Source organism: Mesocricetus auratus, unplaced genomic scaffold (assembly GCF_017639785.1).
Source record: "Mesocricetus auratus isolate SY011 unplaced genomic scaffold, BCM_Maur_2.0 Super-Scaffold_100006, whole genome shotgun sequence".
Taxonomy (NCBI): Eukaryota; Metazoa; Chordata; class Mammalia; order Rodentia; family Cricetidae; genus Mesocricetus; species Mesocricetus auratus.
This window is the reverse complement of record NW_024429190.1, coordinates 33,067,946-33,212,124: the sequence shown is the minus strand read 5'-3', so window position 1 is coordinate 33,212,124 and position 144,179 is coordinate 33,067,946. Positions and strand designations below refer to the sequence as shown.

General features: G+C 44.6%; 1 long non-coding RNA gene across 2 annotated transcripts; it reads left to right on the top strand.

The window, feature by feature from the left end:
• Positions 1–44,456: 44,456 nt before the first annotated feature.
• Positions 44,457–98,316, top strand: LOC121140823. Of its 2 annotated transcripts, none has more exons than XR_005877752.1 (4): positions 44,457–44,537; positions 46,122–46,271; positions 94,755–95,798; positions 96,457–98,316. It is a non-coding gene; the product is annotated as an uncharacterized LOC121140823 (long non-coding RNA). The 2 variants fall into 2 exon arrangements; XR_005877751.1 differs by having other exon boundaries at positions 94,755–95,860.
• Positions 98,317–144,179: the final 45,863 nt, after the last annotated feature.

Genomic DNA, 144,179 nt, shown 5'->3' with positions numbered 1-144,179 from the left:
AGTCCACCCAGGCTTCTCAGAACCGTGTATTAAAATTGAAACTGAAACATTATGGAGGTGGGAAGGTCGACTCACAGGCAGTTCATTACAGAGTAGATGGCTCTGTCGGTTCCTGTAGAGCTATTCTGCGTGTTGATGCTATTAAAAATAAGTATGAGATTTGGGGTGACTCTCTAGATAATGCTGTTCTTCTAAACAGGTCTTGACGAACTGATGAGTTCATACACCATTAAAATGTACTGAGGGCTAAAACGAGAAATCACAAGGTATCATCATGCTAAACTCTACTGGGAGATAAAGAGATGGCACCATTTTGAGGGGATTTAGGCTTCTTAGTTGTTCTTCCCTCTCCTGCTGCCGCGCGTGTGTGCGTGCATGCATGTGTGTGTGTGTGTTAAAGCATTTTAGTGCCACGCTCCTTTTCAGGCAGAGAGAAGAACTGGTCCCATAGGACAATGTGCACACTTAAGTTCTTCTTCCTACCTTCTCTCTTTGAAGCCTGACCCTGCTCCACAGCTGGACTTTGTCTTCTTGAAATCCTCTTCAGCACCCATCCCCCTGAATACTGCTTGGTAGGATCTCAAGGACACTGCTGGTGTCCCTGCTTCTACAGCTGGGTGTCCCTGACTCAATGATGTAAGAATGTCTGTGCTCCTTTCTCCAGGGCCCTTCTCCCGTGAATAGTCTCCACTGTTGTGGAAGATCAGGTGTCAGGACATACAGCTTGAGTTTATGGGCATTTATAGGCCAGGAGGTGTCAGGACATACAGCTTGAGTTTATGGGCATTTATAGGCCAGGAGGTGTCAGGACATACAGCTTGAGTTTATGGGCATTTATAGGCCAGGAGGTTTGAGGACATACAGCTTGAGTTTATGGGCATTTATAGGCCAGGAGGTTTGAGGACTGGGAATGTGGTTTCATGGTAGGATGTTCACCTGGCAAACATAAGACCCCCTAGTTTCACACCACCAGCATGAATTCCAACCAACAAAGAAGATCCTTTAATGAGTTCTTCATTAACTGTCAAGGGATCACTTTTTTTCTTCTGGAGACATCAATGCCGAGTGGAATTTAGCTCTGCCCATCTACAAATCCCCTGTAGAGTTTGTGAAACAGCAAACCATAATCCCCTCATGAAAACACATACTGGCTATTTGTGCTCTTGCTTGGTCCAAATATTACAATTGTTTCTGGATTTCTGCCACATTCTTCTCTAGATGGTCATTTGGGAGAGTTTGTGTATAATGTGTGTTTTGAATGAAATTTTAAAATTCCAAGACCACAGGATGTAAGACTCAATTGTGGGTTCAGCTTCATTTTGCATCCCCCGCCCCCAAAGAGGCCCTACTTACATTACAGCAGTGAACAGTGAATAGAAAACAGGGCAAGGTATGTTTTTGTTTTCGTTTCAAGGATCAGTATTTGAAAGAATATGAGAAGCACATGCTACCTTTAATAATTAGGGAAAGTTGTTTCAAGACGGCCTGTAGCAGTCAGCTGTTGGTTCAGGTGGATTAAAGCATTAAGTAGGTTCATGGAAAGCAGAACAAACAGTTTCTTTTGTGCTCATGTGAATTGTGATGTCAAAATCACAGACAAAACCCTGGAACTCGAAGACTGTTGTCTCCCTCCTCACACGAAGTCAAGTTCACTGAAATAAGTAGTGGAACAGAACTTTTTCAAAAGTTAAAAAAAATTAAAATTATAAAAGCTTTTATAGGATTCTTTCTTTCTATTAAATTCTAGGATTTTCCCTTGTGGTCTTTGTTTATTTTCTAAGCTGATGCTAATTTGGGAACCCTCTGAGATTTTCTGGGAAACAGGGAACTGACTTTTAAATATAAATTAAGGTTTCTTGCATTTAATTACAGCTCCAAGGTTTTTTTTTTTTTTTTTTTTGCTTTTTTTAACGTTACGAATGATAGACAGTAAACTGGCATGTCTGACTTTCACAATTTTTCTGTCCCGGCCTTTGACACTTGGATCTATTGTTTACTTTCTGCTACTTATGAAGTAGACGGCTGATGAAGCGCTTAGAAATGAGGGCCAGCATCTTCGGAGAACACCTCAGCCACCACTAGCGGGTGGATTTCTCCACAAGCTGTTTCCCTTTACTTTCTCTCCATAAATCGTACACACGTTTGCACGCGCACACCAGCGATTTCTATGACATAGCCTTTCTGGAATTCCATAAACACAGGATATCCAACATGGGCTAACCACTTGTCTAGGAAAGAAAATAAGCAGACGGTTGCCCACAGAACACATCTTACATTCGGGCTGTGGAGTTCGCCAAGAAAGCTATGGCGTTGAGTCTCTGCCTGAATAACAACCCAATCTGGAAGGCACCAGGCCTCTTTTCAATGGCTGTTTCTTGTTAACAGAATGAGTTACAGCCTCCGAATTAAGGGTTCATTTTATTGTTGACCTTGATCATCAGAGAGGGTGTGGTAGGGAACCAACGGCAAATACCAAGTTGGTCTTAGGTACAAAGAAAACTTTAACAATTTTTTTGGTATCAGATGGAGATATTTAACTCTTCATCATGACAAGTCTCCTTAAAGCTTTTATAAAACATTAGAAAAGAAATGCTACCCTTCTTTGCTAAACTATTGGCTAGTTTTAACCTTAATGCAGAACAGCACCCACAACTCCAGGCTTCCACAGTGGAGTTTATACTAAGGTCTCCTCTCAACTAAGTAATGCTGTAAAAAGAAGGGGGGGGGCAATGACAGAACTGAGGTAGGTAGGATGTGACAGCCTTGCATTCCTGTAACTACAGTGGGACATCACTGTGCTAAATATTACTCACATTTTCTGTTCTAAAGGCAGAGTTACTGAAACTGTCAATTCTAGGACTCAAACAGTTCCTGTAAACTCAGCTTTCAACACATCCAAAAGAAAGATCTCCGTGGCCGGGCATTGGTGGCGCACGCCTTTAATCCCAGCACTTGGGAGGCAGAGGCAGGTGGATCTCTGTGAGTTCGAGGCCAGCCTGGTCTACAAGAGCTAGTTCCAGGACAGCCTCCAAAGCCACAGAGAAACCCTGTCTCGAAAAACCAAAAAAAAAAAAAAAAAAAAAAAAAAGACCTCCGTGAAGGAAGAAGGAGCATATCTCTATTTGTCTCTGGACTTACTGAACCCACTAACTCAGATGCTCTGATATTGTGTCTAAGGGGGAAGGACCCATTTTCTCAGTTGTCCTTGTCTGATAAGCATTGCAGCAGTGAAGAAGTGAGCTACTGTCCTCATACAGCTAGCATTCCTCTAGTTCCACACACCCCATGGGCAACTCACAGCGTGGGACAGCATCACAACTTGAGTGTAGACCTCCTAGGGGGTTCTGACACTCCCACTCTCTTCTCCCATACTACATCTGTTTTTGCTTCTTTGTTTTTGGTCTTTTGCAGACAGAGTCTCACTTGCAGCCCAGACAAGACTGAAACTCATAGTTCTCCTGCTTTACTTTACCAGTTCTGGTATTACAGGTGTATGTCACTATCCCCAGCTCCTCAGAACATCTGGAATGATCTTTTAAAAATGTAAACCATGCATGCCCCATCACCGCTCCCTGTCTGACAGACAGCCATATCTTCTCATGCTGTTACGTCGTGCTCATGTTCAAGCTCAGAGCAGCAGATTTGTTTAGAAGGGGAGCTGGTCACTACCAGCACTGCTGGAACTGCAGCAAAGGGGACATTGTGGCCATCAGTGGCCCTTAATTGATCTCAATTGCATGATAAAGTATTCTAGGGTGATTCCACCCATGGTGAGCATAATGGCACAGCCAAGGCTAAGAACAGGAAGCCTGTCATCAATGGGAAATTCATATGCATCTTTTAAGAAGTAAAATCTGCCGGGCGTTGGTGGTGCACGCCTTTACTCCCATCACTCCAGAAGCGGAGGCAGGCGGATCTCTGTGAATTGGAGGCCAGCCTGGTCTACACAGTGAGTTCTAGGACAGGGTCCAAAACAATACAGAGAGACCCTGTCTTGAAAAACCAAAAAAAAAAAAAAAAAAAGTAAGATCCTGCCTTCATCAAATGGAAGGATGATAGTGCTGAATACATTGAGGGAATCTCTGGCATTTTCATTACCACAGAGAAGGCTGCACTCATTTGAAAGTGTGGACCCAGAGATCCAACCTTTTGCCCCTTTTGCTGATGATGTCCATATTTGAGATGACAGCAAGTCATGATCAATTCCTCATGGTCACCAACACTATATTTTTGTTTGTTTGTTTTTGGTTTTTTTCGAGACAGGGTTTCCCTATATTGTTTTGGAGGCTGTCCTGGAACTTATGTGTATACCAGGCTGGCCTCGAACTCACAGAGATCCGCCTGCCTCTGCCTCCCAAGTGCTGGGATTAAAGGCGTGTACGCCACCAATGCACAGCACCAACACTACCTTTTACATCCCCAATTTCTTAGCATTCCCAGTCAGTCATCCATGACAATTTTGGCATCATGGAGGCATTCATAACCGTGGTCTAAGATATCAATCACTGCCCCTTAGAAGACTCCAGGTGGCCTCCATGAAAATGACTAGAATACCAACCTGGTGGCTGCTGGCACTGACTAGGCCGGGAGCTAGATAATAATCTGAGCTCAATAGTAAACTCATTGCTATGGCCAATTATCCGTCTGTTCCAAAAGGCCCAGCTGGGGATCTCACCTGACCATTTAGACAAAGCTTCCAAAGAAGGCGGTAAAGTGGCTGGAGTGGTGGTTTAGAAGTTAAGAGCCCTGACTGATCTTCTAGAGGACCTGGGTTTGGTTCCCAACACCCAGTGCTTACTCACAGCCATCTGTAGCTACAGTTCCAGGAAATTTGACACCCTCTTCTGGCTTCCTTGAGTCCTGGGCATGTGTGTGAGGAGGCCCATACATACAGGTAAGACACATATGTTTGGTGGGGGAGGTAGTGAAGACAGCGAGGTCCCCTACACCGAGAACCAGGTTGTGTCCTGAGAATTTAGCAATGATGTCTACTCTTCTGCTTTTGATGTTAGGACCAGCATTGTCCTTAAGAAGAACCGTCTCAAACATATTTCCTGGTTTGACAATGAATTTGGCTACGTTGATAGGGAAGTAGAGTTTATGGTTGCCATGACTTCCAAGAGGTTACACTGCCTGGAAGAAGCTCAGACCATTAATCCCAGCACTTGGGAGGCAGAGGCACGTGGATCTCGAGGCCAACCTGGTCTACAGAGCTAGTTCCAGGACAGTCAGAGCTACACAAAGAAATGTTGTCTCAAAAAAAAAAAAAAAAGAAGAAGAAAGAAAGAAAAGAGAGAGATGTCCTCAGCTGTGGTGATTCCCTTCTCCACCAAAGGACTTCAACATACAAGAATCTCCCTTCTCTTCTGTTTCTACCCCAGAAATGAAGGGTTTAAGGAATGTCCAATTTCTCAGATTTCACAATAAGGTCCAACAGATTTCACAGTGAAGTCCAACACACACACACACACACACACACACACACACACACACACACACACACACACAGAAACATATCAGATTCATGTTACTCTGAAGTTTAAAACTTCCCTTACACATATCTATTATCTTTGTCACCTCCCAAGCATTGTGCCATCACATGTTAGCATTGAAACTCTGGTAACAAAAAGGTCATGTGCAGTTTTACAGGAAATAGAGAGGCAGGGAGCCCAGGGTACATTTCCAGATGCCAGAGATAGGGTGGATCATGACAGCTGGCTAAGGAGAGAAAGAGCAGCCTGGTGTCTGTGGCCAGGAAAGACAGGAGACTGTTTAGACCCAACTGGTTCCTGAGGGATCCTGCCGAAGACCTTAACAGGCCTGTGAAGAAGTGGTTTCTGGCCACTTCTTCGGTTCTGGTTCTCTCCTTCTGGCAGCTTATGCTCTGACCCCACTAAATATCCAGAAGAATATTCAAATGTTCTATTCGCCACAGGACCCAGCTTCCCCATTCCTGACTGTGTATTCCAAGGAAACAAAACAGTATCTCTAAGAGGCATCTGCTCATCTGTGTTCACTGCTGTGTAGTCCACAGTAGTCAAGATGTACTAATGCTGTTGATGAAGATTTGACAAAGGAATTGTGCCATATGGACTAGGAATGTAGCTAGTGAGAGACAGCTCACCTATCACACATGAAGTCCTGGTTCAACCCACAGCAATACTTACACACACCCCAAACCAACAACTGTGTATCATTTCTCTGTCTATCTTTCTGTATAAGTCTTCATATAGGGAGAGATATGGCATACATAGTAGAATATTATTTCTCTGTACCACTCAGGACATGAGGGGTTTATGCATGTAATCCCAGCTTCTAGGAGGCAGAGGAAAAAGCATTATTCTAAGCTCCAGGCCAGCCTGAGCTACATAGTAAGTTTCATGAGAGGCTGGGATGTATTAAAACAAAATAAACTCTAATAAACAATATAATCAGTAGATACTAATACTAAAACTAACAAAAATGGCTGGTTGGTGTTGCCGCACACCTGTGATCCCAGCTCTCTAAAGTCAGAGGCAGGCAGTTTTCTGTGAGTTCCAGGCCTGGTCTACAGAGTTAGTTCCAGGATAGCCAGGGTTACGCAGAGATACACTGTCTCAAAACAAGCAAACTAACAAGAAATAACAAAGATGAACATTGAAAGCATTATATTAAATGAATGGTGGCACCCACCTGCAATCCTCAGAAGAGGGAGGCAGGAGGATCAGGAGTTCAAGGCCAGCCCATACTACAGGAGACCCTACATCCAAAATAACAATAATAAACAAACAAATAAATAAATATTACGGGCAGAGAAAAGCAAGTACTGTCCAACTGGCATTTCCTTGGGGAATCTACAATGTCAGACTCAGAGCAGCAGAGGGTAAAGCAGCGGTGGGAAGGGCTGAGGGCTTGGGAGAGATGCTATCAAAGGTATACACTTTCACTTAGACAACAAACAAGAATTAAAAGAAATCAATTAATTAGTGGAAAAAGAGGCTATGAATTTGAAGGAGGGGTGAAGTGGGAAGGGTGGATAGAGGAGTGGGTGCCTATGGGAGTGTTTGGAGGGTGGAAAGGAGTGGAGAAATGTTTTAGTTAAATTACAATCTCAAATCGGACGTTGGTGGCACACGCCTTTAATCCCAGCACTCAGGAGGCAGAGGCAGGCAGATCTCTGTGAGTTCGAGGCCAGGCTGGATCGACAGCCTCCAAAACAGAGAAACCCTGTCTCTTAAGACAAAACAAAACAAAAATTACAATCTCACAAGCCCTGCTGAGTAAATCGGGAGCATGGGGTAGGGGAAGGGTGGAAGGGTAGAGGGGAGGAGGGAAGGGGACTGCGGAAAAATATATAGCTCAATAAAGAAAGGCAAAATAAATAAAAAATTACAATCTCAACCTGGCAGCTGTGGCACAGGCCTTTACTCCCAGCACTCAGGAGGCAGAGACAGGCAGATCTCTGAGTTTGAAGCCAGCTTCGTCAGGCCAGCTAGGACTACATAGAGAAACCTGTCTCAAAGATTGTTTTTTAATTACAATATCAAAGATAAAGCAAAAACCAAAACAACACCAATGACAAAAGCCAACAGAAAAAAAAAAGCCAACAGAAAAGAAAATGAGCAAGTTCTTGTAGTATAAGGTATAGCAAGGTAATAATCATAGTTAAACATTCTATGTTGTGCACTTGAAATTTGTTAAGAGCATAGAGAAGTTGTCCTCAGTGCCACAAAAACAGTAACTGTGACGTGACAGAGTTTCAGGGCAACTCAGACTACCAGAGAAACCCTATCTCAAAAACAAACAAACAAACAAAAAAACCAAACTAGCCAAACAAAAAACCCATAAAACTTCCAACCTTACCTGTAGGAGGACGTATATTTAAAGAGACTATTTTCTTTACTATCTGCCTATATCCTTGGAAGATGACCAACTGGTCTCAAAACAGAAATGAGAGCTACCAGTATTTATGTTTTCCATTTAGAATTCTATTCTGAACAAAGGAGATTCCAAAATAAATAGGAACATTTGAAGTCCCTATCATATCTAAGTGAAAAATGCATAAAACCATCCACTTTTAGGGACTATCTAGGGTGTACTTTTTTAGTGAACTGGGAAGACACTGACAGAATGTGAGTATTTCAGAGAGGGCAAATTGTCTCTGGAGCTACAGTTGGGTTCTTTTCTGGCAGAACAGGACAGATGTTTGCACCTGCCTTCCCTTTGTTTTCAGGCTAATGTTATCTATTCCAGGATCCTATAACATGTGACATAAACCTTTGGTTTCAAGTAGTCACTAGCACAGAAGCTTGGATATATTTGAAATTCCTTTTAAGGGGAAAGAGTTGGCTAAGGATTTAGCATAACATTGCTTCTCACAGAGGGCCAAAGTAGGATGAAGTAAAGGGGCACATTGGTGTCTCATTCTTCAAGTTGCAAAATGGTGGGGTGCATATACACACACACACACACACACACACACACACACACACACACACACACACATATATATATATATATATGAATTCTGGTTATATTAGAATTCTTGAGGTCCAGCTTATAATTTGACATTTTCCTATAACATTACACTAGCTTTCCTTGCTCCATGAAAGCAGATATCCAAATATCCAAAGCCCTCAGTTAAAGGGGTAATACAGAACATTTGAATCAGAGATTGCTGGTAAGGATGCCAAGTTAAATAAATAAGACCTAACAGTTCGTTCGAGGGCTCTCTCTTTGTTACTTGAGTTGGTCTGGCAGACAGATTACTTATTTACATGTATTCTCTCAGACTATTTCTCAATTTAGAAACTAATTAGAAGATAAGGGGGGAGGCTCAAGTTTATCCATCAAATTATAGACAAGCATATTGTCTGTGGTAATATTCCAAGCTGGTATAAGAATGTCTGCTAAAGGAAGAATGACTGAGGATACGGACTAAAAGGTTCAATGTCGTTATCACTGCACACATCTCTGCCATGAGGTTCCTGTTGACTCTTGATCCAGGCAAGGGCCGTATGCTGCTCTCGTTCACTAGTAAGAAAGTGAAATCCCTGTCACCTGCCACTGTTTCTTTCTCCACCTTCACTGCCAGAAGAAAATAGGAACCAATTTCATAGCCAGGTGTTGTAATCTGATCAACTCTGGTGCCCACTCTTCCCACTTTTCACATAAAAGCTCATAACTGTCCCAAGTAGTTTTAGGACAGTAGTTCTCCACCTTCCTAATGATGCCACCCTTTAGTACAGCTCCTCACGCTGGTGGTGACCGCCCCAACCATAAATCTGATATGTAGGATATCTGCTATTCGATCCCCCCCATTGAGAACCTCTCTGTTTTAGAAGTTGAAAATAAAGATTCAAATTAAAAAGGTGTGGTGGTTCATACCCTACTAGCCAACATTTGGGAAGCAGAGTTAAGCAGATACCACGAGTTCCAGGCTAGTGTGGTCTAGGTAATAAATTCCAAGTCAGCTTGGGCTACAGAGACCCTGCCTTAAGAAACAATTTGCTGAAGATCTTGACAAAAGTCACTGAATCCCATTTCCTGCTTCTAAATGGAGATGTTAATGCCATTGATTCCCTAAGTAGGCTGTGCAGGGTCGTGCTGGGATTGTTTGTTCGTCCCTGTCATTCCACTCTACAGGGTAATACCTGATCTAAGCACAAGTTCTTTCATACTGTGATGTGGAAGTGCAAGCTGTGGAAATCCTTTCCTCCCCACATTTGGTTGTGGTGTTTTATAGAAGCAACACAAAGTAAACTAGGACAAAAGGCACAAGACAGTAATCCAGGAGGCTGACCTCCACATGCGAGGACAGACAGACAGACAGACAGACAGACAGACACACACACACACACACACACACACATACACACACACACACACACACACACACACACAAAGAAAAGTGTGTCTTTAAAAAGAAAAAGAGGGGAAGTGCTGGTACACGCCTTTAATCCCAGCACTGGGGAGGCAGAGGCAAAAGGATCTCTGTGAGTTTGAGGCCATCCTGGTCTAGAGAGTGAGTTCCAGGACAGCCAGGGCTACACAGAGAAACTCTGCTTCAAAGGAAAAATAAAAAAAAAGAAGAAAAAGAGAAGAATTTATATTTTGAAAATATTTACTTCTATTCTAATATAAAACATATAAAGCTGATTTGAAATATTTTGGAGGGAAGATGTTTTGAGACAGGGCCTCTCTACATAGCTCTGGCTGTCTTGGAATTCACTATGTAGACTACTAGACTGGCCTCAGACTAGAAGAGATCCACCTGCCTCTGCCTCCCAAAGAGTGCTGGGATCGAAGTTATGCCGCCACACCCAAGATAATTTATATTTACTAAATGCTTATTTGAATTGAAAATGTGTCACTCTTCTCTGTCTCTCACTCCATTTTTTATCACCTTAAAAAGAAATCTACGTCTACATACTTAATTTTAAGATGGAGCTTAATATTCAAGTGTGATCTCAGGGGCAGGAGGATTTTGACCCAGGGCGGAAAGTTTATTATAGAAGAAGTAAACTCACCACACTCAGACATGTTTCTTCTCAAGGCTTTCTTTCCCTCGGTGACATGATACTGTCCACTGCCAACTCCTTTTTAGATGACTCATAGGTAGAGGTTACATTGGAGAGTGGGGGGAGAGGAAGGATAAGATGAAGATAATTATTTACATCTTGTAGAACTCCTGTTTGACGAAACTCTGTATAAAGTTTGCATAAGAACCCACTGGTGGGGGCTGGTGAGATGACTCATCTGGTAAAGGCATTTGCCACCAAGCCTGACTACCTGAATTTGACCTCTAGAACACATATAGCAGAAGGAGAGACCCATCTCCCCAGAATTTATCCTCTGACTTCCACTTTCGTGGACATGCACGTTCATCCCATACCGCCCCCTCCCTTTTTTGTTGTTGCTATTTGTTTTTGTTTTTCAAGACAAGGTTTCTCTGTGTAGCCCTGGCTGTCTGGCAACTCCCTACGCAGACCAGACTGGCCCCAAATTCAGAAATCTGCCTGCCTCTGCCTCCTGCATTCTGGGAATAAAGACATGCCCCACCACAGCTTGGTGGCCCTAGAATCAGAGTGGAGAGTCTATTGTGGAGATTGTATATTGACCCCACCCTCCAAACTGCCTGATTTTCACCGCTTATCATGTAAGTGAAGCTCCCAAAAGAGACCCTTTAACAGCAATACAAGCCAGCTGGGCCTGGTGGCACAGGCCTGTAAACCCGGCTGGGAGGATCCTAAATTCAAGTCTCAGATTTAAGAGCAAATTCAGGTCTAGTCCCAAGCAATTTACTGAGATTCTACCTCAAAGGTAAATGAAGGAGGAGGAGGAGGAGGAGGAGGAGAACGACGACGACGACGACGAGAAATTATAAGGGGAGTTGCTGGGATTGTAGCTCAATGATGGGGGTATATGCCTAATACACACAAGCTCCTGGAAACTGACAGGAACAGAGTGGAATTTTCTCTTTGTAAAGTCCATCAGGAAAACAACCAAGAGTTGAAAAGAGCTCCCAGGAAACCTTGGGAATCCTTTAGTGGAATCATAGGTGCTATAACACAGACTTCGGGAGAATTGTTTGAGCCTATGAGAGTGTACCCCTCTTATTGTCTTGGGCAGATTGCCTTAGTTTTATACTTTCTAGGGGGGAAAAGTTAAGTTGTAGAAAACTACTAAGAGTGCAGTCATGTCCTGTCTGTAGCAATTCCTATGACTCTTGTTCTGGAAACTCACGTGCATTTCATCTCATTGTTTTGAGCAGACGAGTTGAAACCTTACCCATTCTGCCCTGCATGCTATTAGCCAACGTGTCACGTATCGCTGTAATTCCGCTCAGCATTGCCGATTTCATGCATATGTATACATCTGTTCTTCACAATGTCCCCAGAACCGCTGGGTTGCTCATGAATTAGTGAGTTGAATGAGTTCTTTTGTGCAAGTTCATTTTCGTATTTGTGGGAGACTTGTGATTTTACTTCTTGAAAATTAGATCTAGTAGCCTGTCTTTTCATGAAAAATTGAATATGAATCTGAAACTAATGCAAATGTGATAAAACTGCCTAGGAATTCGTTGGGATTCCTGTTTAGAATGGTGGTGCTGTGGCAGTCTTATTTATATACAATCCCTAACACGCAAATAGGTGCTCAGTAGTGAAAAGTCTTTACACCCGGATAAGTCACTCTGCTGATGCAGCAATTCAAATCAGACCAAATCAAACCAGAAAACACACACACACACACACACACACACACAACCCACGTTTAATGGATACAACACTGCTCCGGATGGTCTTCCAGCCCTCTAGAGAGGAGATGGGAAAGAGAGACCAGAAAACCACGAGTCTGTTGGGGACAGTTTAAGTACCCTGCAGAGTGGTCTTGAGCATCTCTGGGGGAGGGGTCAAGTAGATATTCACAAAGGAACTCAGTTGGAAAACAAGACAACAGATAGACAGACAGACACACACACATTCTCTCTCTCTCTCTCTTTCTCTCTCTCTCTCTCTCTCTCTTCTGGGGGAATAACATAAAGACATCAATGAAAACAACTTGGAAAGCTAAACCAGTGCTGACTCCAACTTCTAAAAGCTTGGAAGCCTTTGGGGAAAAGGAATACATTTAAAAAGACTAATGTTGCCTGGCGTTGGTGGGGCACGCCTTTAATCCCAGCACTCGGGAGGCAGAGGCAGGCGGATCTCTGTGAGTTCAAGACCAGCCTGGACTACCAAGCGAGTTCCAGGACAGCCTCCAAAAAAGCCACAGAGAAACCCTGTCTCGAAAAACCAAAAAAAAAAAAAAAAAAAAGACTAATGTTGCCTGCATAGACCTTCCTCTGGGCTGTGGGAGTGAGGGTCATGAGGGCATGTCTTGGAGGGGAGAAGCAAGAGCTGGTAAGGATAGACAGCACACCAACACTGGCTGGTCCTTTCTTCATTATTGTCACCCAGATAGTATTAGTTCCTGTGGAGGAGGACAGGCCTCCTGTGTCCCTTAAGACTGCACGTGCTCACACATCACACTTTCCATGGCATGGGCCTGACTTTCTTGGGAGCTCATGGCTTGGTGAGGTTGGCACTTGACCTTCACAACTCCCAGGAGAAACCCACAAAGGCCAGCTATTGGAGAGCCCTGGCCCACAGCCCTCAGGCTTAAATTTAAGCCCAATACTGGTCCCAGGAGAGGTGAGAGGCTCGTGTCTGGTTGGGTTAGGCAGCCTAGCAGAAATCACTAAATCATAAACTTTCAATTCCACCAGTGGTTGGTTTTCATAACTGTTAGCATTAAACTGTTAGAACAAAATTTTGTCAAATATGAATCTTGCAGAAAGTAATATACCAACAAAAAATAGCATATTAACTGGGAAGACAAATCATACCCAGTTTTATAGACTGAAGAAGGACAGAGCTATCTGACCACCTTTATAACAAAGGAAAGGGGGTTTCTCTAAAGGCACAAGCAGGGGTACAGAGCTCAAGTCCTTGTTTGCATATTAAAGTTTTGTTGTAGTTACTTTTTTTTAACTAGAGTTTTATGTAGATCAGGCTGGTCTTAAACTTGAATGACAAGCATATAACTTGCTGTATAACCCAGGATGGCCTTAAACATATGATTCTGCTGCTTCCACCTCCATAGCGCCGAGATCTTATATCACCATGTACAGTTTATAGGATGCTGTGGATGAAAGCCAGGGCCTGTGCATGCTAGGTAAGCACTCTACATGCCCAGCCCCCAAGGTTTGTTGTTGTCCTCCCTATATTTCCTCCACTACTCCACTATATCATAGTGTGCTTGACTCAGTCAGTGTTCCATTGGTGTGACGAGACACCATGATCACTGCAACTCTTATAACGGAAAGCATTTTATTAGGGCTGGCTTACAGCTTCAGAGGCTTAGCCCATTATCAGAATGGCAGGGAGCACAGCAAGCATGCAGACAGACATGTTGCTGGAGAAGGAACTGAGAGTTCTACTTTTGGATCCGCAGGCAGCTAGAAAAGAGAGAACGACTGGACCTGGCTTGGGCTTCTGATACCCCAGAGCCCACCTCAGTGACTCAGGTCCTCTAAAAAGGCCACACCCACTCTAGCAAAGCCACACCTCTAATCCTTTCAAATAGTGCCACTCCCTTAAAAAGGCTACACCCAATCTAACAAAGCCACACCTCCTAATCCTTTCAAATAGTACCACTCCCTTAAAAGGCCACACCCACTCTAGCAAAGCCACACCTCTAATCCTTTCAAATAGTGCCACTCCCTGATAAACAAGTACTTAGATCTATGGGAGCCATCCTCATTCAAACCACCACCTCAAGGAGCATCAACCAAATGCCTACTACATATAAGACATTAAGATGAGTCAAAGATGAGTATCTTTTCCTCATTTAAATTATTCCATTCTCCTGATCAGCAAGTCCATGGGTGGGAAATCAACAGTTTTGACATATCTAAAGCAAAGTGAGTGTGAATCTGGAACCCCCAGTCACAGTAGGCTTCCCATAGATAATCTTTAGAGATTCCAGTGGATTGTGCTGCTTCAGGGAGGTAATCTCACTAGAGGATGTAGCATCCATACTCATACCCTAACAGCACAGAATCTCCAGAGGTCACGTGGCATCTCCTGCTTTCTAGAGCTTTGTTTCTGTCACCTGAGGGAAAAGTGGTTTTTAAGTGCAGGACTTTAGGAGTTGCAGACATTATTATTAGTGTTGGGCCTTGAACTCAGGCCTTACTGGCTAAGCTGAGTTAAGCAAACACCTACTACTGAGCTACATGCACCCAGACCCCAAAGTAAACTTTTCAAATTAGCAACAGCTTTCACATTAGTGTGTCATTCATAGCATCTCTCTGGGGACCATACAAACTGTGGTTAGAAGAGTAGACGACATCTGTCATCTGTCAGGACACCTCCGGCCTGAGTGGTTTTCCTTCAGGCCACTGACTTGCCTTGTTTATGCTTAACCTCATAATGAATCCTCATCTCTTCCTCATAATCATGGACCCTATTCCCCTTACTACCTTGCCAGGCTGTGGGGAGGAGGAACATCCTTAGTATGCTCAGTGCCACCTCTAAGGAAAACAGAGTCCTACAGAATGCCTACTTTCTCGTCAATGAAATTTGGGATTTGAATGCAGATCTGGGATTTGAATCCAGTTCTTGCATTCATTTTCCTTCCTTTGCTTTGTTAAGGCAGGGGTTCCGTTTGTCCCAAGTATGCCTGGACCTTACAATCCTCCTGCCTCAGCCTCATGAGTGCTGAAATGACAGGGGTATACTGCCATGGCAGGCTTAGCCTTGAGTGTTTCAAAGGATTCTGCTTAGGATGCCAAAGCGGCATCCATTCTCTAAGTAAGTCACAGAGACCCACTGTAGGAAGAGGGAGCCTACAGGCAGCCATGCTTGAGGTCACCAGCCACCTTTTCTTTGTTTGATCTTTGATAAGTTATGCAAACCGAACTTCCTCATTTTCTTCCAGTGAAATATCAGTGATGGCATCTAACGCACTGTTAATTGTAAATGTTAAACGGCAATTTGATTGTCTCCCCATTACCCAAGTGTCATCCTCCCTGCCTTCTGTTCCACACCTTCTAGTGCTTTAGAAGAACCCCCTTTTGGATAAAAAACAAGCAACAAAAACGCCCCATCTCTTCTTCCTCGATTCCGTTCCCAGCTTCCTCTGTTGTCCAATAAATACCTACAGAACCCAATTGCACACTTTTTCTAGGAGCTAAGAGTGCAGCAAGAACCAAAGCCATCCACATTCCTGTTCTTGAAGCTTCTATTTTGGTTTTTGTTTTTCGAGACAGGGTTTCTCTGTATTGTTTTGGAGGCTGTTCTGGAACTTACTTTGTAGACCAGGCTGGCCTCGAACTCACAGCGATCCGCCTGCCTCTGCCTCCCCAGTGCTGGGATTAAAGGTGTGCACCACCACTGCCCGGCGAAGCTTCTTTTTTTTTTTTTTTTTTTTTTTTTTTTGGTTTTTACGAGACAGGGTTTCTCTGTATTGTTTTGGAGGTTATTGGTACTGCCCAGCCTCGAACTCACAGCGATCCGCCTGCCTCTGCCTCCTGAGTGCTGGGATTAAAGGTGTGTGCCACCACCGGCCGGCGAAGCTTCTTTTTTAAAAGCAGAGTTTTGTAGGATGGGGGACAGAAGCCACAAAGAAACATGTAAATGCAGGTAGACAGAACATTAGGAGATGACAAAGACTCCAGGAAACTAAACCAGGGAAAGGGAATACCATCCAACTAGGATGGGCGTGTGTGTGCATAGTAAATATTGCATCTTAGTAAAGACCCATGGGTGTGGGGGAGTGAACTGAGCTTACATGCCTCCCCTGCAAGGACTCAGACATTATGCTGGCCTGACCCAGTCACCTGGCAGAATGCATTCAGACAGAACCCTGGTCAGCCCAGTGCTCCACAGCTGCTATGTCACTATATAGTCTGCAGGCAGGTGCAAAGGACCCTTTAAAATAAAAGTCCAACCACTTTTGCTCTCTTGCCCACTGTTCCTTTGAAGGGACAGACAGGACTTTTCCTTCTCCTTCTCCTTCTCTTTTCTCTTCTCTTCTCTTCTCTCTCTCTCTCTCTCTCTCTCTCTCTCTCTCTCTCTCTCTCTCTCTCTCTCTCTCTCTCTCTGTCTCTCCCTCCCTCCCTCCCTCTCTCTCTCTCCATCCCTCCCTCCTTCCCTCCTTCCCTCCCTCCCTCCCCCTCTCTCTCTCCCTCCCTCCTTCCCTCCCCCCCTCCTCTTCATCTTCCTTCCCTCCCCACTCCCTCCCCTTTCTAATAAAACTTCTCACTTAAGCTCTGTCAGCCTGGCGTGTTTGTCTCTTGCCCACCATGGAATCCCCTAGGGTCCCCCTCCCCCAATATTATAACATCCCCTCAAACACAGATGGCGTAGCATGACCAAGAGAAGAGAAGGTGGGATAGAGTCCTAGGAAAATACAAATGGAAATCTTGTGTCTGGGCTGTGCTTGGCTTTCACAGAGGCAAGAACTATTGGTGGCCCAAGCTCTGACAGGCTGTGGTCTGACTCTTGAGAACAACCTGCCCACTTCCCAGTCTCCCTGGAAGCCTGGGAGGTGGAGAGACAGTTGTATGAAGATCTGCCAGCCTAGACTGTAAGTTTTTCTGTAAAATAATGGACCATTCTGGGAACAGACCAGCTCCAGGGGACTTCCTCCCTGAATTTAACTTTCATTGTCAACACTAAGGAAGAGAGTCCCAGAGAGGGACAGTCCACACAGGCTTAGCCTGTGGGCATGCCTTGGTAGGGAACTTGTCTTAATTAGTTAATAGATACAGAAAGACCCAGATCACTGTGGGTGGTACCATTCCCTAGGCCAGAGGTCCCAGATCTTATTAGAGGGAGAGATCGGGCTGAGTACAAGCAAGTGAATAAGCATGTCCTTTCTCTCCATTCTTGACTGTGGATGTCCTATGGCTAGGTGTTTGAAGTCCTTGCCACCTTGACTTTGTTGCAGTAATAGACTGAAACTTAAACTTGTGAGCTACAAATAAACCCTTTCTCCCCTAAATTGGCTTTTGATAGGATATTTTATCACAGCCACAGAAATGAGACTAGAACCCTGGGCCAATGTCACTTAGGCCCTCTTTTTTGCAAAGGCCTTGGAGATCTCTGCCTCTCTCTGCTGTAGGCTTCTTTTCTACGACCAGGCCTGAAAAGACTCGACAGGCAGTGGTGCACGCCTTTAATCCCAGCACTTGGGAAGCAGAGACAGGTAGATCTCTGTGAGTTCGAGGACAGCCTGGTCGACAGAATGAGTTCCAGGACAGGCTCCAAAGCTACAGAGAAACCTTGTCATGAAAAAAAAGTGGAGGGGGAGGGGGAGGGGGAGAGGAGACTGCACTTCTGCTTCCAGCCAAGGACAGAAGGCCCTCTTTGCTCGCCACTTGTTATCTCACCCTCCCTGAGGTCTCCAGTCAGCCTCTGTAAACAAGGAGCTTTGGGGAAAGGTCACTTGACTTTTACAAAGTGGTAACTGCCGTGGCCTTTATGTCACTAAACCTAAATTCTGTTTTACCCCCTAAAACTCTGGGTGAGGTAAGCGTTCTCTTTAATGTCAACTCAGGAAGTTTTACCCAAGAAAGAGCAGGTGGGAGCCAGGGTTATGCCAAATCAGGAAATGCGAATTAACTGACAGGGAACTTAAAAAGAGAGAGAGAGAGAGAGAGAGAGAGAGAGAGAGAGAGAGAGAGAGACTGAAGCAATGGGCGAGAAGGGAAGTGGGAGAGAGCAAAGGTGATCTCGAGCATGAGGGAACCTGGAAAAGGCAGGCTGATTGATTTTCACATCCTGTGCGGCAGGCTGGGTGAAGCTTCCCTTCTGATGGTGGGCTTGCTTTGTAAACCTTAGGGAAAGAAAATCTCAAACTTGGTGCTGTCTTCAGGAAAGGGAACACTAAACTCTTACCCCGCAGGCTCAATCCACCATGGACATAGGGACTTGTTCTCTTGGGAGTGTGGGGAACCCTGCCTTATATCACCAATCTACCTGAAGCTTGCTGTGCACTGGATGGTTTTAAAGACCACATTGTGTAGATCATGAGTAGGATATCTGCCCATCACCTTTCTCCTGGTATTGGGCCTGACACATGGTTTCAAACATGGCTGTCACGCTGTAAGAACAGGAAAGAAAGCTCTGTTTCTAAGCAGGTGGGTTGAAGAACCAGGCTGAATGAATCATTTTGAAAAAAAAAATGGAGGCAAACCACAGGTTTATCTGCTACCAAATCGGCAACGAGTGTTAGAAAATAAAATTAGCCTTTTTCATTTTCTCTTCCTGACTAACATCTATTCATTTTACCTAGAAACAGAATTCAGCACAAGCAATTTCATCCCAAGAGGGTTTAGGGAGAGATGATTCAGTGGGTGAAGGGTTTGCTGTGCAAACATGAAGATCTGAACTTGGATTTTGCGCATCTACCCAGGAACCTGGCTATGGTGACTGATGCCGTGATCTCAGCACCACAAAGCAGAGACAGGAAGATCCCTGGGGCTTGCCAGACCAAGCCAGTCTAGCCCACTTTTCGAGCCTTGGTTCAGTGAGAATCCCTGTCTCACAATATAAGGTACATACACCAGATATTTAACCCCAGCCTGTGGGAAGCTGAGGCAGGTGGATCTCCTTGAGTTCGTGGCCAGTTTGATCTATATAACAAGTTTCAGGGTAACATAGTGAGACCCTGTCCTAAAAAATAAAAAATGTGAGCGACTGGAGACCTGGCTTTGTGGGTACAGAGGCTTGCCATACGAGCATGAGGACTTGAGCTGAAATCCCCAGGACCCACGTGAAAGCCAGAAGTACGGTGTAAGCATCTGTAATCTCCGTGCTGCTATGGAGATAAGAGGCAGAGGCAGGAGAATCCTGTGGAAGCCTGATAGATACAGAAAACCAAAACCCCAAAACAAACAACCAAAAAAAAAAAAAACCCACAATAAAGAAACCCTGTCCTCAGTGAAGCAGAAGGTGAGGGCCAAGGTTGTCCTCTGATCACCTGTGTGCTGGGACACAGTGGACCTGCACTCATGTACATGAGCATGAACGCATGCATCACATCCTCACAGAAAGAGAAACAGTAAGCTGGAGCTCCATGGAGGAAGACACACGGCACTGATTTCCAGCTACCTCACATACATGTGCATATGCACTCACATGTACTCTTATGCCATGCACACACATACAAGTACATACATTAAAGACTTTGTTTTTAAATAATTTTGTTTTGTCTGTTTTTGTTGTTATTTTTGCCCTGATAGATCTCCAACCCTATTCCCAACTTACTTTCTAGACTGAGTCTTGTTAGGGCTGCCCTACTCAGGGAACATTTTAAGGATCAAAGCAAATGACTCCAGGCACTAGCACCACAGTCTGGAATCTACTACAGGTGCATGTACACAGTCACAGGCAAAGGCCCATTGTGCCTGTGTTCATGTGTGCATGTGGTTGCCCACTGCACAGCAGTGTGACTATACAGAATACGAGTGTACAACACAGCTTGTGTATTGAAGGTCCCTAGACCTTTCCAAATTGAAAAGGCTGGCTTTCACAAAGGGCACCAGGTTTTGATAAAACATCCCATAGCGATTGCTCCTGGGTGTGATAAGAGGATAGAAAGTGTGCTCAGAAAGAACGAGGTCAGGTTTGCAGAAGTCTAGTGTCTTAAATATTTGCTTATAAAAGAATCTCGGAGGTCCCACTCCAAAGATTCTGAGTCGGTTGTCCAAAGTGGAGTAGGAGTGGGTGGGGACTTTAGTGGACATGCCAGGCTTACACAGGCCAAGGAACAGTAGTATGTGTTAGGACCAGGGTCTTTGTCTTTCGGTTCAGCTTAGTTCAGCCTTTGGCAAGTGTGTCCTTCCCCACTGAGGTTCTGGGTTCTTCCTAAGGATAAACACAAGCCATGCAGGTTAAGACAGAGCCTTTGTCTTGAATGAGGCTTCCCTGAAGTCTGGTTGGGGACAAGGCAAGACAGGCTGTGGTTCTCAAGCAGGGAGAGTCATGTGTCATCTACCATGACTGAGGTGTGCGTGTTTACACCAGCTGCCTGGCCCAGTCTGCTCAGGGTGTCCCAGAGCATCCTACTCCTAGCCCTCATCAACAAGACCATGGTTAACTTCCCAGTACCGGTTTATTCCTAGAAGAGCACAAGGACCTGAAGATCACAGGGGGGAAACAAAAAGCAAAAGTGATGCAGAGTTGACACAGTAGTGTTTAAAATGTCTGATGATTAGCTGGGAGGAGGTGGCCCGTATCTTTAATACCAGCATTCAAGAGCATTCAAGAGGCAGAGACAGGCGACCTCTGAATTCGAGGCCAGTCTGATCTACAGAGGGAGTTCCAAGACAGACAGGGCTACAGAGAGAAACTCTGTTTCCATAAACACCAATCAACCAACCAAACAAACAAACAAACAAAAAAGTCTAAGGATTGATAAATATATGAAATCTTCCAAAGGCACAAGACCCCAAATGTGGGATTTTTGTTTTACTTATTTGCATAGGAAGAGCTTTACTTAATGGATGAAACATTTACCCGCGTGGTCACACCCCTTGCATGGCCCCATCCCTCCACCCGGCTGCTGTCTCCTCTTCTTTGGTCCTGCTTGACCTTGGATAAAACACGCTGTTTGTTGGTTTCTTACTTCAAAGAAAGAAAAATTTGAAAAAAAAAGATTCTAAGCCAGGCATGGTGAGTGACCCATGCTTATAATCCTAGCACTTGAGAGGTAGAGTCCAGAGTACCAGGAGTTCAAGGTCATCCTTGGCTACTTAGTGATTTGAGTCTGTACTGAAAGAGAGTCTGTCTCCAAAAGCAAATGAAGAAACGATGAACAAACATCAGCAAGCAAGAGGCTTCCAGCTGTTTGATAAGACTTTGAGATTTACATATGGATTCTCACCGAGTCACCTGTCATGCCTTCACTGAGAAGAAAGGGGAAGTGGAGGGTACACATCTCATTTCCCTGGTCTCTTTGCTGGCTAATTAGAAAGCAGATCTATTAAAGTTTTGACCCAAAGAAAAAGCCCAAAGCTCACAAAAGAGACCAAGGAGAGTGACATCATTTCCGCTGACTCTTCCCTTAGAGTATCCTGGTGTTGGGGAGAATGACTCAGGGTCCAGAAAAGAAGCAAAATAGAGTAATTTCCAATACTGATGACTTTGGTCCATAACCTTACCCAGGAAAGGAGGATATGTGAGGGGAGAGGAGGAATACAGGAGCAAAGAAACAAAGCTTGTTTCCTCCCCGGGCACACAATAAAACAAAGAAGGAAGGTCAAGCCAGATCCTAATATACTTATCTCTCCCTGCTCCTCTGTTTGCCCACTGGCGCTTTCAGATTCCCCCAAAGTCCTTGGAATATGATGTGGTGGTTTAGGAACTTATCCTTTCTGAAGTTTGTTTTTATTAGAGTGGGAGTGGAAGACCTTTTCACTTTGACTTCCATAAGCAACCATTACTCCTCTCTTGAAATTGTAGTTCCCCACAGTGGCATGCCTTAGGAAGCTCATTCCTCTACCTCTGGCAATAGGATACATTCTTTTTTTTTTTGTTCTTGCTCAGTGAATGAAAAAAGAAAGGAAAGAAGAAAAAAAAATGACTGTTCCAAAGAGGTTGAGATTTTATTATAAATATAAGGGGATCCCAGACAGTGGCATTTGGAAGAGTCCAGAGTGAACCGTGCCATCCTTGGGGGGGGCAGAGAGAAAGAGAAGAGGAGCAGGAGGGGGTGACTAGAGAGGACCTTTGGACCAAGTGACCAAGAGGCAAAGAGGCCAGGAGATCTGCATAGCCAAAATAGCTGGCTTATACAGGAATCAGAAAAGGCCAGGGGGATAGGAAACCCAGCTCAGTCCCTGGCTGCAAAGTTTGGGGTAGGGGTCAAGGTGTGCCAGCCAGGATGTCTCTGTAACAAGTGAATGCTGAAAGAGGATGGTGGACAGGATCCGATTTGATATGTTAAAGACGCCTCCGTTAGCCATTTGAGACCTAACATCCAGATGGTGATAAGAATACAGTTATATACAATTATATATATTATATATGTATATTCATATTTTGTATATATTATACAATTATATGCAATGCATGTTAATTCTTTAGATGCCTTGGAAAGAACAAAGGGATGATTCTGATAACCTAAGGCAGATCCTGAACTGGGAGTTTGTCATTCAGGCTATGGAGATGGATACACACACACACCAGACACACACACACACACACACACTGGGGGGAGGCTGTGGATGAAATCTTCTTATATATTTCACTAAATCGATCTAGCGCTCCATTGAATCTTACTGAGGCCTGGGACGAAAGTGCTCCCCATCTTCAGCTCTGCCTTGAGCTTCTCAGAGAAAAGATAATTACCATCTATGCTATCAGAAAGCACCAGGCTTAAAGCTAGTGGAGAATCTCCATCGGACTTCTGCAGTAAGGGCTGATTGAGACATTCAGATTGTGCAAGGAATCTTGGAAATGCCCATCATAACAAACACTTCTGCCGTTGACACATTTGAGATGGGAGATGGGAATTCTGTTTCCATCACAGTTTTCTTAGCAGATGCCTCCAGTGATGCCTGACTGTGAACTCAGTGGCTTCAGCTCTCACTCTCCTGAATGTCATGCAGGTGTGCATTTATCTCCTATGGGTTCAGGACAAGCGACCTCAAAGTCTGGAACCCTGGCATTCGAGAAAGCAGCAGAAGCAGGAAGGTCACTTTACCTCTGTCCCCACCCGCAAGCAGAGCATAAAAACCTCATTGATTAATTAAACACAGATTTGTTGAACTTTACTGGTACAAGACTGTGAATAAAACCACATTTGTCCCCACGATGTTTAAAAAATGATGGGACATTAATGACACAATAGTACAAATATCTAGAAAGTGCAGTCATCACTGGAGCCGTGAAGGAGAGATGGCTTCCCTCATAATCTGCTTTTCTCAGCCTATGTTGCAGTGGGGTGATGACCTGGGAAGAATCTGGGCTCACCCTGTATCCGGGGAAGGAAGTTGAACAGATAAATGGAGTCCTAGCAGTAGACAGTTAGATGAGCAACTATGCTCTGTATTTCACCGGTTTGCTGTTATCAGCTTTGCTTGCCCATCAATGTATATGTTATATAGGTAATCCATATATATATATATATATATATCGCATATATCCATATATATCGCAAAAGTGATGCACAGGTTTAAAAAAAATTGGGGAACCTGACATGATCAGAGGAAGCAAAGACAGAACAGTTTTTCGAGGAAATTCTGAAGATAGATGAGAGCACTTAACTAGATCAAGAAAAAAAAGTGGAAAGGTCATGGCATACTTAGCAAAGACTGGGGAAAGAGAACTTGGTGTGTGTCTGAAGGAGAAAGTAAAGATGCCTTATAGGATCCTGGGAAATTCAGTGGCGGGTAATGCTGGCATAGGAGCATAGGAGAGCAAGTTTTGAGGGGAAGACAGTGAGATCATTTGGATCAGTGACATTTATGATGCCTGGGGAAGGTGCAGGAGATATTGAAATGTGAGGCTCCATAGAGAGAGGGTTTTTTTTGTTTTTGTTTTTTGTTTTTTGTAGGAGGTAGAGCCTGGAGTCAGCTGCCTTTGGGTAATCATTACAGCAAGGGAGAGAGAGAATATGCTCTAAGGAACAGTGACATTTCAAAAAGCAGTGAGTCCGGAACAGACTCCCATGGAATGCCAATACAAGCTAAGAAAGAGACATTTTTAAAGAAAGCTCAGGAGGCGCCAGAGAGAACTGGCTGAGAACAGAGGTCTCAAGGCCAAGGGAAAGAAGCCACACACACCTCAATGTGTGAATTTAACTTAGGTAAAAGAAGACCGAATGCTTCTGTGAAGTTTTTTTGAATAAGAGGAAGGATTCTTGGGTGGGAAAAGATGAGGGTGGTCATAAGACATCGTTAGGTTTCTCATAGACATTCATATTTAGCCCAGTGGTGGCGGTGCGTGCCTTTAATCCTAGCACTTGGGAGACAGAGGCAGGCGGGGATCTCTGTGAGTTCAAGGCCAGCCTGGTCTACAGAGTGAGTTCCAGGACAGACTCCAAAGCTACAGAGAAATCTTGTCTTGAAAAGCAAAAAAAAAAAAAAAAAAAAAGAAGTTCAGGTTTAAATGACTGAAAAGTTCTTACATGATGACTTTTTCAAATGCTTGCTCAAACAATCCATGCTGTACTTTTCCCCTTTCCTTTTTAAACAGTGCTAGGGCTGGACCCTGGGGTCTCCCGCATGCCAGGCAAGCCCTCTGCCTTTGGGCTGCATCTCCAGCTTCGAATGTGAATTTGCATCCGATCCCTAGTGTGTCAGAGCATTCAGCACCTTTGGGTGCTGTTTGGGTCTGTGCTGCCATCAGGGTAAAGCAAAGAGTGGAAGTGACTTGCAAGTGGACTAAAATATTCCATTGTAACAACACAAATAAAATGTGCACTCCAAGTTCCTGTCTTTGTGGTTTTCTCTTTTCCCTTTGATTCTGCAAAGTTGTTGAAAACTGATTGCATTTGGAATCATTTCAATAACCAAAAAAGGATCCGGCCACTTCCCTCTCCTCTTCCTCTTTCCCCACTATTTATTTTTCTCAGTTCTCTTACCTTTGGCCATGGGGTTGAGCTTCCCCATTCTCTACTTCCCGAAGCCCAAATTAGTGCATCTGGTTGGCATGACATATTTATTTAAGGGGATTATAAAAATGCTTCCCTGGCCTTTTCTTCTGCCTTCATCCTCTCTCCCTTAAAACAAACAGAAAAACAAAACAAAAAAAAAAGAGCAGCTAAAAAACATTTTTGTTTCTCTGTTTATCTCATCTTCTAGTGATAAATCTTTTTCTTACTTTTACTTGGCCTTATCCTATTCTTTCGGGGTTTACTTTCTTGTTAATTTCTTTATAATTCTGCTATATACTTCAAAAATAACTTCTTTCTTTGCTAATGTGCCATTCTTTTGGGGTTTATTTTCTTGTTAATTTCTTTATACTTCTGCCTTTAAAATAATTTCTTTCTTTGCTAATGTGCCTACTATCATTTTCTCTAGGGTACAAGTCTACTTAGTGTTTTCTTCACTCTCCCAGTGTTGTGTCTGTAGGGTGGGCATGAAATGGTTTTTCTGGTCTAAGCCCCTTCCCTTTTTTTCTTACCATTTACGTGTAAGATGCTATCTTAACTCATTCAAGGAAGAACACATGGGAATTTTCTCTGCCTGCAAGTTGTTTATCATAAACAGGTAAAATAGTAACTTTTCCTAAAAGCAATCATAGAGAGCAGGTGTGTAAATGGCACAGACAAGGAGAGGTGGTGACTTTCCCCAAAGGAAGGATGAGGTAGATTTGAGAAACCCTGGAGGTTCCGTGGAAAAGAGAGGCGGCCCGAGAGAATGACTAAGCAAGCATTTCCAGAGGCCCAGGGAAATACAAACGTGGAAAAAGTAGTATTTTAAGGAGAAGCACTTTTCAAAGACAAAAGAGATGGGGCTATTTCTACTGATTTGAAAAGTATCACTTTTATAAAAAGCAACTTTATACAACTGCACTGTCTGGTCATTTTAAAATGTCAGATTATCTGAGCTTCTGAGTGACAACAGAACGGACAGTTCCTTTTCGTACTCTTGAGTCAGCTAAAACTAAAATCTATAGCATTCATTGACTCAGTAAGAGGATGGAGGAGGATTGAGAGTTTAGGATGCCAGACTGGCAGTGGTGACACATGCCTTTAATCCCAGTGGATCTCTCTGGTCTACAGAGTGAGTTCTAGGACCGCCAGGGTTATTCAGAGAAACCCTGTCTCAAAAAAACAACAAAAAAAAGCTTATGATATTCAGCACTGAATAATCTACATGGACAACATCTCTAATGACAGAAGAGTTTAAAGTTTTACCTTCTTTCTAAATAAGACTGGGGCTGTTAGAACATAACACACAAAATGGTATTTATGCAGACGAACTTGACTAAGTGCTTGCACACTCATGGTTCATTTTTGAACATAATAGTCACTTGTGTTCTATATGATCTTTGGCCACAGCTAACGAACCATGAAGTGTTCTTTCCTCTAGAGGTAGAAGGAAGGCATCCTACTGGGAAGTGTGAGATGGCCCGACAGGAAGGTGCTCCCCATGGGTGGACATACAGTCTACTCTGGTGAACCAGGAGATCCTGTTATGTACCCAGACAGATCCTACCTTTGTATTAGTATTAGACTGTGGGCCTTGCAGGAAAGGAAGGGGGTGGGAGAAGAAGAGGAGGAGGAAGAAGAAGGGAAAAAGAGAGAGAAACTAATTGTTGATACTGAACATTAAGAGGTAGGTAGAGAAGCCAGCAATGTAGACAACTAGAACTTCACAGGGAGAATAGTAGAGCTATCATATGACATATTATAAAGAAACATGAAGGCTGTTCCTAAGGCCCAGCTTCCTCACTTTCCAACTAACTTCTCACATGAGCATATCGGTTCTCTTCTTTTATTAAGAACTGAATTCAGAGTGCTTTACAGATTATCTTTTCATACCAATCTGTATCTGGTAAGCCCCTCAAAGTCAAATATATCAAAGTCAAATCTTGGACATTCCAGGTCATTTAGGTTGCAGTTGGTCTCTGGCTGGGTCAGGTCTCCTCTTCTCTTTGGCTTTCCTGTCTTTTATTGTGTCTCTGGCAGCTAGTATTGAGACAACAGGGAATGCAGGGAAAAGACACAGCAAGCTAGTCATGTGTTACTGCTTCTGAGCATTTGGAGGCAGGAAAGTAGTGACTCTCAGGTTAGTGGCAGAGCTATAAACATGCACTTGAATCTGAACTTGAGTGGTGACTCAGTTTCTTCATCTGTACAGTAGGAATGGCAGCAATACTTCAATAATACTTCATAGGGTTGTTTTGAGGATTACTAACAGTAGATGCAGTGGACTTAGACAAGTGCCTATCACAAAATAACTTACCCCTTAGAATGACTGTAGGTAGCTGGGTGGTGGTGGCCCATGCCTTTAATCCCAGCACCCAGGAGGCAGAGGCAGGCGGATCTCTGAGTTCAAGGCTGGTCTGGTCTGTAGAGTGAGTTCTAGAACAGCCAGAGCTATATAAAGAACTATGTCTCAAAAAACAAAACAAAACAAACAAAAAATAACTACTGTCGGTATTAAACAGAACAATGGGATTAACATGTACAATATAATATATAAAACAATTTCCTGTGATGTGGCTAGGCAAGTAGATACATGTTAGAGAGTGAGTCTGATATAAGTGAGGCCATGGGTTCAATCTTCAGCACCAGAAACAAAACAAAAAAGGTGCAATTACTGTCACATCTTCCTAATGGCTAACACTCAAAGTACTTCTCTGAGAATGGATTGATCACATGCTACTTTGGTCTGCCATGTTCTGTGACTGAGTTATGTCAATACAAAACACAACTCACCTCAAACATCATTCATCTTGAGCCAAATACGGGTGATGATAGCCTGGGAACACAGACTACGGCTGCTGTGAGTAACATGTTCCAATGTGGAAGTGTGTACATGAACTTTTATAGCCACAGAACAAAAGCTGTGACAAATCGGGGCATTTCCCAAATGTATTGGTGGGAGTGTCAGGTTGGCAGCTTACAGCAATACTGAGGAAATGGCTGAGTGAGTCGGAGCTGCTGCCTGGTGGCCTGCTTAGTCTTTGTGTTGGTGGTAGACACTGGTCTGCCAGGTTAGTACATCCCAAAGGTTTCACCTGATAGTTGAAGGGTTAATGGTCAGAGATGGGCAATGAATGACTGGTAAGGGGGCTGAGGATTTTGGCTGGGAATCTGATCCATTTTAACTCTCTATAGTCATGAAATTCCAACTGGCTAGTCAACCTCATAGGATCTTAACACAGTCATGCTTCTTTTTTTTTTTTTTTTTTTTTTTTTTTTTGGTTTTTCGAGACAGGGTTTCTCTGTGGCTTTGGAGGCTGTCCTGGAACTCACTCTGTAGACCAGGCTGGCCTCGAACTCACAGAGATCCACCTGCCTCTGCCTCCCGAGTGCTGGGATTAAAGGCGTGCGCCACCAACGCCCGGCAACACAGTCATGCTTCTTAAACTGACTACTTCCTACCATAGCTAGCACATGTGATGGGAACCTGCTGATACCCATGGGCTCTAGGAAGGGAAAGGAGAAAGGCATGGGTTGCTAGGTAGGAAACCAGAGGTTTAGCTCTAAACCCTAACATTAAAGAGTGACATGATCTTGGCATGGCCATATGATCCCTCTGAGTTCCAACTTTCTCACTCACTGTTAAACCAAGGCCTTGTCCTCCTGCTCACATAGAATTGCCATTATGATTTTATTGGTTTATATTTTGATTTAATCAATTGCTGTTTTACACACACACACACACACACACACACACACCCCACACACACACTTTTTTTTTTTTTGAGACAGGGTTTCTCTGTGTAGCCCTGGAGCTACTGTGCTGTTCTGGAACTCTCTCTGCAGACTGGACTGGCCTCAAATTCAGCTGCCTGCCTCTGCCTCCCAAGTGCTGGGGTTGAAGTCATGCACTATCACTAGCTTTTGTTTTTATCATTATTAGAAGGTGATGATTTTTGTGATAGACTCTAACCCTGTAGGCCAGGCTGGTCTGGAACTCACTGTGCAACTCAGGTTGGCTTCAAACTTGTGATAATCCCTCCTACCTCAGCCTCTTAAGTGTAGGAATTACAGACATGAGCTATCTTAACTTGGTTTAGTCTTACATTTTAAAATGCTGGTTCATCAATATTCATTTAAGAGAAAATTAAGATCTGTTCTTATAATGAAAACTGACTTCAACTTTTCTGACCACGAAGGAGATTTCCTTCTTATTTCCTGAGGCCATTTTTCACAGGGGCTGAGATTGGTTGAAGTCACTTTAAGTACAGCATTGCTAGTTAATCCTTAAGCTATTTCTGAATGTACATTTTGGGTACATTCTGAACTAAATGCTAAAAGTTGAGCGAGTACAAGGGTGGTTACTTTAATCATCTATGGGCTGGATATAAGAGTTTAGGCATTGTCAGTGAAAGAATTCCCCCTTTTCTGCAGGGATTTGTTTCAAGATCCCTGTGGATGCCTGAAACCCCAGAGGTTCCTGAACCTTGTGTGTGACCTTGAAGTTTTTTCTTATATGCCCACAGGGCTGCCACTTAGCGGCAGTTAATTTGTCCTTCCCTATGGCATGCTCTTGAACCCTCTTTGTGTCATCACTCTTGTAGGGCTGTGTGAAGTAGGTTAGGGGTTACCAGCACATAAGTGCTCTGACAGCACAAAATGCCCATCTGATAATTGGTATAGCTACTAGCAGGAGGGTAGCATATACAGCACGAGTACACTGACAGAGATGACTCATTCCCCAGGCAAGATGGAGTCATGTGGTACAAGATTGCATCATGCTACTCAGGATAGTTCAGAAATCTAAAACTTATGAATTGTTTCTTTCTGGAATTTTCCATATAATATTTTTGTTTGTGGTTGGCTGTGAGTAACTGAAACCCTGGAAAGCAAAACCCCAGATAAGCAGAGAACTACTGTCTCTAAAATCTCATATTACTCTTCCCTGTTATCTTCACAAACTTTTGCGTGTGACAGCATCTCATCAGTCCTGTCGATCATACCCCAATTTCTCCAGAAACCAGGTGCTAGTCCGGAGTCTGGCAGCTCATTTGTTTATTGATTGATTGATGATTGATTGATATTTACATTTCAGCCATCAGAGATCCTTCTACCCCATTTTTTACTTCCAAAAGCAGGATTGGGCTGTGGCTTGGCAGTGAAGGGTGTGGTTTCAATGGACTTGGCCAGGCAAGGGAAAATAAACACTACAACATGTGGTTTTGATGACAGTTCAGCGTCTAGAGACCATCACACATCCTTAGAATCTCCATGTTTATGCAGAAAATATCTCTAACTAGTTTAGAGCTATTGATGGGATGAGGAGAGGGGTGGGAGCACCACAAGTCATGGAATGTAAAATAAGGATTTTTGAAGACCACAGAGTCTAGCTTACACAGTAACTACTCATAAGAGAAACTGAGGCTCAAGAAAACTAAGTACTTTCAAGAGTTTACTCGGCTAATAATCAAACCAGGACCAGAGCACAGTTGGTTTGCACTCAGTTAGTCACAGAAGCAAAGTTTGAAAGCTTTCTCTCTGCAGGTGTCAAGGCGCTGAGTGGCATGACATTTCCGCAGCCTGCCTTCTCGGGGGACAGAGCAACAGCACAAGCTACACGACTAAGATGGAGTCTGAATACTGAATATATTGAAGCAAATCAAACAGTGTGAGACCCGGCATGGTGTGTGCAGGAAATGAGGGTTTCTCTGAGGAAAACTACTTTGGCAAACCTGGGAAACAGAGCTTTCTGGGTAGAGGCCATGGGAGTCCGCTGAGGGAACATATTTGGAGTGTTTGAAGAGAGCACGCCTGTGAAGCTCTGTGAAGGAAAGGCACAGAGGTTTGGACAGAGTGAGAAGAGGAGGCATGACCCAGATCTTCTGGGTGCATATACTGTAGCAGTCATGGGTTTTACGCTGCATGCTTTAGAGGCCATTGGGGAGCTTTGAACAGGCAATAGCATGATTTGGTTTATAATTACAAAAACCCAGTCATAACTGTTGTGTGGAGAATAGGTTAGAAAATTCTAGAGTGGAAGCAGGGAGGCCAGCTAGGACACTGTTGTACTGTGTACATAAAGAGAGACGGGGAAAAATGACAGTCTCCAATATTCAAGGAAGGCACAGCTGGCATGTCCCCAACCTAGGGACTCAATGTTCCTGCTAAGGGGCAGCGTGAGGATGAGACTGGTGAAGAAAACAGATTTCCAATGTCTTTAAAACATGATTACCATCATTTTGCATTAATATTGTATTAGGCCACGTGACTGCTTAAAATATGATTCCTGTTTGTCGATTCAGGGGCCAGGGTCTCTACCCTTATTACACTTTGGGTAGAAATATAATTACAAAAAACAACAGGTTTCATAATTTTCAAGACACTCAAAGACTAGCTTTCAGTTTATGCTCTGAAGTCAATGTAGAAGAGGCTCAATTTCAATATAAGTAACATGTTTACTTCTCCACACATGCTCACATTTCAGTGTTTTTTTTTATCATAATGGACACTGTGGAATCCAATCAACAAAATATACTCTATAAAAAGTAAAGCAGAAGGTTTGGAAAATAGTTTCCGTGTTGAAGGTTGAAAGAGCTGTTTTCAAAATTTTTAACTAGGCAGAAATGTCAGCTAAACCATTTAGTGAGCAAGAGCCTAATCTAAGAGTCGGACTTGTGTTTCGTTTGTAGTTTGGCAATGTGTGCTGTGATTCCATGCACTGTCCTGGGTTATCCAGCTCAGAATATTTCCCCAAATGTGGAAAAATATTAAGCGTGACATAGAACTCAGGGAACATGCCAAGAACCTCTGGCTCAAATGTCCCTGTACCATCAGTGGCTGTCACTGAATACTCCCAAGACATCCCAGATGCTTTAAATATGTCAGATGTAATCCTTATAGCAAACATGCAAGCTTGGCTTTGTTATCAACCCATAGAGAAAAGGCAGCTGAAGCCCACAGCTAGTACAGTCAAGGCAGGAAACCAACACAGCCTTGCCCTGAGGTCCTGTCTTTCCAATGTGTCCATTTTTATGACCTGGTCATGGCTGACTTTGGTGGAAAGAGACATTTATATATGAATTCACACTCAAGTCCTAAATCAGATGTTCTCTAGCCAAGTGCTTTTCTGGCTGCTTGTGCTGACATTTTCCCATCATGATGACCCTGGCTTGAACTTTCTACCTTGACCTGTCTTAGATTGAGCAATGCCTGAAACTCTTCAATGAAAATAATAAATTAATAAATTCAGCAAGTCTTCAAAGAATTTAACTTCAAAATAAGTGAGCAAAAAACTGTTTATAAATTTCTTATGCTTATGGTTTTAAACTAGGCAGCGATAGAAACAAAATTTTTTAAATTGCATTCATACAAAAGCGTTAAAAGCTGCAGGAATTTTGTAGCCAAGTTGCTTAGTCCTTCTGAAAGGTGGTCCATGATCCCGTGTTGACATTACTGACTTCTCCAATACATAGGATTTCTGGTTTGTTTGTAATTTGTGTGTGTGTGTGTGTGTGTTCGTGTGTGTGCGTGTGCAGGAGCACATATGCGTGCATATGTGTGCCTTCTTGAGTGTGCTGATGCTGGAGATCAATGTTGGGTGCCTTCCTCTATCACCCTCTTTGCTTATGCTTTAAGACAGGATTTCCTACTGAACCTGGAACTTACCGTTTTGGCTAGAAGGCTGGCCAGCTAGACCTGGGATCAATCAGAATCACCCTCTCTGCTTCCACCAAGTGTCAGGGCTATAGACTTACACCACAGCACCTGGCTCCTATGTGGGTGTGGGGTCCCTAGCACAGTGCTCTCTCCTTTCCTCTTTCTCTCCTTCTTTTCTTCCTCCCCTCCTTTCATTTCTCTTTGGCAGTGCTGGAGATTGGCTCTCGAGGGTCACGCATGGAAGGCAAGTGCCATGGCATGGGTTTCCCACTTCACTCTTCTGATCCCGGTCCACCACCCCTTTTCTGTCTTCTATCTACTTATAAGGTTTCATTCCTATGATCAGCATGATATCATTTTGTCTGAAACAATTCAGACATATTATCTGACACAAATTCCTTTGTGATGTCTCTTGGGTAGACACTGTTCCAAAAACAAACAAACAAAAACCCACAACAGCCAGTGTTGGTATCAACCCTGGTTAACCAGCTTCACTAGTGCCTGGTTATTCAGCTGATCCAGTTACAATAGCAACTATATCCTAAAAATCTCAAGAGTGATAAGAAGATTTCATTTTAATCAGGTGTTTCATTTTAGCCTTTAATCCCAGCACTCAGAAGGCAGAGGCAGGTGATCTCTGTGCGTTCGAGACCAGCCTTGTCTACAAGACCTACCTAGTTCCAGAACAGCTTCCAAAGCCAAAAAAACAAAACAAACAAAACAAAAAGTTGGCCTGCAAATCTATGTTACCACTTGTGTAGCAAACTCCATTTTGAGAAAAGTTGCACTATGCTGAATAGTCTGAGGTTCAAGGAAGGGAAGATTTCTCTTCATGGAATGTCTCCCTCATACCATATCTTGGAACACAAAGCAATTAACTCAAAGAATACATTAATCTTTTTTATACTGGCTTGAAAAGATGCCAACATCTACTAAGGGACAAAAGACACATGTCAGAGCTGGCAACAGGACTCCAACAGATCCTTGTCTACAATTGTTCATAGCAGCTTTACTCATTGGAGCTGAAACCTGGAAACAACCCAAATATCCATCACCAAATGAATGGATAAACAAAATGTGGCATATACACACAATGAATATTAACCAGTCATGAAAAAGATGAGCCTTGAATACCAGGAAAAGGGAAATAAGGCAGGCAGAATGTATCTACTTCCATGAGGTATGTAAAACTGTTCGATTTATAGAGAGGGACACAGCAGAGAGATTATTGAGAGCCAGGGAGAAGGAGAATAGGCAGTCACTGCTTGATGGGTATACAGTTTCTGTTTGCTCTAATGAATAAATTTGAAAGGACTGGGGAAGGCTGTTCATTATGGATATGGTAAACATCACTTAACTGTACACATAAAAGCACTTAAAATGATAAATCCGGGCCACGCAGTGGTGGCGCACGTCTTTAATTACAGCACCCGGGAGGCAGAGGCAGGTGGATCTCTGTGAGTTAGAGAACACCCTGGTCTACAAGAGCTAGTTCCAGGACAGTCTCCAAAGCTGCAGGGAAACCCTGTCTCGAAAAACCAAAAAAAGAAAGAAAAAGAGATAAATCTGATGCTAGATATATTGTTATCACAGTAAAGAGGAAAAATGAGGCAATAGCTATTTATGTATGTGTGTAATATATACACACATATATATATATACCTCCACATGTCTGCAAATTACACATACACACATATATATAGGAAAATTTCTGTAGGATAAGTTTCACTTGTTAAGTAATGGAAGAGGGTGCTAGGAGTTGAATCTATACCCCCAAGATATCAAAGATGTGAGCTAACCCTGCCCTAGTTTCCTTTCTGTTGCTATGATAATATAGCCTGATAAAACGACTTGGGGGAGAAGGGCTTATTTCCGCTCACAGTTCCGGGTTATGGCCCATCACGGTAGGGAAGTCACAGTAGCGGGGCCGCAAGCACCCAGACCCATCACACCCACAGTCGACAGTGAAGAAAAATGAATGCGTGCACGCTTCTTGCTGTATTGCTTGCTTGTTTGCTTGGCTTTGTCTCTCCACGGTGTGTGTTTCAGGACCCCTCACTAGGGGACGGTGTTACCCACAATGGGCTGACTTTTGTCACATTAATTAACTTAACTTACATTTTCCTCAGCTGGGCAGTCGGTAGTAGCACAAACCTTTAGTCCCAATACTTGGGAGGTAGAGGCAGGCAGAACTCTGAGTTTAAGGCTAGCCTGGTCTACAGAGTGAGTTCCAGTACAGCCAGGGCTACACAGAGAAACAAAAACAAACAAACCGAAAGACTTCCCTCTACAGACACACCCACTTGCTAATCTGATGTAAACAATCCTTCCTTGAGTGGGGCTCTTTTTAGGTGACTCAGTTGTATCAAATTGATAGTTACAATTGGCCATCACACCCCAGGACCTCAGAATGCGTCCATATTTGGATAAGGACTGAGCTCGTTCTGGGATGGGGGAGGTCTCTCTATTCCGTGATAGCTTCTATGTGTAAGAAAGCATAGCTGTGTGAGAGGAGGAATGCATAGTGCCAGGAGATGAGGAGGAGGGCACTGATGTGTTAATACACCGAGGAGGGTCCAGGGTTGCCAGAAGTTCTGCCTAAACCAGGTGGAGCAAGGAAGGGCTTCCTAAGGTGGTAGAAGCGTGGCCCTACTAACACTTTGATTTCAGGCTTCTAGTGTCCAGAACTGTGTCTGTTTTTATAAGTTGCCTATTCTCAAATACTGTGTTGGAGTACTCTTAGGAAATCAACATTGTGGGCTTTATTTTTGGTGCATTTGTGTTATTAGGTATTGTATAGTGGGTATGTTTTCATTTTGTAGCCCCTCCAAAACTCACTTTACCACTCTAGTCATAGGGAAATGAAACTTAAAGCAGCAATATTAGGGCTGGCAAAATGGCTCACTTGCTGTGCAAGCCTGGTGACCTGAGTTTGATCCCCACAACCTACATAAAGGTGGAGGGAGATCTGCAGTGTGACAGCACTACATATCTGCCAGAATGGTTAAATGCAAAGGACAAAACAAGGCGAGTGAGGAGGCAGAACAGCTGGAGTGAGTCCCCATGGACTGTAAACAGGATCATATGTGGCCACTAGGAAAACCAATGATAGCCGTGATGGCTGAGCACAAAAGTACCCTTGTCCCACCAATGCCATTCTGTTTTGTTTGTTTGTTTTGGTTTTTTTGAGACAGGGTTTCTCTATGTAGTTATTAGCTATGGCTGTTCTGGAACTCACTCTGTAGAATAGGCTGGCCTCACAGCACAGAGATTCTTCTGCTTCTGCCTCTGCCTCCAGAGTGCTGGGATTCTGGGATTAAAGGCGTGCTCTACCACCACCCAGCAACCAACGTTGTTCTTAAAAGTACAGACATACTTTACATGTTCCTCTCAAGGCATAAACTGTTTAAAGCAGGACACACCCTGAAAGCCCACCGGTAATGCAAGGTATAGCAATGTCTAAATAAACTGTGATATAAAATCACAGGACTGAATACCCTGCAAGGTAAGAAAAAACAACTGCTACTTCACAAGACAACAAAGAGGAAGCCCACAAATTTGGTCAACATTTCGCTGAACAAAAGAAACTGGTTGCAAACAAGTATATACAACACTACTTCATTTATGGAGTTTAAAAGTAGCTAAAAGCTACCCTTTGGTGTTCTTGTGATCATGCTTTTAAGAGGGGTGGGTGGAAGCATCTGGGTAATGGTTTATTGAGCTGTGTGATTTGAACACTTTTCTGCGTGCAGAAAAATGACCATTTTAAAAGGACATTTAAAATCATCTGTTTTGACATTAGATTTTGCCGGTTTCCTTTGGCCCCTGAGAGCCTGTGGCTCCCGTCTCTGCTCCTCACTTAACAATGCATTGACTATTCATTGCTGTTGCAAAGCACTACCCTAGGTAGCAAACTCCGCTCCCCTCCAGAGGGTGAGAGCTGTTTGGAAGCTTGGAGGACTGTCTAGAAGCTGCTTGTCATGACTTTCTATGAATCCTCAACGCTCTCTCCTATCAGTGCTTCCCATTCCCTTTTTGGCTTCTGCAGAAAACTGTTTTGACATCATGGTTACCTCCCAGCTGGGGTTTCTGGCTTTTGCCCAAGAAAACCCTGCTTGCTGATCCCTGCTTGTTTGCTTTCTCCAGCTGTTATTAATCTTTGAACTCTTAATCTACTATTATGGATACATTAGATTCTTCCTGGCTCCCCTAGCCCATGACTTGAGACAAAAAATTCTTGAAATCTCTGTTTCTAGCCCATGGGCACTATCACACATCCTAAATGTGAGTATTGCTACATTCCAACACCATAAAGTTTACGTTTTCTTTTGTATAGATAGTGTTTTGATTTAGCTACAGATTTTCAATAGCAAGCACTCCTGACTTCAATAATGGGTAAACAAATATCACCATTGTCATTTTGCCTTATGGGAAGGTACTAACTATGCAATAAGACAAGAAAAGTAAATTAGAATTTCAAAGATGGAAAAAGACAACCCAGGAAAGTGAGGTTGTTTAGTGGGTAAAGGTGCTTGCTGCCAAGTCTGACTATACGAGTCTGATCCCTGGAACCCAGATGGTGGAAGGAAAGGACCAACTCCCATGGGTTGTCCTTTGATCACAAGCACTGTGACATGTCCCCCTACAAATAAAGAAATATAAAAGAAAATGGAAGTTGAATATGATAGAAAGCTCTAGTGACTCAATTAAGAATATTAGAGCCAGCCTGGCAGTGGTGGCCATGTCTTTAATCCCACTTGTGAGGCAAAGGCAGGTGGATCTCTGTGAGTTTGAGGTCAGTCTAGTCTATGGACTAAGTTCCAGGACTAGTTCCAAAGTACACAGAGAAACCCTGTCTTGAAAAACAGAAAAAAATTACTAAAGCCAACAAGAGGCTTGTCAGAGTGAGGATAGTTTTGTTTGTTTTTGTTTTTTTGAGACAGGGTTTCCCAGTAGCTATGGAGTCAGGCCTGGAACTCTCTCTGTAGAACAGGCTGTCCTCCACAAACTCACAGAGATCTGCCTGCTTCTGCCTCCCAAGTGCTGGGATTAAAGGTGTGTGCTACTTGCCGGGCGTTGGTGGCGCACGCCTTTAATCCCAGCACTTGGGAGGCAGAGGCAGGCAGATCTCTGTGAGTTCGAGGCCAGCCTGGTCTACAAGAGTTAGTTCCAGGACAGCCTCCAAAGCCACAGAGAAACCCTGTCTCGAAAAACCAAAAAAAAAAAAAAAAAAAAAAAAAAAAGGTGTGTGCTACTGCCATCTGGCTAGATAAATATTTTTTTAAACAACAAATTCCCCTTATTTAAGTAATGGTTATACAGAGAAATTATAAAATGCTTTAAAATAGTATCATGAGCAAATTTAATCAGAAAAGTTTAGAAAGAAACAAAACAAAACAAAATAAAACTTAGCTGGGCAGTGGTGGGACACACCTTTAATCCCAGCCCCTGAGAGGGAAAGGCCAAACTGGTCGACAGAGAATTCCGAAAGAGTTAGGGATACACAGGCAAACCCTGTCTCAAAAAAAAGTAAAAAGCCTACAAAAGTTTAGGATCTGTCTGAGGAAAGTATGAAATTTTTTTAAGGAAATAAAGCCTATTCTGAACAACTGGAGAAGCATTCCAAATTCTGGACTGGAAAAATATTATGGAAATAAAAATTTTCCCCATTTAATAGAGAAATGTGTAACATGTATTCTTGCTGCCAACCGCCTAGGCCCTGCTGAGCTGTCTGAACCCCCAAATAACACATAGGACTCTATATTAATTATGAAGCTATTGACTGTTTGCTATGATTTCTTATCAGCTAGCTCTGCTTAATTGTTAACCCATAATTGCTAATCTGAATATGTCCATGTGGTCTTTGCTTACTGGAGAACAGGGTCTGGACTTCTTACTCCTCTGGCTTCCTACATCGTGACTTTTCCCAGAATCCTTCTCAACTCCTAGTCCCATCTATCTTGCTTCCCTATTGGCCAACAATGCTTTATTCAACAACCAATAAGAGAGACATATTTACAGAATGACATCTCCCATCATCTCCTTTTTTCTGTCTAAATAAAAAGAAAGGTTTTAACTTTAACATAGTCAAATTACATATAACAGAAGAGTTATCAAGCAAGAACTATAGTTACAATATTTAGCCTATTAACATTTAGCAAGATTCAAAGAAAATATCATCTATCCTATCTTTGTGAATCTAAAGTCTTATACGTAGCTTATCTTTTATCATAACTAAAGAAAACTATATAACTATCTGCCTTCAACTTCATCAAAGACCACAGAAGGATAATATACAAACACCAGAGAAAGAACAGTACAAAGACCCCCTTGCTGTTCGTAAGAGTGTGAGCTCCAGTGGGAATCCAGCAGTCACAGAACTGAAGGCAGTACATTTGCTTTGGGAGTCCTGCTTTTCCCACTTCCCTGGGTCTACATGTGTCTAAGTCTGACAGGTTACGTGTGCACTGTGTCATTGTCAGTGTCAAGGGCATTACCCTGAACCATATTTCTAAATGTGTGGTCCTCTGGAAGACATTCAAGACCCAATCTACGGCAATAACTAAGGTAGTCAGGGAGTCCCAAATCAATGCATATCCTCTGTGAAAACTTCTAGAAGAGAACTGGTGAGATTGGACAAAAGGCTCACTCTTGAAATAGCATGGTTTCAACAGATATTTCTGGCACTTAAATCATCAGTGTTCTGCACTCACAAACTTCCTTCTAACCCATTCTAACATGCTCTGGGTGATTACTTCAATTAATTAATGAATTAACTGATGATACTGTTGGGACTCTAGGCCATTGTTCATAGTAGACAAGTACTCCATCACTGAAAGACAAACACAACACCTTAGGATCTCTCAGGCTCCCCTGCTACCCCACTCCCCGCCGCCTTTCTCCAGTACTGGGAACTGAACCCAGAACCTCACACATTCTGGGCAAGGAATCTATCACCAAGCCACATCCTGAATGCCCTCACAATTACCTCTTACCCATGTCCTTTCCTGCTTCTATAGTTTCTGGGGGCTTGCGCGTCTCAGTACTAAGGCTAACACTTCAGTTGGCACCGTGTTTAGTAAATCTAACCCTGGATGAATCTTGTAATGTCTGCCTCAGGTTCAGAGGCAGAAGCAGTATGACGACTGCATAAAGTATTTGAAAGCAGGGGTGAACAGGTCTCTGAGTGACAGAAATGTGAGAAGGAAGAGAGAAACAGATAACAGTGTCATATGGAAAACCAAGACAGAGCTTGATATCTGCATTTCAGACGAACAAGTAATTTTAAGCAGGTCCCTCATAACTCTTGGAAGATAGCTTTATTAGGAATTTTCTGTAATTCTTCTGAAACTCCCTTTAACTAGGCATGTCTTTTATTTTTGCCTGCTTTCTTTTGTACTGCATTTTTATTTACTAAAGCTGGCAACTCTAAGCAAGAAAGGACAGATAGACTTTGCCCACACTGTCACCTGCCAAGACTCACAGGAAGGACTGATGGGGACTTCTTCTGTATATTAGATCATTTAAATTTCTGCTGAAGGAATTTGATTTTCCTCAGGATAACATCCTTCACAAGAAAAATACTTCATGGCTGTAAACTACATTTTACATTTCCTTAAAAAAAATCTTTCAGCTTTCAAGGGACTAAGGATGAAAATGGAGATTGCAATATTGTAACACTATCGCTGAGACAGTTATACTGAGATTTTCCCACAAAGCTCCCCTCTATCCAGGTTTCCCTCAGCTCTTGTCTACCCCCTCTGCTTTTCTTTGTTGGCTCTTCATCTCTTACAACCTGAGATCTGTGGTTGGCACTGGCTCTTAGGGCAAATCCAGGTCACCTTGGGCCAAGTTTCTAAGGATTTTCCTTGATTAAGCTGAGCCTAAAGTATCAACCTGTTACTCCTCCGGGTACAGATTTCCTCAATGAGACTCTTGTGTGCCTGACAATGTTACTTTTATTTGCCGGGTAACCCACTGTAGATATTTGCACGGCTCTGCACAAAGTGTTAGCAGCGTTTGCTTTCTGTCACTGTTTCTCTTCAGTAACCAAGAAAGCAAAAAACAAAGTACAACTAAATGCTTATTCAGAAAGAAATTTGATTGTTCCTTAAACCTGCTCCAGGCAGCAGATATAGACGTTTGAGTGATGTGGAAAATATGGAAAGTACTTGGCTGGTACACAAAACTCAAGCGGATCTGCCATGAAGGCAAAGTAGAAAGAGGAGCCCCAGAGTCAAATACATTTCTGTGTGAATGAGCATAGCGCTGCCTCTGGCTGCGGAAGGGCGGAGAAGTCTCAGAAGTGAGGCTGCTTACGGGCAGGGGGCGATGACACAGATTTGCTTCAAGGACTGTCCTCAATTGTTGGCTGATTGATCGAAAAAGGCAAATGTGGCCTCTCATCCCTGCCAAGTGTTTGCTTCTGGCCGGGCTCTCCCTGGGTATCTGGAGTTGTGGACGCTCTATGGCTTCACCTGCTGCTTTGTGGGGACAAAGCTGGCGTCTTGCAGACGCTGCCACTCGTTGTTCCGGCTGTCCTGAGTGTATAAACCCTGTCGCCCCCATCTGCCCAGCCACCTGCCTCCTTGTCTTTAAATATCTTCCTTCGACCCCACCCACCGGCCTCCGAGTGCTGCCACAACGGGCTCTCCCAAGCTGCGCTGAAAATGCCTACATGTCGTTTCTCTAGAAATGACCCGAGTCAGCCTGTTCTTCACTGACTTGGTCACGTAGCTTAGTAATCCCCGACCCCAGCAGTCTGAATGCTACTCTAAACTTTATTAGAGTTCTTGCAGTGTGCCGAGCCTGTATTCCATACCAGACATGCCTAGTTTTGTTTTATCCTTTTGTGAAAACTATGAGATACACAATTACCCTCCTGTTTCACAGGCAAGAGAGCAGAGCCTGGGAGGCTAAGGAACTTGAAGAAGGTCAAATAGCTACTTAATGACAGAGCTAAGATTGGGATTGGAACCCAAAGGGTCAAGCTGCAGGTTTAGTCGTCCCCCCGAACCCCCAGTCCCAGACCAGACAGGGTTTCTCTGTGTAGCCTTGACGTCCTAGAACTTGTTCTGTAGACCAGGCTGGCCTCAAACTCAGAGATCTGCCTGCCTATGTTTCCCAAGTGCTGGGATTAAAGGCATGCAATACCTCTGCCCAGCTTCTGTGACCCAAACACAAGGCTAGATAGCTTCATTATTTAACACTCCACAGCCCAACAAGTTCACATTGTGTACTTGGTATGATAGGGGCAGAGGATCACAGAGTTCAAGGATTTTCCTGTGATTCAGTCTAATCTAGGTAGGAGGTTGGATTTAGCTCTATAAAGCCCTGGTGTTCACCCCACCACCACCACCCCAGTGCCCCACCTTCCACAGAGGACGGCTGACACTTGTCCTGAGATGGAGAAAAGAGTGTATCAGGCTCTAAGAAGCAGCAAAATGCTAGGTCCAAGTCCAGTAAATACAGATATTTGCTTCTAATTGTAGGACTTCTAGAGCCTTTAACACATCACACAGTGGGCACTGGAAGCCTTCAGAAAGAGGTTTACTAGGCAATCTCTTCAAATTTATTTGACCATAAAACTTTAAACAAAACAACTTAAAAAATACCTTGTAATTACTCTTTTTGCAGTAGCATTTTTTGCATGGTACAAACTCAGAACCACTTGCAGAATATAAATTGGAGACCATTTAAGGGTGACACGTGCTGTTAAGAATATAGGGAAAAGGACAGTCATTGTTACTGTGGCTATTTTCGAGTTCCCAGGTAGTAACAAGGTTTCTGAGAACTTCTGGGGTTGGTAAACTGTGGAATTTGCCAGCTCCAAGCAATGCAGTACCCAGGAGCCATTAGCTCCAAGAGTCTCCTGAATTAATGTTTGTTACTCTGTCTGAACTTTGTGGGTTTTGGGTTTCTTATTGCTGACTTCTAATGTGAGTTTGAGTATTTCACAAGCTAGCTGCTCGTTAAAAGCCAATAAAAGAGAACTCAGGGCGCCAACCTGAGAACAGGTAGGTGGCCACCCATTTAGTTGGGCACTTAACACGACTTGTTTCCTTCACACCTCCCCACAATTGTAAATACTCTTAGAGAAGTCTCCAAAAGCCCCTATGTGGTCTCTCCCAGCAAAGATTAGGGGCTACCTTGTGTGAACAGTGGCACTTCCTAGAGGTGACTGACTCTTGGCGCTGCTATCTTGGTCTCTTGAGTTGCAGGCTGGTGTCACTTGGATGAAGGCTGGCCCTGTGGGAAGGCCACTGGAGAGAAGTCAGCCTGTGTGGGAGTGGACCACCTAAAAAAGGTCTTGCTGTTCCAAATAGACATTCAGAGGAGTACTGATACCAGCTAACATCAGATTGAAACCTCATGAAAGACCCCAAGTGACAATTTTCCAGTCAGAGTTATTCCCAACTTCCTGGTCTAGAGGGGTGACCACTGTTCTGTGTACCTAAGTGATTTCCTAGCAAGAAGTCAGGAACACAGCTGCTATTACACACTCTCTCCTTTGCAAATGAGAGGTGGACTCCCATAAGTTCACAAACTCACTTCTCTCCTCATGAGACAAAATCCTGCTCCCGAAGTCTGCATCAGTCTCCAGAATTATATTTCTGGCCTGATCTATTCATTGTGGCAATACGGAAATACAGCTAGGTTTTGAGCCTGTCTGCACTTTACTGCTCATACACTTCAGCTCCTTAGGGAGTAATATCACCTACCTGCTCGGAGATGACATAATTTAATATATTAAAACTTCAGGGAGAGTCTAGGCACTGGCTATTTGGAAGTTCTCCCTACCAGGGGCCTCACTCAGATGGTGAGGGAAACAAAAGGTCTGCCCAGCCAACAATCTGTCATTCCCACCCTGAAGAGAATTAGCTCATCAGGATCCAGTCCTAGCTGGCAGGAGATTGAGGAGGCAAACTCTTTGCTTGAAGAGCAAAGGACAGAAAGACATAATTTCTGAGTATGGGTTACACTGGGAGCAGGTAGTCTTGGCTGGATGCCCCAGAGAACTTTTCTAATAGCATTTGAGGGCCCAGAGAAAGCAGGAGGGTGGCCTAGCAATGGCAAAAGAGGGACCTCTCTTTTGAAGGCTGTCTTACCATACCCCATCAACAAAGATGCCTGTATTCAGCATCCTCCATGTACTCTGCTACTTCAGGTTTGGCCAGGAGGGACCAAGCAAAGTGTGCAATAAATTTTGTGGTTTGAATCAAAAAAGCTTCCTGTCATCTTACGTTTCGAATGCTTGTTCCTTAGCTCTGGCTCTATTTTGGTAGACAGTGGAACCTTTAGCCTAGTGGTGGAAATAAGTCATTAGGGGTGGACCTTGGACATTGCATACCCTCTCTGTTCTCTGGTTTCTGGTCTCTTGTGGCGTGGAAAGCCTCCAAGAACTCACCCCTGCTTCCATGAAGTTATCTGCTCTTCCCTGCCTTGCAGTGATGATTCAGGGACCAAGGCCCCTGAAATCCTGAGTCAGAAGAGAACCCTTTTCCCTTAAGCTGTTTCTGTCAGGGGTTGTCATGGCAACACAAAGTAACCAATGCAGTAATCCTCTTTTTGTACACTGTAAATATGTGTTACTCTCATTGGTTAACAAAGAGCTGACTGTCCTATAGCTGGGCAGGAAGAGATTGGGGTAGGAAAGCCAGATTAGGAGAATGCTGGGAAGGAGAGGGGTGGAATCTGGGGAGTCCCAAGGAGATGCAGAGAAGCAGGAGATGAACATGTTGTGCTGAATAAAGGTACCGCCATGTGTCAGAGGGTAGATAAGAAATGTGGGTTAACTTAAATTGTAAGAACTAGTTAGTAGTAAACATAAGTTATGGGCCAAGCATTTATAATTAATAAATCTCTGTGTGGTTATCTGGGACTAGCTAGCAGGACAGAAAAGCCCACCGTGTGTGTGTGTGTGTGTGTGTGTGTGTGTGTGTGTGTGTGTGTGTGTGTGTAATTATTTAAACTCAGAGACACCTGTTTGGCCTCCAGCATAAACAGTACCTTCAGACATCCATATAAATCAAAGTTAAAATATCTTGCTCTAGTTATAAAGCTAAATAGAAGCAAGGATCAGCCTAGAATTCAAAACCAACTTGTCATTGCTGTATTTGATCAAACTGATTGGTTTTTGTTTGAAAACTAAACACCTCACTTCTTCCAAGATTTTCCTAATTAACATTGACTATCTTTGCCCAGCTTGAATTTCTCAAGCCAATACATATTCTGACAGGCTAATCACCTCAACACTTTACTAAGCAAGTTTTCTTGAACATCTACTATTTGCTAACCACAGTTTGTTAAGAAATTGGCAATGGATGAATTGCAAGACTCACTGATTTTAAGGCGGCCTGTTTGGAGGTGGAGGAAAGGTGGCACTGAGTTTATGGCCAATGATAAATTAAATTACATGTTAAGCTAAAAGGTAAAGGTGATATGGAAAGGAACAGAGATAGGGCTTGTCTAGGGACAATCCCCCTGGAGAGATGACACTTTCCCAAGTCCCAAAAGATGTGAAGAAGTGAGCTTAAAGCTCTGTTGTATTGCTGGAAATGAGTATCTGGTTCTCCTGTCTGCAGTTAGATTCTTCTGTCATGTACTAAATTGTTAAGCGTTGTGTTTCGTCTTTTGCTTCCTTTGGGTACACAATAAATGCCTTTGGCACGGTGTTCTCGTTCCACAGGTTTTTAATAAATGCTTGTTGCACATTCTGGTTAAAGTCATTTTCTCACTATTGCCCGTTTTAGGCAAGAAATGAAGGGGAAACTACTGTAGATTGGTATTCTGTCCAATAGCCTAAATTACTTAGAATGTACAAACCAACATTTTGCTGGATAATCCAACATTCTGGGTTAATATTCTTAGCCCTCCATAAACAGCATATCTAAAAATATTTGCAAATGTCTTGGCTTTTCTTATCAAAACAGGAAGCCTCTATAGTCACTAAGCTGTGTTTATTCACCTCCAAATCCCAAACTGGACCCTACCATTAATTTTAGCAATTATGATCTTTGGGAGCTCTGACACCCTTTGGAAATGATCTCCTGCCTTTGCTAGAGACAACTTGTTATTCTTAATAATATCCTATGCCACCTAATATGAAGGTTTCTTGAACCCATAGGGACAGAACAGCCCATGGCTCATTACTTGTCCTTCTTTGACTTTTGAGAAAAAAAAAAAGATGCTTCACAGCTCCCAGCTCTGCTTTCCAATTTCCTTTTGAAAAGAATTCTTGCTTTCTCAATGAAACCTTGACCTTGCTTGATCTCAGGGCTTTTCATTAGGAGATACGACTTGAGCTCATTTTATTTTCTCTGACTTTTGTTTTGAAGAGAGAGGTTGAAAATGAAAAGAAGTTACGACAATGCAGAGGATCCTCGGGATTCTGAGGAAAATGGCATTTTGAAAATTGAGCAGGAAGTCAAGGCCGGAAGACAGTGGCCGCCGCTGACTTAATATGACACATGGGAAATGGAGACGAGGTAACATCTTAATGAAGCTGAGGGGTCTGGGAAGGCAGAAAGTGCAATTCCTGAAGGATAGCTGGTATCAACTGTAAGAAAAGCAACTCTAAGAGCTTTGTCAGATAGGGGAACAAAGGCAGCCAGCAGATATTATAATGACATGCGTGTATCATGATTCATGGTTTGCTTGTACTGTTTTAGAATATCGCTTCATGCATCGTGTCATTAACAGTTTTCAAACATGTCTCTGTGGATGCTTTATTCCTCATTTGGGGAACCAGGCATCCCATCAACACTTTATATGTTAGATGCAGTCAAAAGCACTGTCTTCATTCTTTCCACACTGTGTACAACAGGACCCAAGTGTGTTGAGGAGAAAAAGCAGTGATTTCTCTCTGTGTAAGACCTTGATCAAATTTTTTGCCTTTATAAGCCATATTTCCTGTAGCTAATACAGTAGTAATAATACAAACATTATATGATGCCTGGGAATGTAACCATAAATAAAGGAGACCAGACTCACTTTTAACTATGTGTGTGAGTTCTAATCCTGACGACAGTCCTATGATGGAGGTATCATGGATTACAAAGGAGAAAATGAAGCACAAAGAGATCTAAGTCATTGGCCCAAAGCCACTTAATGGTAGAAGTAATATCAGAGATTCGCTTGCCCATTTGGAAATACTCCCATCACACTTGCTGCTGTTTAAGGAGCTGAGTGATGGATTTCCTTGTTGGTTGTTATCAGAGAGCCTGGGGGTACATTCATGCCTTTGTTGCCATCTCTAGGGGATGTAATAAATATGGCAGTCAAGTGAAGTACTTTATTTAAGTCATCCAAACATACCAATGGTTTGTTACAAGGCACCAGAATCCAATGCCATGCTTTCCATTCTTTAAAATTATGAATTATGTTCACGTACTATTTTGATGTTTGAAGAAAAGTATAGAGAGCCAATGGCTATTTGGAGGGAAGAAAAAACTAGATGGGAAACAAATGGAATTTATTTATAAGGAAATTAAGATATGCTGTTGGTTGCATGCAACATCAAAAGCATTTTATGAAACAGAGGGCTGGAGGTAATGGATCAGTTATGCGTGGGCAGCAAAGGCTAGAGGATAGAACAGGACTCTTTGGAGCCTTTCAATTCCAAGCTCTGACTGTCGCTTGTTTGTTATGCAGGAAAAAAGGTATTACTAAATTCACCAGGCATATTTCCTCTTCTATACACAGGAGCAAAACCAATGCCTAGCACACAGAATTTGACGACTATTCAAGCCATTAGTACATACAAACACCCAGCACAAGGCATGTACCACTTAATGTGTTATGTGTTCCTATTGTTATTTGGGTTACATTTGGATGCACATGAGTTAAAAAACAAAAGGTTGGCCACTGCACTAACCATCACTCTGACCCATTTCCTCTCCTGGAAGTACTCCCTTAGAAACTTCTCTCTATTTCTACTACCATCCGTGTACTGCTGGCCTCAGTCCTTCCAGGACAGAAGAAACCAGAAACCCTAGCAGGTATCCCCTAGACTCCAATCTGTGCCTGTAACAGTTGACAAATTACCAACCAGGAGGTATGATTTTAAAAACAAATGAACAAAAATGGACTGAGCGTGTGGATCAGTTTGTAGAGTGCTTGACTGGCATGCATGAAGCCTACAATTTAATCTCAGGCATTTGTAAAAACAGGCATGGGGACTTGCATCTGTAATCCCAACATTCAGGAGGTGGATACAGCATCAGAAGCTCAAGGCCATCTTGCCAAAATTAAAAAAAAAATTTCCCCCTGAAATATGATACACAGGACTTTAGGAAAGCTGGCTGACCGAGTTGTTTCTAGCCTTCAGCAATGGAAAATAGAGCTGCTGTGAGCATACACATGACCACCTTTTCATTCATTTGACAGGGAGTGGTATAGCAGAGCTGTCAAACGTGTGGGCCCCACAGTCCAACAGTTCTAAAGTGGTCCCTTGGTGATGTCACTTATCTCATTGTTCTTTTCACACCACTCTTGCTATCTGTAAGCCCATGCACTACTCACGTGACTAGGAAGTCATTCTTCACAGAGGACACACAGCTTGTGTAAATGGCAGAGCTGGGATATGAACCCATATCCAGTTATACCTAGCCCTGTATCTTTCTTCATTATTTTATTCTGTCTCCTAATAAGTGGATTAAAAAGGGAAACATTATGGGATTAAGTACCTCTTCCATGTGGATCACTCTGTGTGTGTGTGTGTGTGTGTGTGCGCGCGCGCGCGCGCACAATTGCTTCAAACCTCCGGTTAATGACTTTACTGGTAGAGGACAGGAGTCTACAATGGAAGACAGAAGGCATGCAACTGGAGCTCAGATATGGAAATCTTCATTCATAACAGAGTCTGGCTCTATCATTCAGAAGCACACTTAATTCTCAAGGAGCACCCCTTTCCAGCTTGTCCCTCAGTTCCCCAACTCAACCAAAAGGACAATAGGCCCACTACGGATACCTTAGAACTTTCCACTACATTCTGGAAAAATCTAGCCAAAAGGAAAGAAAAGAGAGAGAGGCATAGGCTTATTAAATTTCTTTCGGGCTCCTCCCTCCCTGTTCTCCACCCTGCTGCCTAACTCGTTTTAATTCCTCCTGAGGGAGTCAATGGGTATTTGCTGATTTGCTTGGCACAGTCAAGGGTACTTTTTAGAAAAACAAAGTCAAGAAGAGCTGTATGGCCCCCGTGACTTGGACCATTGGCCAATAGTTGTTTTACTAAGTGCCGATTCTCCCTGTGAAGCTGAGTTAATGGAGGTGGGGAAAAAAGTCAGGCTCAAACAAGGAGCTATTCAGATGTGGTATTCAAAATACAAAGGTAACAGAGAGTTTCTGTATCGAGTCCTGCTGGGCCATGTTCATTGTCAGTCAACGGAGTACAGTTTACATCCATACAGTAAAGCTATTCAGAGACCCAGCAAATGGAGAAAGATGGTTTCTGCTCCTGGCTTCTGCTCCCAGCAATCCCCTGAGATGGACAGCTCCTTTGCATTTTGTCGAATTCCATTGTTAAGACTTGAGTCTGACCTAGAGTTGTATTGATTAGTAACAGGTTGTGTTCCTTGTCTCCTCTTGCTTTCCGAAAGGAAGGATTATGGGGACTGGAAAGCAAGATGCTAACAAGAAATGAAGGCTGGGACTGGGAACTTTCTGAAATACAGAACAAAATAGGAACTGAAAGGGACACAGAAAGCTGTGTAAATCATGGATTTCAAAACAAAGCAACAGTTAATGACAAATGCTTGCAGCAATAAAATGGAGACACATGGTTCCTAGAATCCCATGCTGGATAAATGCTACTGAGAATCTCTGAGCATGGGTGTGAGTGCACAGAGGCACGTTTGTATATGTTAAAATGAATGACCCTACCAGAAAGATGGTCTGCAGAGCAGTAACTAGAGAATACGGCACAATGAGGATCAACGGCTGAAGCAGCAAAGCCCAGCTGAAACTGCAACCAGTTTGCCTGTGCAGAGCACACCAGCTCCAGCAAATGAACCCTGTGGCATGTCGGCTTCATACGTTTGAGATACTGCTCAGACCCTCTTCCAGACAAAAACTGAGGGAAAATTAGCGGTGTTTCCAGTAACTTGCAGAGACACAAGGACAGGATAAACACTGAACTATATCAGGGAGGGACAGGGGACAACGCATACTGTTCAGCCGTGACTCAGGAATAAGCCCCGCTCGCAAGACCGGGAGATAAAAGCAGGCAGGAACAAGGATGCTAAGGGGTTTTCCCTTGGGACACTTGAGAAATTTAAGGCAGCAAGAGAAAACGGGTGCCATCAGGGAGAACCAGCAAATGTGCAGCCTGCACATGTGCTGTGACCAGAGAGCTTGCCAGGTGCGAATCTCTGCACTGGAAGCTGCGGAGTCTGAGTGATGTGGGCATGTGCTCACCACGCAGATGCGCCAAAGCAACTGAAGCTGCAAAGTAAGAGATGGGTGTATTCAGATTGGACGGAGCTCCACTCCCCTCATGGAGGAGAGGAGAAAGTCAGCCCTCTTAGATTCTGGTGGACTCACATCCTGAACCCTTTCAATGCTACCAATATCCTTCCTTCCTTCCTTCCTTCCTTCCTTCCTTCCTTCCATTTTCTTTTTGTTTCCTGTTTTTTCTTTTTGTTTTGTTTTTTTCTTCTTAGACAGAGTATCCTATAAAAACCCAGGTTAGCCTAGACTCACCATGTCGCTCAGACTGGTCTCAAACTCATGGCAATCCTCTTACCTCAGCTTTCCAAGTGCTGGGATCACAGGCATGTCTGGCTTGTTATTTGCATTGTCAGTCATGCCTCTCAACTCTCCTATGAAGTAGCCATTAATAAGATCCATCTATGATATATACATGTTCAGCTGCCAGTCAAGTCACAACAGCTAGAACCAGGCAGTGTTAGACCTAAACAGCAGCTCTGTTTACTACAGGGTTCCCTTAACAACCTGGGAGAAGGACTGAGGGCTTAGAGACTTTCCTAAGCTTTAAATAATTTGGTTTCAAGAGCTTCATTTAATTGTGGTGGAATATTAGTTGAAGATAAATTACATTCATTTATGCTATGGAATATTTGTTTAATGATGCAAAGATGTGTTGCATTCTTTTATGTTGCATTTGTTTAACTCTGTAAAGCTGCATTACTTTGTCTGCCTAAAACACCTGACTGATCTAATAAAGAGCTGGATGGCCAATATCTAGGCAGGAGAGAGAAACAGGTAGGATTGCCATGTAGAGAGAATAAATAGGAGAAATCTAGGCTCAAGAGGAGCGAGGAGTGAGGAACCAGAAAAGGAGGGGAGTTTGGACACCAGCCAACAAACCACACAGTAAGAAGTAAAGAAAGGTATACAGAAATGGAGAAAGGTAAAAGCCCAGAGGATAAAGATAGATGGGATAATTTAAGTTAAGAAAAGCTGGCTAGAAATAAGACAAGCTGGTCATTCATAAGAAAGAATAATTCTCCATATATTTATTATTTGAGAGCTGGGCAGCAGGCCCCCAAAAAGTAGAAGAGTAAAAAAAAAAATAGAACTTAAAAAAAAAAACAACTGCATTGTATGCCTTTTTTGTGTGACGAATATTTCTTATTTAATACCTGAAATGTATTCAACCATTGTCACTCATTGTTTAGATAAACTCTATTTATCATCATTGCTTTTATTCCCCACTGTTTCTTGTGTGCCATATCTTACTTGGAGCTGTGTGATTTTTATAGGTCTTTCTTTAGGGCTAGCAAGCAGAGCCGTAACAAATGGGACTAGAAATGCCTTAAAGGCTGGCTGGCATTCCAGCTGGAGGTAGGGCCAAGCTTCAACATCCTGTGGTTGCCTCTGGAGAACTGTCTTACTCTTGCTTTACTGAAAAGTGTTTTTACTGCCCTGATTAGTGCGCATGCACCAAGCAGCTAGAAGCACACAGTGCTTCCAGACGTAGCTCTTGGGTTGCTGTGATAAAATATGAGGCAATGAATTTAAAAAGAGGAAAAACTTGTTTGGAGTCACAGTTTGGGAGAGTTCAGTTTACAGTAGGGTGGCTCATTACTTTGAGCCAGTGACAGTTGAGTATATCACAGCAGGAGAGCATAGTGGAGAGAGAGAGCTTTTGGTTTTTCAAGAGGGGTTTCTCTCTGTAGCCCTGGCTGTCTTGAAACACGTTCTGTAGACTAGGGTGGCCTTGATATCACAGAGCTCTGCCTGCCTCTGCCTCCTGAGTGCTGGGATTAAAGGTCACTATTGTCTTGCCCTCACACCCCCTTAAAGAGTATGTTCTCAAAGATTGTAACTTCTTCCTAGTGGAATTTACCTACTGAAGGGTCCATCACCCTTCATAGTGCCATGTGTTGCGGTTGAAGCCTTCAGGGGGCTGGGGAGACCGTCAGGACTGAACTCTAACAGAGCCCGAAGTCCTTCGGCACCCAGCTCAGCTACCTCTCGCACCAGTTCCTCTAATTGAACTCAACTTTTCTTAATCTCTCCTCTTTGTCCCCGCCTTGCCAGACTGGTGCTTTCTGCTTGTGTTGCTCTCACACATACGCCTTGATTCAGATTCTCCTTGACTCTCAGACAAAGCTAATGGTTCTTTTCTCAAAGCATCTGAACACTATACTCTACTCTTTCAGTTCTTGACGAAGTGACATAAACATTACCAGTCCATTTGTCTGTGACATCCTTGGTATCGTGCTGTGTGTCTCGTTTGTCTTCATGCTTTGCTTTTCGTAGTGTTCATAGTGTACTTGTCCATCAAGATGTAACCATATACAGCACAAGCCCTGTGTGGTAATCCCCAAGAATGGCCCTCATAAAAGCACATCTACTCTGTAGAATTAATCAGGTTCTGCCGGGCGTTGGTGGCACATGCCTTTAATCCCAGCACTCGGGAGGCAGAGGCAGGCGGATCTCTGTGAGTTCGAGGCCAGCCTGGTCTACAAAGTGAGTTCCAGGACAGTCTCCAAAAACAATACAGAGAAACCCTGTCTCGAAAAACCAAAAAAAAAAAAAAAAGAATTAATCAGGTTCTATACCACTTAAGTCTGCTAAGGAAACAGCTAACGTGTTTTATACACCACAGAGCCTCTTAGGGATAGGCTTTCTTAATCTGTCACTTTCAGAAGCCACCTCTGAGGCAGCTGTGTTACTTACTGAATTAATCATTCACTGGTTCACTCATTACAATAAGTAAGCATGTACTGGCAAACTACCAGGTTCCAGGCATTCTTTTTACTGCTGTCCTTTCATTCCCCAATACATTGTCTCCTGTTCTCACTTTTCAAATCTCAAAGTCCACTGCAGATTTCTAGCCCAAGAATCACACTATCCCTCTCATCATGGGTCCATGCTAATCTTAGTTCAGCCTTCCTGGCCTCTTCAGTTTTCTCTGCGTGTCTCCTAACTGGATTCTCTTTGATGAGTCATTTTCTAGAAGATCCAGAAAACAGGAAAGAGGAAGACTATGAATATTGATACATTAGCAATGTTTGTCCTAGTTATATATTAATGAAAAAACATGTATATGTGTATACATACACATAGATATACACACACACTGAGTCAGAGAGAGAGAGAGAGAGAGAGAGAGAGAGAGAGAGAGAGAGAGAGAGAGAGAGAGAGAGAGAGAGAGAGAGAGAATCAAGCAAACATGTTCTATTCCCAGCGGATGATGCAATTGCTAGATACTATAGGATAAGGGCCAAAATATGCCTTGGGCCTCTGAAGAATTCCCTCATAGTGACCTAACCACTGGCCAGCAACGCTCAGCTCCTGGCTCTGTCCCTTAGTACTGGGTGGACCATCTGGAACAAACACGTTAACCCCTTCATCCTTGGGTTCCTCTTCTTTAAGGCTGGAGATGGGCATCCTAACAGTGTTCCTGTCTGAGTGTGTGAAGGTTTTCATAGAATAATGGTGGTCTGGATCTGTGGCTCAGGGAAGAGAAATTCAACCCAAATCATTCTGTTCTCAGTTCTGTGTGTGTAGGGACCCAGGCAGGAGACATTGTGACCACAGTCTATCACTCATATTGTCACTAAGACCCCTAAGGTCTGATAAGGCTATTGCTTTTGTCTCTTTTTCACTAATGCATCTCAGTGCTTTCAATAATGCCCAATGGAAGAGCTCAGTCAATATTTGGTCAAATCAAAAAAAAATAAAATTGCAGTAAAAGGTACATTTCAGTATTTTCTTTCTCTTATGTGCAGAGTAAGTATCATAGACACACCTACCTGTTTCAGGAGTGGTTGAGAAATTTAAAGATACATAGACAGTCAGAGAGTGATTTACTGTTGTGTTCCTCTTTTATTCTTGGAGAGTTTAGATGTTCCCTACTGCCCTCTATCTTATACCTGAAGCTCAGAAATTTTAAGTAATGAAGGTCTAGAGTCAGATGAGAAACTGGGATATGGATGCTTGTCTGGTAACCCAGTGCTCAGAGGCAGAAACACTTAAACCTCGGGGCATCATGGACACAAGATAGCCTGTCTCTTTCTGCAGAGTATTTTTGGCCTTACCTATTTTTCCCAAGTGCTCCGGGGCTGAGGAAACACAAGTGTCATCATTCTCCAATAATCTTGTACTTAGGTTGCATATGGAATGCTCTTGGCTGTTGTGGAATATTCCTCTACACTGAGTGAATATATGTCACTGATTAGTTTAATAGAACATTAAATAGCCAATAGATAGGCAGGACTTTTTGGGACAGAGAGGATCCTGGGAAGAAGGGCAGAGATGAGGAGAAGCCAGACAAATGTGAAATGAGTCAGACACACAAAATGGGATAGAGGTAAAATCCACTTGGTAGATAGACCATAGACTAAAAGATATGGGTAAATTTAAGTTATAAGAACTAGTTAGGCCGGGCGTTGGTGGCGCACGCCTTTAATCCCAGCACTTGGGAGGCAGAGGCAGGCGGATCTCTGTGAGTTCGAGGCCAGCCTGGTCTACAAGAGCTAGTTCCAGGACAGCCTCCAAAGCCACAGAGAAACCCTGTCTCGAAAAACCAAAAAAAAAAAAAAAAAAAAAAAAAGAACTAGTTAGGAGGCCAGGCGTTGGTGGCACACGCCTTTAATCCCAGCACCCGGGAGGCAGAGGCAGGCGGATCTCTGTGAGTTTGAGGCCAGCCTGGTCTACAAAGTGAGTTCCAGGACAGCCTCCAAAGCTACAGAGAAACCCTGTCTCCAAAAAACCAAAAAAAAAAAAAAAAAAAAAAAACCAAAAAAAAAAAAAAAGAACTAGTTAGGAACAAGCCTAAACTATCAACTGAACTTTCATAATTAATAGAAGGTCTCTGTGGGGTTATTTGGGAGCTGGCAAGTGGGACAGAGAAAGACCAGCTACATTTGCCAGACCTATGTGTTAAATGAAGACTTAATTGTCTAGGGTGCTATGGGACGAGATGGAATCTTGGGAGGTAGAGCCTAGCGGTAGAAAGTTAGGTCATTGGAGGCATGCCTCAGAAGGGGATAATAGGACCACAGCCTCTTCCCCCTTTCATCTTGCTTCCTGGCTGCAGTGAGGTGACCAGTTTCCTTGGTCACATACACTTAGCATGACTCACTGTCCTGCCATACACTCAAACACGACAGGATGGAGTGAACATAGAGTAATTCGTCTGATACCAAGAGACAGAAGACTTCCCTCCATTGACCCTGCTTATCTCAGCATTTTATCACTGCCCTGACCAGGGATTGGAGCCCACAGCAACCTGGAATGAACGAGACAAGAAACACGAGAGAGATGGACAGCAAGACAGACCTTCCGATCAAGCTGTCGTTTAATGAGAATTCTGTACAGGCTTAAATAGGGGAATGTGGCATTGGCCACGGGGCAGAGGTTGTTAGACTGGAGATGCTTGGAACTGAGGCAGGGGGCTGTTAGGGGTGGGGAGCGTTTGATATGCAGTGGGCAGGAGATCTCATCAGGGAGTGCAGGAGTTAACAAAGTATTGTTAAGGCCATCTGTGGGAAGGCACTGAGTTTTGGGAAGTGCCTTAGGGTAAGAAGTAGATCCAGTGACCTGGTCCCCAACATGTCACAGTGATACATTGATGCCTAGCATGTCTTGCTTCCTAATGCCATATCTAGGACTGTCTGAACAGGGCCATCTCCTTCTACTGACATAACAAAGAATCCAGAACTCTATCCTTTGACCCCAGCTTGAATTTCCATCCTTATTTTCCTTTATTTATTTTTTTCTAAGCCTATTTAATCTAACGCCATTATTTTCATCTCTGAAAAATGCCCAGAGTTCTTCTTGGGACCAGGTAGGTAATCAGTGACTGCTGTATCTTTCAAGCTGGGTTTTGGGGGTAGAGAGCCCTGGAGAGGTGGAGGCGGGGACATCCACCCGCCAGCTGTTTCTGGGCTCCCTCAGAGCCTACTCTGAACACATGGGCTGGTAAACAGAAGCAGGGGTGTCATTCCTCCTCTGGGCTGAGGCCTGTGGCTCCTGAGGACGGCATCTCTTTGGCCTCTGTGTCCCACCCCCATGTAGACACTCCTCCAGGCCCTCAGCCTGGCCAAAGCTGATCTTTTTCCACCAGGAGAGTTAATACATAGCTACTGTTTAAGAGACATCACTGAAGGCCATGGCAGGGAAAGCACAGGGCTGCAAGTGACAAGAGCTTCAGCTCAGAGGGAACTGCACTGCTGCCGCATTTAACAACAGTGACAACAGCACTGAGAACGAAGGGTCCATCAAGCCCCAGTGCTGTGACCTTGCTTGGACTTCTGAATGTGTTCTGGGAGGACGTATCCCTTAGCCTTCTCAGTGTGAAGCTCTTCTTAGGATAGGGAGGAGGGATGAGCAGGATTGTGCCTTTGGGTCCTTGGTGCTCCAGGGTGCTTCACAGGGAGTTTCCGAAAGCTCAGCCACAGGGCTGGGATCAACTTTCACTTCCGTCGCTAGAATCATCTGCTCTTTCTCTCTTGGTTACATCATCCAGAATCTGTCTGTGGTTATTTCCCCATGAGCAGAAGGGAGCTTTGTCTGCACGTAGTTAGGTGGGGGCGGGTGCCCTGATTACCATGGAGTCTTCTAAGCCAAACCCTCCCTTCAACAGAGCTGAGGCCCAGAAGCAGACCTGGGGACTGCTGAAGGTCAGGAGGTGAGGCTCCCCAGTTCCCCATACAGAGCTCACAGCGGGTGGATCAACACCACGTCCATCAGCATGGGCCTGCAGCGGTTCAGTGAGGCAGAAAGGTCTGCCCTGCTTTGTTTGGCTTGCCTTTTCCAGTGCCTTTGAGCACAGATCTCCTGCACAGGAGAATTTATAGAACACACCAGCATGTCCAGCACTGCTGACATTCTTCAGGAAGCACACACATCCAAAGGCCTGGGCTTTGTCCTCTGAGGAAACTGTGAGGGCAGACTAGATCAACCCATGATATGACAAGGTCAGTGCCAACTCATGTCTAACCCCAAAAGCCTTCTGGCCACAGAGCATGCGGGCTCTTAGAGGAGAGGTGGAAACTCAGAAGTTATATGTCATAGTGGAAGGAATTGGGTGAAAATACCAAATACTTGGGTTACATTTTTGTTTTTTTGTTTCCAACCAGGCAAATTTTCCATCCACTTCAGGTTTTGCATTGAATGCAAATGGTATCACCAAGATGATGGATGCTCTTTCTACCAGTGGATTGAGAGCTCATGCTGCAGTTCTTTGTGGAGCACAGATGCTCTGCCCCCAACCCTAGGGTGAGAGCTACATCCTTCCAAATTGCTGGGCATTCAGATTCCTAAAGACCCTAATTGGGTTTCTGAGGTCTGCTTGTGTCCTGCTACTGCTGGGCTGCTGGCTAAAATAGCTCAGGCCATAAAAATAACAGAATGAAAATACTTGAAATAACCACATAGCCACATATTCCATGCAGAGGCTAGTAAAACTTCCAAATTACACCAGGGCTGCTCTTCAAGGCCACAAGAGCACACAGCTGAATGGAAAAGGAAGGGATATTTGCAGAGTGAGCTTAGCTGCAATCAGTATAAGTTTCCTCTATCCTTCTCAACAAAACCTTCTTGGAACCCTTTGGAATAATTTATAAAGGTTGTCTCCTTTTAAAAATGGTTTTTTCAGGCCACAATAAAGCATGGACTTTCCATATTGACTTCCTCAATATGACTAATCAAATACGTGACTGGGAGGGATGAGATTCAATAAAGCTTGGTGGTTCTGACCTACCCATTCTACCTAAAATAACTCTGCTACTCATCCGGTCTAGACCAACACCATGTTTTCCCAAGACTTCCAAAGAACACCTCACCTGGCCTGTCTCATCCCATTTTTTTCTCTCTCACCTCTGTTCTGCACAAAGCACTCCCCCCCACCCAATGAACACTAGTCATGACCTCCTTCAGTTCAATACACTCTAGTAGCTTTCCACTGCTTCCAACTTCAAACACTTTCCCAGAGCCTGGGGGCCCACAGTAGTCTGGTTTAGCCTGCCTTGGTCTTATCATGGTACCTATCCTGGGAGGTTCTGTACTCTTTTCAGGATCTTCTAACTTTCCTCTCTTTTCCTCAATTCTTTTCACACTCCTTCTGGTCCTAGTTACCAAATATCACAGGATAAAAGGGGTTGCATCTTCTATGCATACTTGGAGTAGTTGAACAGTGACTCCCCAGAAGTATGAATATTCAAAACCTGTAAATGTGGCATGGTTTGGACAAAGAATCTTGGCAGACGTAATTGTCCTACTTTTAACGCTGTCAACTTGATACAGAGTCATCTGGGAAGGGAGTCTTGGTTGAGGGACTGTCCACATCAGTCTAGCCTTTAAGGTGTGTGTGTTGGGAGGTGGGGGGTTGTCTTGATAGTTAATTGATGGAGAAGGGGCCAGTCCAATGTGGACATCGCTATTCCCCAAATAGGTGGTCTTTAGCTGTCTAGGGAATGTAGCTAAAATGAACCTGTGAATAAGTCAGCAAGCAGCATTCCTCCATGGTTTCAGCTTCAAGTTCCTGCCTTGACTTCCCTCGACGATGGACTGTAATCTGTAAGCTGAAATGAATCTATTCCTCCCCGAAATTGCGTTAGGTCAGAGTGTTTACCATGGCAACAGAGTGAAACTTGAACAATAACCGACTTAAAGATCGTGAGACAAGGTCGTCTGAGATCAGCCAGGTAGGTCCTAAATACAACAAGTGCCTTCTCAATAGTACAAAAGATGGGGTTCACACGTGGTAGAGGCCATATGCACACAACAGCTGGGCATGGAGCAATGCAGCCACGAGCAAAAGGAACTATAAGCTCAGGCAGGGAAAGGAACCTTGGGAGAGGGACAAGGTAGCCCTGCTTTGACACCTTGGTTTCAGACCTCTGGCCTCTTGAACTGTAAGAGAACCCGTTTCTTCCCTGATGTTGAAAATGCTCGATTGTGGCACTTTGTGATACCAGCTCAACCCACAAGTTCAACCCAAACCATTTCTGATGGAGTTCAAGGCGCTGAGGAAGTGAGCTGGATGGGAAGTGCCAGGGGGGAGATACACAAAGAGGTACCACCGGTTTATGGGGGCCACTCTCCTCTTACATGAAACTCTAGAGGATTCAAGATATGTTGCTGTGCTTTGTGTTTCTAAGTGCTTAAGAACAGGCAATTAATAAAACATATTTAGCGCATGAATCCAAATGTGGAGAAGTCCAGGAGCGTGGCTCAGTAACCAGCAACGGCCATCTTTGGTGCATCCTAACATGGCCGGCTGAGGGCATCGCGAATGGAGGCAGAATGAGGGGACTTCAGTCTCTCTCCTTATTCTAATGGAGCTATTGGTGTCATCATGAGGGACCATCATGACCTCATTTAACCCTATTTTCCTCCCCCAAAGACTCCATTTCTAAATTCCAAGAACATAGGACTTCAAGAATCATTTCCAAAGTAAAGCAGCTCCCTGTTTTTACAGCGTGTGACTCTTAGAATATCAGGGGGTGTTGAAATGTCTTGAAATGCTCCCAAAGCAAAATGAGACTCACTTCACCTTAAGCAGGTAGAAAGTATTTGCAAGCACATTTCAGTCAAGTTCTGAACAGCCCTTTTGAACTTTCCATGGATGGAACAGTCTCTTGGGGAACCCCATGAAATCTGTGCTTTTCTAGTCTTTGCGTATTGGTAAAGTACACAACTGTTCTCAAAAGCCCAAAGCTTGAGTGACAATCTCATTGTCTCCTTTGCCACCACTCCCAACAGCCAATTTTGTTAATTGTATTTTCAGAACACATCTCTAGGTGGTCTACCTTCCTCACCTCCAAACCTCCCCCAAAGCTCAAGTTGTTTTTGTCTGTCTTGGATGGTTTTCCTTCTGGATTCACAGCTTGCTCTCTCATGACCTGGCCTTTTCCCCAGAGACACTTTCCCAGGAATGAACTGAGTCTCAACAATGTCCTGTTTTTGTTTTTTTGTTTTCTTTTTGGGGTTTTTTCGAGACAGGGTTTTTCTGTGGCTTTGGAGGCTATCCTGGAACTAGCTCTTGTAGACCAGGCTGGCCTCGAATTCACAGAGATCTGCCTGCCTCTGCCTCCCGAGTCCTAGGATTAAAGGCGTGTACCACCACAGCCCGGCAACAATGCCCTGTTTAAAATCCTTTAATAGCTTTTCATTGTACTTATGACCATGACCATGGCTTCCCAGGCCAGCATGGCTCTAGCTCCGGTCAATCTTTCTATTCCCATCTGTAATCCTTGCATCACAGTCTCATGTGTCAATCTGTTGCTCTTTTAAGGTTCCAACCTCTGCTCTGGGGACATTTGCATGAGCTATGTTCTCTTCAGGAATGCTTGCTGCTTATACCCTTCATCTAGCCAGCTCCATTCCAGACTTTTCAGTGAGGACCTCACCAACCACCTTGTAAATTACAAGTAACTCCAGGGCCGGATATAGCTCAGTTGGTACCTGCTCAGCATGCTTGAAGCCCTGGGTTCGAACCTCGGTATTGCATAAACTAGGTGGCACATACCTGCTGTGGTGGTTTAAATGTGAATGTCCGCCACAGGCTCAGGAATTTGATCACTTCATCCCCAGCTGTAGGAAGCACAGCTTAGAATGAGCGTTGGAGAAAGCAGGATTGTTAATGGGCCTATTTTCTTCAATGGAAGGAAATGAATGACACCTAGTCAACTACCTGGAATGCCAGAGTGAAAAGGGGTCAATCAACCTGGTATGTTTTTGCTATTCTATGAGCCAGTCTTCCGGAATCTCCCAATATCCTGAGCATTGTTTAGGCCCTGATCCTGAGCTTTGTCTCTTAAATCATTAGAACACATCCCTATGAAAGGGGCATCCTCCACCAATAGGATCCATCCTTGTGCTTATCACAGATCCCTCTCTAGGCTCTAGCCTTGAACTCTCTTTATCAGCCAGTGGAATTCATTCTTATTTTAAAGGTCACAGGTCACAAGTTCTACCATGTTTCAATGTGCAAGGAAAATAGACCACAGGGTCAGTCCCTGGAGGTCTTGACCCAGTGCCTGCAAAAATGGAGCTGTTTTCACTCTTAACTCTCTGCGGTCCGCTTACCCACTGGTGGCAATACCCGCAGGAATCTATCACACCCAGCTAGTGCTAGGGGTGTGTGGTTTTGCTGGAGGAAGTACGTCTGTGGGGGCAGGCTTTGTGAGTTTACTGCTCCCTGGTATATCCAGTTCACCCTCTCTGATTTGTGCTTGTGTTTGAAGACGTGAGCCCTCAGCTCCTTGCTCCTGCTGCCATGCTTTCCTCCAATGATGGGCTCTATCTAACCTTTCTGGAGCCATAAGTCCAAATACCCGTTGTCTTCTATGAGTTGCCTTGGTTGTGGTATTTTATCATGGTAACTAATGTACCTGCAATTCTACCACTTAGCAGGTGGAGGCAAGCAGATCAGAATTTCAAGATCATTCCTGACTATATAGTCTGTTTAAGGCCAACCTGCATTACGTGAGACCATAGGGAAAGAGGGTGGGGAGGAGATGATCTTTACTTCCTATTGATCATCTGGAAGCTGAAGCAGAAACAAGGGTATATATTAGTTATGTATTAGTTTGCTGGAGTGCTGCAGTTGGGTTGACTAGATGTCTAAGATCAAGACAAGGGCAGAATCTGTCCCCTTGAGGCTGGTGAGGGACCCATGAGTTCTCAGAGAGCGCTGCTCTGAGACTCTGGTGCTTGCTTGCTATTTGTGGGAATCCCTGGCTTCTCCCATCTTCACGCAGCGCTCTCTCCATGTGTGTCTGACTGCGCCTGAATTTCCCCACTTTATAAGGACAAAGTCATGGAGAATGAGAGTCCGTTCTGCTTCAGGCTGACCTCATTGAACTGATTATATCAGGAGTAATCCTATTTCCAAATAAGGTCATGTTATAGTATAGGAGTAGTTAGAGCTTCAGTGTATGGATTTGAGGGTGATATAATTCAACCTATAGCAGTGTAAACTTGCGTATCACGTATTGTCTACTCCCGTAATTTTCTGAAGGGAAAAGCTTTTTTCTCTCTTGCTCTCACTTCTGTGTTTGGCACTAGGACTTTCAACTAATGCTTATTGCCAAATGGTGATGGTCACACAACTTGGCAAATGCATTAAAATCTGATGAATTATACATTTTGGGGGAGCTGATCTGTGGTATGTTAAATGCATCTCAAATAAAGTAACTACCAAGAAATTGTTGTCAATGCAATGACAGTTGTACATCTTTCTTTCTGAGTTACAATCCTAATTCCTCACAGGCTTGCTGGATGCTCAGCACTCATTTTGGGGTTGTTAGGATTGTGGGTGGGGATCGCCAATATTTTCAAGAATTTGATAAACATTTGCTGTGGTTTGAGTGTGTCTCCCAAGGAGTCAACTGTTGAAATGTCATTCTATTTTATATATTAAGATATTAATTCAACTGTGGTGTGAAGAGGTAGGAATTTGGGGAGTGACTGGGTTTAGACAAGCTCATCACTATGATGGAGTTTTGTGATTAATGCTAGAGGCTTTCTAAGAAAAGGGAGAGGAGTCAGAATCTGTACACAGGCACTTATTGTCTCTTACTGTGTGATACTCCCTTCACTTTCTTTAGATTCTATTACCAAGAAGGCCATTGGATGAGTCTTAAGCTTGGGACCTTTAGAACCATGAGACAAAATAAACAACCTCCCTTAAAGTTGCCCTAACCAAGGTATTTCATTATAGTTACATGAAACAGATTAATAGAATATGCCAATAGACACACACAACCTTCTGTCTATACTACTGTTGATTGCTTCAGGACGGAATGTCCCTCACAGATGCCTGTGTTTGAACAGTTGGTCCCCAGATGGTGGTTCTGTTTGGGGGATTCTGGAAGCTTAGGGTGGCGGGGTCTAACTGGAGAGAACAAGTCACAAGGGAGTAGTCTCATGAGTTATAACCTTCACTCGTGCCAGGTGTTTGTGCTGTCTGCTTGCTGGGTGCCAAGACCAAAGTACCCAGCTGCCTCATGAGCCTGTTGACACAGCTCAGGATGCTCATTCTGTGGTGCATTGGGGCCCCTTAAGGCCCAAACTAAAATAAACTTCCCTCTCTTATGTTGGGTCTGTCAGGTAACCTGTCATTGCCATGGAAAAGCAACTATTGTAGGCACTTCCTGTATAATTGTGGAGGGTTTACAGACACTCAGAGCAAGGCCATTTCTACTGACTGCAGTAGCAGTGCCCAGGTTAGCATTCTGGAGAGAACGGGATTCCACCCAAAGCACAAGGACCTATGGGGAAGTGAAACACTTTGCTTCTGCTTGCAAGGAGCTTAGGATATACTTAAAGAGGAAAAAAACAGAACAAAACCAACAAGCTATGCCATAGGAAACTATGAGGAGAAGTCGAAGCTACAGAGAAAGCTACCCCAGAAGCTCTCAAATGGAAGTGGCTACTAGCTGGGCTCACCAGGGGTAACTGAATTAGACACAAGGAGAGACAGAGCAAATGAGCTTGCTTTCAGGGTTTGAAAAGTAATAGAAGCTAATCATGGAGACCTATAGTTCCTGCGCTTGGGAGGCTGACACAGGAGGAACATAACTTCAAGGCCAGCCTGAGCTATACAGCAAGGCCTTGTCTCAGAAAGAAAAACAGAAAAAGAAAATATAATCAATAGAAAGTGGGGTATGGTCAAGCATGCTGGGACATACCTTTAATCCTGGTAGACAGACTAAATTTGAGGACAGCCTGGTCTACACAGCAAGTTCTAGGCTAGTTTGGTCCACAAAGTAAATTCCAGACCAGCAAAGGGAACAAAGTGAGATAATGTTTCTTAAAAAAAGTGGGCTTTGCCATATAAATTTAATTTTTAAAAGTATCATTGATATTTTAGATACAAATTATTTTTTAAAAGATTGATTTATTTTGATATACACGGGGGCTTGCTTGCATGTATGAATGTGTGCCGCAAGTGAGTATAAGATTTGTGAGATTCCCAAAGTTGGAGCTACAGGTGTTGTGAGACAGACTTGAGTCTTTGCCATAGCAAACAAGTACTCTTAAATGGTGAGCCATCTCGCCAGTCCTACAAAAACCATTGTTATTACCTTTCTTTAGAAAATGTCTAATGTCCTCCATCTTCTTGTACACAATACTGACAGTGGGTTTCAGGATGCAATAGGAATGCTTGCAAACCTATTGAAGTGTCTTCTGCAGCACTCTGTACCCAGCAGGCTCTTCCAGTCTCTTCCAAAGGAGTCAGTTTCTACAGACAGACAGCCTGTTTCTATGCTCCTCCACCCACCATCAGCACCACACCAAACAGACATTCTCACAATGACGGTTTTGACAAAGGAAAGAGGGTAGCCCATGGAGGAGGGGAAGAAACTGGCAGCTAAGGCTTTGTAAGTACAGGGACAAGAACAGTGGCCATGCTGGACTCTCAAATCTGTGCCAAGAGGTGTCATTTTCTTGCTACATTGTGATCTTTACAAACCCTGAGAGAAAGATGGAGGAAGGACAAGGATTTTTCTAGAAGATAGCTAAAAGGAAAGCCCTTTCAACAGTGCATGAGTTTAGCTTGATCAGGTTCTTGGCCTCAAAAGTGTTGACCTTATAATCATGTACCACCCGAGTGAAATTAGCAAGAATGATAAGGTGGCGAAGCAGGGAGGGGAGGAAAGAAATGAGAAGGGAGTGAGGGAGGAAAGAGGGATGGACCGTTCCCTGGTTGTTTGACTTAACAGTGTATTTTCAGCTTCTTTCATTTTTTTTTAGCTTCATCAATTCGAACATAAAACCCTTTCTACAAACCAACTTTGGAATGGCCAGGTGAATGATTGTTATGTTATATGGTTTGTTGTTCAAATTGTCATGTCAAACCCAGTCCTTAATGTTTCAGACCAACCTGGAAACAATCTACTATTAAGAAAGACTTTTTTTTTTTGAGACAGAAAACCAAAAACTACCACATCCACCCAAAACACACTTTAGGAAAAAAAGTAGTGTTTTGGAGCTTCTTGCATCAGAGTCAATGGTTCAACTTTCAGGCACTTAGCGAGAAAAATGACAACATGCTGGTGACTTGAAACAGTCCATGATGAGAACACTCACTTATGTGACGGTAAATTCTGCAAATCAAGACCTTTCAAAAAAACCCCAAACATGCTAATTGTCAAAGTTACCAGCACAGTCTCTTTTGTTAGGAAGATTGACAGCTCTAACTGCAATGAATCAAGAGCAAACCACATATTTCTCAGTCAGCCGGATGGAACAGGTACAGATACTTCTGAAGACCAACTGAGAACTTTTCCAGGGACTGACACTTAAATAGCAGATACTAAGTGCCTACTGTCTTGTCCCTGCCACGCTAGTTTGATGCTGAAGAGCCGGGAATGACGAATGATGTAGATCCTGGCTGCTGAGTGCATCAGGATTTGTTTGAGGAGACAGGATGGGCGTGCGTGGAATAATTATGTAAGAACACAAAGCCCAGTGTAATTCCATGTAATATTGTCTTATGAACTGAGCATGGCAAGAGTTCAGAGAAAAAGACAGATTATAGGGTGACTAAAATTAAGCAGGGAAATTGTGCAAATCATGGTCCTGGCTAATTGATAGAAGAAACAGATAACTGGCTTTCCCATAATGGGCTGTTTGGCTTGTGGCAAAGGGATCCTTAGACAATTAAAAACCCTTTGAGCTCGTCTCTATCTTACTTAATACCAGTACCACTCTCAAATGTATTATTGGCATAGAGAGCCCATTGTTCTTTTGTGACAGATGGTGACATCTCTGGCAGGGTGGCTATTCATGGATTTTTGCCACTTGATCAATGGATTGGTCTTATTTTCTTCCCCAGAAGAGAGATGGCTGTCCTGGGGCCTGGGACGTTAGCTACCATTGGATGAGACTGTTTAGGCTTGAATGACCTGAGTTTGAACCTGGGACCTGATACTTTTTAGTGACTCGGTGGGCTGTTCCTTAGTTTCCTCTGGTAAGGTGGGAAAACAGCGTATCCATCCCTCTTACTGAGATATTCTCAGGACTGAAATGGGTTCCTTCATATAAGGCATGTAGAAGAAGGTCACACGTTTAGCAAACAGCATTTATTAGTATTGTTCTTTTCTTCTGGCCTTGCCATGTGGGATTCATGACCTTGTGGAGCTACACATGATCTTATACCTTGGTTCCCTCATTTGTAGGACTGCAATGGTTGCCACGGCTCACCTGTGGGGCTGTCTTAAGGATTGTAGGGACCAAATCACGTAAAGCACTTGGAAAACTGGAATGCTCGCTCCAATGTGAACCACAGTGCCAGAGCAAGAAATGAGCAAACTTCCCTCCAGCCTCATGGTGGCATGTACGTTTGATGTGTCTCTGTGCCTTCCAGAACTCCATCGCAGTGTCTATGTGCAGAGAGTCATGGTTTGCTTGTTTCTTCAGAGGATGCATCATATGAGTGAACATAGAATACCTCATCTAAAGGACTCATTTTCTGTTTATAACCCCTGGCTCATTAAACTCTGGGTCAAGATCCCATATGGGGTTCATATAACCAAATGTGGGGGTTGAAAGAAATCTGGCCAAACAGCGAAAAGATTTCTGAGCATATGCCTAAATGTAGTAGGTTTTTTTTTTTTTTTACATGCCAACCAGCTCCCAAATCATGACATGGAGACTTATTATTAATTGTGAATGCTTGGCCTTATCTTATGCTTGTCCCACTAGCTTTTATACCTTATTTTAGCCTGTTTCCCTCCATCTGTGTTTTGCCTCGGGGATTTGCCTTTCTTCCGGTCTGTATGCCCTCCTCTGTGTCTATCTGTCTGGTGCTACTTGGATGACTCCAGCACCTCTTTCTCTTTCTCCTTCATTCTCTCTCCTCTCTCCCCAAGCCTAGATTCCTCCTTCTACTTATTCTCTTTGCCCACCAGTCCCGCCTATTCCTCTACTGCCTACCTATTGGCCATTCAGCTTTTTATTAGACCACTTGGGTGCCTTAGGCAAGCAACACAACTTTACACCATGAAACAAATGCATCATAGACAAACGTAACACATCTTTACATAGCTAAATATTCCACAACATAATCAAATGTAACACATCTTAATATGTGAAAGTAACATTCCATGACACCTAAAATGAATTCAAAATCAAGTTTGTAATGAATCTGAGATGTCTGTGACAAGACTCATCCTTGGTGTAGTATGAGATAGGATGCATCCTTGGTTCCAAACACAGTCATGCAACATGATGCCTATGAATACCACTCGGAATGCCCTGGCTCACACTGAACACTGCTGCATGCTATGAATGGCAGTGCTTGTACTGATATGAAGTTATTGCTCTTCTAGAAACACAATAGTCTGATTACAGAAAGCAGAGGCTTATTGTTTTCCTGCCAGCATTCCTCAACATGTAAATATCAAACACCTACAACCTAGGATTGCATTGTTTCAGAATGTTTGCTATTAAATATTGCTGCTTGGGTTGATTATTTGAGCTTTAAAAAGTTTATTAAGATGAATTTTGGGCTGCAACTAGGACAGAACTTCCAATAATTTCTGAAATGCCCTCAAACATACTTCTCCCCTGTTATATAAGATATTTATGTGAAGCAGCATTCTCATCATTAGTGATTATAAAATCAAAATATTGGTCAACTTTTTTTTTGGTGTTTCGAGACAGGGTTTCTCTGTATTGTTTTGGAGGCTGTCCTGGAACTTGCTCTGTAGACCAGGCTGGCCTCGAACTCACAGCGATCCGCCTGCCTCTGCCTCCCGAGTGCTGGGATTAAAGGCGTGCACCACCACCGCCCAGCTATTGGTCAACTCTTAGAAGCACTGAAGGTGTGCTCAGCCTTGCAATATCAAAACTTATACAACACTTAAAAATTCTTTAGTTAAAGCTAAACAAGTAGTTCCATCTCATTAATATGCAAACTGTCCCCACCTTTGACAAATGGTGAAAAGATATACATATCAAAGAATTTCTTTAAAATCAATTTCTTTATGATTTATTATTAGTAAAGATTTGATTTTGTATATTAATTTATATGCTTATATATGCAGGGTCTTATAAAAATTTCTCAGGTGAAAAGGGGCCATGAGTAGGAAAACTACGCTCAAGTTCACTTCCTCCTCTCTCTGTGGCGCATGAGTTCCTCAGAGGGCAGAGATTGCGGTACTCCAAGTGTCTAGACAGCAGCCTGGCACAGGGGAGAAGTTCCGTACACCGGTGGCAGCATAGGTGCTTGTCTTTATCCTTAGCTCACATAGTAGAAAATTAAACTGAGAGACAGCTCCAAAGGAATGGATCAATCAATACACTGTAGATATTTAAAGAGAACCCACTTGTGTTACTTACTTTTCTATTGTGTGATAAAACACCACGACCTAGACTTATTGGAGCTCATGGTTCCAGAGTGTTATGATCGCTAATGGCAGGGGCAGAGCAGCAGACATGTTGGCTGAAGCTGGAAGCTGAGAGCTTGCATCTTGGACCACATTCAGGAAGCAGAGAGCAAGCTGAGAATGTTGGGAGTCTTTTGAACCCTCAAAGTACTGCCCCCCCTAACCTGCTGCTGCCAGTGACATGTATTATTTCCTTCAGCAAGGCCATGCCTCCTAAACTTTCCAAACAGTGCTACCAAACTGGTGGCCAAATGTTTCAAATGCCAGAGCCTATGAGGGAGCATTCTCCTTCAAACCACTACAACGTCAATCCATAAATTAGGTAACACACAGTACCGTGTGTGCACACAGCTTTACCAGGTCCTTTGAGGAGAGGCAGATGCACAGAAGGTATTAAAAATTTACACTATTAAAAACAAATAAACAAACAAGACAAAGAAACAGTCCAGGTTGAGATCTCACAAATCTCAGTATTTTTCTACCTTAACCTCATCTAAACCTGACCCACGCATGGCAGACTCTAGCTCCCAGACGTGGATGCTTATTTGGATCTAGGAGGACCATAAGGGCTTGGTTTACAAAGCCCCATATGTCGGCCACTTGTTTGTAAGGTTTTCCATTTCAGAATCATAAATGAACCACAGACCCATTCTTCCTCCAAAGGGCTTAGTAAAGACTCCGTCTTTCTAAGGGGGTGGAGAGGGGAAGAGTCTAAATCAGGAAGATGAACAGAATGACGGCTCTGCAGGTGGACAACCTCGGTCACCTGTGCCGCCAACAGCCATGACATTCATGAGAGGTATAAAGATTTAGGGGACTTTTATGTGGATATTTAGAATAATCCTTCTTTAAAAACTACCACTACTCCAAGGACCAAAAAAATGTTTGCTTGGCTAAGTTTCTTTTAATGACTATGAAAACCCATGAAGGAGGGAAACTGGCCAGGAATTTTTTTCTTTTTTCTGAGGGTATGAAAGCCTCTTATTTTTATAGTTTTGAAAATCCTTGGAGTTTAACTTTGAACTTTAACCAAGAAAAATTATATCTTATAAACAATGTCGCTTGTTGATTGGATGAAGAACTAGATCAATATTGGTCTTGGCAGCCTGTATTGGCTGCTGCTGCAGAACTATGCGGGTTGTGGTGTTAAAAAATTATGTCAGTTCCTCACCATGCATATCTTTTTCTTGGCATTTTGCCTGGGAATTAGTTTCCAGAGATACTTCCAGAAGTCAGCCTAGAGCCTGGCCTCCCTGGTCAAGGAAGTTACACATGAGCTCTCAGAAAGCATCCGGCCTGGTGAGCTTCCGGAGGGGAGGGAGGGAGGATGAGGGCCTGGGCACCTCAAAGCTCTTATCCCTCTCCCTACACAGCTTTCACTGTGACTGTTCTCCTAAAGGGTGAAAACAAAACAAAACTTAGTCCATCTTGGAAAATGAGAAGTCAAGACAAACATGCTAGAATGTTCTGCATCTCACAAAGGGTGGGGGTAGGGGGAATTTTTCAGGGACATCAGTAGCAAACTTTTCAGTGTTTCATTTTAGACTGACACAGGGTCCAAGAGTCTTTGGTACATGTTTACCCATGGGTACTTTTGGATTGGGGTGTGTGTATTTGTATGTGGAGGCCAGAGGACAACGTCTCTCACTAGTCTCAAACTCACCAAATAGACTAGGCTAGCTATCTAGAGAACCCCAGGAGCCCATCTGTTTCTGTGTCTCCTATACTATATTACTGACTGCCCTATCTTCTAAACCCACCCACTTGTATTTTTATGGAGAAATTACTCTTGTGTGAATGGAGGGCAGAAATGGTCCTGGGGACCTCAAGGCCAATGTCCCTTTCCCTACATAGCTTTCATTGTGACATGTCCCACATAGGGTGAAAAAACAAAACCAAACTCAAAACAAAATCAAATCTCCCCTGCAGACCCAAGTTGTGTATTCTCATTTGCTACACGGGCCTGTGGCGGTCAGGTAGGGGGAGGCTGGGAAGAAAAACTCAACAGGGATCCACTTTTGACCCCATCACTTAAGGTGTGTCCCACCTGTTTGCCTTACAAACTGTGTGCTGCCTCACCTACACTGGGAGGAGGGTGAGGCACTGTCCTGCACTTCAGCAGTTGGCACAATTGCTCTGTCTTGGCTACAGCTGGGCACACCCTTGCCTGGGAAAGACCAAACAAAGAGCTGTCACTGCAGGTGCCTTCTAAGGGCCCACTGGCTGACCCCATCCTTGGGTTCCTGGTGGCTAGTGGGAGCCCTTGGCCTTTGCGTGAGTCTAACACTGCCACAATGCCACTAGAGACACCCCCGGCAGTGAGGCTGAAATCTTGGCACATCCCTTTGCAAAGGTCGCCAACTCCACGGCTGCCAGATTCCCACAGCTTTCTGACTATGTCTCAGAGACATGAGTGCAAGGCTAGGACTAATTTTTAGCCCAACTTAGTATGGTTGTGCTAGGTCACATATCAATAACAAGGAAATAGGATTGCTGCTGGTATTTATTGAGTACTGAGTGTCCACCACACTTGGACAGAGAAATACGATTGCTGCTGGTGTTTATTGAGTACTGACTGTCTACCACACCTACACAGAGCACTGTGTATGTTGAATTTAACGGAGTCCACAATGTTCACACTGAGGAAATCAAGGAGCGACATCTTGCAGTGGGTAGTCATGGTTCAACTCTGCTGTTGGTCTCAGGGCAGAGATGTACCATTTCTCACTGTGGATGTAGTGGGAAATGCAGGTAATCTTGTCCTCTCTCTCTCTCTCTCTCTCTCTCTCTCTCTCTCTCTCTCTCTCTCTCTCTCTCTCCCTCCCTCCCTCCCTCCCTCCTTCCCTCTCTCTCTCTCTCTCTTTTGGTTTTGGTTTTACGAGACAGGGTTTCTCTGTATTGTTTTGGAGGCTGTCCTGGAACTCACTCTGTAGACCAGACTGACCTCGAACTCACAGAGATCCACCTGCCTCTGCCTCCCGAGCACTGGGATTAAAGGCATGCACCACCAACGCCCAGCCTCTCCTATCTCTTTTCAAGACCATTGCAACCAGGGTGGCCAGCAGTCCCACACCTAGTGGATGTCTGACAGGGCTACCCATGCCCATAAACACATTGATTACCAGTACAGATGCTAAGCTCATCCACAAATCCCCAAGACCTTCAGGGCTGTCCTCCCACCCCCCGTCATTTTTCAACTCTTCCAGCCTAGGCAGCAGAATGCTTTGGACCCTACCCCATGTCTTGCCTTTAAGTACCTTCACCTGTCCTCTGCACAGGATAGTTTCTCCTGCTACAGTTAGTATTCCCAAAGCACAATTGTGGCTTTGGTTGCTTCTACAACAAAAATAATAGATTAGCTGCATGGCAGTGGTGGCCCATACTTTTAATCCTAGCACTTGGGAGGCAGATGCAGGGAGATCTCTTGAGTTCAAGGCTAACCGGGTCTAAAGAACGAGTTCCAGGACAGCCAGAGCTACACAGAGAAGCCCTGTCTCAGGGGGAAAAGTTTAGTCCTTGATTCTTAGGGCTGGAAAGAGGTCTCATGTCACCTGACCCAATGCAATCATTTTTAGAAAAAAAGAAGTTGAGGCCCAGAGACTTTAAACAACACAGCTGAGGTTTCACAAGAAAGAGGTCACTTCAGGACCAGACCCTTACCCTCATGACTGTCATACATAACACACCCTGTTCAAAGTGCTCTGAATTGATCTATGAGGGCAGAGTGAGGTAGAGGAGAAGGTGATGAAGACATCGTTCCCTAGCCTTGTTGAGATGAAGGTGTTTTGAGGGATAGAAAGTGTGAAGATGCCTTGGTCTGCACCCAGACAATGTAGTCCTGGGTGACTTTCGTGGCCCCTGCCTTAGAAGACAAGTAGACAAACCTTTCCCTGCTGGAGTGAGTCCCATATGCCATATAATCATGGGGCTCTTCTTCAGTGTTTTGGGACACCATAGAGGTCAGAGAACAACCTGTGGAAGTCACTCTTCTCCTTTTACCACGTGGGTTCTGGGAACTGAAATCAGGTGGTCAGCCCTGATAGCAAGTGCCATTATCCACTGAGTCATCTTTCTTGGCCCATTATCTTTTTTTATTCAGGATGAACTCCAGCTCATGGGCTGAAGCTGTCCATATCCAGGGTGGGTCCTCCCTCCTTGTCTCTCTGGAAACAGTCTCACAGACATGCCCAGAGACGAATCTTGTAGGTTATACTACATCTAGTCAAATTGACAATGACCACCACAGGGGACAAATCACATTAGACCATTGTACTGTGTCTATCGGATGTCAAGTAAGATGGTCAGCTTCAGGGCTCCAGAGCTGAGGGAAGAGGGATGTAGAGATTGATTTAGAACTGGCATTTAGCACTGTGGGGCTGTGGAATAATTCCTTTATGCACTGTGAAGATGTGTTTCTCTCACTGTTAATAAAGGCTGACTTGCCAATAGCTAGGCAGGAAGAGGTTAGGTGGGAGATCCGAAGTGAGAGTATGCTGGGAAGAAGAAGGAGGTGTCATAGGGAGTCACTAGGCAGATGCAGAGAAAGCAGAAGATGAATATGCCGTGCTGAAGAAAAGGTACCACCATGTGGTAGAGTGTAGATAAAAAATAGAGGTTAATTTAAGATGTAAGAGCTAGTGAGTAACAAGCCTAAGTTATTGGCTGAGCATTTATAATTAATGGTAAGTCTCTGTGTGGTTGTATGGGAGTGCGCTGGCAGGACAGATCTAACTGGTGGGACAGAATAATTCTGTCTACACTGTGGTCCAGATGAGCTCATGGACACCATGAGGGAAGATAGGCCATCTAAAGATGGAGGCCTAGGGTAGCCCAAGCTTCAAGTTAGAGATGAGGCAGGGGAACTGACATAATAAACCAAAGGAAGTGATTCAAGTGAGGAAGGATGAGCTGGAGAAAGAGAGAAAACTGTTTGGGAAGGACTTGAAATCAACCCATGCCAATCAAATCACTCCTGGTGATTTGAGCAACCAAAAAAACAAGCCACGGTTGGAGATTGTTAACAGCCCTCCAAAATTTCTGAATGGTGTATAAGCCCCAAGTTTTCCAAGTTTTCACTTGGGAAACTTGGTAGCTCTTGACCTTTTGGGGTATATACATGAAATTTAATTTGGTTTAGAATATGAAAAAACGCTTCCTTGTTGTGTTCTCTGCCTTCACATAGAATTCAATCCACTGCACTGAGAGTTACTTCAGAGCAATGGAGCTGTGAGAGTGAAAATGGAAATTGGATATAAAGCCCACCCAGTCCTTGGAATAGCACCGATGCCACCCTGGGGGGGAAGGGTTGAGGCACATATGAGGGGAGGCTCTAACATGCTTTTGGCAAGAAGCTGTCTCGAAAGAGCAAATGTTCCTTAACCTTGAGTACCACAGAGGGAATTAGGAAATACCTACCCAGCTATGTCACCCAGTTAAGCACAAGTTACACCATCCCTTTTCCATCTCCAACATCCTAATTGCACTACAAGTATGGGACCACAATTAGAACCAGAACCAGACCCCAGAGGCAAAAACCAGTCAACTGTCTGAGTCACCAAATTAGAAAAGCACCAGACATTTGGAAAGAGAGCCTACTGGGTAAGGGGACCTTTGGACTCTGTACTTGATTGGTAATAAGTTAAATGAGTTTCTAAAAGCCAGTTTTGAAATTACAGTGTAGACAGACACTGAAAAGGTACTTGAAAATAAAGATAACAAGTGATACTCTTCATTCATTCATTCAGTCAGTCACTCACTCATTAATTCATACATTTGCACTATTTGATTTTGGAACACCATTCATGTATCACGAAGGAGAGGTAGACGTCACATCTGTCTTCGTGCCACCTACAGTCTAGGCACAGCTGGGGAAAGAGAAGATGGCTGTCTGCTGTGATCCTGTCAGAGGATTAGCACAGGTCCCAGACGATCAGAGAGAAGCAAAGGCAGGGGCCAGAAGGCTTCTGAGCTGAAACAGTGTCCCAGCTGTTGTCATCGCCTTATAAAGAAAACATTTGCCAGGCTTTTAAAGATGAAGGTTTGTGGCAGAGTTGTTGCTGCAGAAATAGAGGATGTATGATCAGGAAATTCATAAACAGTGCAGACGTGGAGTTGAGAGCTCATTTTCAGGGAATTCCCATCTGACCCCTGGGCTGCAGCTTCACCTGAGATTTCCCCGCCCACCATCTCTACTGATCATGAATTGCCCCACAGCCCACACCATCCTGGCTTCTGGCCTGATAACTGAGATTCCTTGAAACTGTTTCTCCTTTAGGGTGCTCCTGCCAGGTATTCTGTTACAGCAACAAGACACAAAACGAATACAGTGCTATTCCTCTCTTTGGGTTCTTAAAGACCCTAAGATCTCCAACATCACAAGAACATTGTATGGGAAAGAAGAGAGAACACATTTCAATGGTGGGATTCTCACTGGCCCCTCTCAGGTCATCCAGAGCTTCCCTGCTCCTCCTTTTCTTCTTTAGATTGTATGGGAACGGGGGACTTGATACAGAGTCCGGGCTGGGGACGACGAAAATGTTCTAAGGAGGTAATGATTTCATTGGTGGTGCACACCTTTAATCCCATTTAATCCCAGCACTCGGGAAGCAGAGGCAGGTGGATCTCCGTGAGTTCAAGGACAGTCTGGTCTACATAGTGAGTTTCAGGACAGCTAGGGCTGTTCCACAGAAAGCCTGCTTTGAAAAACCAAAAAAATCGAACAAACAAACAAGAAAGAGGTGATGGTTGCACAACAATGGGTAGGTGCTTAGTGCCACAAACTGTGTGCCCCAGAGCAGGCACGATGGCGTATTATATCCTGTACATTTTTCTTTGACACATTAAAAACTAATGACATGGTTATGCTGGTTTTATAGTTAGGTAATTCCCTGAACTCTAACTGGCCCTATAGTTGGGGTGCAAGAATTTGAGTGTCTTCTTTTGTGAAATAGGTGTAACCTTTTATTTAATTAAAAAAACATACAGAGTAGTCACTCTGGTTGAAAGTTCAGGATGGTGACTTGGGACTGCATGGCTCGCTGGGCTTTGGGAAATGGGTAAACCAAGTCTTCTCTGTGTCTGGATTTTGATATCTAGAAAATGAAGATTATTGTTCCTCCATTAGGAGGTTGTGAGAAATAGTGAGTTAATGCATCAAGAATCCGGCGGGAGTGCCACCTATACTTATTATCTGTCCAAAGTTCTGTTCTCCTGGAGCAAACATCAAATAAGCAAATGTGGGTTGTGGGTGTAGTCAGCATGTATGGATGCTGTGGGTAAGGCTGGGAGTTAGGGCCTCAGCAGAAACATGTACACAGAAAGGGGAGGGGATGGGTGGTGGAGGAAGGGAGGGATGAAGAGGAGAGAGAAGAAGAAGAAAAGAAGAGGGAGAGAAAGAGAGAGAGAGAGAGAGGGAGGGAGGGAGAGAGAGAGAGAGAGAGAGAGAGAGAGAGAGAGAGAGAGAGAGAGAGAGAGAGAGAGAGAGAGAGAGAGAGAGACTGACTGTACAGTCATGGTGACAATGTAGGCATTCAATGAGTGCTGATGTTCCTACTGCGGCCTTTGCGGCCTTTCCATCTCCTCATTCTGTGGAAGACCATGGCTGATGGGGCCCCTGCCATCTGAGGAGCTGAAGCCCGCAGCTCAGACCTGCCTGCAAAGGCTGGTTGCAGTTTCTGCAGCAGGTACTTTTCCTGTTGCCCTGAGAGGAAACATGAATCAGCTGCTGTTTGGTTCCATTTCCTGGGAGGCCGCAGGCCCAGGAAATCTGTGGTTTGAGCATCAGTTCAGAGATCAAATGAAATGGCTATTGGCAGTGGAGTGTGTTGCTAGGACCACTGACAAAGTTCTCTTAAGCCAAATGACTCATGTTGAGCTGGCTCTTCAGTCCTCTTTCTCCTCGTTACATTCATCTCGTGAAATGAGTAGAATTTCCTGGCCTTCGGTGACTCCTCCTTAGCTGGGTTGAATGGGGGAGCACATCTGGAGCAGGCTGGGCCAGGGCTGGAGGGTCCAGCCTTTGTGGTTGCCTACATGGTACAGAGGTCCAGTCCTGCTCACCCTCCCAATATACCGTAGCTAGTTGATGCCAGAGTCAGGGACCTGCTCCAACCACTCCACATTCTCCAGCTACTGAGGAGAAACCCTGCTGTAACCAATGGCCAATTAGGTTAAAGATCATTTATTTATACAGCTATTCTCTATCTGCCAGTGTAATGAAACAATTAAGAAATCTTACAAGATTTTTGTAGAGACAGCAGTTAGCCAGGTGTTAGAAAACACACACATACACACACACACACCATATGAGAGAGAGAGAGACTGACTGACAGACAGACAGACAGACAGACAGACAGAGACAGAGAAATAGAATATATACAGATATCAGATAACACCAAAGTGTAAATCATTCCTCCCCTTGGACCATGGGCCATGATTCCCTCCAAATAGCTTCTGTGTACCAAGGGATCTTTCGGTGCATGGATTTACCATGAAGGAAGAAGGATTCCTCATGATAGAGTAGCAGTGTTGTGACTCATCCAGGATGGCAGAGTGTGGTGCAGGCTAAATGAGCATGTTGTGATGGTAAGGATGCTTGGGTGAACAGCCACATCCCAGCTGCATCTCAGTGCTGGTGTCTGTTTTATGATTTCATCTGGTGTAGTTTTGAAGTATTTCCTACAAAAATAAAATGCATGGGAATTGAATTCTACTTCCTTGGATGAGCCTGAACATGCTTATCTGGGAAATGTGGACAATGACATCCAATAGAAAGTATTTGAAACAGTTCATAAATTTGGAGTCATCATACAAGTGCTAACAATAGTGATAGTGATATCAGCAATGACAGTAATTGGTATGAAAGTTCATGTGCAGAATCTCTCACATATCAGGGTGGAGTCTTTTCAGGTGGTGTGGGTGGGATGGTAATCTACTGATATCTTTTCCAACTTTGAGATCCTGTGTGTGAGTGCACACAGTTTGTGAGTTGAGGTATGGGAGTGAAAGAGACTGTGAAAAACGAGATGTATGCCTTGTCTAAATAGGAGATGTTATATAGCTTCAACCCTAGAAAAGTGGAATTTCCCAGCTGATATATGCACAGGGCTGTTTTTATCTATCATCCATCCATCCATCCATCCATCCATCCATCCATCCATCCACCTACCCATCTATCCTTTCATATATCACTCAACCATTACTTATCTATCAACATCTATTATCTGTCATCTATTGAATAGTATATATAGTCTAAGTATATACATGGGTGTGTGTTTTTTATATATTCAAGAGATGTGTAAACAGTTATAACAACAAATCAAACAATGTTCCTACCACACCAGACCCATCAGCAGTCATGTCCATAATCTTTGCTTCCATCTCAAACAGTAACTTACTTTCTGTCTCCGAGGATTTGCCTCTTCTGGAATGTGACATGAACAAATGACTTACTATGGGGCCTTGGGCAAACGGCTGCTTCCATTTAGCATCCTGTTTCCATGGTTCACAATGCTGCAGCGTGCATCAGTGCTCCATCCCCCTTTCTAGCTGAGGAGTGAGCTGTCATCATGTTACATCCCATTCACACATCCTTCATCAGCTGATGAGTGCTTAGCTGTTTCCACTTTGGGGTAGTTGTGAAACATGCTGCTGTGACCCTTGGTGTACAACCTCCTGGGCAGATAGTTTCATTTCTTTTGGGTACACATTCAGGGGATACCAGGTATTTCACAGATTAGATCTCTCTCTCTAGTGCTCTCTCTCTCTCTCTCTCTCTCTCTCTCTCTCTCTCTCTCTCTCTCTCACACACACACACACACACACACACACGCGCACACACACACACACACACACACACACACACACACGCACCAAATCAAACCAACCAACCAAAAGAAAAAAAAAACACATATGGACCAAACACAAGGCATCAGAGAATAATTTTTTTTGAGGCAGGGTTTCTCTTTGTAGCCCTGGCTATCCTGGGTAGCATAAACTACACAGAGTTCGATGCACAGTGACACATATGCCCAATATCCAGAGATTGCATTTTCTTTTTTGTTTTGGTTTTTTGAGACGGGTTTTCTCTGTGTAGCTTTGGAGCCTCTTCTGAAACTCACTATGTAGCCCAGGCTGGCCTTGAACTCACAGAGATCCACCTGCCTCTGCCTCCTAAGTGCTGGGATTAAAGGTGTGTGCTACCAACCCTCAGCCCCAAGAAAAAGTTTCAGACTTTGGCATAGGATTTATTTTGTAGCGGCCACTCCTGAATCCTTTTGGATTTTCACTTTCCCTAGGATTTTAGTAAACCTCTGCATTCACTTCTTAAAATAATGGAATCTTCCTTTCTTCCTCCCTCCCTCCCACTCTTTTATCTTTCCTTTCTTCTTCCCTCTCCTTGATCTTAAGGCTGTACTTGTTAGATCTTGTGAGACCACAGACATCATATCCAACTTTATTTTTATTTTTTTGGCCAGTCCCCTTTGGTTCTAACTTAGGTCCAACTTCCTTTTTAATCTTTTTGTTTTCTTGGTTTATGACACTGGGGAATTGAACCCAGAACCCTCTTTGCTTGAGCCATATGCCTAGCTTCTTGAGATGAGTTAAAAACATGAGACAACTGTTCGAATCAACCCAGAAAGAGAATTCCTAGTTGGCGTAGGAATGTGATCCAAGAAGGCCACTTGGGAACTCACTGTTTATGCCTAGCTTTCTGGTGGTGTTCACATCACATAGGCTCAAGTATAGTTTAGATGATGTTTGCAGCCAGGGCAACAGATACGTCTTGAAATACTGGCAGTAGGCACTGCCACAGTAAGACATGTTCTGTGTTAGGGAGGAAAGACAGTCTCCCTTCTCTGAGGAATGGCCACCTAGGTGGGCACATAGGTTCTTACCATAGAATCCAGTATACTCAATGCCAAGGTCACATTGATAGGTGAGAGAAATGCTTTAAAGTGTGACAATGAAAGACATGAAGCAAGGGATATGTAGTAAAATACAATGGTTTTACCCAGCTTTCCCATGTTATATGATCTAGTGACACTGCCACTACTAATGGGCTGGGCAGTGTTAGGCATACAATTTCATCTTTATAAACCCAGTTTCCTCAGCCATCAACAGAGACAAAACAGTACCTACTTTATAGGAAAGCTTTTGAATTAAAGAAATAAACTGTCTGGGAAAAGACTGCCACACTGTAGGTGCTCAGCAGACATTAGCACTGCTACTGTACCAGATTCCATCAGTATTTTCTTATGTATCTAAACGTGTGTGTGTGTGTGTGTGTGTGTGTGGAGTCTTTTGGGGACTGTGGGAAAGACTCTCAGAGGCCTCCAACATGAGACTGTGAAGAGTACTAGATTCATGAGATTGATACACCACATTGTCCAGCAGGAAGTCTTCGGTCAAAGAGGTAGACATCTGATAGGTTGATGTCTGTCTAAGAAGTTAGAGAAAGATCACAGAGGAAGGAAGGTTGTAAAGTAAATAGGGAGAATGCTTCAGGGCAAAGATTTTCTGTCTACCAAATGCTTTGGCTGTCTACCAGGTCAACCAGATGTATCATTGAACCAAAGAAGGAGTGGCCAAAATCAGTCTGATTGGAGAGGGAGCAACTGATGCCCCTGGCAAAGGAAGCAAACCATGCATGGGCAGAGGGAGCCTGCCATGTTTTTGAGCAATGAGCAGCTAGATAGGACCTGAGCATGGGAGAAAATGGGCAGAAACAGGTAAGGCTGGGAAGGTGGTGAGGAGCAATTAAGAGCAACAGGGCATCGGGGAAGGGATCTGAAGATAGGAGCCGCATGGTCAGGGTTGTGGGTTTTGGTTTTGTTTTGTTTTTAATTCAACAACAGCCATTGATATTGGGTTAAGGGTGGAAAAGGAGCCTACAGGAGACACGGGTAATCACACTGTGGTTTATTCGACGAACAATGATCGCGATTCCAATGTTGTACAGAGAGAGCTACATGACAGAATTGGGCTTCAGTGGAACAGGTTCACAAAGGGAAAGTTTTGAAAACTCTTGAATATTTAAAAAAATAATTGACCCTGAGACAAAGCAGAGGGAAATTCCATAAAACGACCAAAGTTGACTTCGTGAAAGCGAAACTGAGATGGCCATGGATAACTGACTTATTTGAAAACTCAGATGAAGGGCATTGCTGTTCTGAATACAGAACCAAGAACCTTTGCTGCCTTGCTGCCCCTCAGAGGGTTGCCTGGCTGGGAGGGCAGCTTCAGTTGGCTTCTATGAAATGTCTTGGGAAGGCTCATCTTTTCTCTGATGGATGCCTTTTATTAGAACTTGGCTATTTGGATTCATTTCCTATTGCTACTATTAAGGGAGTAGCTCAAGTCAACAACAGCAACAACAAACTATTTTACAGTTTTGGAGGTCAGAAGTCCTGCCTGGGTGTTATAGAACTAGAATTAGCTTGCCTGCAGGGCTTTGTTGCTTTCCGAATGCTCTAGGGGAAAGTCTGTTGCTTAGCCTTTTCCATTTCCAGTGGTCTCCTGCATTCCTTGGCTCATGGTCGCTGCCTCCATCTTCAAAGCCAGCAACTGCCTCACTCTGAGGTCTGCTTCCATCATTACATCCCCGGACTCTGCTTTTCCTGCCTCCCCTTTTCACTTGTGAAGACTCTTGTGAGTTACTGTGCTGACACAGATAATCAGGACCAGTGTCACACCCACCTCTGCCAATTCCTTTCGTCACACATTGATGGGTTCTGGGGTTTAGGGTGTGGGCATCTGAGTGGGGAGGCATTTATTCTGCCTACCACAGTGCTTGTGCATATTACAGAATAGAAGCCAGAAAGGCGATGTTTGCGGTGGTTAAACTCAAGCTTTGTGGCCAAGTACATTGGATTTTCAGGCTGCTTCCCCTAAGTGCCAACCCTGTGGCTCCTAAGTGTCTGTTTCCTCATCTGGTGATGGGACAGTAATCAGATTCACCTCATAAAGTCATGGTGAGGACAAATTAATTGCATATATAACACACACACACACATACACACACACACACTTGTATACATATGTGTGTACATGTGATGTCAATAACTTTGAACAGTAACTAGCCCATGCTAAGGTTCATCAAATATTGCATTATTATCTGATAGATGGGTTTTATACAGTCTTTTTTCTATTGTTGAATTTGATGATCAGTGGCAATGTCTGGAGTGTGTTGAAGAAATTCATATGTTTAAGAAGACATGAGGGTCATTACAAAAGAGCCCACTATATGGCTCTTTATAAATCTGGGTAAATATACATTCTGGGAATGGTGGTATGAGAAAAACAGTTCACATAGCGGGTGTCCTTAGAAAGTTTGGTTCACAAAGTTAGCCCAATGCCATTAAAAGAACAGATAATAATTAGCTTTGTGTTTCTAGAATGAAGTATCAGTTTAGATAAAAAAAAAAAGAAGTTAGAATGTCCTGCCCAACCACATGGAAAATCTGTATTTACAGCCAGAAGAAAAGATGTAATGTGCTAAAATGGAGTGAGATTCAGAGACTTTGAACACGATCTGTTCTCTTGGCTACTTGTGATTGTCTGAGACTTAGATACTTCCTATAAATGTTTGTCTCACTCTATGTAGGCATCAAGTTAACTTACAGTTTGCCACCTTTAGGCCAAATTTAGAGATGAGCATTAGCTTTGTGCCTACCTGACAGCTCACTCCCGCAGTGAACAGCTGGGAACCTGACTCTCAGTATTCCTAGCAAATGGTTAGCTGGCAGAAGAGGTTCATGGAATATAGACAACATGATTTATGCTGAGTATTTGCTTTGAATTTGGGCTGGTGGCAGGAGGTGGTGCCTGAATGACTGAACACCAGTTAAACCCCCGAACTCTGTCTTTGAGTTTTCCCAGGAGACAACACTAAAGGGAAGACTATATGGGTTCTAATTGGAAAGGGACCTTGGTTTGTGGATCCATGTTTTGTGAGAATTTCTCCCAACAATGTTTCCCTTGGTGATGTTTTATAATCTGTCACCATAACAAATGACAGGCATGAGCCAAAGTCTGTGCTCAGTCCCATGAGCTATTCTGGTGCATTGACAAACCAGGTATGGTCTGGGGATCCCACCAATATGGGCGGTCACCTGGGCTTGGGGATGTTTAATAGGCTGAAAAGGAACACAAGGTCATCCTTGGTGGAGATGGGCTGTTCTCTAGTCAAGTATGGCCATATATAAACAGAATCACCAAGTAGTATACCTGACATGAGCCATTTCATTCATTTCCTGGGTGGTTGCTACTTCTTAAAAGACTGATGTGCAAAACCTCAAACACCCTCAACTACTGCTCATTGCCACAGGCACTTTTTGGTGTTCTACCTTAGATGTAGTCTGTGACTGTTTTTATGTCAAAGAGATAAGTCAAAGGAGCAAAAAACCCAGGTTCCTCTATTGAAGAGAGTTGTACATGGACTGGTCAATAGTTTTCCCCTCCTGAAAACTGATCCTGAAGTGTTGGGTAAGGACAGTTTTCTGAGGCCTGTTCCTAGACCCAAAGGAGAGTCCTGTCTGCTCATGCAGGTTGACAAGTTTCCCTCTTCTCGTCTTATTCATAAGAAGGAGGCAGGTGCTTGAGTCCACTCCTCACTTCATCATGGTGCATTGCTCTGTGACAGTCTCCTGGCTACCAAAGCCAGGTGCCATTGGAGTTATCCATCCAGAGAATCCTCATGCAAGTAATAAAGTCTCATAAGCATGTCTAGTACTTGCGTTGCCCTGTTTTGAATTTCCCTAGGGGCCAGCTGTAGCCAGGTATTTTGGTCTGTGAAGGCAATGTTCTATGTGAACACAAATTGTACAGTGGAGGTGGCAGATGCCGCCACATATTTGACACTGGTATTACTGCCAAGGATTTGCTCTTCTTGAGGGAGATTTGTGAGACAGAAGAACTAAGCCTAGCCGGCAGCGATTGCTAGAAGCAGCTATTTCTAGGCATAGCAGAGAAACTACTCAGGTTTTTGGAGGGTGGGGGATGACTGGTCGTCAGCACTGTGGTATGAATATTTCCCCTTCTCTGGATGTATTGAAAGCCTGTTTCCAATGCAGCAGTGTTGGGATAGAGCTAAGGGGGTGGGTGGTGCTTGGGGCTCCATTCTCATGAATGGATTCGTATCAACTATAGAAGAGCTCTTGGCTGCAGTATAAGTTCCTGCCCTGGTCACCCTGCTCACACATGCTCCTCTGTTTAGGTAATGGAGCTAGAAGACCCTCGCCAGGAGCTGCCATCTTAGGGCCACACTTCTCAGCGTGGACAATAAGAGACACATTTCTTTTCTATGGTGGTTAACTAGTCTCTGGTAGTGTTGTTACACCACAAAAAGTGCTAGGACACTAACCCCCCACCATTGAATTTGATTAGTAATGGCACCTCTCCCAACTTGTGTGTGTGTGTGTGTGTGTGTGTGTGTGTGTGTGTGTATGTGTGTGTGTAGGGAATTTGTATGCTTAAGAAAAGCCTAATTCCTTATCACTGGGGCTTGTCCTTTGTCTAGAAGTCCTAATGACACAGTTGACAACAGTGAATGGAGCTAAGTCTTGCTAAAAATAGCCAATCTATTTCCTAGGATCAGCAACATGCTCAGGATGCAGTGACAAAACCCACGAATGGAAAGAGCTTAAAAGTCTTTCATGATCTGTATGTGTGCCTGTGAGAGCAGGAGTGCGGAGGTCAGAGGAAAACCTCCAACGTCAGTCATACCTTCTATCTCATTCGAGACAAAGTCTCTTGTTCCATGCTGCATGTGCCAGGCTACCTGGCTTGTGAGCTTCTGTTTTGGCCTCCCCCTCACCTTGCCATAGGCACTCTAGGGACAAACATGCTACCCTGTCCTGCTTTATGGGCTTTCTGAAGATCCAAACTCGGGCCCTTGCACCTATACAGCAAGAGATCTGCCCACTGAGCCATGTCCCAATCCCCCACTTGCAGCTGGCACACAACAAATTTTGTTATCTTCCATAGTATGTGCTATTGGCTAAGCTTGATAATATGAAATTACATATTCTGTACTTCTTGTGTTGATACATGCTGCCCCAATTAGTTTCAGCATGATGCATATATGTTTTGTTCTTGTATTAAATAACTTCATTAAGTAAAAAATATTTGAAGATGGGGCAAATGAAAGTTACACCATCCGAGTTATATATGGACACTCACAGTTTGGGGACAGAATATTTTGCTGTCTACCACATTTGTGGCTTCTAAGTAGCAAGATTTTTGTAATACAATGTGTCATCCTCTTGCAAATTAAATAACAGGAAACGATGCTTCAGTCTGGTTTTATATTTACAGACTCAGTTCCATTAGCCCTCCATCAGTGTGAACTTGATGTTCATTTCTTGTGATGCATGTTCAAGCTTCTTTCTCAGTGACTTCTATAATGTTCTTCAAAATGAATATTAAAACAAACTGAGAAATGAAGTCACACTTTCAATGACAAAAAGCTGTATATAATTTGGCTAATTGGCCTGAAAATTAATTAATGTGGTTGAACAGTTATCAGTTGAATGAGCCAGACCTGTTATTCCTAGATGCAACAAGAACCAAAAGAAAAAATGATTCCCTCGAAAAAATCAATAGAGCTCACTGATAAAAGACAAACAGAAATAAAACATTTGCTTTGTTCAACTGGTTTTGAGACAGAGTTAACAAGGTGTCCTTGAGTGGAAGGATCATGTCCTTAGCAACCTTTTCATAGGCTTCTCTGAAAGATGACTGAATAGTAAATTATTGGATGGTTCCAACATTTACTTTAAGCAAACTTGGAGAATGACCTAATCGAACTGATTAACCCTTGAGAACTGTTTGTGTTTGGGGTACCTAGTGCAGAGGGAATTCCAGAAGACCTATTCCTGTCTCACTAACCTCTTCTATGACAGACAGTTCTCTGCGATTCCCTTCGGAAAACAGGAGTTTGCTGCCCTGTCTGGCAGCAGCAGTCCTTTGTGGACACATGAGCTAGTTCAAGGGTGCCTCTCCATCTGTTTCTGAGGTGCACTGATAATTACTTTTGCTACAATTTCAAGTCATGTACCCCTTACTGACACTTTGTTTATCGGTCATGGGCTGCATATGCAGCAGCAGTCTCTTGAGCTTACAAACAGATCTGAAAAATTTCCACCACTCAATGATCTATCTTCCTGTGCCTGGTCCATTCTTAGAAATGTTTAGATGCACAAGCATTAACCATGCGCCATAATATGCAGAATGGTGACATGCTGTAAGAGTTGGAATCCTAAGGACAAGAGGTGAGGGTATATAGCCAAGGGTATATAGTGGGCTAGACTATTTATGTTTGTGTGAGGATACTCTGATGTTTTTGTGTCAGTATTGCTCAACAATGTGTTTCTCAAAATGTATCTCATCATTGGAGAATGCATGGCTGGCTGTGTTTCAAAACTTAAAATATAGCTATGCTGGTTTTTGTCAATTGTGTACAACTAAGAATTTTGCAATACTTAAATCTAAAATATATCTTTAAAAACTTGTGTGTTTGTGTGTGTGTACACATATAGGCATGCCCATGTCACGGCACACATGTGGAGGTCAAAAGACAACTTGTGGGAGTTGGCTTTCTCCTTTTACCACATGGGCATCAACGACCAAACTCAGACCATAACTCTTGACCTTTTCCTGATGAGCTTGCTGCCCCATAAGTGCTTATTATGAACAATTAGAAGACCATAGACTCTTATATGCATCTCAGAGTGAGATAGGATGATTAGAAAAATGCTTAAACATAAAAATACATATGTTGGGATAAAATTTTGAGGAAGAATGAAAATAAGCAAAAGGATGGATAAAAGATACAAAAACAGTGACATTCTGACTCAAAAGTAAAGCTTGTATGTGTGGTGGTTTTTTGCTTTTTGTTTTTTTTCCAGGTGGTTCATTGTGGGCAGTGAATTACTAGGGTGTTGCCTGCCTAATAAGTCCATCAGCTTCATCTAAAAGATACATGTACCCGCTTCCCATCCTGCTATCAAATCATTTCAAATCTTTGGGGCCATTTAATTTAAACAGAAAAAATAAAGTCCAGTCTAAGCAAATTAAGAACAAGGAGACCAAGGCACCGAAAGCTTTGGTTTCCTCATCTGGAAGCTTCCTGAATCACACAGTTAATGCGCGCTAGAACTGGGACTCCTTTTGTACTGATGTGTTTTTAACAGGGAAGCAGAATGAAATGGCTCTGTTCTCCACACTGAGCGGAGGCTCATCTGATTTCCTCTGTCCCAACATGCCCTCGGAACTCACGTTCCTGTTTCTATACCCAGCCTCTGTCCAGCCCAGAAGCAGATTGCATTTACTTGTGGGGATGCTAAGAACTCAGGACTGAGATGGAGAGGGAATTGAATTCAGTGACCTGCTTGACACAGGCTGCCATGGCCTCTGAGTCATTGTATAACAGCTTATTCAGAAGGCGAGATGGAGGAGCTGAGGGAGACCGGGTAATTGCTATTGCAGGTCCCTGCTAAAAAGCTGTAAACCAGAAAGCACCAAACCATCCCAAGAAATGATTTTTCCTGGCCTCCTGCATCAGACCTCATAATTCTAATTTCAGATGTTGGCCTGGGCAAAAAAATGCCCTTGCGATTTGCTTTACAGCAACAAGGAAAACAAAATGGTCCTGGGCAGCACAGTGGAAGACGGGAGCTGTTTCCCTGCCATCGCCTGCCACTGCCTCCCAAATGACTTCACTGAAGACTCTGGCACAGGCAGAGGCTGTCAAAGGAGGCAGCAGGAACACGGAGGGTGAAAGGTACCCTCAGCATCTACTTTACAGGAGGAAACCACTTGCAAGATGTATCCCCTTCTTAAAACACTCACACATACACCCCCAGAACAACAGAGACAAGCTCTGCCGTTACAGCTTGCGTGCTGCTATCTTCCCTCTTGGCAGGCTGTCACCACCTTTAGGTGACCATGGGCAATTCCAACACACTCACTGTTGTATAGGGCACTTCAGAGTGGTAGCAGCCCCCACAGTCTGGCCCTTGGCTCTGTACGCCAGCCTCCTATTTGTGGAGCACTCCCTGACCAGCAGGAAAGACTACCACCAGACAAGGATTCTTCCCAAATCACGCTTTATTGGAGCCTCTTGGTTGAAGGGAGAGCAGGAAGCAAGGGACCCAGAACAAAGACTGCAGCTGCTTATATAGGAGCTGAGGCAGCGTGCAACTGTCCTATTGGTCGAGCACCCCTGGCAGCCACCTCAGGCTCCCTGATTGGCCCAGCAAGCTGAAGACACTGAGCATGCTCGAGCTGGTGACTCTGGTTATGACCCTATATGGAGTTGTTTACTCCAGCCCTGCAGGGGCCCAGTGCCATCTTGGAATGGCGGCCACAACTCATGGCTCCCTGCACCTATTAGACTGATAAAGATGCTCTCATTTGACCAAAGCCTTACTCTGCCTCTTTTTAGTCTTCTGCTTGCTGAGCCATGACCCTGGTCTTTCCTCACCATCTGTGTAGAATCCTGATAGATCAGTTTATCAAAACTCATGGCCTCTGGAGTCTGACCACCCTCATAGATTATTCTCCAACTCACTTACAACTGCAGTCCCATTAAACAGGTCAAAGACATACATTCCTTGACACTTCTGAAGCCCCAACCTACTTCCCACTCTCTTTGGTTGTAAATCTCTACTTCACTATAGCTGGGGTCACATTCAGTCTCTTGTTCACACGTGTGGACCCAGCACAGGGGTCTCCATTTCTATGGCTGTGACTCCTCTTGAGCAAAGTCTGCCGCATCCTCTACAGTGCTTGGATAAATCATGGTGGGCTGTGAGTCTTGGTGGGAGGACACAGGAGGTAGCCAGGTTTCTTCCACCATGGACCAGACTTAAACCCACTCTAAAGTCTCCCAGGCAGGGTCTCATGTGCTCTACACCTCCCGGAGTATTAGTAATTAGTTAATGGGTATTAGGGGAAGGAAAGATATTTTCTTCAGGTGTGTAGCCAGTCCTACAATAACCACTAACTCAGGACTCTGTAAGCAACTCTAATGAAACCTGGTAGGTTACAAAAACAAACAAACAAATGAAAGTATATGGACTGGTTGGAAGAATCTTATTGGGAAAGGAATAGGATAGGGTGATAGGGCTGAGTATGGTGTGTGTGTGTGTGTGTGTGTGTGTGTGTGTGTGTGTGTGTGTGTGTGAAGACATCAGGAAACCCACTATTATGTATATTTAAAATACGCTAATACAAAGCTTTTCCAAACTTCGCTTTTTTCCCATGAAGACCAAGTTGTTACCATCCAGCTGTCTCATTTGTTGGGGTGATCAAAGATAGAGTTGGGGTACAGCTCAGAGCTGAGAACACTTGCCTTAGACTGTGCCAGGGGTCAGTCCCCAGCCCCGCAAAGCCAATCAAACAAGACTGGAGAGTAAAACTTTGATTTTAAAGAGTTAGGTCAGGTCCAGCAGCGTCGCTGGGGAGATGTAGCGGCATGAGATGGGGACAGCTGCCACAGGAGCCTGAGGGCTCACTCTTCCCTCTCCCCTGGCCTGTACAAAGTAACGGAACTAGAAAAGGAGGGTTATTGAGGGAAGTAGGGAGGGTATTCATTATTATCCAAAGACAGAAGTAGCAGCTTCAACATGAGGCAGAACATATGAGAGTTATCAACTGTGTTCCTCTTTAGCTTCGCTTTAAAAGACATCGATCAGGTGGACTACAGATATAACTAAATGGTAAAACTCTTTCCCAGCATGCACGAGGTCCCAGGTTAAACCCTCAGCACAAAACAAACAACAATCAAGCCCCAAACCTCAAGCTACACATCAGAAATCGCAATTAATTTTTTTAAATTACATTTTTCCTGCCTTTCTGGATATGAACTTATGCAGATGCCAAACTCAAAGAACCTTGGTGATACAGAGCTTCTGGAAAGGCCCGGGCAGATCTTTGCTAGCACTGAAACGACAGTTTTCCTTCATCAGACAGTGTTTTAGAGTTTTGGGGCAGAGGTGCTTGCTGGCTGGGGTAGGCTGTTGAGGAACTGAAGAAAATGGGGGAGAAGATGTCATGTGATGGTTCCTACAAACAAAAAACACCTACCGGGGCCTGTGCTAACAGCAGCACCGAGTCAGCCATGCCTTGCCTGTTTCCACATCAGGCTTGTTTAAACAAACAAGCCCTGGGAAACTCACTCATTCCTATCCCGAAGCGTCCCACATTATAGACACTCAGTAGGTGTTTGTGAGAAAGTACAAGGAGGCACACTTTTCTGGTGGTTGCTTGAGTGTAAGAGCCCCGCAATGTTTTCAAATGAGTGTTCTACATTGCAGATGCACGCGTTAATCTGAGCCTATGTGTCAGTTAGTTCAAAGCTACCCAAGGAGAATTTGCTCAGGGATTTTCTTTTTTTAAATCTGGCTTAAACAAGTAGGTTTGAAATGATTCTGAGTCCCAGTGGCGCAGAGCTCTCTAGGCCTCTCTCCACACCATCCTCGAATGTTGTTTCCATAAAGCCCGTTTATTCATTTAGCATGCGTCTGAGGCCTGGCTCCGTGCAGAGCAGTGTGGCCTAGTTGGCAAAGGGCTGCTCTCTCTGATTGCGGACAAAGGCCCCTGCAGACTGCACAGTACCTCCCCATGTATTCCTTCACTCGGGCTGCACACTGAGCCAAGGTGTGCTTTCAGGGGTGTTCTTGGGGGAGAGAAGGAAATGATGTGGTTATTGTTTTTAAAGAAACAAGATGCTCAGTAGGGTTAAGATATCACATCTAATCACAGTTGCAGGTAGCATTTGAGACAGGGCTTTGTGCAGCTCAGGCTGGGCTTGTACTTGTTATGTAGGTAAGGGTGGGCTACAGGCATGCACCACCAGGCCTGGTTTATGTGGTGCTTAGGGTTGAACCCAGGGCGCTGTGCCTGCTAGGCAAGCATTCTATCAACTGAGCTGCAAACCCGTTCATCCCAGTCCTTCGTGTTTTGAATAAGAAATGTAACCCATGACCTTGGGACTATGTGTCTAGCACTGTCACTCAGCTTGCCAGATCTTTTACTGACTGTTACTGCCACTTTCTTGGATGTATTTCCTTCCTGTCTCCAGGGTCTTTCTGTGAGTTACTGGGTCTTCAAGGCTCAACCCAGACACCACTGTGTTAACTACTACTCACTTTGCCTCTCAACAGAGTTGCCCACAGCCTTGGAAGGCAGATGTCCTGGTTTCTAATTCTGGCTCTTCTCCTTGTGAGATGTGTGACCTTGGACAAGTCACTTAGCCTCTGTTGCCCTCATTTGTCCCTGAAGCTATGGAATATTAATAGTCTCATCACACTGAAGTTGGAAAGAAAAATACAGTGGTGCCTGAAAAGCCACAGTAAGTGTCCTCTCTGGCACTGCAGGTGACCAATGAACACTATTTCCTTGTTTTAATCTCATTCTTCTTTAGAAATCCTTTTTTTTTTATGTTTTCTGATATTTTAGAAACGATCTTATTTTACATATCAATGCCCCCATTCCCTCGCCCTCCCATCCTCCCATGTGCCCCACCTACCCCCCAACCCACTCCCCAAGGATAGTGAGGCGCTCCACAGGGACCATCACATCATTTGGGAAAAATTCTTGTTTCCATGCAACTGTCTCTCTCTCTCTCTCTCTCTCTCTCTCTCTCTCTCTCTCTCTCTCTGTGTGTGTGTGTGTGTGTGTGTGTGTATGGCTGGGGGAGGTAGTGATAGGTCTTCACTCTGTAGTCCTTCAAGGATGGACTTCTCCAAATGTGGGCATTACAGGCATGAGCCACTACACCTAGCTCTTACTTTATTTTTTATAAAAGCTTCACAATATTTTATCCATACTAATCTAATGACACCACAGTGGTTTTAATATAAAAACTTAAAATTTTCTGGCTGTTAAAATAATGTATACTCACTGTAAAAATTTCATAAAAACAGAATAAAACAAAGGGGAGAAAAATAGCAACTATAATTCCGCCAGCTGACATAGTCACTGTTAGCATTTGTGAGCTTCTTTCCACTTTTTATATGTATAAACACACATGATTTTTAAGCACAAGTAATCATATTAAACATAGCCACTGGTGTGTAGTGCTTTCCATGCTAGAAGCTATCTATTCAAACTGACAATCCTAGACCCCAGAAGAGGTTCACAACAGGAGCTTGCTCTGATTCAGTCTGTAGTTTTTATACAAATCTAGACACTATTTTAAGAATCATTGCACTCCTAGTTTGGAAGATTCTCTGATTCCCTGGCTACAATTGTCCTGTGTTCCAGGAAGCTAGCTTCTGCCAAATACTGACTTGTGGTCTACTTATCGACACAAGGGCATGCTTGCTCTACCATACTCCAGGATGGACATGTAACATTTTCTAGTATTATGGCTATTTGTTTCTTCGCTTTTCTTTTTTTCTTGAGACAGGGTTTCTCTGTGTAACCTTACTGTCCTGGAACTTGCTCTGTAGACCTGGCTGGCCTTGACCTCAGAGATCTACCTGCCTCTGCCTCTGAAGTGTTGGAATTAAAGGTATGGGCCACCACCGTCTGGCTTAGTATAGTATCTTGTTATAGTTGTCTGTGTCAATCAACTTTCTGTTGCTGTGACAGAATGCCTATAACAATCAACTTAAACACAGGAAAGGTTTATTTGACCCATGGCTTCAGCTCATGGTCAGGTATCCTTACTGCTTTGGAGCTGTAGCAAGACAGTGAGTGCATCATGGTGAACAGCATAAATCTGCTCACTTAATGGCAACAGCCAGGAAGCAGAGAGGGAAAGGGGCACAGATCCCAACTCATCTCTCATGGGCATGCCTTCAGTGATCCACTAGGCCCCTCCAAAAAGCCTCTAGTCACCCCAGTTTTAGTAACCAGGAGGAACACTTCATATTCAAACCCAAGCCCAACGTTACCTAAATGATTTATGACTTTCCCTTCCTAAGACCTTCGGGTCATGCTGCATACATACTTGCATGAATGGATTCATGGGATAGTTCATTGTGCACGATACTCTGGCTGATCAGGGTACCTACCAGAGCACGGGGTACAGGTGGGCTCCATTCATGCCAGTGACTGTCAAGACTTTGACATCTGTCTTCCCAGAGAAGCCTTAAAAGCTTTCACTCAAAAATTAATTCACTACGGTCACCTCACTTCCCTCAAGTAAAGCCGGCACTGAAGCAAAAGATGACATTCTCAAATAACCACAGAACCTCCCAGAACCTCCAACATTGCTTTGAGGGAGTGAAAGAAGAGAAAGACTAGCACCATTGCCAGCAGGCCCACTCGCTCTTTTCTCCCTGGTGGGTGTTGGCATTCGAACTAGAAGCCAAATCTCCCTGCTGCTCCATCCAGTGCACAGCACAGCACGTGAAGCCTGACCACAAGATGGCTGGTGAGTTCTTTCATCCTGGCCCCAGCCTTGGCTTCCAGAACCCAAGCCTCCAAAATTTGGGCTTATGTAACTTATTTGTTTATTTTTAAGGCCCGCCCTGTCCAAGTCAAGAACACTTAAGACTGCCTTTTAGAGGGAATTTGGAGCCCAACATTGTCATTAACTAAATCAGCAAGCAGTGGCCTTGTAAAAATCCCAAGTAGCAACATCCTAAAGACTTGTGTCATCCTATCCCTGGTGCAGTGAGTATGATGATGCCTGAAATAGGTCCCTGGATTTCTCCTTTGTCTCTTAAACAGTAGAGCCCAGCCTGGACCTGTCAGCCTTGAGACTCTGCAACAGCAGTACCTCTGTTTGACTGGAGCATGTAGTGGGAAGGGACTTGTTCTTTTCACCCTATACACTGCTGTGGGATAGTCGAGCATTCTGTGAGCCCTGAGTTTGCCTTTGCATTCATTAAATAAAGTCAACCTAGGGTCAGGAGGCTGAGTTAGCATCTAGCTGACAGAAATAAATCATAGAGAGTCATAGGGTGTCTGTAGGATGACAGGGAGATGCACAGGAAGTAGTAGGGCGGGACTTATTGTAGGATGGGTTTTTTGTTGTTGTTTTGGCTGAGCAGAAGCACACTCCTGCAAAGAGAGAAAGTCAGCTATTTGCTGCTGAACCTCTCTGAGCTAGCAGGTTTTCACCCCAGCCTTTGATTCCCAAGTCTTATTGATAAATAGAATGACAGAGATTTAATTTAAAGCTGTATTTGGCAGCAGCGACATAGTTGGTGCCTGCAGGAACAGCTGGAGAAGCGGGTCAGCAACTGTGGAGCCACATTTGTTGGCTAAAACAGCAGCCGATTAAAGTGCAGCCTGTGCAACGACAGAAAAACAGCGATGCAACTTTCAGAAACTTCTGGAAAACATGGGTCAGAACAGATACCATTTTAGGTTAGCTTCTAGACAGGAAGGAACAGGTGCCAAAAAGTCTGACAAAGACAAAGGTGGAGTCCCTGCCAACTGTTATTTCTATCTGGGTACAATGTCAATGTGCAAGTAAGAGAATAATTAAATAAGTGACGGTCACTTTCAATGTGTTTCCCTGAAGAGTCATCAACGCCTGATGGAGTCTTTGGCATGTCTTTCCTGATGAGAGGGAAGCATTCTGATTTGTTAGGTTGGAAGAGCAGAGTACAAAGCCATACATGAAGCATAGGAGCAATTATGCTCATCACATATTCTGGGTAACACACCGAAATACACTATAGTCTCAGGAGAGCATCTATCTATGTGTGTGTGGGAATTATGGGTAGTTTTCAAAACTTTAGTTAGATTTTTCAGGATCCTCAAATCTTTCTACAATGGGGATTTATCACTCAGTCTGAAAAAAAGGGATAATTACAAGGCAACTGACCTTCTCAGTTCACATGTTCTCACCACTCTCTGTCCTGTCCTGGCTCTGTCTGAAGGGCTGGAGGGAAAGGCTGTACTCTCAGGCTGGTGGTGGTGAGGGGGGAATAAGATGTTCCTTGATGCCCAGAGCTATGGCAAATTTTCCCCAGGACCTGGAAGCTCCTGGATGTTGGTGAGCTCTCTGTACTCCACCCAGTCATCCTCCTGTATGCAAACTCAGATTTTTTCCCAGGCTGAGAAGGAAAGCAAAATAAGGAGTGCTTTGTCTTGGAAGGGGATGGGGTGGGGGAGTGGAGGTGGGGGGAGTGTCATCCATGTTCCTCTGAGTGTTTCTCACAGGACATCCCTTCCCTCCTCTTTTCCCAGGCCTCTGCTTCCCTGACACAACACTGATGGACGCATAGGATGCTATCTCTAAGGTCTGGCAAGATGGCCTGGTTCAAGCCAGGCGACAGACTGCACAGACTGAGCTTGGAAGGCTAGCCAGCCAAGAGAGCCCTGGCTGGTTTCTCCAGCTAGCCAACCTCTTCGGTATTTGTGGGTTTGTTTCCTTCCTGCATTAGATGAATGTAACACGATTCGAAGCTACTCGTGGAGCTGTTTGCCATGACCTTATCTGCCACTGCCCTTCTGCATGGGTGAAGTGCTCCCTCTGTGTGCCACAGTGTGGTGTGGAAAGTGCTTGAATCTTACTCTGAGAGTCGTTGGGGGAGCAATTTGCCAGCTCCCAAGCACAGTGAGAATCATTCACTGGTTATCAACATTGTTTAAAAACATGGTGTACAAGAACTCCCCAGACTCCTTAGAGAAGTGGTTTTCAACCTTTGGGAATTGAATGGCCCTTTCCCAGGGGTCACCTAAGACCCAAGGCCACCTAAGATTGGAATACACAGATATTTATATTGTGATTCATAACAAGTAGCAAAACTACAGTTACAAAGTAGCAATGAAAATAATTTTATCCAACTTGAAATCAGTGCTTCTTGGGAGTCTCTCATCTCTCTCTTTTCATGCAGAACCACAGTGGATCCAGACACACAGAAGTCTCCCCACGTTCCGTTTCCCCATCATTAATGCACGATTCAGAAAGACACTGTTGTGGGATTACTCTTAAATAAGGTTTTTGAATTTCTGAACTATAAAACACACATACCTAATGAAACTGGAGTGCCCTAGAAATGATTTTTTTAGTATAGCCCATGTGTTACTTAAGATATGGTTATACTACGTGTAAGTATAACTCAGGTAATATTTCGGTTATTAGAGAAGTTGCCTTTGTGGCATTCCTGTTTAACTGGGATCCTGCATTTGATCAGACAAGTCTACTCTTGAAGCTGACGTAAAAGAAGCGACGTGGTGATGCCCTGCCATATTTTCTGCACCTCTGGCTCTGAAAGACAGGCCCACAAGGTGATTGACACTTTCGCCTTCCAAGCCAGAGGGAGCGGCAGTCTCAGCCAGGATGGAGAAATGTAAGGGCTCTGTCGGGGTAGAACACTTCCGTGGGAAATAAGAGAGCAGGGTTTGGAGCTGAACCTCTGCTTACCAGTCGTCCTGAAGAACTTAGCCAAAGGTGTCTGGTGGTGCATTTAACATACGGGGTTACCCTATGTAAGCCTGCCAGTGAGGGTGAGGTGGGTTAAAGGAACCCAGATGGAACACTGACCCCAGGGAACCCCCTTCAAGGCATGACTATTTGACCAGCTCCAAAGGTCAACAGTTTTATTAGACTTGGGGACTTTCCTGAAGGTTATTTTTGAAAAAAAAAAAAAAAGAAAGAAAGAAAGAGACAGAGGTGGGTGGGGTGGGGGTAAAGGTCACCCAGAGGGGAACAGGATGGGGGTGGGAGGTGGCAGAGCCACTTACTCTTTCTGCTCGAAGGCTCCTCTCAGTGTCTCTTACAGTCTCCCTGAACTCACACCCTCTCCCTTACACTTCCTGGCTGGCAGGCTGAAGGTGGACAGGTGGCAGGCCCACCAACCAGCCTCTGTGTGAATGAAGGCTGCCCAGGCAGGCGCCCTCCAAGCCCCAGGGTATAATTTTCCCCTTCTCCACTTGTGAATTCCAGGCAAGGAGCTCAGCTGTCGTCGGCCTCAGGGAATTTTTCCGCCAGGACTGAAATTGGGGCCAAGAAAACATGGGTCTGTAGAAGGCACTGCTCCCCGTGACTCGGATGAGTTTTCCCTTTACTTTGGGCCTCAGAAGACAGCGCCTTTACCTCTTGGAGATGAAAACTTTGAATTTCATTACGCTGAGAAAATGTTAGAAGAAAGACGCCGACTTGCTAAACTTTCTGGTCTCTGCCATGTTGTCTCCATATCCGTTTCCCAGTGGACTAGCATGTGCTGAGGAGTTTTTTTCTGAGTTCATTCTCCTAAGTTTATCACACTCTTTAGCAACAGTAGCTTTAAAGTCTAGCATTCAATGCCCCCTTATAGATGAAGTTATAACACAATGTATTTGTGCAACTCAGCTGTGAAAAGTGTTCATCCGTGTGTTCAGGAAAACCACCAGTTAGAACCCATCTCTGCTGCCTGGAGTTCCTAGAGGCCAGAGCTTCCTAGCTTATTGTCCAGGTAGCAATAGCTACATCTCAATGGAGAGCCCCCCCCCCGCCCCCCACCCCGTGTCAGTGCCAAACGATGGACTTCGCACACAAGAACTCTCTGTCCTTCTAGGAGCGCTGTAAGGAATATATTCACCTTGGACCTGATACAGACAAGGGCACTGATGGCACTGATTTAGAAGTCAACGAAGATCCTAGCATTAGTCACAGAAAGTCAGATTCAAACCCCAGATTTAAACCCAATTACGACCTCTGGTCATAACCCAGAGTCCAGGCAACCAGCTCTCACTAAACCTTCTAGGGGGAAAAACCCCAGCAACCACAGGTATGGATACTCTGCTTGCCAGGAAAAAAAGGCAAAGAACCTTCTGTTGAAAAGTGAGTTCATTTAGTACTGAATGGTAAGCAGGTCTTTCCCCAGATTCCACCACAGCACAGTTCCCAACTTGTCAAGCATAGGAGTCCCAAAGTTCATTTCCAAGCGGCTTTCCAGTCCTCACCCACCCCCAGCGCTTTCCAAGCTGCCCTCCTGAGCAGCCCACACTCACCACGCTGTCTCTGGGTGACATTCACATCTCCTCCCGACACCTTTCTGATTTGGCTATTCCCACCCGCCAAAACAGTATCCCCTCAAAGAAACCCAAAGACTATGCACGTTGTGTTGAATCACAAGTGTGTGCTTGCAGCGGGTGTCTCTGATGAGATTCATTTCAGATGACAGTGGAAATGTTATGCTTCCAGCAGACCCACAAACATGCGCGCATGTGTGGAACCCATCCCTACCCTAGTAAGGGTACTAATGAGTTACCAGGAGGCATGGGCTGCAAGAGGCAGGCAGAGAAACAGGAAATTTTCTCTGTCTCTAGGGTGTGTGGTTAGATTTTTCCCTGGGACAGGGTTCATTGTTGGTTCCTTCCAAAAATCCCTCCTCCTCACCCCCTCCCATCTCCCACCTGTGAACACCACTGTCTCCAAGCTTCATGCTGAAATTCATCTATAAACCAGCACTCCCAAGTTTTCCTGGTCTAACCTTACCCTGTTCTCCAACCGAATTCCTACTTGCCCAGTACAGCTGAGTGCAGTTGACTTTTAGTGGGAAGTCCTCTGTTGGGATAGATTCTTGCTACTTGGTTAATGGTTGCTCCCAATATCACTTCATCTGCCCCCCCCCATCTCCAATGCCAGGGTGACTAATGACTCTTCAGAATAGATGGTAAAGCTGTGAGATTTAAAGACAGACCTGGATTTGAGTCCTGGCTCTACCTCTAACTTAGGAGGCCTAGGTAGTCACATGACTTCTCTGAACCTCAATTTACTGATCTGTACAATGGGAATCATTATAAAAAGAAATGGTGCTTTGAAGACTGGTAATATGCCCCGATTCCGTCAGAGTGTGAAGGACTTCGTTTATTGATTCCTTTTGTCTTTCAAGTGGACCCATGAGGTAGATATTTCTAACAATCATGAAGGAGAGTAGCAGTTCAAGAGATTTGACGTTATAATCGATTCCTTCCCTTCCTTCTGCCTCAACTGCTGTGAGGTCAGGATGTGACCTGTGGGAGTGTCTGGCTGTGTGGGTGGGAGAGGGAGAGCAAACTGCCCTGGGATTGGATTTTCCAAGCCCAGTCAGTCACCCACGGCTGAGGATGGATCCCAAGAGTCCATTCCCTGCTTTGGTTCCCGTGTCCACAGCTTCCTTCCTTCCTCTGCCTTAACTTTGTGGAATCTGCGAGTGGTCCAAGATTTTTTTTCCTGTCCCTTTCTTTGCCCTTTTCATTTTTTGTTTTTCACACAGCTAACGGCAGCTGCAGGGTAGTGGGGGTCGGCGGATGGCGGCAGCTGTTTGGATGTATGGGCTCTCTTGTCTTTGTCTTTGTGAGTCAGGAGCTGTTTGTATATATCACAAGCCACCACCTGGCAAGATGTTTAGTTCCACCCATGTTTGCATGCTTCCTGCATGGGATCATGAATGCAGAAGGGTAGGAGGAACCCTGAGATATTGATTCCAGCCCCTCGCTGCCTTGCAGTCTTTTTCTTAAAGGTTTTGTGGCTCAGCGGACAGCTTGGGGCTTGCCCCCTGTTCCTTCCCATGGACGCACTACAGAGATCCTGTAGCCAAACAGTGCACAGAAGCAGCGCAGCCAGGGAGGCCCGCGCGCGCGTGCGCGCACCTGGCAGGAGGCAGGTGGCAGGCTTACCCTCTGTGCTTCTCTGTGGGTCTTCTTGGGGGATAAACAGCCTCTCTTCTCTAGCCTCAGTTTCCTCTTTTGTCAAGCTCAGAGGGAGCAGAGCACGCGATTCACTCATTCTTTATCTGTCTTCGTGGGCCCTGGACTCTGTCTCTCTGGTGAATTACCTGGAACATCTGGCTGTTCATACTCTTCTGTGTCACCCACAGCGGGTCAGTCCCCTGGAACTGTTTGCTGTTAGCCTGTTCAAAGTGCCCTTCCTTCCTCCTTAGACTTCTCCCCACACCCTCATTGCAGAATTCTTGGTGTGTGTGGAAAAATGTGTGGTTGTTTTTACATCTCGTGAAGAGTGATAAGAATCCCACCGTAGTTCTAATCCCAGCTCTGCTGTGTACACTTGCTGTCTAGAGTGGAGTTCGAATTTTAACCAACATGGTTGATTTTCAAGGGCTTCCTAGCAACGACAGGTTTATACATGGTGTAAGAGTCATTCAAGTGAACATCAAAATACAATTAGGAAGGAGCAAGCTTCATGTTCACCGTTATATGTAAGACAATTCAGGATTTTGAGCCTAAATCACTTAAAAAATTTCACACAGTGACTAAGAGGAAGAGTCAGGACCCATGAGCAGGTCCTTCGCATTTGAGTGTCCTGCTCAAGTCACTCAATCCCATTATTATAAACCACCAACACCACTGGAAAGATAGCTACCTCTGCCGGCTGCTCCCTGTTGTGTAGTGAGGCATACACAGCATCTCACGTCTTTGGGCTCCAATGGAGAGTATTGTCACCCTCAGCTCTGGAGTGGGAAAAACCCAGGTTCAAGGAAATGAAGCACCGAGGATTTGCCTGCAGGCTAAATGTGTTGGTTGCAAAACTTAAACTCAAATCTGTTTTTTTTTTTTTTTATCTCTCTGTTTCTGTCTTTCTGGCTCTCTTTTAAAGATGGTTTTATTATGTAGCCCTGGATGGAACAAAGTGGGCCTTGAACTCGGAGACTGCCCGTCTGTGCTTCAGAGTGCTAGGATTAAAGGTGTGTGCCTCCAGGGAGCACCACTCCCAGACTCCTGTCCCTGGAAAGTCTTCAGTTCCTCTCCTAGACCTGAGTGTTCACTCACTGTCCAGACCATTAGGTGGGAGAGAGTTAATGCCAGTTCCAGCTACAGTGGGAACTCAGGCTTCTTGAAGGTTCAGTGAGAACACCTGAGACCTGGTCCTGGTCAGTGTCACCCAGAGTTAAACATTTGAGTTGTTAGTGTATGGTGCCTTCAGCATGACCATGCAGATTCCAGAATCTCCCTGGATGTTGGGGCAGGAATTGAACCAGTGTTCTGTTAGACTGAACTAACTCCCAGGGTCAACCTTTAATCCTAATGTTTAAAGTCGTTTTTTTATCCTAATGTTCAGATGTCAATTTTGGGTTTGCACAATAAAGATTAACAAAGGCTCGTTCTCCTAGACAAACAAACACAAACAAACAAATAAAGTTGTGTGCCCTCACACCTGGCCCTCGAGGGTTCTTCAGGGAGCCCCGCCTCTTGCTCAAACACACATTGTGTAAAACAAAAGCCCCAAGGGTAATTTTCAGAAAATTTTAGGGTTCTGTGCATTACTGTTTAGTGAAAATGTAGCTAACAAAGATGCATCTCTGAATCACATTAACTAAACTCTACCTCACTCAGATGCCATTAAATGTTCCCGAGGGCCATAGTGCTACGTCTTAGACTTCCTTTTTTGATTTTATCTTCCAGTGTTTAAAATACAGCTTCATTTTTTTCTGGCCTCTCTTAAACATCTCCACTTCAATGTTGAAAGACAGGCATTTGGTGTGATCAGAGTGATGCCCGGTAGAGGAGTCTGTCACCCGCTCCCTCTCATGTCCAGGCTGCAGATCCTGGGACCATTTGTGTGCAGTCATAACTCATGTCCCTAGCTCTCCCTTGCCTGCCCTGTCTGTATGTAATTCATCCCTCATTCTCAAGTGTTCTTACTCCACTCCCTCACCCCTTCTCCAGGGCTAGGGTTTGTTTCCTAGATACCCAGTATACAGTAGGTGCTCAGTAATTATATAGCACATGAATGAATGAATGGATGGATAAAATGATATAATATCACAACTAGTTTATGTTTGAAGGACAGCAGATACAAGGTCAGCTCTTCTGGGTTCCTCATTTAGCCCAGCAACTTCACGTACTTCAAGAAAGTGGCCTGTTGTAGGCAAATAGCTACCCTCCTCAGTATCATCTCCCAGAATGCATTTTGAGATGAACTTATTTAAAACAAGACATCTACAACTTCAGATACCCTGAGGGACCATAGATACCTTTGGTTCCAGAAAACTCCTGGTGTTTGTCTGGTTCGTTGAGTGAGGAAAGCATGCTGCTAAGGAGGACATGAGGTAAGGTGAAGGGATCCGCAGCTGTGCTGTGCTGTTGGCCTCAGGAGCCAGGGAGAAGCTTGCTCCCAAAACAGACAGCTCAGCTGTTATTATGGCCCGTGCCCCATCTTCAGCTGTGTCACGTGAGGTCATCAGAAAGAGGGCGAGGCGATTGAACACTCTATGCAGAGAGTTCATGGCAAAGGAAATGATTATTTCACACATCCTGAGATAGGAACATTGAAAAGGAATTTACTTGCTTATTGAGCCAAGAACAGGAGCCCATGGCAGAGTGCTTACTCTAGCTATGTGTGGAGCCCTGGGCTCCAGGAACACACATACACGTTTTGACTTGAAGCACATTAAAGGTATCCATGACAGTCACACACCTCAACAGTTGTGGGTAGAATAACCCAGTCATCTCGAAAAGAAGCTCTCAAGCTAGACTCCTCTGCAAACAGGTCTTGAGATGGTCTGGAAGATGTATGAGACACTTGGTCCCAGCAAGGGAAGTGAAAGTGTCACGGTTAAAGAGGGGGAAAGACTGAACATTCCCTGTAAGGGTAAAATGCAAACACAAGCCCTTTTCCCAGTGTGGTTGGAGGCCTAGGAAGTAAGTTCTTTGGTGGTAGAGGGTGTTTATAATCACAAACTTCCTTGCTTCTTTTCCCTCAGCAGACCCTGAAACCTGAGGCCTGTTTTTGTTTTGTTTTAATATAAAAAATGTCCTAGAAATAAATTACCAGGGGGAAAAAAGAGCCTAAAAGGTAAAAGTTCCTTCAGGCCGATTTGCTTTGCTTTGTGTAGAGTCTCCCTTGGAAATTCTAACCAGTTATTTCTGTTGACTTGACACTGCTAAGTGAATATTTGATCCTCCAAATCCTAGCTGGAGGCCTACACATCATTGGTCTAGATTTCTAGTCTTGGGGCTCCGATAGCTGAGGTACAGAGACATGAAATGATGAGCAGCAAATCCTACTAACGGATAACATGACATTCCCCATGGTCTCACAACCCCAAACTTAGTCTCTTCAACAGAGGTGCCACTGAGGCACAGCACAGCTGTTCCTTTCTTAGTTCAGACTTGGTGCCAGCATGATCAATAGTTCATCTGGGATGGTGGATGGCTGGGAGAAGTCTGCTGGCTTCAGATTTGGAGTTGAAACTGAAAGGCAGTCTCTATCCATAGGCCAGACATCCTGTCATGACCATTGGACCACACATTGTAGAGCCTAACTGTGCACAATGGCATAGATCTGTGACTTAAGAGTGATGTGATGTTGTTATTAAATCTCTTATGTGGCTCAGTTGGTGCTATAAAGTGGGGATAATAGCGCTGCCTCTTCCCTAGGACTATGGGAAAGATTTAGTAAATGAAAAGCACCTAGTCCTGGACTTGGTAGATCATGGTGCTCATTGTCACCATTGCAAATGATGATTTCTTCTTCACATGGCCAACAATGGCCATGTTACGGGTTGAAACACTAAGGGATTTCAAACACATGGCCAGCTGAAAAACAGAGATGAATGAATTAGCAGTGTCACCTCAGTCAGAACTCTCTCTGGCTCTCCATAGCTCCTTTTAAGCAACACAACACAGATCATGCACTCATTGGCCTTGGTATAGGTGACCACTTTGCCTTGGTTTTCCTGGTGCTTTGCCAGTGTTAGCATGGCAAATACTACTCCCTGTGAAACCCAGTCTAGGCAAACTGATTGGCTGGTTACCTGGGACCTCTTGGGTCATTGCTGTTTTCAGGGTACACTAATGATCAATCCTTCAAGCACCCAGTTTCCTAACCTATGTCATCATTAGGGAGTGAATGGGGCATGTATGTACAGAGGGTCAGAGAGTGTCACAAATGGTCTTCCTCAAGACTTTCTCACTAGACTGTCTCATTCTCCTGTTGAATGTATCTAGTTAAAAGAAGGTGACCAAGCTCCAGTTCATCCAGCTTACCAAAGTGGAGTGAATCATTTTGCTTTGCATTGCACAATTTTTTTTTGTTAAAAAAATGTGGTGACTTGTAGATTTTGATAGACAAGACACTGCTGCCAGATGCCTGGAAACTGTCACAATAACTGTAGTGTTTTTTTTTTCTCTTTTGGGGGCTCACCACCCAGCTCCCAAATAAAGGCATAGAGACTTGCTGACCTTAGTGTGGCTTATGTCTAGCCAGTTTTTCTAACTTAAATTATCCTGTTTCTCTTTGACTACATTTTGCCTCTGGGCTTTTTACCTTTCTTTATTCTATATATCTTTCTCTCCTTCTTACTCTGTGGCTGGTTGTGTGGCTGGGTGGCTGGCGGGCTGGCCCCTGGAGTCCTCCTTTCCTTCTCTTTTTCTCACTCCTCACTCCCTCTACAGCCTAGATCACTCCTACTTAATCTCTCCAAATGCTGGCCCCACCTATTTCTCTCTCCTGCCTAGTTATTGGTAATTCAGCTCTTTATTAGACCAATCAGGTGTTTTAGGCAGGCAAAATAACATAACTTTACAGAGTTAAACAGCATAAAAGAACGTAAGACATCTTTGCATCATTAAACAAATATTCCACAGCATAAATGAATGTAACACATCTTAAACTAACATTCCATAACAATTAACCTAAAGCTAAACATGAAGTTCTGGTCTCTTCTCTCAGTCCATTTGCAGCAATATGAGGGGTCAGACCATATTCGTATTTGCATCTTGTAATCAAACTGAGTTAGCAGAGAAATCTGGCTTGCACTGGGGTGCTGCCATTGGTTTTAAAGCACTGAAATGGCACAACGAAGGTTGCTGACAAGGCATTGCCCATGTCTTGGGATTCCTGTGTTGAACTTCCTTATACTCTATCAGGTGAATGCCGAGTGCCGGAGAGGGGCTCCTGTGCCTGAGTCCATGCCTTTGTTGGCTCAGTGCCCTTGCCTTTGTGCCTTACACTTTGTAGAATGACTGGCCTGAGTATGACATGCTTCTGCGGATAGGTGGCAGCAATAACAGGTCCATCTGCTTTCCTGGGGCCACTATGCCCTGTGGCAACAGCTAGAGTCTAGGTCAGGGTGCAGCTGCAGTAACGTCCCCAATGGTAGGCACAGTAGTATATTTGACAAACAAGTTCCCATGGTGCGATTTGGGCAAAGGCATAGGGTGTCTGGGTCTCTCAAGGATACAACCTTTTAGTAAATCCCCTTTAAGATTAAATAACTAAACCAGCTTTTGCATGTTTTATGCCACCCTAAACGTAAGCGTAAAGCAAACATTTACCTAGCTGTGAGTCATTAGCCTGGGATTGGCTCACCTGGGTCCATTGCATGCAGTCAGCTTCCAGGTTGGCTGAGATGATCTTGGTGGATCTTAGCTGGATGGCTCATGTCTAATCTGTGTTGTCAATCATCCTCCAAGAAATGAACTCAAGCTTGATCATCAAACTTATTCTCAAAGAGAAGGGTAGACAGCTCTGCCATCTCCCTGTGGATATGTATAAGAACCCAACTGCTGATCTTTTGTTTTAACACTGGGGGGGGGATGGTTGTTGATGCATGATTAACTCTCCTATCCTGGGTGATGCAATACAATAAGACGCAAGTCTTACAAGCCTCAAGAGATTTTATATATGTGTGTGTGTGTGTGTGTGTGTATATATATATATATATATATATATATATAATTTGTGGATAAACACATTTGAGAAACTGCTAGTGGTGCTTGGTGTTTGCATACCATTTATGAATCTTAGTAATAGAACACCTGAGTCTTGATTCAAGGGTTTCAGCCAAACACTTAAACATCTAACTGAAGATTGCCTTTCCCAGTCTCTCTTGTATCTGGTTGTATCTAGGAGCTGATCTGCTTTCCACACTATAACAAATACCTAAGGTGATCCAATTATGAAGAAGAAAGGTTTATTTTGGCTCACAGTTTTAGGAGTTTCAGTCTATGATCAGACACATTGCTTTTAAGCCACTGGTAGACATGTAAGAAGGCAATAACAAAGCAAGCAAATCTACGCACTTCAGGGCTTGGGATAAAAAGGATACACTGAGTCTTCAATACCCTTCCAGGGAATGTCCTCAATGACCCAGCATCTTAAAGGTTCTACCACTTCACGGCTTGGGATAAAAAGGATACACTGAGTCTTCAATACCCTTCCAGGGAATGTCCTCAATGACCCAGCATCTTAAAGGTTCTACCACTTCACGGCTTGGGATAAAAAGGATACACTGAGTCTTCAATACCCTTCCAGGGAATGTCCTCAACGACCCAGCATCTTATATGCCCCATTTCTTAAAGGTTCTACCACTTCACGGCTTGGGATAAAAAGGATACACTGAGTCTTCAATACCCTTCCAGGGAATGTCCTCAATGACCCAGCATCTTAAAGGTTCTACCACTTCCTAATAGCCTTTAACACAAGGACTTTTCAGTGACGCTGTAGGTTATAGTTCTAAACTATAGTAATCCATACAGTCAAATTCAGGCCAGGGGAATGAAGCACAGAGTAGTGTAGGCACCGGGTTGTTTAGCGTTGTCTAGCCCACCTTGCCTTGCTTGAGAAACGTAAGAGCTAGGTACCATCTTGGATGATATGAACTGACATTGTCAGCCTTGGATCACTGCTCCAGTTTGGATGCATGAAAGAGAAATGAACTCCACCCTGCACTTTACTTATGTACTTTAGGGACACTTGGTTACACTAGCCTAGGGCGTCATCTGCCTAATAGCACACTGTATCATTCCCTGAGACATTCATGGTATTCTGTAAACACACTAAAGTTTCTGAGGTATCATTCTGGAAAGGAAACAGTTCAAATTCACCCACTGATGGAATCTTCCCCACCACCCTGTGTGTGTGTGTGTGTGTGTGTGTGTGTGTGTGTGTGTGTGTGTGTGTGTGATTTTTTTTATATACACTTGGGGAAGTATTCCTCACAGATATATCTCTAATACATACTTTCTCTTTGGGAAATTCTGGTAGCTGGAGAAGCTGTAGAGTTGTTAATTAAGGGGTGTGACACTATCCACTCTCACCCCAACTCAGCTCCTACTGTTTTCTTCTTGGAAAAACTGGAGAGTAGAAAAAGCAGGAGCTTGGCAATAAGACTGGTAGACTTGAGCCCGGCGTTGATGGCACATGCCTTTAATCCCAGCACTTGGGAGGCAGAGGCAGGCGGGTCTCTGTGAGTTTGAGACCAGCCTGGTCTACCGAGCAAGTTCCAGGACAGTCTCCAAAACAATACAGAGAAACCCTGTCTCGAAAAAACAAAAAAAGAGGACTGATAGACTTGAATCAAGATTCCTGTGACCTTTGACCTCACCCTTAATCCCTCCAGTCCTGTCTGCCCATTTGCAAAGTGAGAACAAACACAGGTTTCTTTTGTTTGCATCTTGCATGTGAAAGTGACTAAAAGAATGACAGACTAGATAGATAACTTTCAACCTGAAGAATGACTCCAAGAGAAACCGACAGATAAACCACTCAGTTGTGCCCAGACCAAATAGTTGGCTCACAGAGTCCCGAGCCAGCGTAATGGTTGTCGTTTCAAACCAGTTTGGGGGTTGGAAAGATGGCTATGTGGTTAAGAGCACTTGGTTCATTGTCTTCTTTCTGCTCTCCTCTTCTTTCCTCGCAGATCGTGGCCCTAACGGAGCCTCTCCCGAGGGTTGCTCTGAACTGAGGGCTGCTCTGAACTGGGTCTTCCCCAGCAGAAGCAAACCCAATCTGACAAATGTTTTTCTTTCTGTCATCTGTGTCTGAAAGTGATCTAATTTAAAAGGAGACAGAGAAATTAAGTCTTAATAGCCAACGAAAGCGCTTGGGAGAGGGTTCTGTGTGAGGGGCTTGTGAAGACCTGAGCTTGAATCCCAAGAATGCCTGGAAAGCCTAGCATGGCAGCACAGCTCTGCAATCCCAGAATTCCTATGACGAGGTGGGAGACGGAGGCAGGAGAATCTCTGGAAGCTTGTGAACATGGCGGATGAGCAACAACCTCTGAAAAGACAGATCCTGGGGCCATTGAAATGGTTCAGCAGGTAAAAGCACTCATTTCACAAGCATGATGACCCAAACCCCATTCCTGGAGCTCATGTATGGGTAGAAGGAGAAAATCAACTCTACAGAGCTGTCCTCTGACGTCCACACATGTACCATGGCATAAGCACATCTGCATCCAAATACACTCACAAATACATAACACACACACACACACACACACATACATTCTCATTAAATTTATATATACACATACACAAGACAGTCACAAGAAAAACCATTCAGCCATTCACCCTCCTTTTGCTCTGGGATATTCGGGGAAAGTGACTTTCACTTCCTCATTCTTCCAAGCATCTGGATAGCTTTAGGCCAGTGGTGAAGAATGGGACCTGCCTACTGGTTTTTCCTAGCAGATGACACATGGCTTTAGAATTCAAGCTAACAAGGAATAATTCAAAGTCTACTGTGTTGGCAGAACTCTCTCTAGTTGCTGAGTCTGTGGATCCAGGGGGAAAATTGAGTGGTAAGTTGAGCTGGGAGGACTCCTACACGGGACATCCCATGACGATAAAGCTTCCTCCTCCCTTCCTCCTCTGCAAGATCATCAGGGTGCGCTCCACAAGGGGAGGCTAACCACTTATTGACCCCTTTTCATCTCATGTAGAGGGTTCAAAGCTCTTTGAAGGTGACTTTTGCTAACCAAGAGCTGGGGGTGGAGTTCAAGTGACAGATACCAACTCCACCTAGCACAAGGGTGCACTGAATTTGCCTGAAGGATACCAGGGAAGCTTGTTGGTCAGGGGGATAGGAGAAGAGCCAGGCCTTGAGTTGAGCATGGCCAGCTTGACCTTGGACAGCACTGGAACTGGGGTCTACAGGCCATCCACTAGGATCACTGACACGTGAGAGGATTGACACACAGCCTCACATTCACCCTTACTAACAATCCCAAGCAGGACTGAGGGGCATACCTGTGACTTAAGAGGTAGTGCCAAGAGAACAAGGATTTATCGTGAAGCCTGGAGTCCTTAGGAAATCACCTGATTTTATGTATCACTTATCTTTTGTGTAGAACAAACCACCTTAACACTTGTTTTAAACAACCACTACGCTTGCTCATGACTCTGGCTCAAAAATGTTGGTTGGGTTCAACTGGGTGGTTTATTTGCTAGTTTCTCTCTTGGGATCATTCTTCAGGTACTAACTGTTTGGTTTGTTCTTATTCCACATTGTTTCTCATCTTCAGGTAAGCTTTCTTACGTGATGGTCTCAAGGAAGCAAGAAAAGGCAGGCTTAGAGGCGCTTTTCTTACTTTTCATTTGCTGTTGTCCTGTTGGAAGTGAATTTCATCATGAAGCCCAGAGTCAGGGGCTGAGATCCAGACTCACTGGGAGGAAGGGCAAAAATCATGCACAAATCCATTGCTATGTTTTCGCAATAAGTAGTCCACCTTATATTGGCTTCTAGCCATACATTTTCTAAGGTATAATCCTATTTTTTTGTGCTTTCATTATCTTTTTTCTCTTGTTTTATTAATTTATTTTAAAAATTCCAATCCCAGTTTCCCCTCCCTCCTCTCCTCCTGCTCCCCCAACTCCCCACACCTCCCATCTGCTCCACAGAAAGGGTAAGGCATCCCCTAGGAAGTCTACTGAGTCTGTTCCATCACCTAGTTGAGGCAGGACCAAGACACCTCTCCACCCCCACACCCCTGTGTCTAATCTGGGCAAGGTATCTCTCCATAAAGAATGGGCTAACCAAGTCAGTTTGTGCATTAGTGTTAGATCTTGGACCCACTGCCAGTGGCCTCATGTATTGTCCCAATCTCACCATTGTCACCTACATTAAGGGAGTCTAGTTCAGTCTTATACAGGTTCCCCATTTGTCAGACTGGAGTAAGTGATCTCTCACTAGCTCAGGTCAGCTGATTCTGTGGGTTTCCCCATCATGGTCTTGATTCCTTTGTTCATATTATTATTCTTCCCTCACTTCGATTGTACTACAGGAGCTTGGCCCATTGGTTAGTTGTGGATTTCTGCTTCCATCTGTAACAAGTACTCTTAACTGCTGGGCATCTCTTCAGTGCCTATATCCAGTTGTTTTAAAGAATCTCTCTCTCTCTCTCTCTCTTAAACAGTGTTTGAACTGATAATCCTCCTGCCTCAGCATCTCAGGTAGGCTCTAGGTCACACACCATTATGCCCTGCAAAATAAGACACTTGCGCAGCTGATATTCACAGTGTCAGACGTCAGAGTGTCAGTTTCAGTGTAAATCAGGTATCCATCATGCTAGCAGATGCCTGAGGTAAGTGACATCCACAAACAAGTTGACCAGGGCTCAGAGTTTTATATGTATCTGTCCTGGAAGGTAGGGCCCACTGCTTTAGTCTGTGATGAGGCTGTTTGACGTTGCAGGAATATTGAGTAGAACAAACTTCTCATCTTGTGTCTGAGCCGAGGTCCCACAGTCCCACCCAAGAACACAGTCACCTATTCTCATGCAGTAAAAGCTCTCCACCTTGCAGTAATAGCACCATGCTAGACAGCACAGTGTGGGGTTTGAGGGGCGCTTGCCCTTCAAACTGTGGCCGCTTCCGTTAGCGGCATCAGTCGTCATTGGGTGACTACTTCCCCCATCGTAGAATGTTTTTGATCTGCATTTCCAATTCTTGCAGTAGTGTCAAGCCCGTATGACCCTCCCACTTCATAGTTCAGGAACTGCAGCCCTCAGGTTACACTTCCTGCCTTTATTGCTATAGAATGGATAATGGCCTCCCAGAGGTCCCTGTGTTAAGAGGATTGGAGTGCTAGAGATATGATTTAGCTGATGAAGTGCTTGTCATGCAAGTGTGAGAGCCTTCCTTCCTTCCTTCCTTCCTCTATTCCTTTCCCTTCCTCCCCCACTTCCTTCCTTTTTCCTTTATTCATTTGTTTATTTTGTGCATGTCTATGCAGGTGTGTGTGTGTGTGTGTGTGTGTGTGTACGTGTAGTGTACTTGAGTATGCATGTGGAAACCATAGGTCACTCTCTTAGCTGATCTCCACTTTGGTTTTTTGTGATAGGGTTTCTCAGTTTTTACTTAGAACTTGCTGATTAGGCTAGTCTGCTGGCTAGAAAGCCCCAAGGATCATCTGCTTGTCTCTACTTCCTGCCTCCTGTCTCTTCCTCCACCTCTGGATCACAAGTGCACGCTGCCATGGTCAGGTTCCTCGCTCCTGGTCATGGGTTCCAGGAATCTAAGTTCACCATCTCGAAAGGTCTTCATTTGAAAGCTCCTATTCCCTCTTGCCTCCATGTTCCTGTGGGCACTACCCACATTGTGTCTCCAGTTGTGCCCTGACATGAGAGGCCGTGGAGACTATGAGCCAACAGCAGGAGCTCTGGGCTGAAGAAGGAGGGGAGCAGGGCTAAGAGAGCAATGGCAAGGCTCTGGTCCCTCCTACCTCTTTGGTCCACACTAAGTGTCTGACTTATGATTGGTCATCACTTGGGACAGATGACATCTTCCTTGTGACTTCCTAACGATGAGTGTACCATCTATGGGCTCATACTGGTGAGCAAACTCACTTTTTCCATTCAATTTCTCAACTCCATCAACTGAAGAAGGATACAGCATGACCTTAGTTATCAAGAGCTTAGGCTAGTGATAGAGAGCCATCAGGTCAGGTTCATCTGCATCTTGCTTGCCAGTTGTCTGAGCTGAAATGTCCTTCTTATGGTTTGATGGTACCCTCCAAAAGTTAATCTCCAAAATCATGAGTTAATGGAGTTTGGAGGTGAGGCATTTGGGAGGTAATTAGGGTTAGGAGAGGACATGAGGGTGGGGCCCCAACATGGCATTAGTGGATTATAGGGAAAGGAATACAAATGGGCAGGAATATGTTTGCTCTGCTTGGACACGTGACACCTTGTGCTAGGTTAAGATGCAGTAAGAAGCCCTGACCAGGTACCAGGCATATGACAGCACCATGCTCACAGGCTTTCCTGTCTCTGGAACCATAATCCAAATACACTCTTTCCAGATGAACTGATTTAAGGTATTTTCTTCAAGCAACAGAAGACAGACTGAGACATCCCTTCATTGAAACTCTGAGTAAGAACTTTATATAAAGGACACAGATTCTCAGTGACAAGGGAAAGGATGCGTGCACAGCACTTGCATAGCCCGTGACCTTGTGAAGCATGTGTTAATGTTAGTGGGGAGCCATCTCTGGGACGTTCTTCAGGCTTCCCTGTGAGACAAGGCTAGGTCAGGCTGCTATAACAGTCATCTGAAAACAGCAGCACACATACCACATGTTCTCAACTTGACTTCTTTAGATCTCTGGGCTCCGGGGCAGCCTGTCTTGGAAATACTGTCAATCTATGGTGGCAGACCATAAACTGGAAGGTATGTGTCAACTCTGTCTACATTGTATGAGACAGCACAGTTGAATAGCCACTCTTGAGTTCAATAGTGCAGGGGTAGATAGTATTCCTACAGGGTGGGGCACAAGAAAATGGTCATGTTTAATCACAGTGGGTTGGCTCTTTATCCTGACCCCTGCCCTCTGTGGGGTTTCTGGCACATGGTGGGAACTCTTGAATAAGAACGTTTATCCTCTTGAGTGTTCTGGTGTCCCCTCCACTCCCAGTTTGGCTTTAAGAGTCATCAGATCTAGGCGATCCTCTTGTGCCTTATTTAGCTCAACATCTGGAGAGACTCAACCCTGCTACATATTTGTTCCTAAGTCACAGAACTGCTCACTGAGTTGGCTGCCGAGCCACCTTTTCCAGACAGGCAAAGAGGAAAAATTTATTTGCAAAGAAAAAGAGAGGGTTCCTTCTGGCAGGGCTGAGGCCTCCTTTGGAGATGGGCCATACCCTGAAAGGAGAGTGTGTTGAATACCACTGCCTCAGACAAGCAGGGCCTTGGGTGATAAAAGACTGTTATTGGTTGGTGACATGATCTCACATTGTTCCTTCTCTCTGTGCCTCAGTTTCTACAATGGAAGAGGGAGTTGGGAGACAGCGACTGTTTCCTACAAAATGGTGGGAGTTAAAATACAATAGTGCATAGTTTGGTTTAATAGGGCAGTCACAATTCTCATTGATAGTAGTATGGAATATATCTGATCATAACATTAGTATCAATTTGATCATAAATATGAAAGAGATTGTTGAGTATACAAAATGGGAAACACTCCTTGAGTCATTGGAGCTCCTCCGAGGCTCATGAAGAAGAGAAAGTTATACTATTTTGCTGCTCAAATTGCTGGCAACCATTTGATGCAATGATTTGCCATTAGTCATGGCTGACTAAATTTTTTTCTCTACTAGATGGAGTGAGTGTACACAGAAAGATGTGGTGCCGGCTCCAGGAATAAGAGAAACAAGATACTGAGTCTTTGGGCAATTCTGGGAGAAGAAAGCCAGGTGGGCTGCTCAATTCGTTGGCTGGGTGCCTCTTGGTATCATTTCCGTATTCTGCTCTGTGTTGCTCAACGTTCACCATCTCCATCATCAAAAAATATTTTTAGTTGCTTTCATTACAGGAAATGGTTGGCATTGTTCTCAGGGCTGATCAGAAGGGGGAACACGAGTTGTCTGCCATCGGGATGCCTGTAAGTAAGGGTTAGGAAACACATCTCAGCATCTCAAGGTTGCAGTGTGTACCTTCGCCAAACTTGGCCAGGCCCGGAGCAAAGGTGGGCTGAGCTTCTTTACACTGTCATCAAGATGTCACAGCCTCCTGAAACCCTCCAGTCTCCAAGATGGGGCCATCATTGTCCCTGTCCTTGCCATTAACTTTGCGAGCACTGACTTGTCGCTGTGTGCCCCTGCTTTAGCGCTTCAAAGTCTCAAGGCATGTGGCGTAATGTCAATCCTTGGAGAGGTTTTATTTTCCTTCAGCATGGAAGACACAAGGAGATTGAATAGTTTCTCTAAGGTTATCCAGTTTGGGCCTTTGCAAGAATAGGCTGTAAGAACTATCATCAAGCTAGGTGAGTGTTTGCTATGGAGAGAACCCTTTAGAACAAATGTAAAATGCGTACGGTAACCCCTTTAGGACAAACTTAGTACAATGAAGTGGTCTCTAATCCAGGTCCTTTCTCAGCTCTCCATGATTCATGTGATGTGAACTCTTTGACGCTGAGAAAGCCATTCGTTTCCTTCTGAAGTGTGACTCCGTTCATTTTAGACCTTCCCCAGATTCTCTCATGGTGGGGTCAGTGAGGAGAGCATGTTACCTGTGTCTGTGGAGAGTGGGTGACATGGAATTCCCAGGAGAGAAATACACAGGAAAATCACTTCTGCTACAGTCTTTTCTTCCAGAGGGAGAAGTCGCTTGCTCCTGCGGGGAGGGTCTTCTGTGAACAACACAGGTTGGCATTGCTGTACTCTAGAACGGCCTCCTAACTGGAAGCAGGCAGCCTCCCTTCCCTGTAGGCTCAGACTGTGACTCAGGATTCCAGTTCCTCTGTGGGAGATGGGTTCTCTTAGGTCTTCAGCCAGGGGAAGGGACTCAAAGTGCAATGGACCTCAGCATCTTCCACTGTCCCCAGTCCATCATGAGCAGCACTGTCTTAGTGCGTTTCTGCATCCTCTGCTTGTTTCCTGCTTGGGTCAGTGTGGACCTTGCCCCTTTCCTGGAGACATCTATCTTTTGTTGCTTCCCTGTCACCACAGACTATGAACTGATAGCCACACTTACTTTACCTTTCCATGTCAGTCTACTGGGCAGACTCCAGCACAGACCCCTAACTTCAAATCTCATTTTTGTATTTGGATACCCCCTCCTCTACTACCAACCTTACTAGTTTAAAATACTATCTGAATATTGATGCCCCCTTACCTATTTCCCTAGCACAGATCTCTCCTCCAAATATCAGAGTCATTCAGCTGTGTACTTGATTTGATTCCCATACTAATGAACTATGTATTTCCATAAAAGAATTCTCAAATCTTCATTTCCACAAATCAGCTCCTTTTAGTCTCTCCAGCTTGGTAGAAGGCAAAAGTGTCTGATCAGTAACTCAAGGAAAGAGCCAGGTATTCCCTTGATTTTCCTGTCTTCTCTAATTCCATGTCAAATTCGCCAACGTCTGTTAAGAATTTCCCAGCATCCTTACCTCTCCTGCACTAGATGTTAGCATGCATCAAGACGTGTAAAGGCCAAACGACAGAGGCTGGAAGATGGCCCAGTCAGGAAAGTGTTTGTCACACAAGCACAAGGTTCTAAGCGCTCATGTCAAATGCCAGGTACAGCCATACAGGCCTGGAATCCCAGTGCTTAGGGGGCAGAGAGAAGAGACTCCCTGGTGCTTGCTGGTCGGCCAGTCTAAGCAAGTTGGTGAGCTATAGGTTCAATGAGAGGCCCTGTCTCTCAAAATAAGGTAGAGAATGTCAATAGTGAGGGGGACAGGGACACACCAGGACAGAGACACACCAGAACAGGGACATACCAGGACAGGGACACTCCAGGACAGAGACACACCAGGACAGAGAGAGACACACCAGGGCAGAGACACTCCAGGACAGAGACACACCAGGACAGAGAGAGACACACCAGGACAGATACACTCCAGGACAGAGACACACCAGGACAGAGACACACCAGGACAGGGACATACCAGGACAGAGACACACCAGGACAGAGACACACCAGGACAGGGACATACCAGGACAGAGACACACCAGAACAAAGAGAGACACACCAGGACAGAGACACACCAGGACAGGGACATACCAGGACAGGGACACTCCAGAACAGAGACACACCAGGACAGAGACACACCAGGACAGAGAGAGACACACCAGGACAGAGAGAGACACACCAGGACAGAGAGAGACACACCAGGACAGAGAAAGACACACCAGGACAAAGACACACCAGGGCAGAGACACTCCAGGATAGAGACACACCAGACAGAGACATACCAGGACAGAGACACTCCAGGATAGAGACACTCCAGATCAGAGACACACCAGGACAGGGACACTCCAGAACAGAGACACACCAGGACAGAGACACACCAGGACAGAGACACACCAGGACAGAGACAATCCAGGACAGATACACTCCAGGACAGAGAGAGACACACCAGGACAGAGACACTCCAGGACAGAGACACACCAGGACAGAGACACACCAGGACAGATACACTCCAGGACAGAGAGAGACACACCAGGACAGAGACACTCCAGGACAGATACACTCCAGGACAGAGAGAGACACACCAGGACAGAGACACACCAGGACAGAGAGAGACACACCAGGACAGAGACACTCCAGGACAGAGACACACCAGGACAGAGAGAGACACACCAGGACAGAGACACTCCAGGATAGAGACACTCCAGATCAGAGACACACCAGGACAGAGACACTCCAGGATAGAGACACTCCAGATCAGAGACACACCAGGACAGAGACACACTCCAGGACAGAGACACACCGGGACAGAGAGAGACACACCAGGACAGAGACACTCCAGGACAGAGACACACCAGGACAGAGACACTCCAGGACAGATACACTCCAGGACAGAGAGAGACACACCAGGACAGAGACACTCCAGGACAGATACACTCCAGGACAGAGAGAGACACACCAGGACAGAGACACACCAGGACAGAGAGAGACATACCAGGACAGAGACACTCCAGGATAGAGACACTCCAGATCAGAGACACTCCAGGACAGAGACATACCAGGACAGAGAGAGACACACCAGAACAAAGAGAGACACACCAGACAGAGAGAGACACACCAGAACAAAGAGAGACACACCAGGACAGGGACACTCCAGAACAAAGAGAGACACACCAGGACAGAGACACACCAGGACAGAGAGAGACACTCCAGAACAAAGAGAGACACACCAGGACAGAGACACACCAGACAGAGAGAGACACACCAGAACAAAGAGAGACACACCAGGACAGGGACACTCCAGAACAAAGAGAGACACTCCAGGACAGAGACACTCCAGGACAGATACACTCCAGGACAGAGACACACCAGGACAGAGACACTCCAGGACAGAGAGAGACACTCCAGGACAGAGACACACCAGGACAGAGACACTCCAGGACAGATACACTCCAGGACAGAGACACACCAGGACAGAGACACTCCAGGACAGAGACACACCAGGACAGAGAGAGACACACCAGGACAGGGACACTCCAGAACAGAGACACTCCAGGACAGAGACACTCCAGGACAGAGAGAGACACACCAGGACAGAGACACTCCAGGACAGAGACACACCAGGACAGAGAGAGACACACCAGGACAGAGAGAGACACACCAGGACAGAGAGAGACACACCAGTACAGATACACTCCAGGACAGAGAGAGACACACCAGGACAGAGACACTCCAGGACAGAGAGAGACACACCAGGACAGAGACACTCCAGAACAGAGACACTCCAGGACAGAGACACACCAGGACAGAGAGAGACACACCAGGACAGAGACACTCCAGGACAGAGACACACCAGGACAGAGAGAGACACACCAGGACAGGGACACTCCAGAACAGAGACACTCCAGGACAGAGACACTCCAGGACAGAGAGAGACACACCAGGACAGAGACACTCCAGGACAGAGACACACCAGAACAGAGAGAGACACACCAGGACAGGGACACTCCAGAACAGAGACACACCAGGACAGAGACACACCAGGACAGAGACACACTCCAGGACAGAGACACTCCAGAACAAAGAGAGACACACCAGGACAGAGACACTCCAGGACAGAGACATACCAGGACAGAGACACTCCAGGACAGATACACTCCAGGACAGAGAGAGACACACCAGGACAGAGACACTCCAGGACAGAGAGAGACACACCAGGACAGAGACACACCAGGACAGAGAGAGACACACCAGGACAGATACACTCCAGGACAGAGAGAGACATACCAGGACAGAGACACTCCAGGACAGAGAGAGACATACCAGGACAGAGACACACCAGGACAGAGACACTCCAGGACAGAGAGAGACACACCAGGACAGAGAGAGACACACCAGTACAGATACACTCCAGGACAGAGAGAGACACACCAGGACAGAGACACTCCAGGACAGAGAGAGACACACCAGGACAGAGAGAGACACACCAGTACAGATACACTCCAGGACAGAGAGAGACACACCAGGACAGAGACACTCCAGGACAGAGAGAGACACACCAGGACAGAGACACACCAGGACACAGACACACCAGGACAGAGAGAGACATACCATGCCAACACACCTCCAGCAGCCTGGGAACTTTTCCTAGATCTTTAAGGGACCTTAAGTTAGAGCAAACCAGGATTTGTGTCTTGATCACTGAAAAGCATGTTGGGATTAGTCAGTTTATGAGGGTGAGATGGATGTTTTAATAAAGATATAAAGATGTATAAAACGGTGCATAAATATAGGCTTGAGCACAGGGGTTAAAAGAGAGGCACTCAGAAGAAAGCAAGACAGCTTGCGAGTGTGTTGAAGGTGGGGAAAGTAAGATGTACTGAGTGGGCATACAACAGGCTCCTCAAGGCACAGTAAGCAATTAACTGTCTAATCCCTAACAATATATACCATTTTGCTTGCTCTCAAGTTACATCTCAAGAGGTTGCTTTTGAAAGTGTGACAAGGTAGGTGGGTGGCTCTGGAGGTGCTTGGGGTAGAACTGGGGCCTGCTAAGGTAAATCCAGGGTCCTTGGGGTTGCACAAGGGGATTCTTGAACCTATCTTTGTCACATAAAGGGGGGTTCCTAGGAAATTGCTAGGTTATGGCTGGAAAGGGAGAAAGGGCTTAAGCAGTAATTACTTGTTCTGGAATTCCTGCAGCTTCTGTATTCCGAGGCTTTAGCCAGGTGCCTGTGCGAGGGCTCCTTTTCCTCCTCATGCCCTCAGACCTTAACTTTTCTATCCTTTCTCAGAGAGTGAAGGAAGACTCCCAGCATCTGCCACTGGCTAACACACCCAGACACAGACAGACAGACAGACAGACAGACACACACACACACACACACACACACACACACACACACACACACACACACACACACGGCATAATGACTGTGCCCCTCCTTCTTCAAGATTCAGAGTCAAATGAGTTCAGGCTGGGGCCTGACATTTGCATTTTTAATAAAGTTCCCAGAAGACATGGAAGCCTCTGGCCATGGGCCTTGTAGCATTTCCAGGCCCATCAAGCTTCCCATCATTCCTCACTTGAATTACTGCAGTAGCCTAACTGGAGTTTATATATTGTTAAAATGCCTTCTGAGATTATAACATCTCATTTCCCCCTTCCCTTTCCTTTCTTTGACCCCTCCTATGTGCTCCAGCACTGGAATTTATATTTGTACTCACTCCATTCTGCGGGTTTCCCCCCTCCTCTTCTGACTTTCTAATTCTATATTGTAAAAATATCTTCCCTAAGTTTGGGGAAATTCCATCTTTGGTAGTTTTACTCCCGGAAGTTAAAAACCTAGAAAACTCAAGTTCCTAGTTTGCAACTTGGGTATAAGATGGTGGTCCAGGCTCTACCATTTGACGTACTTGGGAAACTCCAGTGGGTTGTGAGAGAAACCTAAAGAAGGATACTTTGGACAAAATCCTTTTTGAGACAATTGGAGGAGGTTGGACTAGATTCCACATATACCAGCTTACCTCAGGGGCATTCAGATGGTTCTATGGCTTAAAGTATTGGCTTTACCCTTGACTTGGAGTTGTAGTTTTTGTCTTTCTTCCTTCCTTCCTTCCTTCCTTCCTTCCTTCCTTCCTTCCTTCCTTCCTCCCTTCTTCCCTCCCTCCCTCCCTCCCTCTTTTTTTTCCTTCAAAACATGTATGAGCTGTCCAATATTATTTGGGAAAAAAGCTATCACACTTACTTATTTTAGTCTGTGTGTGCCCGTGTGCGCACACCTGTGCACTAATGTCACAGCACATCTGAGGAGGCCAGAGGACGATTTGCAAGAGGAGTCAGTTCTCTCTGTGTGGGTCCTGGGAATCAAACTCAGTCCCTCAGGCTTGACGGCAAGCTCCTTTACCCATGGAGTCACCTCACTGGTCCACAATATAATTTTAAGAAGATTTTTTTCCCTAGTAAAATCAGTCAATCCACTTCTGTCATTTGCAACTAAGAGCTTGATGGTACATCCATTCACATAGCAGTGAGACCAGGGCTCTCACAGACTTACGAGATGCAGTCATTTGGATGCAGACTACTGCTCCCCTGACACCACCCCTAAGGACCAGACCTCCTATGCCTGTTCCTGCTGTCACCCAGCTTTGATCCCCCTCCCTACTCTGACAAAACTAGTGCTCATTTTCTTGAGCACACAAGCTTGTTCCCACTCTAGGCCTTTGCCTCTGCTGTTGTTTCTTCATGGAGAATGACCCTTGAATGACTGGCCCTTTTCTTATTTTACAGAACTCAAGTCGTTCAACTTAAAGCAACAACTTTATAGGAAATTCTTCCCGACTGTGCAATCTAACATGGCCGACATCCCACAGAAGTCTGAATTTTTTTTTAACTGATCGTTTACCACTAGGTTTTCTTATATATTTTGCTTCCTGTAGGTTCTTATTCTATGATTCCCCAAAGCAAATATGTGTCATGGGTGCATGAGTTTTGTTTATACGTATTTTCTCTCAACTTGCTGCTTGTCTTTCCATTTTTCTTAGTGTTGCTTTGAGAATCATGAACACTTAGTATGATGGAGAATGTGACAGTTACAAACCCTTTGTGATTTAGATTCCTTCGTGGTCTGCCAGCTTTTTCCCATCCAGCCCTTCTTCTATGCAGAAGTCTCTGGTGTGATCTCACACTGGGCAAAAGCGTTATCTTCAGGATCGTTTTGAGACAATCCCTCCCTGGTCTTCACCAGCACTTCCGGAGACCACTGACAAGTCCATTGCTTCCCACCGGCCCACACTCCGGCTGTGGGGCTACAAAGCAAGCTTCCTATGAGTAGACCCACCACTGGGGGTCTGTGTGTGCTGGCACCTCTTTCCAGGCTTCCTTTGGCTCATCTTTCCCCTCCTCCCCACTGGGAGTCTGAGAGCTCTGCAGCTGTTCCAAGAGCTGGCTGCTCTGACTGGCAGACAAAGCAAAACAAAAGATGTGAGGTGGTGACTCCCCACATCTGTACCGCTCCACAGCACACTGAGCTGATGCCTTTAGCAACGGGGGGCTTTCAGGCTCAGGACAGAGGAAATGTACCCTGAAGGGGAAGTTTCCCTTCTAGCTCACGGAGCCACTCATCGATGGGCAAGGAACATCATGAAACGGAACATTAAGCTTTGATGAACTGCAAAGCCTCGGAGGTTTAAGCTGTGAGTCAACAGAGACCTTCTAATCTATATAAACACTCTGCACGCAAATTCCCACCCAGCTTGGGGCCTTATTTGGTTGGAGTTTCTGACTGTCTCTAAGAGGAGACAGGGCTCTAAGGTGAGGAGAGTTGCTGTGGTTTTCTGGGTAGCTGCCTACAAGGAACTCTCCTCAGACATTCCCCATTGTTGTGGGGGTGGGTCAGTTCCCAAGCTCAGGTCTTGTGACCATGGGTCCTCCTGGGCCTCCACTCCCAGTTTCTTCTCCCACTTTTGAGGTGTGGTCAGGGACTCTTCAAATAGCTCTGATCTGTCAGTTTCCTTCTTTGTCCTAAAGGCTTTCAGCTCAGGGGCCAGCACTGGTTACACGGACTGAAACGGAAGAGACCTTAGCTGGAGTTTATTAGTGCCAAGTGAAAGCTGATAGTTTCTGCAGGCATTACACTTCCATTACATCTCACCACACCCCGTGTGTGTGTGTGTGTGTGTGTGTGTGTGTGTGTGTGTGTGTGTGTGCACGCGCGCACGCGCATAGGGGACTATTGTTCTCGTTTTATAGGCAAGGTGACTGAAGCCTGGGTCAGCAGGTCAACACCTGGCCTTGGGTCACTGGTGCTCATACCTGGAACAGAAAGAGGAGACAGGCTATTTGGATGTAATAAGGAAAACAGAACTTTCTATATGATAATCTTTCTTGAGCATTTTCAGATATTGCAAATTGGGGAAGGGGAGGGTGTTTAGCTCCACAACTTCTGTTTAAGCATTCTCTTCACTTTGTGGCTCCTTTTTTCTGATGTCAGGGGGGGTGGCATTTGGCGCACATCCTGCTAATCAGGTGACAGTCATACAGTCCCATCAGGCCAATCAGTAGAAATGGGACTGAGTTGGGCCCTGTGAGAACGCCAGGGTAGGAAGTTATAGCTCCAGTGCTTACTAGCAGCCATTTTTTGACCCTGAGTAGGGTGAAAACCCCAGAAAGGAATCAACCTATTAAAGAGAACCAAATCCAGAGAGACAGCACCAGATCCTGAGCTCATCCTGTGACCATCAGAACCAGGCCATGAATGCTTGAGTCATGGGTCCTTATAAAAGACACATTTTCTATAGGTTTCTCCAACACGGTCTTGACTCCTTTGCTCATTCCTCCTCCCTCTCTACAACTGGATGGCAGGAGTATGGCTCAGTGTTTAGTTGTGTGTCTCTGCTTCTGCTTCCATCAGCTCCTGGATGAAGGCTCTACGATGGTAATTAAGGTTGTCATCAATCTCATTATAGGGGAAGGCATCAAAGGCGGCCTCTCCACTACTGCCTAGATTCTTAGTTGGGGTCATCTTTGTGAATCTCTGAACATTTCCCTAGTGCCAGATTTCTCTTTAAACCTATAATGGCTCCTTCTATTAAGGTATCTCTCTTCTTTGCTCTCCTCTATTCCTTCCCTGACTCAGACATCCTGATCCCTCCTGTTCTCCTTCCCCCTCCTCTTCTCCCCTTCTCACAGCTGAACTGACCTAGTGAGAGCACAGGGACCCCAGTCATAAAACTGCATAAAACAGCATTGAACCCAACCAAGCCCTCTGAATGTGGGTGCCAGTTAGGATGCCTGCACAGTCTATGGGACCTCTAACAGTGGAACTAGTATTTATCCCTAGTGCACAAATGGATTTGGGAGCCCATTCCCTATGGAGGGATACTATTGCAGTCCAGATACATGGAGGAGGGCCTAGGCCTTCCCCCAAATGATGTGACAGACTTTGATGATCCCCCATGGAAGGCCTCACTACCCTTGGGGAGCAGGTGGAAGTGGGTTGAGGGGTTGGGGGGGTGACATAAAAGGATGGGCGGGAGAGGGAATGATATGTAAAATGATTGTTTCTAAAGAAAAAAATGTGTATGCCAAAAAAAGTCACATTTTACTGCTGTCTGCTTATCGCCTCAGGGAGCTGAAGGGACGTAATGCCCCTTCAGTGACCCTGTGGTCACTCTCAAACAGTAGATTAATGTGTGAGAACAGATAAAGCAGTGCCTGGCACAAACGAACAGACTTCAAAACAAAATTAAATAGTTGGATGGGGGTAAGGTTCCGTGGTGGAAGGCAGGATGGGTTCCTGCACCACAGAAGGAAGAGAATTAAAGCAAAAAGAAAGAAAGAGAAAAGAATGGACAGGCTGTTTACCCCTTCTGAATGGAAATGGAGGAGGAGTAAATGGGGATGGGGAAGGAACCGGTGTTGAAGAGGGGGAAACTGTGGTTGGTATTTAAAATAAATAAATAAGACTGGACAGGCTGTTGCTCATGATGACAACAATGACCATGATGACCATGGTGACCAAGGGTCTGTCATGACAATTTTCTAATGACATCATCTAGATGTTACAGGTCTGATCCCGTGGGGGATGCTGGCACTCAGAGAGGTGCCTTGGGAAACCCAGCCATGCCCTCTAAAGTTACCTCCTCAAGTCTTATTGGAATGTGCCCACAGTCACCGTTTCTGGGTCACTCAAGGAGGATTTGTGCTCTGGTTTGTTCGCATGGCTAGAGGCTTGCAGGCCAGGATAAGGGAGTTACAGGGAAGGGCTTACCAGTCAGGCCTGGACCTCTTGCCGAGCATGGAGGTGGGGGTGGGAATGGAGCCGAGGTAAGGCGGATGCAGGCAGCCAGGCTATAGGAGGATGCAGGCAGCCAGGCTATAGGCGGATGCAGGCAGCCAGGCTATAGGAGGATGCAGGCAGCCAGGCTATAGGAGGATGCAGGCAGCCAGGCTATAGGAGGATGCAGGCAGCCAGGCTATAGGAGGATGCAGGCAGCCAGGCTATAGGAGGATGCAGGCAGCCAGGCTATAGGAGGATGCAGGCAGCCAGGCTATAGGAGGATGCAGGCAGCCAGGCTATAGGAGGATGCAGGCAGCCAGGCTATAGGAGGATGCAGGCAGCCAGGCTATAGGAGGATGCAGGCAGCCAGGCTATAGGAGGATGCAGGCAGCCAGGCTATAGGAGGATGCAGGCAGCCAGGCTATAGGAGGATGCAGGCAGCCAGGCTATAGGAGGATGCAGGCAGCCAGGCTATAGGAGGATACAGGCAGCCAGGCTATAGGAGGATGCAGGCAGCCAGGCTATAGGAGGATGCAGGCAGCCAGGCTATAGGAGGATGCAGGCAGCCAGGCTATAGGAGGATGCAGGCAGCCAGGCTATAGGAGGATGCAGGCAGCCAGGCTATAGGAGGATGCAGGCAGCCAGGCTATAGGAGGATGCAGGCAGCCAGGCTATAGGAGGATGCAGGCAGCCAGGCTATAGGAGGATGCAGGCAGCCAGGCTATAGGAGGAAAGAGCATCCTTTGGCTCCCTGGCTTTGGCTCCATGGCTTATGGCATGTGAAGCGGGGGCCGGGTCTGAGCTTCTTCCCAAGGAGGGCTGTATAGAATGGCTCTGAATGGCCATGGGTTAACATGCTTGGGCTTTCCATCCCAGGTCCTCTGCGGAGTAGAGACATACCTATATCAGAGGTTATAATAGCCTTCTGGGCATCCTGAAGATTCGCACATAGGGACCCATCACTCAACAAGCAGTGGAGGTTTCCTTCTAACACCTGTATCTAGTTCCTGATTGGAGGCTCTTGCCAAGGGCAGAGGGAAGAGCATGGGCAGGCATGCAGAAGGCTCCTGGAAAGAGTTTCTGGTGAGGGAAAGCCCCTGGAGACCAGGCTTCAGCTGCCTCTTGGCAGCATTTATGACAATGGGTAGGCAATTGCCTAACCCATCGGAGCTTCAACTTCCTCAGCTGTATAATATTTTCTTCTGTTTGGTGGGATGATTGTACTTAAATCTCATGTCTACCACTTCCTATGAGAATAAGCCACAAATGATGAAGCCACAAGTCAGCTTCACCATCTCTAAATGGGGACAAGATGTCCCCTTCAAGAGTCATGGTGAAGGGTTAGTGAAATGATGACTGCAAACAACTCTCAGAAGGTTGGAAGGAGTTGTCAACTCCATGGCGTGTGTATAACCAGCCTTGTGAGACGAAGCTCATTTCTCTTCAGTAACTGGGAGAGATTTGGATGTGAATCTGACTCTACCCACAGGGCACACCAAAGGCACAAAAGGAAAAGATAGATCCTCTGTACCCACCATACCCCCTTTACTGTTCTACGTTTGCCATCTTGACATTTTGCAGAACTTTTGAAAAGGGATCCCTGAAAATAATGCACCAGGTTCTTGTTCTCTAAATAAGTGAGATGTACAGGAAGAATAGACACAGCTGGGCTGTGAAATGTGTTTGCTACCTTGGTGGGTCTGACCCTAAATCTCATGACTTTGAGATCCATAGGACTGGATTCTAAACAGTGGGGTGATGCTGTAACAATAAATGGCACACTTACTGAAAATAAAACTAAGTATTTATTGTAGAAATTACTCACAAGATACCAAGCAAGTAACCCAGATGAGCCCAGTAGTTTTCCCGCTGCCAAACCGGAAGCCGAAATCCGGGAAAAGAGACCAAGACTTCCTGTGTGCTGTCTTTTATGCCTTCCCCCGTAATGCCCCCTAGCCATGCCCAAAAGTGGGCCTGGCTAGTGACGTAGTTCACCGCCTATGTACGTATACGTCTTTATGTCCGTCCGTATACGTCTTTAGTCATTCCTAAAGTGGGCGTGGTTAGCGGTGTGGTAAACCGCTCTTTTATTACTTCATCTGTATGCACCTCTAGTAAGTCACATGGTTAATGGAGGCATACAGGCTTCCTCCTACAGTGGGGTTTAAGAATTCAGCCATCAACCTTTCCAGGACCCAAGAAGACTCAAAGTAGTGGGGAGATAGTCTCAGGGACCTGTATTCTATTCTGGGTGTATAGGTTTTCACTTATGCTGCCAACCCATAGGGGAAGGTCTGCTGTAGAAATAAACTCATTCAACTTCAGGAGAAGGATGAATCTGTGTAACTCAGGCTGACAGCCCTGTTGGAAAGACAGACAGAATCTCTGTCCTTTGTTTTAGCTTCACTGGACAGAAATCACAAGGCAAAGGAGTGGTAAGCGGATACGACCTGGAGTCAGGAAATAGAGTCCAAAGGCTAGCTCTGCTATTTACTCTACCAGTAGTGTCACGAGTCCTTTGAACTCTTTAGTGTTTTTTCTTAAAACCTATAAAATAGGATTATGCAAACACAAATGATTCCCAAGATTGCGGTAGGATCAGATGCATGGATGCACATGGCAGCCTTGTAAAGAGCTCTAGAAACTTGGGTAATGCTCATCACTATTATGGTTGGCAGGCGCGTGTGCAAGGACATAGTCTTTCCAGAGAGGACACCTGGGTCACGCAGAGACTGCAGCTCAGAGAAGCCACTTCAGATAGATTCAAGGCAGAGTTGGCTCAGATGTGACCTAAATTGAGAAATATTTGGGAAGGCTTAGGAGGCAATCAGGGGGCTTGTTGCTCAAGCTTTTTCTGCTGTAAGAGAGGCGTAACTACCGTCAATAACAACGAACCCACCTAGGATGGAGCAGGGCAGAAAGGGCCCAGTGCTGACAAGGGATTTTAGTGACGACAAAAATGTTTTAGGTCCAAGTACCACCTCCACTAATTGGGTAAGGATTTGGGTAACTTTATGTTAGAGTGAGATGGGGTGGCACTTGAGAAGTAAAGAATTGAAAACAAGTTCCAGAGAAAGGGATTGTTTGGATCTCAGAGGCATGTTCTTAAAACTTGGAGGTTGAAAAAAACCTAGTGTTGCTTCTAAGACCCCAGGATTAGAGTAACTCGGTGCTTTGAGTCCCTGGTCTACATTGACCTGGAACTCACTGGAGCAGAATTCTGTGAAGCTGAAAGGAGAGCGTGGGGTTAGGACAGATGGCCAGGGTGGGTTCCAGCCTGTGCAGCAGAGGGTGGGAGCCTCAGTCGTCTGAACTCTTGTGTGGGTGGTGAATAGGTGCCAAGAACAACTGGACGAGGGAGGGCAGGTGGGTACAGCCCATGGGAGGTGAGCCCACACAGTTGAGGCTTAAGGTGGAAGAGACAGGTTCCTTGGCAGATCCTAGAAGGAAAAGTTTTTAGCTGAGTTTCTCAAACCAGGGTCCACAGGTTCTTCTGTGCCTATAAATGGATCTTTGGGGTCGATAGATTCTCCATGAGAATATTCAGCCTTAGGCTTGACATGGTGACAGTGACCTAGAAAGAGTTTGCCAAAGCATATTCTAGGTTACCTGAGTCAGTGACCTTTTGAGCAGGCACCCACAGAAGGAATCCGTCTCACACCATGACCTCGTTTTCATACGTTGCTGTGCACACACAAACAGCACTGAAGGCTGACAGCCTAGACCCGGGCAGCTGGACCAGGTGTGAAAATATAGAGATAGTCCAAGGTAATTGTTGAATGATGGAGTTAACTAGCTTTCATAATATTACTGCCCTCCCGACAAGGTCCTGGTGCTTCCTCTCAGATTTCCCCCAACTACACAAAAAACAACCAGAAGTAAGTAAGGGGGGGCGGAATTCGTTTCCTGTGATACTATAACAAATTACTGGAGGCATGGTGGTTTGAAGAAGCTGAAGTATATACTTTCAGTCCTACAGGCAATAAGCCTGAAGACAGTTTCGCTGGGCCCAAGCAAACTATCAACAGGTCACACCCTTCTGCCTGGGTCAGATTTCCTTTGCCTTTCTTTTCTAAGAATGTCCATAGGATTGGGAAGATGATTAAGTAAGTAAAGATCTTGTCCCATAAGTGTGAGGACTAGGATTAGATTCCTGCATATAAACCAGGTGCTCATGGTGGCCTACATATAGTCCCAGCATGCGGGAGGAGGAGACAGGGAACTCTGGCTACTTAGAGTAGCTGAAATATTGAGCAAATGAACTCGTCTCAGTAGTATTCAGTGGGAAGCAACTAAAGAAGAGCCTGATGTCAACTGCAGGCCTCCACACCAGTGCATACATACACGCATGTATATATACACATACACACACATGTAAAAGTAAAGAACACCTGAGATTGCACACCCGCATCCCCTGTGATCCAGTATAACCTAATGCTGTTTATTAATCACATGTGAAAAGACCTTTTTTTCTTTATAGAATAACACTGATGTGGCCTAATAACCAAAACCTGGTATCTTTAGAGGCCATTAATCAGCCTACCAAAGTGAATGTCTCTGGTCTTGTCCCAAAACTGATACCAGTTTCTATTTGGATCAGTCACACCTGCATATTTTGGCATACTCACACACACATAAACTCCACTTGACTTAGGGTCACCTAGGAGACTGGTGAGGCCCACTTCTAAATGTTTCTATAAGGATGATTTCAGAGAGGATTAGCAGAAGGGGACGGCCTCTCTTGAATGTTGACGAAATCATCCTAGGTAAAATGAGAGCCAGCAAAGTCCCAGCATCCTTCCTTCCCAGTTTTGTGTCCACCAAGAAGCGAAACTTCCACCACATGCTTCGGCAACCGTGAGACTCTGCCCCAGTGCATGGAGCCAGATGACCATGGACTCAACTCTCTGAAACCATGAGCCAAAGTAAACTTCCCTTCCTTAAAGTTGCTTCTGTCAGGTATTGGCCAAAGAGATGTAAAGTAATTAACATAGTATAGTACATTTCTGAGTTGATACTCACTCTGATACCACGTGAACTTGGCATTGTCCTGTGTGCCATTCTTTTATGAGGTGCTTCTTACAGCCCACTGAATTGACTTCATAGTCCACCATTGGGATGTGACCTGGTTTGAAAAACTCTGTGATATCTCATCATTTGGTGACAGGAGAGTGGCCTGAGTTCCCATTGTCTAGTCTTCTTTCTGTCTTTGTTATGTTGACACTAAATCTAAATTACTCAAGAGAGTGGGAAACAAACAGGAGGTCTTCACAGGCAGGCGAATGCTTGGTAAGCCAATGGTGAATGAATGATATCTCTCTAGCCTCTATTTGGGTGGCATAAAGGGACAAGAGAATTGAGGATCTACACAGAGCACAAGGCAGTGGCATAAATACCGATGAGTTCTGCTGTGTGTGGCCTGACCACAGTCATATTCCATGCAGATTCAGTGTTTGTAATATAAGTAGCCCTGTCTGCCATATCAAATAAATAGGGTTTTGTCACATTGGTTATACTTCCATTGCAAGTTTGCTTGGTTTCATAAATTTTACCCTCAGGAGTTTTGAATAGTTCATTTTACACGTTCTAATTTTCAGGCAATTAGATAGGACGGAAGGAAGGAAGGAAGGAAGGAAGGAAGGAAGGAAGGAAGGAAGGAAGGAAGGAAGGAAGGAAGGATTGAGGAACCTGACCATGGCAGTGTGCACTTTGAACCAGAGTGGTGATGATGGAGAACACAGGTGTTTTGTTGTTGTTTTTCTTGTTCTTGGATGCAAAGGAAGAACACAACACTTAGGCTTAAGAAACACTGTTGTCTTTGGAGGACTGCAAGAGGATGGACAAGTGTGACAATCCAGGGCACAGCCGAGAAAAGTGCAGGCACGGTGGCAAGGCTCACCATGCTGCTGTCCCAGCAGAGGACTTGGGAAGGACACACGAAGCCCACGGTTGGGGCTGGGTCCTCACTCCTCACTGAAGGCTTAACCCTCCCCAGGATAAATGAAGACTGAAAGTCACACAATCCTGTGCCTCACAGGGAGGCACAAGAAAGTGCAGGAGAATATATTTAGATCTATGCAAAACATAGACAGTCTTTGATTCCTTAAACAAATTCCTCTGCTTTTTCTGTGAAAGAAAATGAAAAACCTTCAGAAGAGTCCTGTTCTGGTTTTCATTTCTGTGACTGTGATGCAATACTCAGACCTGAAGCAACTTAGGTGAAGACAAGATAGAATCGCCTAGGAAGAAGGACCCTCAATTAAGGAAATGAAAAATCAGATTGGCCTGTGGGAAGTGTCTTCGTTGAGGATTAAGACACTGGAGGCAGTGCCATCCGTTGGCAGGTAGACCTGGCCTGTGAAGGTGAGCAAATCAGACGCAGCCAGCCAGGAAGCAGTGTTAGCTACTCTGTGGTCTCCACTTCAGGTTCTGCCTCCAGGTTTCTGCCTCTGGCTCCTGCTCTGGCTTCCCTCAGTGATGTGTTGTCCTAGAAACATAAGATAAAACAAACCCTTTCTTCCCTAAGTTGCTTTTTGTCAACTTTATTATTATTTTTTAATCGCACTGACAGGCAAACTAGAGCAAGCTCCCTGGGAAGAACTTTAGGATACATTTATTCCAGTTCACTACAGGGTAGATGATCAGAGGAGGCATCAGAACACCTACTTGAGTCACCAAATTCAGCACTCACTGGTCTTAATTCTCTTATGTTCTCTGAGCCCGCATTTGTGTCCTTGCTTGTAAAGCAGGAATATACACCTGTACTGACTCTTTCCTATGACATGAAACTGAACTGAGACAAGCTTGATGAAAGAACTCTGTGTCAATAATTTGGAGAATATAAGTGTTTTAGATATCACCACATGCAGAGCCAAAACAGCCCAGAGTAGAGGAGACTGCCTGAACTGCTTAACCTCCTCAGTGATTTAGGGTCTTTGTAACGATGCCATTCTATAAGCCATTTCTTGGCACACCCTCAGTGTTCAATAAATGCCAGCAGCCACCAGCTTGCAAATTTGCTGCTAGTGAAGTTGTTTTTAGTTTTGTTTTGTTTTTAAAATGTGGTAGATGTTTTCTTTATGGTATTCCCGCAATGGTTTAGAAGTCAGCAGACTACATCACCTCTGGGGTGTCAACGGAAACTCCACATCCCTCTGGGAGTCCTTCCGTGTTTGCTGCTAAGAGAGGACAAGCAGAGCTGTGTTCCAGAGCCAGACTGCAGCACACACCTGCCACCTGCTTCCCAAGATGGGACTGACATCAGTGAGGGCCTCACCCACATGAGAAGAGACCAATCTTTTGTACTGACCTGGACGTTGCTGTCACCTGGAAGGCATTGGGGGCCCCAGGCCGTGCCACCCCTGGTGGAGATCCTGGCAGAGCACACATGCCAAACAGGATCAGGCGGGGCCTGGCTTGGCCCAGAGGAACCGTAAGCACTGTGTCAAGAAAGGTGGCGGCAGGGAGTGCCTCCGATGACTCAACAGTTGGCAGGATTCCTTCTGAACAGCTGCCAAAGATGCCTCCCAGGTACCTGGGTAAGAGGCAAAGAGTCCACGGAGTGGCAGAAGGGACAAGGGCCCGAGGGCTACTCCAGCTTCTCTCTCAGCTCTGAGCCTTTGCACGTGTGGTTCCCTCTGCTTGAAACAGCTGGCTCTGGCTCAGTGGTGGGCACAGCCTTTCCCTGAGCGCATGCTCCAAAGCCTAATTTAAGTCTAAGAGGCACTTTCCCAGCTACTTCCAGGTCGACGAAGTTGCTTACTATAGCACACATACTGAATTATATATAAAATCTACACGTATAGTCTATCGAACATAGACATTTAGACTCCATCTTACATACCCCTTCCCAGTGTAAACAACTCCTGCCTGGAGCATAAGCCAGACATGCCACTTAAGATGTCCAGCAACAGGTTATAACCCGGTGACCCCTGGCATACTGACCCTGTGAAGTGACAGGTGTAGGACACAGGTCCTTCCTGTATGATCTTACTTTCTAGACATAGCTGAGTGGATGGGGGCGGTGGGGAACCAACCTCTGCGTGATTGTTGACCTGTGATTCTGAGAGTCTCTCTCATCGTTCCAATAAACAGATTTCTTTCCCTCAAGATGGCCAGAGTTGACTTCTGTGGTCATCGAACAAACTCCTCTAATGCAGAAATGCTAGGTAGGTGTTTTTGAGTGGGAAGCCAACAATCTTTCCTAAGCCATCTCAGATAAAGTGATAAAGGCCAGATCAAACCACCCTCTTATCATCAATGGTTTGGGTTGCATGACTCCTGCCCTAAGCAATAGGAACTGAAATGAAGGGTTAAAAGTACTACAGAAAGACCTGGTGGAATAGATACTGCACTGTGCTGTCCAAGCCTGTCCCTTGTAGAAATGATGAACTTATTCTCCCACCAGCTAGGAATTGGCCCTCAGCCCTCATCTTTGGGCCCAGTGAACATCATAGGTCTTTCCCAGGAAGCCAGTGGATGACAACTGGTTGGCAGAGTAGGGCCAGCCCTTTTGGAAAGTGCTGAAGCACCATCTCAGCTTTGGAGTGACTTGCATAATTAGCTGAAACACTCATCAAGACTAGAGGACCATTATGGTACCACCATCCCTGTTATCTTCAGATACATTCTTTAAGAGAGCTCTATAGTTCAAGCCCAGTCTGTGGGCTGGCGAAGAACCCTGTCACCTGGACATCTACCTCTATAGACATCTGTCCTTCCCATGCAGCTCTCTGTGTCTTGACCATAAATCCTGTCTATGAGATAGCTTGAGAAGGCTTGTTGGCATCATACTCAGAAGCAGCAGTTCTCTATTTAGAAGTTTGATTGTTGAAGTCAGCTCTGCTCATCTTAAGGGAAAGAAATTAACTCACTGGGCTGGCATGAGAGTCTCCCCCAAATCAAAGCAAGATTGTAGAGCAGTGTTGGAAAATGAACTTGGCACTACCTTTGACCTGCCACTAACATTGTTAAGGGCTAACAGCCTATAGCCATGGTTAAGTCTTTAATATCCCCATCAAGAGAACCCAGAGACTATCTGATCAGCTGACCCAGTCATGTAACCACCCAACACTGTAAGAAATGGAGGAGATAGGGAGAGGCATTTCTGACTTCTTTGATAAAGAGAAGACTGCGTACTTCAAACACGTACAATGCGAGCTTTTTCCACAGAGGGCAGCGATATCTATGAGGAAGTAATGTTTAGGGGTTAGAGGCAGAAAATAATAGATAACCTGCTGCTGTGTGTATCTCCTTCTAACCCTTTAAGTCAGGGACTATAAATTTTCTTCTTTGTATTCCAAATTGCTTTGTGCTTGACATTCCCAGAGGCACCACTGGTTTGTCTGAAGAAGTAATGGGTTAGATGATGTCTTCTCCTCAAAGGACCAAGCACATCTAGAAATGCTGGTGCTGGGTCATGGTAGCACAAGCCTTTAATCCCAGCACTTGGGAGGCAGAGACAGGTGGATCTCTGTGAGTTTGAGACCAGCCTGGTCTACAGAGTGAGTTCCAGGACAGACAGGGCTGCTACATAGAGAAACCCTGTCTTGTAAAAACTAAAAAACAACAATAAAAACAAACAAACAAAAAGCAAACAAAGAAAAAACCAAAAATGTTAGTACTTGCTCCAATACTTCTTATGGGCTTTAAAGTATAGAAATGGGACCAGGACACACACTCAGGGGGCTGTCTATGCAGATGCAGAACACGTGTGATAGACACATCCCACAGTACAGACTGTCCAGGACAAAGCAGTTGGAGCTTCTGCTACCCTACCACTAGGAGATAGGTTGGTTCCTCAGTGCCCTCTGACCCAGTCAAAGGGTACCTGCTTCTAAGGAAGAGGCTGCTCTCTCCTGTTTCAGATGTCACCTTGACTGTTGTCTCTGATATACACAGCACACATCCACCAAAGAAATGCTAAGCAGCCTTTCCCTCAGAGCTTGCAACAATACTTAAAACTTTCCTGAGTCAGGGTGGAGGAAAACCAACCACTGCTTTCTGGTTCTGTTCCCATCCTCTTCCTAGGAGTGTCAGGTGTTGGAATGCACTGTCGCGTCTGCTGCGCGGCCTGTGTCCGAGAACGTGCGGAGGGTGTCGGGGATTGACAACACAGAGACTCGTTCAACGATGTAAAGAAAACTTTAAGCAGGCTCCAAAAAGGTTCAAGAAAACTTCCTAAGAAAGGCCCCACCAGAGAAGCTTCTGCTCTCTCTTCTCCCCTGGCTGGTTCTGCTCTGACCCCCAGAAACTGATCTGGGCGTGGCAGAAGAGGCGGTTAGTCTTTGGACAAGGTCGAGCTCAGGGTGGTTTCTGCGGGCAGGCCTTTTCCAGGAACTTAATGCCCCCAGGCATTGTATTGTTTTTAGTAAACATTGTCTACAGCTGCCTACTCCCAGGCAGAAGGGGAAGTGGGTCTCTGCTCAAGGTCTGGTGTTCCCACAATTCACCCCTTTTTATTTTTAAATGAGGCACTCCTGGCTTAGGTCAAGTAGGGTCACCCTCCCTTTCCCGTCATTGGGGGACCTTGAACCCCTGTCTTAGGCGGGAGGGGTCTTCCCCACAGGTGGCCCGTCATCAGAGCACCCCAACTTTAAATCATCTGTAACCAACCTTCATGGCTATCGGGATTGCCATGGGCTAGGCTAAGCAATACTTGGTTACGGATCTCTTGCCTCTGGGACAAGGCACGTTTGAGCCCGGCATAAAGCCAGAATGCCTACCGCCACTGCCACCATTTCCAGGACCCCCATTGACATAGCGCCTCTCCATCACCGTACCCATCACCAGATCTGGGCCATAACATTCTACCAGCCTTCATCTGTTACAAGGGTAACATGTACGTGATTTACATTCTGTTACAAGGGTAACCCGCATGTGACTTAGATTTACAATTTGATAAAGTTACAATTGTTCCAAGATCTGCTCAGGAAAGCATTTAGAAAGTGCACTTGCACAGATACATTAGGTACAATCATTGATGTTACACATGTAGCATTATGAAAAATATGAACAATAGGCTTGTTGCACTATCCACAGAGCACCAATTTGTTCCTGTGGTGATGCAGTTTGTTGATTCAACGTCAGCTGATTATGCGACTTGAGTCAAAGTCTCCTTTTTGTCGCATTAGGACAAGTTGCATTTCTCCAGAAAAATACACTGGCCTAGTCGTGATTCCAGAAACAGGAACCATCAAGTCTGATATTTCAAGTGACCATGTCCTGTTCAATTACTTAAAAGAGGCTTTTGCCCCTCATCACAGTCCATACGAATGTCCAAAGGTTTTAAATGGGTCCTTTTTTCTCTATTGGCTTCATGATGAAAACTCATGGGTCCGGAAGGTTGATGCAGCAGGTCTGTTGAGAAACTGGAAATCTCGAACCGACTGTTTTCTTTCTTTCTTGGGCTCTAGATTCGATGACAGCAAGGTTCCGGAACACTGATTTAGGAGATCTCACTCAAACTGGCTTAGGTAGGCTCCCATGGACTCAGGTCCAGTTTTTCTCTGCTCCATGTCGAAGCTTTTATTCTTTTCCTACAAGAAAACACAAACATGCCCTCGACCCCAAATTAGGGTCTTCTCCACTGTTTAGTGCATGGATGTCTCCATTTGACCTGAGCAATGGTTGCTCAAGTTCCATCATGCCAGAATCTGTCTGAAGCTCACTGGCATTCACATTATAAAATTTTTAAATGAGGAGTGTATTATTTGATGAGTCATGTGGGGACTGGGGACATTATTCCCCCCTTTTTATTTTCTAAAAAATTTTCTTTTTTTGAACTGTTGAAGCTGGACCATAACAGTAGAAGGATTTGTCTACCCTCCTTGGTTAACTATCTAGATAAATTGAGATTACTACTTAGATTATTTGTAGATGCCCATTAAAAAGGACATATCCATTAAATATTTCCCAAAAACTTCTGAAAATCACTCAAAGATTGTAAACTATAATGTGTCCAAGTAACTTTTTAAAATTATTTGAAGTCTGTGAGCAGTCTTTCCCAATCTAACCTGTAGAGCTCTCACTAGCTGACAAGGCCTCATTTGCATCTTAAATTTTTCTGTTAAAACATTAACAGACTGGCTGGATGTTCCTTTTGTCTATATTTAAAGCAATCTAGGTAGCTTCTTAACTATTTTTGAAGGGATTTAAGTATCCTTTTAATCATATAAGCAGTTCACACTCACGCATTCACAATCACATTTCATACATACCGGTGTGGCCACATCATACATTCAGAACATACATGCATCTTTCAGTCATCCTTTTTCCCTAAGTCATGATTAGTCTGTTGCAATGAAGCTACCTTAATTGAAATCTATGTAAAAGAACAACTCCAGCCAATCCTTGAACTAAAAGGTTAAAAAGTCCTGTATGTTCTTTATCATTCCTCCATTTGAGCTACAGTCATGGGGTACAGCTGTACCTACTCCTTGTAACTCTGTAAATGTGAGGTGGAGAGGCCAAGCTTTTGGCCATAAGTTTTTAGAGATGACTCACAAAATAGAACTTAAATGTAAACAAAATTTTCCATTCTATATACCTTTGTCTTTTTCTTTTTCTTTACTTAATACCAGTACCTTTTTACTGTTACAAATTTTTTGTTTCACCCATTTTTTTTTTAACGATGTAAGACAGGGGTTCAAGGTCCCCCAAGGACGGGAAAGGGAGGGTGACCACCTCTTCTGCCACGCCCAGATCAGTTTCTGGGGTCAGAGCAGAACCAGCCAGGGGAGAGGAGAGAGCAGAAGCTTCTCTGGTGGGAGCCTTTCTTAGGAAGTTTTCTTGAACCTTTTTGGAGCCTGCTTAAAGTTTTCTTTACATCGTTGAAAGAGTCTCTGTGTTGTCAATCCCCGACACCCTCCGCACGTTCTCGGACACAGGCCGCGCAGCAGACGCGACAATGCACTGCCAAGACTTCAGATGTGCAGTGTGGGGCCCATAATCCACTTGCAGCGGCCACATACTACTCAGAATATAGTTTCTATGTCTGGCATCCTTTTGTAGATAGTAACGGTGATCACAATACTAAGGTTGGGCCAATAGGGTGTGAGTGGGATCCTGGGTACTGTTTCTGACAGTCCTCTGTAAAAGAAAGGACTGTGTTTCTCCCTTGCTTCTCCTCCCCAACCCTTCCATCCTTCTGGTGTCTGGACTATGGCCATGGTAGTAACTCTGACTATATACATGAAGACATGATCCTATGGATGGCAAGGAAGTGAGGCAGAGTCTGGGACTCTGACAGATACTAGAGCAGCCCTTAGCTATTTATACACAAATGGTTTGTGACACAGAGATCTATTATAGTTTATTGATACTTTAAAAATTATTATATTAATATCAGTGCTTTGAGATACGGTTCAATTATGTAACTCAGGCTGGCCTTGAATTCACTATATAGTAGAGGATGACCTTGAACTCCTGATCCTCCAAATTCACCTTCTAAGTGCTGTGATTATGGACATTTGCCACCATACCTTTTTTTTTTTATGTTGCTGAATATAGAGCCCAGGCTTGGAACATTCGAAGCAAGCACTCTATCAGCTGAAATATCCCTAGTCATTCATCATTTTGAATTGCTTAAGGGCCAGCAAACTATGGCCAATTCTGGCTCAGCCCTTGTTTTCATAAATAGAGCTTTAGTGAACACACCCATGATTTGAACTGTCCACGGCTACTTTTAAATCTATAGATGTGTCTACAGATTAAAATTCAAAGACGCTTCCAAGACAATACAGAGAAACCCTGTCTTGAAAAACAAAAAATAAAATAAAATAAAATAAAATTCAAAGACAATTCTGATTGGGCAAAGTTCATGCCTGGGCCAATTATTGAGTCTAGGAAAAGGGAATAATTTTATTCTCCGGTGAGGAGGCTCAAAGTCAACAGTGGAATGTGTATTTTTCAAGAAAGAATTGTTTTATTAAATAAGAAGGGAAAGGGGCACAGGAGATTAAAAACTTTAAAACAGTGTTGAGGAGATGGCTCATGGATCAAAAGTGCTTGCTGTAAGTCGACCACCTGAGTTCAGATCCCAGAACCCATCTAAAAGCTGGAAGCAGTAGTACAAGAGTCTGTCACCCCAGTGTACCTGTAACTGGAGATGAGAGAGGGAGACAGAATCTCCAGCCCATGGCCAGACAGCCTGGCTTACACAGGGCAGAGACACTGTCTCAAACAAGATGGAAAGATGAGGACCCACACCTACCCAATGGTCATCCTCTGGCCTCCACACATATGAAAGACAGACGGATGGACAGGCAGACAGAAAGAGGCACAGAGAGAACAATGACTGATTATTCCAAGGCAAACTGAGATCATGCATGTAGTATTAATGCTTCTAGGCATGAGAGGTAACATTTATTTAAATGCTAAATATGCACCTCCTCTGTTTTCTAATTTGGATGCTACACAATTACCCTTTCAATTACAACACCCAGCTCAGTGCATCGCCTTGCCCAGGTGAAAATTGAGTACTTGTGGATTAAGGAGTTTAAAAGTCTATTGAAAAACTGGAGTATAGTCAGTAATTGACTTTGTCCAAGTGACAGATTGTGAAGGAGCTACGTAGCTGCAGAGCAGAGCGGAGGAAGGTCAGCACTGGATTTGAGGGCTGCCATCCTCAGCTCGTGGGTGGTCTCCGGCAAACACTTAGTGCTTTCCAGATTCCTTTACTCTTTCTAAAAGGAGGAGGAGGCTGGATGTGGGGCTGCTCGCCTGCAATACCAGCCCGAGGGAGCACAGCTGCAACTTTGAGGCCAGCCTGGTCTACATCAGCACATTTCAGAGCAGACAGCGCTACATAGTGCAACCGAGTCTCAAGTCAAATGAAATAATCAAAAATACATTCGATAAGATTTGGATTCTCTTCAGGATGCTCTGCCTCTGTGTCTCTGTGTCTCTGTGCCTGTCTCTCTGTCTGTCTCTGTCTCTGTCTCTGTCTCTGTCTGTCTGTCTCTCTCTCTCTCTCTCTCTCCCTCCCTCCCTCCCTCCCTCCCTCCCTCCCTCCCTCCCTCCCTCCCTCCCTCCCTCTCTCTCTCTCTCTCTCTCTCTCTCTCTCTCTCTCTCTCTCTCTCTCTCTCTCTCTCTCTTCCTGCAAGATGATTTCCATCCTGGGCTTGCAGTGAGTTGGGTGTACACTAGTCTCTGTCTACTTGGTTCTCAAGTTGCTGATAAGCGACAGAACAAGACTTGGAAGGAGAAATGCTTTGATGAAATACAGCTCAGAGGTGAAGAGGCAGGTTAGCCAGCTGGCTGCAGGTCCGTTTTCCTATCAGATGAAGTTCGATGGGCCCAGGGAGCTCGTCACGTTTTGGAGACTTTGAAAGGTCATACAGGAGGCAGCCGATCACCTTGTTAAGTTGCTGCATCAATTGCTGTGTACTTAGAGTTTTTCATTCTCTCTTTCTTTCTCTCCCTTCCCATCCACCCATGCATCCATGCATCCATCCCACCCACGCATGCATCTATGCATCCATGCACCCATCTGTCTCTCTGTCTCTACCTCTATCTCTACTGTGTTTATTCTTCTCAGTCTGAATCCCATGGGGACTAGAAAAGACTATCTAGGGCACCCCAGGAATTCTAATGGAAATCTTCTTTCTAAACCACAGCACACCTGTGTTTAACTGTCCCTGCTGTAAAATCGCAAGTATTTTTGTCTCATGATGTCTGTTCACTGGTCTCTCCTGTGGTTGCTTAGCTTCTCACAAACGCTTTAGCCTCCACAGTGCTGGGGTGAGAAGCCAGCTTCTGCACAGCTACTCTCACTCAGGGTTATCAAGCCACGCCTACTAGAAAAGTCAGTCTAAAGATGGTCTATGAAACAGAAGCCTTGCTCTCAGGTGCAAAGCCCTTCCCGGTCATCTGCAGCCAGGATAGCAAGGCCCTGGATTCCCAACAGGGCCAAGTTATTGGTAAGCTGTGAAGAAAGGAAACAAAGTATTCTTTGGCAGTATCTAGCAGCTGGGTGTACTTTTCATATCTTTAATCTTTAATCTGTGTATCACAAAACTGAAGCTATTCAACTGAGAAGCAACAGTAGCATAAAGGTGATGTGTACTGGGGAACGCAAGAATGTTTGTGTGCATAGCATACATGCCTGGACACATGAGTGAAAGACAAAGAACAGCCTGTAAGAGTTGGCTCTTTCTTTTCACTATGTGGGACCCCAGGAAATGAACTCAGGTCATCAGAGTTGGTGGCAAGCACCTTTACACAGTAAGCCATCTTGCCCGCCCCAAACATTAGGATTAAGATGGCAAGGTTGGAAACCCTGAAGAGGGTAAATAAAATGGCTTGTGACTGGGTGAGAGATAGCTAAGCTGAACCGGTAAAACATAGGGCTGATTAGTATTCGGCTATAATTCAAATTGCCTTAGGCCGGGGACAGTAGGGAGATACGCTTGCTCCTGCTGGCAGCTGCAGGGATGGGGCCAGGCTTCCTTACAGATTTTACTACTTTAAGCCTATAGCACCCTAAATATGCATAAAATATTCATAATACTTCCTTAAAATCCACAGTGCAGAACCTATGAGGCTGAGCCCCACAATGTTATCAGTATGCTGTGAAGAAAGGTCGCCTTGGGCAGCCCACACCAATCTCTCACTGGAGAGCTGTGCTTAGCTTTAACTAAACTGCTAGTTTGTTAAGTAAACTTCTGCTTTAACTGTTTGTCTCCTGACTGAATTAATTCCTTCAAGAAGACAAGACACGAGGGACTCTCCCCTGACAAAAACCCATCTGGCAAAGTACCAAGTGAGAGTAGGGGCTACAGTATTTCATGGAGATTCAGAAAATTTATGCAAACTAGTGATTCAGAAAAGCATCGTGGGTAAGGTGAAACTAAAATTGGTATGAAAGATGGAGGGATGGATGGAATGCTAACAGAAAAGAAGGTGGAGCTGGCGTTCTGGGCATGGAGAAGCCTGAACAAAAGGGCAGCCATGGGAGGATTTGGGGGAGTCAGCGATTCATCTGGTTTAGGAAGGGCAGCGACACCCATTAGGGGGCAAAGAACGATCAAAGGCTGAAGCATGAAAACACAACAGAGTACGAACTTTCATCAGGTTGGCATTGGAGAGGCCATCAAAGTGTTTTGATCTGGGCCGTGAAGGACCACCAAGAGTTCTTGGGAGAGTGCCCATGACAGTCAGTGGGGCTACATCATGAGTTGGGGAAAGAAACAGCACAAGGCAGGGAGATTGACATTCTAGGGTGTGTCAGAGAAAACTTGATGAGACAATGGAGCAAAATACCTGTCAAGTAGAAAGCAACAGCTGGTGGTTCATGAATGCTCACTCAAGAGGGCGGCCAGGTGTGTGTGTGTGCGTGCGTGCGTGCGTGCGTGCATGCGTGCATGTGTGTGTGTGTGTGTGTGTGTGTGTGTGTGTGTGTGTGTGGCAGGGGTCCTTATAGCATTCTATTTAATCCAGAAATGACTAGAGTCATTTCATAGACTGTGAAACTGAGGCTCTGGTAGCTGTTGCTTGTATACTGGCTCACACAGTTGGAGGTAGTGCTCAGGTCTAGGGAACGCCAAAGCCAGGCTCGGAACAGCGGGCTGTACTAGTCTGCCTCCGTGGCAACTGACTTCACTAATGAAAGGGCAAGAGAAAGATGTAGCGTCGGAGTTTCCGGTTTTTCAGAGTGGTGATGGAGAGTCATGGGAGTGGAAAAGGTGGGGAGGTCAAACAAGGGAGTTCCTTTTCTTGAAAGCTAGGGAGGAAATTTGGAAAGATGAACTAGCTTATGAGCTAGAGCTGGCTTTTCCTCGAGGCAAGATGCATGAGCAAACCTAAGCTTCAGTGGAAATTGGAGGCTGTGCTACAAGAGTGGGCCAGTCAGCTGTTCCATCTGGTCCCTTGTGTTTAGACTGGCACAGGTGGCCACTCTGTTCCCTGGGCCTCAGCTTGCTGTCCTTTGACCGCTATCGATCTTTCACACCTGCCCACTCAAGTCAGACTGTGTCAACACGTGGGCCCAGTCTTCGCACTGAGCAAGAGGCCTGCCTGCCTGCATCACAGGAAGCCACAACCGTGTTTTCCATCAGGTGATGCCACCCACGGGGCCACAGCTGGCTGAGCAGTACAAAGCACAGGCTGGGCAGGAGCCTATACCCACCTGGCAGGTGAATAATACTGAACACAGAACTAAGAGGTACCTTAGTCCACACAAATAAACATCTGGTAGACCTGTGTCTCTCATTCCATAGACAACTGCTGGTTGACCATCCATGCTTTGAGGTCTGGGCTTAGTTTCTTACCTCTTTGGATTATTTTTTCCCTCTGAAAGTCTGGCATTGTAGCTCAGGTTGGCCCAAAACTCACTATATAGCCCAGGCTAAACCCAAATTCAAGACAAATATCTTCTTTCTCCTCCTGACTATTGGGATTACATGTGTGAGCACCACACCAGATTAGGGCTGAGGTCCTATGAGTCCTTCTTTCCACTCTGTCTTCCAGGTCCAGCATGGTATCTGGTACATTAAAGATAGTTAGTCAGTAAATGTGGATGGATGAGTGTTTGGATCTCAGCAGCAGACATAGCTTTGGCTCAAACAAGGATATATCTGTGTTTAATTTAAGCTTTAATCATGTTTTGTCTTCATTAGTGTTTTTATTGCTGCAGCAAAACACCATGACCAAAATTCAAGTTGGGGAGGAAAGGGTTTATTCAGTTTATGCTTCACATCACTGTTCATCATCAAAGGAAGTCAGGACAGGAACTCAAGCAGGGCAGGAACCTGGAGGCAGGTTGATGCAGAGGCCATGGAGGGGCACTGCTTGCTGGTTTGCTCCTCATGAATTGCTCAGCCTGCTTTCTCATAGAACCCAGGACCACCAGCTGAGAGATGGTACCACCCACAATGGCCTGGGCCCTCCCCAATTGATTGATTACTAATTAAGAAAATGTCTTACAGCCGGATCTTATGGAGGCATTTTCTCAATTGAGGCTCCTTTCTCTCTGATGACGTTAGCTTGCATCAAGTTGACATAAAACCAGCCAGTACACATTTCTAATTTATTTTTAATCACATCAGAGGCCAACATCTGTCTCCATTATTAATAATTATTACTATAAGTACTAAAGTAGTTAGGCACATTTCTGCATACCTCTATAAGACCATTTCTCAAATCTGTTTTAAGGATAAGTTAGTATACGTGAAGTTCATATCTGTCTGCAGTTTCTAAGTAGAGAATCCAGTCTGCACTCCCAACGCTCTGACCACGCCACCCTCTTCCAGTAGATGGGAAACCCCGTTATTATTGCTGAGTATGTACACAATGTGAGGCAGGGAGGGGGATGCATGAGGCACAGTGCACATAGCGAGGTTAGAGGACAACTGGGTGGTATCTTGTGGTCTGTTTTTCCTTTCACCTCTACATGGGTTGTGGGGACCAATAAGATTATCAGGGTTGGTGTGGCAAGAGCTTTATTTATGGAGTCATACCACAGGCTCAAGAAAGATTTTTTTTAATGTGTGCATGTATTTTGGAGGGGCACACTTGTCCGAGGACAACTTTTGTGAGCCTGTTTTCTCCTTCCATCTGGGGATTGAACTGACGTCATCAGGTTTTCAAAGCATGTGATTGTACATGCTGAACCATCTTGTTGGTCCTCTGTCTTATAATTCTAAGGCATGTTGTCTAGTGGGTTGTCAGTACGTGTGTGCAATGTTGAATTGTATTTTCTTATAAATTTGACTAACACAAGCTATATGATATATTATATAGTATGTATTGTGGCAGGTCCTGGTTTGTCAGGAATGGTACAGGTCACATGATATGGGTAAGGGATGATAGAATTTGGGGTTCAAAGAAGTAAGGAGAGATGTCTGGGGTCAAAGTTGGGATATAGGAATTTGTGTGTACTCTAGTTTGTGGTCAAGAGTGTTAAGGGATGTGTGTGGCAGCCACATGGGGCAGTAGTGATGATAAATAATGGAATGTCTTCTGTTATCTCCATGTTGGAGGAATGCTGCATTCTATAGAGCAATGTGGGAAGTCCTTTATACAAAGAAACCAATGCACCATCTCAATTAACTGGTGGATCTATCTCACAATGGTAGGCTGGGATTAAACAACAGGGGAGCATGTAACCCTCCCCACCTCAAGCCAGTGCTCTCCAAGATGCTTGACTCAGAGAGAGGAGCCCAGTAAGGTTTTCTTCCACTGGTTTCTCTCAGCATCCATATGATGAGGACTGTCAATGTTTCCACCTAAGTCAATCTAGTGGAACCCGTCAATGTGAATTTGTATATCTTTTTAGTATAGACAACACAGATGGGAAATCTTGAATCAATTCATTTTATTGAACGAGAATTTGATGAAAAGTTTTAAACTGAATGACATACTAACTTTGTTATGCTTTTCTTTCTTTCTTTTAAAAAATATTACTAGAGTTTTATACCTCCTAGTTTTTATTTGTTAAAACTGTTTGTATATCTATTTAATTTTTACATGTGTGAGAGTTTTTCTGCATGTATGTATGTACACAGCATGCATGCCTGACACTCTCAGAGCTCAGAAGAGGGCATCACATCCCTTATAACTAAAGTTACTGATGGCTGTGAGCCACTATATTGGTGCTGGGACCTGAACTTGGATTTTCTGAAAGAGTAACAAGTGCTCCTAACCACTGAGTCATGTCTCTAGCCCCTGGTATGGCTTTCTTTGGAAAAGTTTAGTTCATAATGCCAGTTTATTTTAGACAGGATATCTTATAGCCTTTTCCAGAAATACTCAAAGCTGAGACTAGCAT